The sequence below is a fragment of the Athene noctua genome, chromosome 4, assembly GCF_965140245.1.
Source record: "Athene noctua chromosome 4, bAthNoc1.hap1.1, whole genome shotgun sequence".
Classification (NCBI taxonomy): Eukaryota; Metazoa; Chordata; class Aves; order Strigiformes; family Strigidae; genus Athene; species Athene noctua.
Genome location: NC_134040.1, coordinates 19559086 through 19703264, shown reverse-complemented (window position 1 = coordinate 19703264; position 144179 = coordinate 19559086). Strand labels below are relative to the sequence as shown.

At 37.4% G+C, this 144179-nt stretch overlaps 2 protein-coding genes across 3 annotated transcripts; one reads left to right on the top strand and one right to left on the bottom strand.

The window, feature by feature from the left end:
• Window positions 1-32963: 32963 nt before the first annotated feature.
• LOC141959847 (cytosolic beta-glucosidase-like) lies at window positions 32964-55822 on the bottom strand. The gene is given in 9 exon segments (XM_074904136.1): window positions 32964-33198; window positions 33200-33245; window positions 33248-33325; window positions 33328-33515; window positions 33517-33562; window positions 38533-38760; window positions 42886-42958; window positions 53537-53566; window positions 55757-55822. Coding segments are annotated over 9 exon segments (990 nt in total).
• Window positions 55823-72236: 16414 nt separating this feature from the next.
• ADGRA3 (adhesion G protein-coupled receptor A3) lies at window positions 72237-133349 on the top strand. Of its 2 annotated transcripts, XM_074904602.1 has the most exons (19): window positions 72237-72776; window positions 87521-87592; window positions 95911-95982; window positions 97266-97337; window positions 98254-98325; window positions 99883-100043; window positions 101888-102101; window positions 103031-103195; window positions 109800-110001; window positions 112964-113113; window positions 115791-115952; window positions 116222-116425; window positions 117484-117697; window positions 117853-118061; window positions 122890-123014; window positions 123544-123667; window positions 127910-128055; window positions 131473-131568; window positions 131769-133349. In XM_074904602.1, exons 1-19 carry the CDS (start codon window positions 72511-72513, stop codon window positions 133009-133011), a joined length of 3969 nt encoding a protein of 1322 aa, XP_074760703.1. In that variant the 5' UTR covers window positions 72237-72510; the 3' UTR covers window positions 133012-133349. The 2 variants fall into 2 exon arrangements, with proteins under 2 accessions (XP_074760703.1, XP_074760704.1); XM_074904603.1 differs by lacking the exons at window positions 72237-72776; window positions 87521-87592 and adding an exon at window positions 88126-88194.
• The last annotated feature ends 10830 nt before the right edge of the window (window positions 133350-144179 follow it).

Sequence of the window (144179 nt, the reverse complement as noted above, 5' to 3'; positions counted from 1 at the left end):
GTCTTATGCTTCTTGTGAAGCTACTGCTCAGCATCACCAGTGCACTGCTTACACTAAGATCACGTGGGGTGACAGACAGCAGCAGAAACACTGGGCTGCTGGTGGAGACTGAGAGATTCTTATTTTACTATTTCAGAAAAGAAAGTCATAACCCATTTGAACATTTGAACAGGAATATATAGACTGTCAGGAGACTGAAAATTTAACTTGTAAAACACACAGTAGAATGACTTGTAGCACATACCTAATTGACTCAAACTGCTTATTTTGGTTTTCTGTAAACCACAGATTTATGTCATATAATTTCATCTCTTTTCCTTGTGCAGCAGTTTGTCATTCTGGAAGACTTCTTGTGCTGGAATGACTGAGATACAGTTTTAAAGGTTTAGGGAGAATAAAGGACTGTTTCCTTACAAAGCTTGATTGTGTCTATACATTCACTTTGTATTGTTAATCACCGAAACTGTGGTCCATAGACCACATTTATTCTCCCAGGGCAATGTGGCTCACCCGAAGTTCACCCCCAAAGCTCCTCTCTCTTCTAGGCAATTCTGTGTTGTGGGCAGAGAGATTGTCTGGCATTAACAGAAACTTGTGCAGGAGCATTGCATCCACCATGCCTCCTGCATGTGGCTTGGTAGATGAGAAGAGAGCAGTGGACATTGCTCTTTCTCCAATATAGCAGAGACATGGACATACTGGAGACAGTCTAGTGAAGGACCACAAAAATTATGAAGGGACTGGAGCATCTATCCCATGAGGAGAAGCTGAGAGAGCTGGACTGTTCAGCCTGGAGAACAGAAGGCTTGAGGTGGCAGATCTTAGCAATGTGTGTAAATACCTGAAGAGAGAGTGCAAAGACAACAGAGCCAGGCTGTTTTCAGTGGTGAAGGACAAGAGACCGTGGGCACAAATTCAAATACAGGAGATTCCACTTAAACATAAGAAAAAACTTTTTCACTGAGGGTGACCGAGCACTGGCACAGGTTGCCCAGGGAAGATGGGGAGTTTCCATCTTTGGCAATATTCAAAAGCCATCTGGACATGGTCCTAGGCAACTGGTTCTAGGTGGCCCTTCCTGAGGGAGGGTTGGACACCTCAACCATTCTGTGATTCTGTGCACTGTATGCATGCAAAGAATGATTGGATAAGCTCACTTTGATGATGTAAGTTCATCATAATTTAGGGGAATCTAGTGCTTCCTGTGAGCTAGAGATTCATTGCAAGTAAGGCCAGGAATGCCTGACTTTATTGCACAGTACTTTGATGCAGATAAGGCATTCACGGGACATGTTGTTTGCAAACAGCACAGTGAGTGATGTGGAGCATTCCAGGACATGGCTGCCCCTGGGGCTGAAACAAGGGTATGTAGCCTGCCAGGCTGAAAAGGTCTAGAGCTATACCTGACATTTGTCAGTGTGACTGGGATCAGGCCTGTAGGCCTACCCTTTCCCCGAGCTGACCTTTGGAAGAAATCAATCCATTTTGGCACCTCTCCTCCCACCTTTCTGAAGTGCATAGCAATAAAGAAAAATACAGGTAAGAGACTAGCAGCATGCCAAAAAGAAATGCAAACCTGTCTGACAGGTAGAGATTTTCAGCAGAATTGTTCAAATAAATGAAAATGAAAAGGTAGCAATATTCAGGAGAAAGGAAACCCAGCAGACAACCATGAAATCGTTCCTTTGCTCTGCCAGCTCCATGAGGATGCTGTGTCAATGATGGCAGTCACACCAACACCTGGCCAAACAGCAGGTATCTCTTGTGCACAGTCCTGCTTGGAAAAGATGCATATGGATATTTCTGTCCACTTGCTGTGAAAAATTCAGTTCAGTAAATAATTCAACAAGTGAAAATAAACAATGTAGATCCAAGACAGTGGATAGGGCACTAGACTAGAAGAATAATTAAGCCTATACATAACTCAGTGTGCTGGTTCTTCTGAGATTTCACTATTCATGTGTACACTATCTTCACAGCCAGACTATAGGCTGTAAATATTTGTTTCTGTGGAAGGCAACATCAAAACCCTTTTAAAGCTCTTCTTTGTCACTAGGGTCTTCTTATATAGCCAATGCTGGTCAAGCAGTATCTCCACAAGGACAAAGAAATACAAGGGTACAGCCAAACTAGGTGCAATGTGTAGTAAGCAATGTGTAGACAACTCAAACTGAAGGCAGCTTAAAGCCAACTCTCTATCCCTTTCCTGTCTCTAATCAGTTTGCTCTAATTTTGTTCCAGAGTGCCCTCCAGAGGGTAAACACTGACTGTGAAACTGCCCTTAAAATACAGCCTTGAGATGGGCAAGGACATTCCTCTCACTCTGCTCCTGGGAATCCAAGAGACATAGACCCCTTCAGCTCTGCCTCCTCTTCCAAGATTTACCTTTGCAAATGAAACTGAACGCTGAAGCAAGGACGGTGTCAAATTCTGTGTGCCCTAAATGAAAGAATTCAAGGATCTGTCTCACCTGGGACATAGATGCTCCCCCCAGTAACAGAGGTTAACGTAACACAAGCACCAAGTTCCTGACTCTCTAGTCAGACTACACCTTTTTGCTTTCTCCATTACTGCTTTCTCCTTACTGTCTAAACACGCAATAAATCCCAGAAACACTCCCAGGGAGATTCAACATCCTTAACATAGTGCCACTGACATGATCTAGAGTGTTCTAGACATCTCCATGGAGCTGCCAAAAATTAAAGAAGGTCTGTGAAAGACCCATGCCTTTCTAGAGTGACAGCTGGGGGTTTGATTGGATACCCTATAGCATTTAAAATGCCACTGAGCATCTGTATTCATATATCTGAATTGCTCCGTTCTCTGCCCTTTTTAGTGGGATGGATGGAATACAAATGTATTCAACAAATTCTAGTTATGTTACTTGACGAATCCCTATTCACACCATCCAGATAATGCTATGATATGACATATTACTCATTTAATTGTTCCACATCTTGGGACTTCCCAGACAATTTAGTGAAAGACAGTTTAAGAATTCTGTTCAAATTGTTAGTTTGGCCCTTTGGACTCAAGTTACAGTGAGTGTCTCACCTATGATCCAAGTTCAATTTAATTTTTTTGCTAGGAGAGAACTCTATTAAAAAAGCTTTCAGTATTGTTTACAACAATAAAAACAGGATAAAACGCCTGCTGTCTTAAAGGCTGATAATGGTACAGAGATTACAAACTGCAGTTTCAATAGAATTGTCTCTGTCTGCTTGAGAAGTAGCCTTTTTACACTAGAGGGAAGCTAGCCATTTCAGCTATTTCATAATATCTGTAATGAAAGAATTGCTCTTCCATTATAACCCCATTTTATGTTTAAAGCACAAAGCAGAGCCTCTGTTTCATTATTGCTTAATTCCAGAACAAATGTTATCCTCTTTCTTTCAGAGAATTATAAACTGTGTCTTTATTTACTTGCATGGCACAATTTTCACACATTTGACAGACCATTGCTCATGTTCTTCATTGTCACGGTATTAGTGAAATGTAGCATAAGCTCTAAATTTGCAACTGCTGTCCAATCAATAAGAAGATCACACCATCCGAATAATGCTATGATATGTGACATTATCTATTCAACTGTTCTATTTCTTGGGACTTGTGAATACTGTCACATTGAAAATGAACACCATTTGCGCTGACAGATTTTTTCTCTGTTCAACACTTTTAATGAATATATTTCAAAACGAGGTACCAGATTAAATAAATTTCATGTCATATCAAAACAGAGATATTAACATTATTTGTAGCAGCAAAGTTCCAACTAAATTACACTGAACTTACATATGCACTGCATTTAGCAAGAACAGGGTTTTCAAATAGCATAAATCTTGTTGGATGTCAACTTGCCACAGCAGTGATATGTAGACCTTATTCTCCATATTTTCATGACAAGAACAAAAGTGCGCTTTGGCATAGTTTTCTAATGCATCAAATTAGTATCCAAATCAGAATTTACTGCTAACAAAAAAGTTTACTAAGGGAAGCTCTGTAAACTTCAGTAAAAGACTCCCGTATCTTTTGTTGCTCAAACAAGCCTATTATCATGCATTCTTGCCATAAAAACTTCTATAAAGACATTCTAATGTGTGCATTGGATCTAACAGTCTTGTTCCCTCCGTGAGGTATCCTTTCTAACAGAATTAGGCCATTTCTGGAAGAATGGCTCATTGATAGGTCCTCACTGGACTTACTAAGTCTCATCTTACATGGCAGAGAACACATGGTGCAACAGGCATTACTTGTACAGAGCAAACCAATACTGCCAGCCAAGTCCCGCACAGCATGAAAATGTACCAAACTTCTTCTGTGAAAAAGTTTAAAAATGGATTCATATTTTGCTTAGTGTGATACCTTGGTGCGTGAAGGCTTTCATCATCTTCAGATAAGTGCACATTTGTCTTTCAATAGACTGCCCTAACAGGGTTAAATGAAATTTATGGACAATATGGTAAAGATTAACATTAGGAAGGATTGTGGGAGAATGGTTTATCAAAACTTGTATGATTTCAGAGCATTTCAGTAACCTATTGTATTGTAAAAAATGAAATTGCAAGAAACGTCATTCTCAGAGCTGTGCACACTATTGTTACAGTGCAAGCAAATCAATCCACATTCCATTAAAGTAATAAGAGCTGTATATCATAAAAATACGCTTATAAGAATACTGGAAATATAATTCAGAGTTCCCATCATAGACCCATTTATTTCTGGTGTAGTGGTAAAACTCCATGTTTTCAGTTCTGTCTGACACTAGCTTAATATACAAAGGCACGTAAAACCTGCTGCATGAAAAGACCTGAGGCGGGGTTCCTAGACTGAGCTTCTAGCGCCTAACTCTGCTAGCCATAATATTCAGCAGGGATCTTCCTCATGTCTGCCTCTCTAGATGTGAGAGATGGTCTTGTGAGATGGTCATTCTTTAGTACAACATTCTTCCAGTTAACAAGACAAAATCTCTCCTGCTTTGGGTGGTTTTATTCTTTCTGAAGCTAAAAGTAACCCACATAGCCATATTGGGATCACTCTCCTTAGTGCAGCAATCAACAGAGAGAAGATCACCTCTTACTTACTAGCCAAAAAGAAGTAGATGTCTGCAAAAATTAAGGCTGCGTACATAACAAAATTTCAGTGATCAGAAAGTTAATCACAACCTTAACTGCTGGACCATGTCTCCCTAACACAGCAATGATTTTAGAAAGCCCTTTATAAATCAATCTTTAAGTTTAGCCTAAGGAAGTATTTTTTATTCTTAATTTTAATGAAGAGAAGACAGAAAAATATTTAGCATTATAACTAATGTCCTCTCATTTTGTCCACTTGTAAAACAATAAGTTGGTACTTACATATTAAGTGAAAGCTACAGAGAAATAGATTTTGATTGCACATTAAACTAGGTAAACATTTTCCCACTATGCAAATAGATAAAATAAGACACAGAAGTTAACTGACTCTCCTCACTGACACAATAAATTAGGAAATAACTTATCAAACCTTCAAGAGGCACTCTTTGAGAAAAAATATTTAAAATGAAGTAACACGTGCGTTTTGTTAAGTCTTCAAGAGCCTGGAGTCTCCAACTGTATTTTAAGACTTCAAGTACAATGTACCAATGTTCCAGCATTTGACAATCTCCACTTGCAAATTTTTAGAATGCCTCAACATTAGATTGTTCTAAGATGATTTATATGACAGGTTAAGAAGAAACAGATTGTGTACACCTAGAGCAGTTTTATATGAAAGGAAAGCTTCTATATTTCTTCCTTTTCACCCCAAAATTATCACAACACTGTTACAACACAAGTCAAGTTAAAGGTGACATAGTGTGAGGTATTTTTTTAAAAAAGAAACTAATTCTTCAAGAAGACTTACTACCATATTCCCAGAAAGTCACTGCGTTGTAGGGAAAAAGAAATTAAAACATTTTAAGGCTACTTTTCCTTTTCATAGGTCAGCAGTTTGAGTTTGCACCAGTCGCACAATTCATTGTCTTATGAGTTGCTAAAAATGCCATGTACAATGATTTCTTTGAACCTCAAGATTTTTATTCAAATATTAAAAATAAAGTGCTGTTTTTATTCTCTCTCTTTTTAATGTTTTTCTCTGAGGTTTATTGTACTTCAGGCTCTGTATTATAAGCCACAAAGGGCAATTATATCCTTAAGTATGGTGATCACTACTGAATATGATACTCCAGGTGAAGTATATAACTAGTAATTAGGCACTATTAATTCTGTTTAGTTTGATTTATAATCTGCTTCTCCAGGAGTTAAATACAGTGTTCTATTTGACATGTATACTGCTTTCAGGAATTCAACAGCATGCTAGAAGAGATTGGTGTGGTAATTCCTTGTTGGTCACTACATTGCGGATTTTTTTAAAGTATTAACTGTGAATAAACTATTTTTCCACTTATATATATATAAATATTAATAACTGAAACTTTTGACCTTGACAAACTCTGATCACTAGTACTTGAGCTATCTTGAATCACTTCATTTGTGATATTCTCATTAGATAGTCAAATTAGCTCTAAAATATACCTTCTAATTGCCTCTAAAAAAAATCCTGGTCTTGTGATGAGTTGACATACTCTTCTGACACATGTAGCTGAAATTTTTGTGTATGAAATCTTTTTCAGGTGAAAAATCCTTTTCAAAAATCAAAATTTTCAGTTAAAATGTGGTTTTGTTTTGCTTTCCTAACAGTGAAAAATATCAGATTTAATTTTTATTTATCTTATGTTAAAATTTCATTTTCATTTATTTTAATCTCCCTTTCTTTTGCATCCCTCACTTTTTACTGGTATCTAGTTAGAAGATATAAACCAGTAAGAAGCTAGGCAACAGTTCTCTCGCATTACAGTTGTTGTAGAACAGCTAGTATATGATGGCTTACAATCTGCAGTAATTTTTTTTCTATAAGTGTAAGAAATGAAGAATGAGATTGGTAAGGGGATGTGAATTGAATGGAAAGGGAGAGAGAGAACATGGAAGTCAGAACAATGTTGTCACTTAGTACTGTGGTCTTTGCTACCAAGGTAATATCCATATTCTTTGCTTCTGGTAGGAGTCAGGTCCTCCATGTGTTACATTTAAGGTATATATAAAAAGGGACTTAGGAAACTCATGTCTCTAGCTTAGGTAGCATCCATGTAGCAAACTTGAAGGTTGGCTGGTACTTCAGATCTTTCTAAGGACCACAATTTTTGATAGTCATTGAAGTTTCTCATGCATAGGCAGCTCTACTTTGTTGTGTATCCCAGTGTGCACCAGTTCACTCTGGTACCTGCCCTATGCTTAAGGCCAAAGAGAATCTACAGTTAGATATTCTTCCAGCAAACTTATCTCAGGGCCTTAATGCAGCCAAGGAATCAAGGTCACAGTATAAAGTTCCACTGCCTTTCAAAGCAAAACCTGCAGTTGTATGCCTGTTATGTCCATAGTTTGAGGATTACAATCCTCCACCCATGATTATCTGTCTGAAAAATAATTGGTCTGGGGAAAAAAAAGTTTTCTTAGCCACATTAGTTCCACAGTCCTATTCCACAAAGTATGTGCCTGAGGAGTCAAATGAGTGGTGGGGACAAGGCACTGAGGACAGAATACCTGCTTAGACCAGCCCAGCTGCTGACAAAACAGATGTGGAACTACAGGCTCCTCCCCACTTGTAATCTGGGCTGAAGGTTCCAGTTCAGCAAAGCACTTAAGCACATATGCAAGAGTCATTAAGGAAGCAGACCTCTGCGTGCACTTGATGTAGAGCTAACATTCTACATCAACTGAGATTCTGCCCCATTAACTACAGAGGACTTAAGCAAGTGCTTAAGGGCTACAGCCAGGAATTATAAAGTTTGAAAAGATACCTCTCTTCTTCCCAAATCCAGTCAGAACTCATGAGGTAGAGAACTAAATAAGGCTAAATAGTTTTATGTTCAGTGGATCACTCATGTTTTGTTGCAAAACAACAGAGCTTCAATGACCTGGTTAGAAGAAAAAAAATTTGTCTTTTCCTCCATCCTCTCTCCTTAATGGTCTGGCTGTTAATATATATCCCTGTGAGATGGGTGAGGTATTTAAATCCTTTCAAGCTGAGGAAAGACATGAATCCAGGTGTTCTACTTCCTAGATTACTGCTCTAACAGGGCCTTTTAAATAATGGAGAAAATACTGATAGTGTTTTTTTCTTTTAAACAATGACTACAGACATATTCTTGAAAGATTATCAGTCTGTGGCGGCTTTGTTGGATGCAATCAGCTCTGTAAGGCGCTACACAGCACAGCCAGCCTCAGGATCCTTATCAGCTTGCTACAGGAAGACCTCTGTTCTGCTTGCTGGCTTTTCTGTGTCCCATTCTGAGGTCTCCAAATCTACCTCAGGTAGGGCCTTGAATGTGGGGATGAAGGACATAAGTCCTGTCTCAGAGCTAGCCTTCAAGTGCCAGCAAACAGCTGCTATTTGTTGAATTGGGGTCTACAGAGGAAAACTCATGAGAGCTTCATGAGAAATTTCAGGTCTTGTCACTTTAATCACAAACTGAGAATTAACTAATTACTTTAAAGTTAAACAACTTCTAAAATTACTTTCTATAAACAGATGCACTATTAAAGCTGTTTTGTTTTTAGAGTTATTTTGGATGTTAATTTGAGTGATAAATTAGTAGAGAGCATGAGAAATAAATGTGGCTCTGTGCAAACATTTTAAATTTTTATTTAAACATAGCAGAAATGAAACATATCCCCTTTAGTACTCAGATGACCTTCCAGATTTCCATGTACAGTATCTACGGATTTTTAAGTATAATTAACAACTTCCATTTCAGTATTTAAGAGCTTCAAGTTCTGTTTCTTTGACAGTCAAAAGCTAATCAATCTTGTTCTCAAATGCTAATACAAGCAATTAAAAATAACATTAATTGAAATACTGCAGGGGCTGTTAGGTTTTTTTTTTAACCTCATGGCAACACTAATTTACAGTACTAATTAGTGAATTGCCCTTTGTATTATAAATCTTTAGAAGGGAGAACTGGCCTTTAAAGCCCAACAGAGAGATGCAGATGGTCACTGTACTTTCAGCAAGCTTTCATGCTACCTATCAGGATATTCGCTTCACCACATAGACCAAACATGATGGATTATATTGTTTACAATGAAGAATATTAATTTCTGCAAAGAAAAATGCATTTCCCATTTTTCCTGTTGTAAAACATGAAAATATCCTTTATAGGATAGATGAGATTGTGCTCAGTTATCCTAATTAGAAGAAAGAGTATAACTACCTCACAAGAGACATAGGTAAATAGACAATATGTTATACAACTGTACAAGACAACATATGAAGCAGATAAAAATATATAACACATACTGTTTTTAAACAAGCATAATGGAAAACTGTGCAATTAAAAATTCAAAAGAACAAAAAGTAAAATTAAAAACTATCAAGTAACAGTTAAAAAGAATTTACAATTTACCTTAACTAATTTTTCAGAAGGTCCAGTTTAATGTGTTGGTATGGCATTTTTTCTCTGTAAGCTAAGACACTTAGAGTGGTTTCTTTGCTGGAAAATTAACAAAGACTGAAGGTGACTTTGATTTCAGAACAAGGTTGTGTGTCTTTAGTGATCACACTATAATCCACTCAGATAAGAATCCTGATTCTCCTTGGAAGTACCATTATAGTATTATTATAACATTTAAACATGAAAATACACTTAACTCCTTCTATAGTCACATAGGTTGATTTTTCCTGTTCTTTTCATGTGTTACTGTTGTGGGTTTTGGAAATCTGATAAGAACTTTTAGCTTTTTAGTAACAGGGGAATAGAAGTAATTGCATTGCATTTTCCAGGGAAGTCATCTTCTGTGCAAGCAGAATACTTGCAGTTATACTATGTGTATACACTGGGCTATAATAATGGGAGGGTGAGAAAAGTTATAGTTTGAAACAGTAAGATGAGAGGTGAAGTGAGGTAGATAACTACAGTATGGTGTCATATACACATTCAGTCCCTGTTTGTGTATGATATACAGGGGTTGGTATTGAAGCTCTGACCTTCCAGAAATGCAAACAATCCTGTTACAGTAGAAAATCATGTTGGGTCCTAATTGCCATCAGGAGAAGTAATTGGTATGATTGTCTTCCTGCCAATTATGTCATCCCTCACAAGCAGAAAACATACATATCGGGAGACCCCCATTTAATCTTATAACACACTTAGGGCTCTGAATGTGAAACTACCAATAAAGCAGGCAGCCTTTGAAAAAGAATAGAAAGTAGATTTTTAAGCCTTTATTGGGATTTCACTGCTTAAACGGTAGGAAACTAGGATAGCAAAGACAGATAAGTTAATGATTAGTTACTAATAAACTTTGATTCAGGTAACCTTTATTTTCATTGTTCCTATCCTGCTCCTGAGAATACAGAAATAGAGAAATACTCTGTTTCTTAGGATCCTCTCCTGTCCAGCTTTGTTCCAGACAAAGTTGAGTGAAAATTTGATGATGGCTACAATTTTATGATCTGGTCCTCTGACAGAAGCTAAAGTACCCAGAGGATAATATAGTGGAGCTTCTCCAAAGTGCAGGATGATGGTAGCCTTAAGAGATCAATATATCTGCACATTAGTAATACTGGAGATATCCACATTAACAGGGATTGTGTTTCTAGCACACATTCAGTTTCCTGTATGCAGAGGCAATACCATTGCCAGCATGGGCTACAGGGTCCACTCTAGGTCCCCTAATGCTGAAATCACCAAATTTAAACAGTGGTATAAATTTAAACAGAAAAAAATACAGTGTTGATGACATTCTTGAAAGTGAAGCGGTGTGGGAGATGGGGAAGCAAAGAACAAGATAAAAATGTAGGGGAAAAAAAAAGATTGTGAGGTGAGTGAGATGAGATGAGATGAGATGAGATGAGATGAGATGAGATGAGATTAGGTGAGATGAGGAAACCAGAGTTTTGTAGTCTAATCTTGATCCCAGCACCACTCTGAAATAATTGTTGCCAAGGAACCTCAAGTTGTAGGTGGTAGAATCAACTCTGCCATCAGTTGTATCAAAGGTCAGGAAGCTAGCATTATGGCAGAGGCTGGCCAAATACTGAAATACTGTTGCAGCTCATAGCTCTTTTTATTCCTAGATCCTGAGAAACTAAACTGTATAGAGGTGACATGTGCCAGCTACTGGAAAAGAAAGAGCAATTGCAAGATTAACCATCAGTGTAAGATCTGAATGTAAAGCACTTATTTTTCATCTAGTTCCTTCTCCATCTGTAAAATGTGGGATACTTAGCACTCTGAGTCTTAGAAAAGTACTTTAAAGATGAGGCATGAAAGATTATTCTCAAAGTAAAAGCAAAATATTATTACTTTTCCCTCTTTCCCTCCCTCTCAAATGCCAAAAGGAGAAAAAGAAAGTCTTGATTCAAGGAGAGCAGTTTGATGGAACACTGGAACAGGTAAAGTATATGTGTCTTTTACAAGAAAAGAGAACAAAGCCAACAACCTTACTTGCTTATATATTAAGTATTCTCGTCTTTTTTGAACAGCTGCAGATTGCAAGCATTGTGTATAAGGGTAAAACAACTTTTTTTTAATCTAAGCATCAGAGCTATGTGACTTCTTTTTTTTTTTTTTTTTCCCTAGGAAGTTACAGTCTTTTCACATTACTTTTTCTTACTGTAAATCCTTTTCATTAAAAAAAGGTTCAACTTTTTTCTCTCCATTGTCAGAAGGAAGCAGCTGCTTAGCTAGTACAATGAACCTCTTACTGTAAGAGTGTGATAAAGCAAGGGGTCACTAATAGAAAAGCTGCATCTATGTTAATATATTTTACAGGGATGGAACATCATTTTTTTCTGCATTACTTCTGTCTGAAAACTTTTTGTCTACTCCAGTTTAGATTGTGGCTTTCTAAATTGGGGTTAATTTGGGCTGGCTGTAAATTAGGCTGGTGCTCCATGGAATTAAATGCTCCTGAGATGCTAATCTGAGAGAGATTTCCCTTGTTTCTTCCCTCTTCTGCAAAGAAAGTGAGCAGCCCAGGCAGTGACATGCTGCTGGTGCTAAGACACCCCATATCAGCACCGCACTGGCATTTTGAACAGGTAGGGTTTTGTCTTCTGCTGCTTTTTCTCACATTTCTCTTGGAAAGGGGAAGCATGTTATCAAAGTTGTCAGAGACATCACACAAAGACATACCATAAATTGGAAACATCAAAAGAAATGGTCAGAATTAAAATACAGCACATACTTGCAAATGTGGGTTCTTGTTCTTATATTCAAGTTTTAAATGAGTCAATGCCCCAAAATGCAACACTTACTATTTATAACCTGTCTTTGTGAATGTGATACAGAGGATTAGTCTTTCCTTGATGTTAATAAGAATTGGCGCTAAAATGGGCAGACCCAAACATAACATTGCTTTACTCATGGAAGGTGTTTAATTCCCCTTCTCTACACTTACACATGTTCGATGTAGAGTGGATTAGAGGACTATAGTAGGGCATTAAACTTCTCTCCCTTTCCTTCACTTTTACCCATTAAAACCAATCTATACAGCATCCTTCTACCTCTCTCCTGTAGAACTAATGAGTGCAAGACAGTGTTTCCTCCTCTTCCCAACTACAATTTTTCAAGGAAGGCTTGATTTGGGAGTCTAATCTGGGTGATGGTTTAGTGTTGTGAAATTCAAGTTGAAGAAAGCACATAATTTAATAAGATATTTTTTTTTAACAGAACTTTTCACAAGTCCCTCTCAATGTGACAGCTTTTATGGGATGCCTGTCTGAAGTGCACTGTGTGTATATTAAGGACAAGGCTACACACCAATTCCTAGTTCTGTTCTGCAGAACAGTATACTAACAGCATGCATGATTTACCCTCCATACAGTCTCTAACTGTCAAATTGTTGTTTAAGTAACACACATATGCTATGAAGCAAATTAGTATAATCACGTTATTACTTGACTTCTCTGTGCTCACAAGTGTTTTGGTGCAGATTTTGTTAGATAACTAAGGCACAGTTTAAAGAGCTTCCAGCAGCCCCCCAGATCTTTGTTCTTTCATTAATACCAGACTGTATTGCACTCCCCTGTATCATATGTCAGAGGCTTGGCCGTATCTATATTTGTCTGTCTACATAAATATGAGGGTCGATATGAGACAAAGCTAACCAAAACGATCAAGTAACAATTGCCTGGATTACTGTTTGGAGATTTTCTTGGAAAAAATATGAAGAGAAATTGCAGCTTTACAGAGAAACTTTACAATGCTCATGTAACTTGAATAATCAAAACCAGGCAAAAATGAAGTGAAGAAAACCTGGATTCCTTTGACTAGTTCAACTAAGAATATGAAACAAACCTAATTGGCTTCTCTCTTCCATATTGCTAGAAACATAATCATGCATGTCACTAATTATACATACGCATAACTTTTTAACAAAATGTAACACATAAAATCAATCTCTCAAGAATAAAGGATGTTTCTACCATAAGGCAAAGGGAGAAGCTGAAAAAATCAGTCTTTAAAAACACCACTGGGTCCACGGCTGCTACAATTATGTGGATTCAGTAGTGGAAATATGGCTCTGTTTTTGTGACAGGAAAATATTGCTTGGGTAAAACCCACGAAACACCTGTTGTAATATGTGAACTGCACAACATTATGCTTTTGTTAGAAAATAAGCCACTGAGGAACCTATAGTACATGCTTGTTTGAGTCCAATAGACTAATGAAGAAAAGAAGTCCCATCATGTGATTTGTCTATTTGATTTATCATGCGCCTAAATCTTGAGGGAAAAAACTTTTGTGTATCAAACCTCTGTTCAAAACAGTGTGCATGGAAATAAAACTGAGACTGACAGGAATCTCTGTTGGTCCAAGGAAGCTGCAACAGGTGTTGCGGAAAAGCACTGCTTTTCTCTTGTTTCTACTGCTTTTGACTTAAACTATTAAAAGGGAGTAGCAAAAGCAAATCTAATTCAAAGATAGGGATACAAAAATAATATCTACAGTGAACTTTTGATGCACTGCTGCCTTGGTAATAGGATGGTCTCCAAATACAGTGAATTTCATGCTGATACTTTGATTAGAAAAACACATTAGGAGCTCATTATTTCTAAGCCCTGAGCACAATTTTCTAACACTGCTAGTTAAATTGTGCACCAGCTCTTGTCTGCATAGGCTAGTCAAGACATTTCTTTTTTTCTTCAGGAAGAGGGTCACCATTACAAAACTCTATAAAAGATGTTTTTGTTTCAGCTTCAAAGCATGAATGCTTCTTATTCCTGAAGATGTACACAGTACATCACTGTGGAGAGGCCTTCCCTGCTTTTCTTATTCTTGACAAAATTTTGCTTATTTGGGGTATCTTTTCATACCAAACACATCTAACTATAACTGAAGGAAATATTCCACTACTGGATAGCAACTATCTTTCTTTAACTGGCTGCTGTGATATCTGGATACTATGATGACAGGCACTTTATAAAGAGGCATAATCTCCTTGCCCTTATCATACCATTTATCACTGTGTTTGGAAGATCTCCTAATTACTCTGCCAATGTAGGTGGTCACAGTAGCTGAAGGAGTTGCTTTAGGTATACTGCCAAATATCTAATTTGTCTTGTCATCCTTCACATTAAGTGCCTATTTCTTGTAGGGTCATTTCTCTGTGCTCATTCTCCCTTGATAGTTCTGTTACCTTTGACACCACAGGCCACTTACTGCTCCACAAGAAACTCCCACCCCTAGGTTTATATGACACCAACTTACTGTTTCTTCATCTGGCTTACAGCATTAGCGAGCTAGTGCTGATGGATCCTCTATTTCTCTGTCATCATTCCCTTTTCCCTCTTCCCAGTCAGGGTGTCTTTGCCAGCTGTTCTGGACCCACATATTCTCAGTGTTAATGACTCTTAAATCTGCTCTTCTGCCTGTCCAGCCTTGCTTCTGTGGTATCTTGTGCTGTACTCCCTACAGCTTCCTTAGATATTACATGCCTAACGATGAATGTGCAGCTTTATCCATGGCAGCTATTCTCCTTATCACCCCCTTATGCACGTCATGATTACTTTGACTATTCCTTCAGTTCTATCTCCTTGCAATCATTTCCTTCAAAAATGTTGTTACCTTCCATCACAGTTCTTCCATTTCCTCTGCCTAAGTTTTACCCAAATTCTTTCTCAAGGGACTGAAACGAACTTTCTCTGACCTTTATTCTTCTTTGGCATTGTCTCCTGTTCTATTTGTTATAAAACTGGTTCATCAAGGCTATTCTCTACCTCCTTTCAAAATTAGCAAATTTAGCATATGTGTATGGTAAAGTATTCTGAGGCTAAATCTGAAAAATTTAGAAGAGTTTGTTTGTTTAGAATATAGTATATTTTTAAGCCACCATGGTCAAAACATTTGACACAATGAATACTTGTAACACTATCAGAAGTGTTTACTTTATACTATAGTGGTAAACTGTGTCTCTGTGATAGTACTGTTCATATCTTCATGAACATGATATAAGATTTTCTACTGCAATGTGTTTTACAGTAATTTCTCATTATTTTTGTCTGGAACTTACCGCTTTAGCAACCAGTAACTTGGGAATGTCATCTTCCAGCTCGAAGTTTCAGCAAAGATGATATCTGTATCTAGTCCCCCAAAACTGATGAGAGAGCAGAGATAAATTTTGAACTCAGTTGTCACATATTGTAGGCAAATATTCCCACAGGCAACATCTGACTACTCTTCCAGCTTCTGTAGATATAGGGGAACATTTTATTTTGCAAATGGCAACAGTAATGGCAAGATGGAGAAAATTCTTTTTAATTCTCTCTTATGCAATTACATAGCTGCATAGGAATAGAAACAGTTGAATAAATGACTTACCTGACAGACAACAAGGGCATCTAGGCATGTAAGAGGGAATTTTGTAATTGGTGATGATGATTAAATGTTAGGTCATTTTAATCACACTGAGTCAGATTTGAATCATCATCCTAGCAGTTCATTCAGCAACCAGCTGACCTGCTTTGCTAGTATAAAATATTGAAAGTCTACTGGTAACTGCTCAGAGATTTTAAACAGTGGTACTGCAGAGTATTTTCCACTTTCCTCTATTTTGGCTTTCATATTACAAGCTGCAGTGCAAAGTTAAACAGTGAAGATCAGTCAAGAGGGGTAATGAGAAATAGTGAAAATTTCCTGAGAACAGCATTTTCAAGATGTTGTTCTGAGAGTGACAACTTTATAGCACCTAATGTCTGCAGGACAAGCAGATTTGTAAGGATCAAAGCAAACAGTATCAATGAATTACTTGGCATATTAATAAGGGAAAGAATAGGGGAAAACCCTGGATGTAACGTAATAAACCTGGTTATTACAACCCTGCAGCTTTTATCTGCTTAGAGTCTTAACTGCCAAGTGCTCCAGTACAGACATTGGTGGCGAGGACCATGAATATTCTGAACTACTGAGTAGCAACCCTTTATCCAGGTATGAATAAAGAGACTGACCTCAAGCTCTGACTGTGCAGGAGTCTATAGTAGAGCTTACAACTGTAAAAACAAACAAACAAACAAACAAGCATAACTTGAAATTTCCATCAATGAGTACCAGCATGAAGGGTTAATTTATAGGGAAAGGCTTATGCATGCTCAGAGCTGAACTGTGTCCCACCATGGCAACCTGACATTTTCTGTATAAAGCACCTTCTGTTCTCCATTCTTTAGAGTGTTTTTAGAAATGGTCCCAGCTTTTCAAGATGCTACTATTAACACACATTAGTCTGTACCCTGAACCTGAGTTAATCTGCATTAACTATTTAATTTGAGAGATGGCTCTATCTCCCATTTTTACTCCGTCTTTAGTATACTAACAAAAATGGAAGTATATGGTATTTGCTATGAAAATACTTGTTCACTACTAATCTATTATTGTCCCTTTGGGTTCCTTTTAAGGAGAGATTGCCTATTCCTTATCAATACAGCTGGCAATATTGGATTATTTCACACAAATTTTTGAAAAAAAGAAACCCACAGAGAGTGTCCCATACAAAAAAGGAAAATGTTAAATCTTGGTTTTCATATTGATTTTATAGTCATTGCACATCAACATTTGCATTTACCTAATTTTACATTGAGTACAGTTACTAACTCGCAGGTATCAAGGTACTTTTTTCCTATTGGATTGCCATGAATGCTCTTGTTCATCATCAACCAAGCTCATTCTTTCTGAATAAAAGATGGCTTGTACATTTGTATTATGCAATCAATACTTATTCAAAAACTGATTCCTCATAGACCACAAAGTGAAAATTATGAAATACACTTCTCTGAAAAGTTCTGAAATTGGAATTTAACATTATATAGAATCTGTCTCACTACCAAAAAGCATTCAGTGATGCAAATGAAATACACAGGCAAATTATATACATGGATTTAAACAGATGTTTAATAACAAAAATAATAAAAAAGAAGAGTAATTTAATACCATGTGTATCACCATGCCTCATACCTGAACAGTTAGCAAATTTGACAGAAACACAAAGGGTAAGAAATTGACCTGAACAATGGAATGATATTAGATTGAGGCTTAGATTTCAACAGCATAAGCTAAAAAATCACAAGAGAAAGACTGAAAAAGGAAATAAAAATTCCAGTAATATAAGTGACAATCTGGGTTGCTAACACAGAAGTATGACATAAAGACAGCCATAGAGCATCTCAATTGCAACATTCTACAGAAGTCTAAACATTTGTTATATTTCTCTGCAAGAAAATATGCAGAAAGTATCAGGAAATTATGCCCAAAAAATACCTAAAGAAGATTTCAAAATATGTACATCCAGTGAGATTCAAAAGATAGTTCTTCCTTTTTGTGAATGTTGAAGGGACTTAGGACATCCTACTAAATGGGGGGTGTATTCATGTATAATTACATTTTGGTCACATTGATGTTAATGGTAAACCTCTCACTGACTCCAGAATCCCGAATTTCACCTATGTGGCATGTTCAGACATCTTCAGACCACAATTCATGCCTAATAATACCAATCTCAAAAATGATGGATATAAATTAGAAAATTTTGTCCCAGCTATACTGATACCACCGTAATGGAGACTTCAGGGTTGTACTGGTGTAACAGAAGGACAGATTTACCACACCATGCTTACATACCTAATCAACATTACACAAACCACACTCTAATCAAATAGGCCTGAATTGACATGAAGACTGAGTTTGAGTTACAATTCCCAATTTCTCACTGTAAAAGAAAAAATTTAATTTTGTGCGTGATTTTTCCTCATCACCAACCAAACGTACACTTTATTTTTCAAAGCAAGGTAGGGGCAGGAGGAGAAGCAGCAGAATTAACAGTTCAGTAACACACACTGGCTTCCCCAAAATAGATGGATGAAGACAAGAAGAAAAACATTTTTGGTACAGAAACAGATTTGTGTTTAAAGCCTCTAAGGAATTATTAAAACCCTAATGAATGTTTTTAATTAACATTCACAGTGTCCTTTTAAGTGAAATCATTTAGGAGCTGCAGTGGAAACCTGTTAAACAAATTGCTAGTTGGGAAAAAAATCCAACTCTGCCTGTTAATAGCTCTTCTCTCAAATGGCTCCACGCAAACCACTTGGCATATCTGTGAAACAACACTGGAAGATTTAACCAGTATTTAGGTATTTCTGAAGAGGAGACATGGGCTAAATTTATACTCAGATGGTGCAAACTGGTGGCTGCACTGCAGATATGCCAGGCTACACTAGCAAATAGATGTCTCTGCGCCCTGAACTAGTGAAGAGATACTTTAAATAGATCATTTTCGTTAATAGATCAATATTCTGTTGTTTTACAGATTCAGGTACACACAGTGGTCTGGCTGGTAAAAAAATCAATACACAGATATAGTGTCATTTTTTGCAGCTGGGACCAGTGCAAGGGATGCTGTAGCAGTCTCTTCAGCTCATCTCCAGCTAGTCCTCTGCTCCTCTAAAATCACCCATAATTTTTCAAACTCTGCAGGACTAGCAAAGTGTTCACTGCTCCACAGAGTGAACCACTTCTCACCCTGAGAAAGGAAAAAAGAACGCCTCTGGACCAGTTGTTACTGGTAAGGGGCTAAAACAAGGGTTTGGTTTCACAGTGTCTAGCTTGCTTTTTTTGTGAAATGTTTTGCATAACTATAGCAACCATGCAGAATATTCATACTTCCAGCTATCCGTGACGAAGAGGGATGTCTCCTGTGTTAGAACACGGTTTGCCTTTGTTGCACACAGTACTGATGCTATCCTACAGCATGTTTTGCATGTAATTTATAAACATTGCTTATAAATTAATAAAACTAAGGTTCTGGAAAACCTTTTGTCTAAGTAAAGACATTTTTCTTATCATATTAATCTTCTCCATTACAACTTTCAAACAGGTGCACACGGTTTGCTTACTTAAAAGCAATAGATTAAGACTGAGAGAATTAAAATGGACTTTCCATGACTAAAACTGACTAAGGAAAGGATGTAGCAGAACACTGCCACCTCCAGTTACAGATCATGCACAGAATATAGTGTCTATATTATTCAGACACTTACTCAGAATAAATGAAAAAGAGGCACGAGCTCTGGCAACAGGCTCAGACTGACTGCCAGTGAAGAGGCACTTACATATTTGAGCCTTTGATCACAGCTGACTTAAAAAAATAATAACAAAAACTGATACCATAGAAACAAATAAAGCACCACTCCCCATATACTCGTAACATCATGTTGCCATGTTAGCAAAGTTCTTATGACTAGAGACTCTCCAATTAAGGACTCTAATCTCTAACATCAATGCTTTTCCCACTCAGATTACATGTGGTGTAAGGAAAACCTTCCCATTTTCCATACATCCTTGCTGTCTAGTTGTCTAGGATGAACTACTTCTTGAACACTGCTAACATTCTGGGCAACAGCCTATGACATGGGAAAATGCACAGAGGGAGGGAATGTCCAGGCTGAATCATGAGGGTCCATGACCCACAGAAAATGGCAGTGGTTTAGACTGAAAGACTGCACTGATGTGGCGTCCTTTTTTGCCAATGTGAAGAGAGAAGTATTATCCAAATACATGTAAAAGAAGGAGGGCAGAGTTGCATCTGATAAGATAAAGAGGGTGACTATGGTGGCTGCTACCACTATATGGGTGGTGAAAAGAGATTAAATAATACCAGTTAAGACATGTGAGAATTCATCTCCTGAGATCCAGGTTGCTAAAATCTCATAAAGTTCCTTTGCATAATATTTCATTTTGGCTAGAGCAGAGTTTCCAACTTTTAAGTAGCCAAGGTTCATTCCTGCCACATTCTCCTCCTTGCCTCTCCTTTCCATCTAACCTGCCTTGACAACACACAGGAGACCTTTGTCTTGCTTCAGCCACTAAGCCACTCTACACGCAACTCTGCTGTCCATATTGGACTGATATTTTTTCCTCTGTCCCTTCCTCAGCCTGAGACTGCTCTTTGTCTTTTCTTTGGCTGAAATTATGTTGGTGTTTACCTGAAACACGTATTGCCTGTCACATCAGCCATCACAACTGTGTAACGCTTGTTATCAGTACAGTGTCATGTTCTGGATATGATTTATTTGGAGAGTCAGTGAGAATGGAATGAAGGTGAAAGAAAAACAGATCAAGAGATGGAAAAAATGAATTATGAGTTAAGACCAAGAAAAAAGATAGATATGCATGGCCTGGCTAAGTGATGTCTATGGCTGGAGGAGAGGAAACACGGTTACCAACAGTTGTATGAATAAACACGTAAGAGAGAAATTAGCATGGCACTTGGAAAGAGTAGCAATAAGGGGAAGAAAAGAAGGAAGCATACTGGAGTTAAATAACATATATGAGACAGGGGAATTGCTTTCCAAATCTGAATCTTACAATAATATTAACATTTTACTTTTAAAACAATTTGTGGAAAATAATTAACCTTTAAAAAAAATCTTTATCTTTAAAGATAAAGCCATTACCATTTCACATCTATATATGATTACGTCATTTAAAAATCTATCAATGCCTGCATGAATGATAATGATTCTCAGAGATGAGAACAAGTGAGAACAACCAATGACCATTAGTATGGACCATGTTTACCTGTTTTTCTTGACAAAACTTAGGTAGTTTTCTCATTGAAAATAAGCATACTGTAAATACAATTATGGTGTGAGAAGGGTGGAATTGTTTCAGCCAGAAAAAAAAACAATGTGAAAAGATTTTGGGAAAGTATAAATATTCAAATAAAAAATCTCCCCAAAGAAAGAGCCTGACTTTTCTTTACAAAATGATATATACATTTTCCAATTGTCCTGACTTCAAAAATTATAACAATTTAAAACAGTCTAAATGTTAAAATTATATACTCTGGACCACTCCATTCCCTTTTTTTGGTTTTGTTCGGTTGGTTGGTTTAGATTTGTCTGTAGGCCAATAAAATAATTAATTATACAGATCTAGTTCCACAAAACCAGTCCCTAATATTCCAAGGGTATACCTTGCACCAGTTTGCTTTTCATGATGTATGGACAGTCATTGTAGTCAGCACCTTTAAATTTATAGAATTGAAAACCAAGAGATCATAAGATCATCTAGTTTTATCCTCAGTGAATCACAGGCTTTTAAATTTCACTGGTTTTCCTGGAATGTATCTGAAACTTGTGTTTGGCTAAGGCATATCTTCCAAACTACACCCAGTACTGATGTGAAGGCAAGAGGTGCAGAATCCAGTCCTTCCAATAATTTGTGCCAATATTTAATGGCTTCCACTGTTAAAAAACGTGTCTGATTTCTCATTTGAATTTGTCTGGCATCCAGCCATTGGCTCTTTTTATGCTTTTCTCCACCAGACTAAAGACTGCTTTAGTACCTAGTATATTTTCCCTATGAAGGTACCTGTACACTGTAATCAAGTCACCCCTCAATCTTCTTTTTGATAAGCTAGACAGATCGAGCTCTTTTAGAGTCCCACACTAAGGCATTTTCTTCAGCCCTCAAATCATTTTTGCGGCTCCTTCCTGAACTCTCTCCCATTTTTCACTGTCCTTTTAAAAAAGTGGACACTAGCACTGATGAAATATTCCAGTAGCTGTCTCACCAGTTCCTTATGCTCTTTGCTGTATTTATTCATCCTCTGAAGAAAGGCAGAGCTAGTCAGAAGGCACCATCTGGTGAGGAAGTCTGACTGGTAGGGGGCAGATTTAAATACTTAAAGAGTAGCAGAGGGGAGGGTGGAATGGGCAAAGGACATTTAAAGACTGACTTGCTAGACTATGATCATTTTTAGTTTCCCCAGGAGGTTAGTGAATTCTTCTTCCTTGGACTCCTACTGCCTGTGTTTAGAAAGGTGAATAGCAGCAGACTATAAAATATGGAAAATGAAAATTTCATTGGGATTACACATGGATGAGGAGAATCAGCATCTGCCTGCTGGAAAACACGGACTAACAAGGATAAGGCAAGCAGGGAATAAAAAAGAGAAATGCCATGATAGTCAAATAAGAACAGAAAAAATCCACAACAGTCAAAAAATTATGAATGGAAAGGGGATTTCAGGACCCTAATTGATGTTGTACCCTATATTAAAAAAGCAGTGAATTACTGAAGTCTCAGAATGCAGGTCCAATATTCAAGCCAATGCCCACCCTGCAGAGACAACACCTGAGATAGGAGACTGATGATTTTGCCCCATTCTGGCTCTGCAAATTGTATTTCTTAGTGAAGACCCTTTTTAAAAGCTTATAGAGATGTTGAGTAAAGAACAGGATGTAGAACCTGGGAACTGTTTACTTATGCACCCAGCTGATCATCACTGCTGGGGCAGCTCATGAGAAAAAGACTGCCAGACAAGCATAAAGCTGGTTGCTGAGATCAGAGGCGACAGTCTGAGTTGCAGATATAAAAAGCATACAAGTCCAAGAGGGCTTTCGAATGACTTTCAGAGAAGCTGCGGAAGCCAAAAGCACTCTCTTCCCCCCTTCTGCAAGGACTAAAGCATTTGTCTCTGGCTCTGAATTCAGCCATGCTTATTCATTCTTTTGTGATCTTTAGATTGGATTTCTACAATTCATGGTGACTAAAGAATAAACTTGAAAAGTGCATGACAGCTTCAGTTGTTACAACAGGAGGCTACTTACCTTACTACTGTGAAGGCATTAGCCCAGGCAGAAAATATACTGCATGAGTTCTTCACTGTAGTGCACTGAAGTAACTGAAGTAAGTGCTGACCATGTATTCACAGTAGCGCAAGCATTGGTTTACCGTTTTTTTGTTTTTTTTTTTTTTTTTAAAATCATCCAGGTAATGAATAAGAATTCATTATAAAAGACACACAGTATTTAAAAACATGTCATTTTGAACACTCTAAACTTATGCTTCATATAATTTCTTACATTTCCAACAAAGGAGAGTGCAAAGTACTGTTGTTGGGTTTTGACCATCTGACTTTTTTTTAGAAACATCCCAATACCAAAGGCACATACAGACTACAGTTGTTCGTTTTTCTGAAAAATCAAAACTTTTCTTTGTTGCCTAAGCCCTTTACTAAAGCTCCCATAGTCCCTGCTAATATCCATATAAACTTTATCATTTCATACCAGTGTTCCCTGAATTCCAATAAATTAAGCAACACAAAGACCATCCACAGCAAAAATTGCACTTTAGGTGAGGAGACAGCCAGTGTTTCTAGGAATTCAAAAGTCTCTGCTATGCCCAAACCATTGGTGCTACCAAGGGAATACAGACAAAGGAAGACTAACATGGAAGTATCTTAAAGGCTTCTTAATAACTGAAACACAGACAAGATATGGTGTGAGATGCAGGAGAAGGAATCTTTCCAGATATTCTTCCCTTGTTTTGCAAACAACCAGTGCAAGGACATTTTCTTCTTTCCTTTAATTGGCAATCAATCCCTTGAGCACACCACCAGCAAGCACTTGTCATACAAGTCCCATTCACTCCAGATTTTATCTCCCATGCAAGATGGTGAAAAAAAGACCTATATTCTGATGCTTCTAAGTCACTTTTACACTGTGTAAATGTGCCAGGATGCACAACTTGAGAGTAGACCACAGAACTGCTATAAATATTAGGAAGGTCTCTACTTTCAGGTGTTACTTTTCCAGAATAGAATAGTGACACCAACAGAGGGTTCCTCCTCTCAGGAAATAACAAGGAAGATACATTTAACTGCTATATTATTGTAAGAAAATTAAATGCAAAAGTAAATTCTTTGCAAGCATTCATGAACATGATAAAATTAATTCTCCTTTTAGGAAATGCATTTTTTTACATTTGCTTCTTTGTGAAGATAAATTGTTAGGGAAGTCTAGAAACTTCATGTAGCTGGTCTTTTGTTACTCTAGCATGAAGAAGCAAAAGCCATGGTTTTTTTCCAATTTATATATTCTAAATTGTGTTGCATCCAGATAGATGGACCATTCTTATAGAGGAATAATGCCTTGTACTTATTTTACTATTTGATGGTTTGATTTTTCATTTCCTAGAAATATAATCATCTACCTTTTTTTCTGGGCAAATTATTCCACCATGTAATAGAATTATTAACTCCTCAAAAATCTTCTGTTCAAACATCAGACTTGCCTCACTAAGGATAAGCGTCTTTAATATATTTGAAATAGTAACTTTTTGTATTTAATTTCCAACTACTATGTGAGTTCAGTAGATGACTTTCCCATTAGTGTTTTTGAGAGATGTATATCATGCATTTATGTACATCTTCATATTCTCTGATATGAATGTTTATTTCAAAATGTGTTTGTTAGCAGCAGGAATATGACATTGCACATACAGAGTCAGAATAGGAGAGCAGAAAAATCCAGGTACTATTCCTATTATTACCCCATCTGCTTTTTGACCTTAGCTAAATTACACTGAACTTGTGTTACCTCAATTTCCCTAGTTTAAAATTGAGATCGAGATACTTCACTCTCTGTGTAATGAAGCTAAGTATTTCTTTATATAAAAATGGGAGATCCCTTAGCAAAATTGATTCAATGCAAATAAACTAATGCAATGTTATGGTTGAGAATCTGAACAGAGAGCTATCAAAAAATGCAAAGGCAAACTCCCACAGCAATTATGAAGTAGGTCATATTGAATGTATGTGTTAATGCATTGAAGGAACATATACTTGCTCAGTAAAAAGTGCCATGGCTTTAAATACCCAGACATATGCGAGTTCAAATTCAATACACTGTTATAGCCTGAAAGTCGTGTTTTCATTTAATAAGACTTTATAACATATAACGCATTGTTTGCATTTCATCCCATCACTTCTGATACTGTGCTCTATTGATCAGTATGGTTTCTTTCCTTTTATATTGACATTGTAGCAGCATATACGTAGAACTGCAATGACACTGCTTCATTTGACATTGTAATATTCCCTGTACAGCTGCATTTGCATCATTTTCACCCTTTTAGAATGACAATAACTCCCATGAACTCAAATGATGAGCTATTATTATCACAGAAATATCACGAAAAATAACTGGTTTGGAAGCTGGATAGCAATATATTAGCTATCCAAGCACTTCAAAACACAGATTTTTTTTTTAATATAGCAGACCCTAACAAAGGTTCTCATTCATTCTCCTGTTTGCACTGCTAAAAACCTCTCTTGGAAAAGATCCATTCTTCAGCAACTGTCAAATAAACATAAAGACAGTCATATCACAGGTCCATCTACTTAAATGGTCAACAGCAGATATTTAGACAGAAAGATGAGTAGTAGGGCATGAATACTTCCAATAGAAAATACTCGGGAATCATCACTTATGAACATCTTGAGATAAAAGTTGTACCACTACTACTACACTTAATAGCTTTCTCACTAATTTTCTAATACCTTTTGAACCAATTTTCATAGTATTTTTGGTAATGAGCTCTGCCCTAAGAAGAAATATGTTTCTGTTGCATATTAAAATGCAAAATTTCATTTTCTGGAATAGAAGTCTGTGACTAAGAAGTGATAGGTATCTAAATAGAGATGTTTCTCCTAACAAACTGGACTTAACTCCAGGAAAAATGTATGCCTATATGGAAAAGCTTAGCCAAACTGTATTATGTATTAACTTCGTTTCTGCTATGATCTATCCTATATATAATCCTAAGAAAGGCATTTAGAATGCACATAATGGGCCTGAGTTATTTAAAACTGAATTATCTTGAAAAGGAGGAGATTTAAATTAAAAACGGTCTCAAAGACACAACACTAGCACAGTGCTTTTTTATGATGTGACTCTGTGGATTCAGTGCATTTTCTCCTGAAAGGTAACTCCAAATGAAGCATGTGGCTTAGAACTGGTATCAAACCCACTGATGTTATGTGCAATCCACATCTGATGAATTTTAACTCACAATTTTCATGAAAGTCTGTTTATTCATCAAACAGCTAAAATATCTTCTTTTTATTTGTGAGGGTTTTTTCCAGTGGAGTTGCCATTATCTTTAATCTTGTACAATAAAAAACAGAATAAAAAAACTACAGTAGCTAGTTCTGATGTGGGGATTATATTGTATGTGTATAAATCACTTCCTAAAGGAAATCTCTCATGTGCAGGTGAGTAATAGCTGCCTCTAATTTTTGCCAAAATAGATATGATTTGGAGATTGGAGACTGGTTAGTTGTGGAAATCCCTGATCTTTGCTTGCACAACAGAGCTTAAGACTCCTGAATTTTGCTTCATCAATGTAGTAGTACTTCTGTCTAAGCAAAGCAAATCCTCTGTCTGTAACAAAAGTAGTACACTAAAGGGGGTGCTAGTAGGGACTTAATCATAAGATATCCAGCAGTAGTAGTAGTACAACATCCACAGAGCCTGAATATTTACATTAACCTCTCTGAGGTAACTAGTAGTCACAAAAACTCCCACACATAATCTCTCCTCTACAGAGCAGAAACTATTCTTGTGCTGCAGTCACTAATGCTTTTGAAAACTAACCATTCACTGGGGGTGCGGGTCTAGTTACATTTCAATCAAAGAATACCTGAGGTACTGCATGAGGATGTGAAATACTCGTTACATCCAGATTCCCAACAACCTGAACAAAAATAGCTGCACTACTCAGTCTAGTTACCCTCTTTCTAACATTGCACACAAAGCTCCCGTGTCTTCTGCAGCCCTTTCCCCAGGGCCCATCTGATTGGCCCATAGACATCTAGCATCTGTTGCATAGTCTTGCTTTTAATTTAATATTTTCAACCAAAATCAAGACACTGGCAAGCAAGAAATCCACTCACATATCTTTGTTTCAGAGAGATGATCTTCTGTTGGTGTGCTGACCAGGTTCCCATTACCCTGGTTCCAATAGAAATCTTTCCAACACAAGCACACAGCTATGTTTTGTTATCTTCACTGAAGATATTTTTGAAGGCAGATTACAGAGCGTCTTGGAGAAAGGAAATGTTCCTTCATAATTTTGCACTGGTTAAGATCTGGGGGAAAAAAAAAAAAAAAAAAGCAGCTCACTTCTGCATATTAAAGCATTCAGATTAAAGGATTAATGTGAAACAATTACTTATAAACTTTCAGTAACAAGAAAATACTGCTACAAAGTGGTCATTTCTACTGTCCAGAGGTGATGTCAGACATCTTTCCTAAGAAATTATGTGTGGCTGTTCTTGTCATAATGTGAAGTTTTAAACTTGGCATTTAACTGGAACTTCATGGAATCATACTTACGTACACTGGACCTTTTAAAACTATATTTAATATCTGATAAATACATTGTTCTATTATAGCTATATCTTTATGATTTTGGGGGGTTCTCTGTGTGTGTGTGTGACTGGGTTTTTTTTTAAGTTTTGAATCACTCATAGTATTCACTACAAATTCAGCTTGATTTCAATGCTTCTGCAGTGACTACTGCAAAGCTTCTTAACTTTTACACTATAATGCAGTCAAAGTATTTATAGTTCTTGCAAATGTCACATGGCAATGTTATGCCAGGGACAGCACATCTCAGAGATTCCTTAATATGTCTGCATTGTTGTATTCTATTTGTAGAGGCATTTTTGTCAGCAACAATGAAGAAACAGAGCTGCTGCTGCAGCTCTTTCAATAACATTCAAGCTTATAGTTGACCCAAGGGGCTCACATTATGACATCCATATTTAATTTAACAATAAATCATATTTTCATGGACTACAGAATTGCATTATAACCTCACTGTTTTATGTGCATGGGAATGCAGCAAAAGCAGTCTTGTACGTATCTGCAACACAGACTAAATGGTTAGTTCATGAGAACAAGGTCAAAGTGTACAGTGACAATATATAAAAGGTTTTATAACAACTCTTAGAAGTCTGAGGGAAACAAGGACAAAAAAAAGTTGTTCAGAAGGGACTGCATTTAACTTGTGTAATTTTAAAAATCTTCTTTACTGCACCGCCTTGCTCACTGTCAGTTTTAGTTCTACTCTGCACTTCCCATTGCAGTCAGCACTCTCTTCTGATTCATTCAAGAATTTTTAAGGAGGAGATTAACACCATCTGAATCTTAAGCTTTATCCATCCCTTTGTCCCTGCAATAATTTCTCCTATTTGCCCTGCATTTTTTACTGTTGACCTTCTAGTTGACTCCAAATTAAATGTGCATGTATTTTCTATTTACTCCCAAATCTAGTCCTGCTTGTTCACATTTATTCCTGCTCATCTCACTCTTATTTGCCTCTGCCCATATCACATCACATAATCATCAACTTTACTTTCTATTCCTACTAACTTCAACTCTCTTTTCAGGGCTTACTTCTTGCAGTTCTCTGCAACCTAAAATTCATTTAATTCATTCTTTCCTCCCCATCAGCATTATTAATAATCTTCTACCTGCCAGATTATGGAATAAAACTTCATTGCTCTTCTCCATCAGCTGCCTCTGGCAATAGTTTACCCATTATTTATTTGCACTGCTCTCCTCCATAGACTTTATGAAACTCTATTATCTCTTTTAGAAGGTTCCACTTTTCAAAACTAAGTAGTTTCAATTACCTTGTTATTGGCAGCCTTGATCTTTGGTCTAGATGTCATCCTTAACATACATTACATAAAATTAAGGAAGAGCAACTGTAGTAAAAAGCATTTCTCTATTCTGATCCATGTCTCTTTTTACCTCTCATCCAGCTTTCTGTTCATCACCTCTTCATGCACTGTATCTAAATTAGATTTTCTGTTCCTTGGGGTAAGAAGACATCATTTTCATTTTTCTGTAAAGCACCATGCATGCTTACGGCTCTGTAGAGATGCTAAATAAGTATATCCACATTTATTAAAATATTGATGCTTTTATCTATTCATATAGTGCAGAAGCAACATGGCAGCAGCCGTACCCATTTAAAAACTATTTTCCATCTATAATAGCTATAATGTGATATATTTATAGTAGCTGCATGCTGTTCACTCTCTACTTTCTAGTTCATATTTATGTTGCTCTTTCTGGTCTTATTAACTAACACTGCCCCAAAAATAAAAACCTCAATTTTCTCTGGCTGCATTGAAATCTTTTTCTAAAAATAAAGCATAGGGTTAACATATGGTGGTTTTATTATTTAACCATACTGCTTGGGTGAAGGTTGCTGTACCAACTCAGAACTGCTCCTGCCCTCCAAACTTGTAATTTAGGTAGTCCTGAGAATAGTAATAATTTTACAAATTTTGGACACAAGTGTTCTTGCTACCTAGCTTGAGAGGCATTGAAGTATTCAATTTTCAGACTACTAGAGCATAGCTCTTTCTAAAAAACAAGGTCTTGAAAAGGGAAGTTCCTTACTATTTTGAAAATTTTGGCTGAAAAAAATAACACAATTAGTGCAAACATGTATTATAAAAGTTAGGATTTTAATAAAAAATATAAAATGAGGATACTATCAATCCAATTACAACATATTAAAATATTTCTATTAATAGGTGCAGTAAAAGCTGTAGATACACTCTCCTTTGTAGTCAAGCATATTTATTTCTTGGTTAGACAAAAAAGTAAGTAGGCATGCCCAAATCCCACAGCAGAATCCACACAGGCCCTTGTCATGACCCAGAGCTCATTGCATGAATGAGCCTGTACCAATCACTTCAAAAGTTAACTCAAAAGATAAGGAATTATTGTAGAGTAGACTATGCAGAGCAATTAAACTGTTCTGCTTCACATAACACTTAATAAATGCTTAAGCATTTAGGCATTGAATAAAGTGAACATCTTCAAATATCCTGCTTCACAGGATATCTGAGCTGAAAACTTGAAATGGGTTGCTCATTTGTGGGTCAGTACATATGGAGCGGCCTTAACAAACTGTTTACTCAGAGTAGCGGGAGAGAAGTTACATGGGCATAATGTTACTGGCATTTCTTCATAGAGTGCCTTACAGCTGATGGAATTCATGTTTATATTACCTTTGCATACAGGGACCTGTTTCAACCACTGTTCCACCATGCTTTTTACTAGATAAAATTATAAACATCAATCCAACTAATGTCAAACTGCATATGTAACTAAATCTCTGTAAGGTTGCACTGATTACAGTCAGACCGCTGACATATTTAAAAGCTTTGTTGGACTGAAAAAAATTGAAAAGGTTCATTTGTTCTTGATGTCTCCCATATAAGCATCTACCTCGGAGCTAGACCCCTTAATTTCCTTCCTATGCATGAAGAGAACTGTGTTAACTAATGCAACAAGGTGTGATCCATTAGACCTACCCTAAATGTTTACTTCAGGGCAAGCCATTGCACACTGTGAAACAACTAGATTTGGTAAATTAATCCCATTTCACAAACAGTGAGAACTGGATGTTTATTCATTTCTTTACATCTTCAGAGAAAGTCAAATCCAGAAATCCTGTCTACAACCTTATAAGTAAACAAAACTCCTGGACAAAACTGCTGCTCAATGCCAACTATTGCTCTCCAGACATGGCTTGGGGCCAGATATGGCACAGCCCAGGAAGTGCTCTCCAAAGACAGCTAGAAGATAATCTGCCTGTTTCAGATAGAAAATGGCCCTACCAGTTGGTTTCAGTGCCAGAAAAATGGTCCTTTGCATCCTCTACTTAATTGAAGGAAAAAAGTTAATTGTCATGGATAAGTCTAAATTGCAATTTTAAATCAAAAGGAAGAACACAGAAAGGTAGTTTTTAAATGAATATTTTAATGAAAGTAAGAATAAAATAAAGAATATAAACAGCAAAAGTAAAAAATAAGCATGAAGATGGCAAAATGGCCTCAAAAAACTATCTATGATATGACATTCAGAACTGTGATCACTTTGCACAAATATAACAGGGAGACTAGCTGTTATCTAAATGAATTGGCATTTTAAAATACAGTTCACTTCATACATAGTGAGATCTACTCCCTGTGAAGTTACCTCAGAGAATACTACAAATAGAATGAAGGTAAGGAAGGAATTTCCAGATTAGAAATTAGATCAATTTTGTTTCTACCAAAATTAATGGTAAAGCATGTTTATAAATAGCTTCATCAGTGCTGAATACTTTTGGCCATCCTGACATAAAGGCAAAAGCTGAGCTGTAATGACTTAATGACCCTGTACAGGAATGAATTATTACACTGACCTCATTGTGTATGGGAGGTTGTGTTCTGTAAGGATATTGTGAGATGGTCAGGTGTTCAGGAGCACTCAACTTTACATCATTTACGAGAAGTATGAACGATAAGCACTTTTGAAGATCAATGTGGTTGCTTTACTCAGTGAAGAACTATGGCCCTACAAAAATGAGTTTAGAAATAAGGTATGTATGGACCACCTTTTCATCTCTTTCCATCCCAGGATGGGAAAGCAGGATTAAAACTACTTGCTTTCTTTTCAGCTAAACTTTTTTTTTTTTTCTAATCACATCACTCTACTCCGATTTACATGAGTTTTAGCTTCAAGAATCATTGGTCATTGCTAAATGCAAACAAACACAAAATAAAATCACATTAAGTTTGCACAATTGATCTCGCATCATTTTAAATGGTACCTTTTAAATTTCCTGTAAAATCAGTCTGAAAAACTTCCATCATTGACTGTCATCAAGTAGAGCAGGGTCACTTTGGGAAAGCCCATTCTCAGTGATGTAAATTATAGGGTTATTATATGTATCCTAGAACAAGAGAGCAGAAGTTTTATTCAGAACAGATGTAAGAAAGCCCATAAAATCACATGCATTACCCTCTATCTTTTCTAAGCTACAAACTAAAACTAGTTTTCATCAAATTGCACTGACCCTATTAACTTAATTTTCCATGAGCTGACCTTTTATGACTAACAATGGAAAAGCAAAACTGTGCAAATATCCATGAAGACAGTGAAATGACTTATTTTAATGAGAAGACTAAAATATCTTTTCCGCATTAGCATCTGCTTATTGTCACTGCTCCTTAACCCCTTGGTACTGGCAGTCACCACACATCCCATTGCCAGGAGTAGATGCATGCCAGGAAAGCCTTACTGCTGGCATCAGAAAGATTATTTCTGGAGTTCTAAAGATGATATAACACTGGTGTGTCATTTCAAACTGTAAAATAGCTATCAAATACAAAGGCAATAGGAAAACACTAAGGCTTCTACTTTTTATTGTCAGCATGCAAAAATTAAATTAAGACTCCCAAGGTGACTTGTTTATTTATATCTTGTACCATCTTATGCCATCCAGATGGGCTCCTCAAAAAAAACCCAACCACCAGTATTACTCACATCCCCTCATTGGCCAGCTAATGGTGGTAAAATGTCCCGTGAGCCTTAGGTCATTCCTTGACATAACACAGAAGTCAGTGCAAACCTCATGGTACTACAGCCAGCCATTAACTTGCAGTTGCAACAGGCCAAGAAGGATCCATTATTTGCTCAGCTTCACAGTCCACTGAAACACTTAGCCTCTTGTCTGTATTTTCCTGGTCTTAAATTTAACAGTTCAGAGCAAAGAAGTCAGCAGTACCCATGATCATAATTTTTTCCTCTTTAGTGAATTCCAGAAGCCTTGATAAGTAACCCTGCTTTGAATGCATTTCAGAAATCTGGGACTTTGTGATGGCTGGACATTCATCATCAGTAAATATGGTCCTGATAAACCCATCTCAGGTAAAGGACAGGTACCCTTTAGTTGCTTTTTGATCTGCTACAGAATTTGTAGAGGTTCTACCAATCTGAGTTCAGAGCTATAGACACAAGTCCACACTGTTTTCTCCAAATATCTTATTGTAACTATGTCAGGCTTTAGCATGAACTTTTATCACATTATAAGCTAACTTGTAAGCTCTGGTACCGATGCTGGGGCTATACCTTTTTCATAACCACACATAGCAACAACATAAGGCTCATCAATAGTGATCACTCAGTCTCCAAATGCTCTGAAGCAATACTTTGCATGAGTATCAAAGGTCTCAATGATCTTTTCAGATCTCCAGACACCTTCATCTTCTAAGGACTGAGGTAAGCCAAAGTGATACAGGGAACAGGATATCATTTGCCGGGTTATTAATGATTTTGCTGTAATAATTGACTCCTGAAAATATTAAAAGAAACAAAAAAGGGTTAACTTAATAACTTTATTACATTTTAACACATGAAGAAACCTCACTGCACATTTTCTCTGTTATGATATGCAAATATTTCCTCTCAACTGCATACCGACTACTGTTACAAGACCCCAGAGTTGGCAAAAAATGCTCAGTACACAAAATCTTCCAACCAGCCAGATAAAATGAAATGAGGATGCAAATTTTCAAAATAGATCAATGGACAGCAACTTCCTAGAAGTATAATTCTGATGGGTGCTGGTCACATGAAAGCATAATCCTTTCATTTAAATGCCTGAATGGCAGTCTGGCTGCGTGTACAAGACACAAGTGTGTTGGAATAATCCTGACACTTGAGAGCCTGACAGGTAGATTTGTTCTAATGAAAGTATTTCTCTCCTTGATAACTGTGTCTTTTAAAAAGTTTAGTGACGCACTCAGCAAGGTAACTAAGCTGATCTTTTATGATTTGAACTTGGATAGATGGGTGAGCTGTTTCCTCTAGACTGTTCCATTCTTCATCACTGTCCGCACCAGCATCATGACAAAGAAGAAACTGTCAATGCATTCAATATTTTGCAATGGTGAGAATTCAATGGTTCCCTCATTAGATCTATATGACCTTTCCATTGGGCTCTACTAGATTTTAGATGGAGTTTAGGGCACTGGTGTCTTCAGCCACAAACTCTAATAGCTTGGCAATAGTTTATCCAAGAATCCAACTCTCTTCCTTTTATACTGTCACTGCTGCAGACTGTTTAGTCCCTCTTGCTGCAAGAAGGAATTAGCTCACCTCTCCAAAAGCTCATGACTTCCAACCTTGCTTGTCCCCCTTTGATAAGACAGAGATCAACTTTAATTTCCTGGATGTGTTGTTAAAGCTGGACAGTACTGGGGATGTATTTCTAGAGGCTTAAAATGAATTCACCTTCTGTTCAGATTTAGCAGTGGCTGACATGAATATGTTTCCTAAAGGACTATTTTTATGCTGCTGAGAGGTCACTGTAAGTTTAAATATCAGGATACCTTAAGCTCTCATATAGGTATTTTTAATTTTGCTTACATCCAAACACAACTGAATTGCTTTTAAGCCTTCTGAAAACACTAGATATTGCAAAACACATCATAAGCTCTGGTTCAAAGAGTATCAATTAGCTTGCTCTTTTACTTGAACTATCTGGTTGAGTGCGGTAATTGGAAAAGACCAACAGTGGCCTTGAATTATTATTTGCTAAGCTAAGAGGCTCCAGCCAGCAATAGGTCTCCATTGTGCTGGTGGAATGTAGAAATCAGTCAGCCTTTACTTCAGAGACTTGGGCTAAATATACCAAACTGCTTAAGAATCTCAGAAACGTAATATTCATTAAAATTTCATGGGTCTTATACTACCACATATACTAATAAGACATAGGTGCTTATGAAATGCCTTATCCCAAGGCCTTGCTGTGTTGAAACCTAGAACTGAGAAAGGTCTAAAGTTGAAAACACAGCAGAAAGGAGGAGGAAGAAGAGTAAGTTGCAAAGCTTAACAAAATATATGCTTAGGAGGTTAAGTATGGCTTAGGTTATTATTCTTACCAGTTTCAGAACCAGAGATTTGATTTAATCCAAACCAAGAAACCTGTTCATTAGTAAATATGTCTCTATGGTACTGTACAATATGTTCCCTGGTATTTTCAGTCTCAGCTTTCTGTGTATTGATATTTTTAAATGCCAACAGAGAAGCCCACTTCTTCTGAAAAAGACAGTATTAGACTTCAGATTATCCTAATTTCCAATGACTGATCACAAGGATTTCTATCAAGTGCCTTTTTAAGACATTTACAGCAGCAATCAATTATGAATCCCAGATTTAGACAGTGCCATCTCTTAAACAAACTGGTGCATACACATCCTTTAGCACAGCAAGACTCAATAAGTTTACAAAGTATTTCACAATAAATCTCACAGGTAGTCTGCTTTTCCTTCTGAATGCAGCACCAGAAAAACACATTAAGTTCTGAGGAGATATGTGCCTGTCCCTGAGAAGGCATCTATGTCAAAGAGGAAAGAATCTAACAGAATTCTAAACTTTGTAAAGCAAATTCTTGCAATTTGCAGGAGCAATTAGGAGCAAATACAGTTTGTTACTGTCACTTTAGTACAGGGATCTGTTTGACTTCAGTGGAACTGTGTATGTGTTAACTGCTGGTGGGACTACAAGATTTACTACATAGACTGGGAAAAAAAAAAACTTTCCTCGTAGAGGATCCTGTTCTACTATACTGAGAGTAATGCTTGCCTAGAAGACACTGGAGTTTCTTATTCTAATTTTCAGATACTAAATTTCTTAGTACAATTTATAACTTTTAAGTGCAATCAGCTATCATTCATTTTTTTACATCTCAACACCAAACTTGGAAAAGATTTATGCTTTGTGTTAGGAAATGAAGAGAAATAGAACTGCAACTGCATCCCTGAAAAATGTAAATGTCAAGTCAAATTTCCAGATTGTCTCATACCTTCCAGAGCAGCCCGATTTATCTGTATCTGTGGGTCAGATAGAAACAGAAATACAGAAGAAAACATTCTGAGAAAGTGTGCATATAAAGGTTTTGTGGAGACACACCAAAATTTAGGGATTACAGACATTAAGGAGCATTTTGTCACTAGAAAGTGAAGGATTGTTCTTTTCTCCTTTCTGCCACCTTCTCTCCCCATCCTGATTCCCAACCTTCATGCTGAAGTGAGGCACAACAGCAACCCCCCCCCGCCCCAGACTCAGTATCCCCACATCTACTTCTGCCTCCCTCCACGCTGACACCTGGTGTTTAACAGCTAACTTGTTCTCTCAGAGCACCTTCTAGAGTAAAAATAATTGTGCAAAAATACTTTAAAAATAAACTTGGTGTAAATTTTAACCTAAAACCTGACACATCTTAGGAACAATACACCTACAATATCACTGCTTTAAAAGACCTTACCCCCACTGAGTTAGAAACAGAATGCTTTTAAAGGTTTTCAAATGTCCTATGTCTTAGGTGTGAAATTGGTAGTGAATCAGTTGGTGTGAATGATTTTATTTGAAAGGACATTGCTCTAAGCTTTCTAATTCTTCACATGCTCTTTGTAAAAATGTTTATATAGAAGATGATGGCCTTTCCATGCTATGCAGTTACAATTGCTTCAACAGATCACTGCACAAGAGAAGTGAACTCCTGCCTAATGAAAGCTGGCCTAGTTGGAGTTCCTCCAATGCCCTTTCGTTAAATGTAAAGTTCATAATATTAATCAGGCAACTGCTTATACTGAGGATCAAGTGAACATGTTATGAAATTACAGCTGAGTTTTGTCAAAATGTTAGCTTTCCCTACCAAGTGCACTCAGAACGTCTGCTTGCTATCTCCCACTCTGATGTCTAAATAGCAAAGCCCATTCAGTAGGGAGCTCTGTGGGGCTGTACAGTGCCTGCAGCCCCAGCTGAAAGAATATCAATACAGGAAGGAAACCACAAGGACTCAGCCAAATTTAAATTCAACAGACCACAAAAAGCATTCCTAGGGAAGGGAAAGCTGTGCCAGTGAAAGTGGGCTGCATATTGTAAATTTTGGTGGCAAAGGAAAGGCTTTCATTCAAGACTCTCCGGGATGCTGGCCTGGTTTTTGTTGTCATGCTCTGCAGGGGAAAATGGCTGGTTGGACTGCTTACAACAGATTCACCAGCCTCCCTTTCTGAATTCTTGAAACAAGGGCTCCTCCACTCTCTGGTGAAAACCGTAATCTGCAGGATACAGAGGACAGGCTGCTGCCTATTGAACAGCCAAACTCTACATGAGCAAAATTCTGAAGAAGAATATTGCTTCTGCTGATATCTTCCTAATACAGATCAGCATAAACTGAAGAATATTTATCTAAGAAATCCTTTCCCTTTGTAGTCTTCCATCTTAGCAATCTTTAAACCAGGGAAAGAAAAGAATTGCCAAGGCAAACACTGCCCCAGATGTATAAAGATCTATATCTCCTTGGTAGAGCTGAGATTCAGAAGAGTAGGAGATAGAACTGAGATTCAGAGGTTCATCCAAATCTACTTTGCTTTTTTCTTCTTGAAACATTATCTTCCCAGCACACAAGAGACCTCAGCCAAGTCCTTTGACTCTCCCATCCTTTCTGGTTCAGTTTCAGTTGCTTTTATTCTTCACAATTGTCTTTATTTTTTTGTTCTTTCATTCCCTACATTCTGTAGGCAAAGCTGCCATTTCCTATCTTTTCCTAGTGAGTGACCTTAATCTTTCCCCTCAGTCTATACTAATGGAATTAAAATAAACTAATCAGAAGTGTAACAATTTTTATATCTGACTTCTAGCAATCTGACCAGCTTGCTTATGATGTGCTGTATCCCCTTTTGCTTTTACACTGTCTGCTGAGATTGTGAAAACTCTTCAGAGCAGAGACTGTCTTGTGTTTGTCACAGAACTAAACACAGTTCCTAGCTGAGTCTGAAGAATCCCCTCTGATTTGGTAAATATCTGGGAAAAGTGTATCCCTCTTAGTGCAAAATAGTTGATGTGAAGTTCAGTACATCAGAGTATACTGATAAACTATCTAAATGCATATGGCAAATAAGATACTTGTGTATTGTAAGCCATCCAAAAATATCCTCATGGCTAAGATCCCTGTAAGTATAAACATTCTGATAAAGCAAAATGATTCAGAGTTACAATTTAAAAAACTGGAGTAAGCAAAAAGATACATAGGAAACATAATACTAATCCTATCCCAAAAGGCTGTGCTATCCAAGGGGATCTAGAATATTAATTAGTAAGTTGTTGCAAACCTATAAAAAATCATCCCATAATTACTCTGAAAAAAGTTTCAATTTCAAAGCTACACTGCAGAATAGCATACTGGATTAATTATGCCAGACTGCAGCAATAACCTTGAATTAAAGCTGCAACCTTCTATTTTTAAGAAACAATTGCCTTTCTGGTTGATGAAACCTGTCGTCCCATCAGGTAACAGACGTGACCAGGAAAGAGAAAAGCGATAATGAGTCAATCCAAGCTGTTTGATACATTTCAAATCTTCCTCCCACAGAGTGTAGCTGCCACAAGCTACATCACCAGTCTGGTTCTTGAAAACTCGATCTCCTCCCTGATGGGTGAATGTGTCCCAGACATTAGGGCCCTTTCCATCTGCATTCCAGCCTTCTGCTTGAAAAACAAAACTTGGTCGTTACACTTTTGACATCAAAAGACATATGTTGAATGTAAATATTTACCACAAAGTAGGCACAAACCTGTGAGAATCCTATGAGCAAAATGAGCAGTATTCCCTCCCCAATCCTTATATCATTTAAAGTAACTAGGAACTTTCAATCATTGGTATGTGTTTGCAGTAGGTTTTGCATTTATTCATATTTTTCTTGCTGCTAATTATTTAAAAGTCCTGTTTTAAAATGCATTCAGAGTTCTGAAACTCTTCACACTTCCTTAGCCAAAAATTAGATGTTTGCAACTCTTGAGATATTACAGGTTTTCACAAAGGGCATTTTCTAATGCAACTTCCATCCATAAATGTAAAAGATCGGTCCATATCAAAGAAAACCATTAGGGTATGAGAAATACACCCAACAAATAGGCACTTATGGCTTTCTGGATGTCCTTTGAAAATCCTGACAGTCTGTTAAAAAGAAAGGAATGCCATTATGAGCCATGGCCCTAGGCATATACAAGATGAATTAATAACACAGCTCTGCAAAACTTCTGCCTTTTGCTTAGCCAAACATTCACAGAAATGAATTCTGAATGCTCAAAATCCCTGCACCATTTTCTTCACTTTTATAGTTTTGGGAAATTTCTTTGCAATTCCAAAATTGAGATAGAATGATTATCTTTAAAATACTCCAAATTTAGCCATTTGAGATAACACAGTACTAACATCACATAGTATTTAAAACAAATAAATGCACCTTTCTTCATGACAAGCTTCTTTGTCTTTTCAGAGCAATGCTGTAGCAGAAGCAAACATTTAATTTTTAATGTGGAGAGTTCTGTAAACTTACACCCCTGCAAAGTGTGATTTTATCATAAAATTCCAAATAACCCCAAAATGGCCAACCTCATTTACCAGCAAGATTTTTCAGAGCCCCAGCGAATGCACTGTTCCAGGGTTACTCTTTAAAAACTAAAATGACATTGCGTGTTAAAATCATGTATAAATTAAATATCAGTTGGGTTGTAAGATTAATAACTATATAATAGCTACATATCAATCCTCAATAAAAGTGTTTTAATAATCAATTAGTATCATAGAAATTAGAGATGGAAAACTATTAGGAGGTCATTGAGTCCATCCCCTGCCAACGCAAGATTGCTCCCTTAAGTATATTCAGTACTTAATATACATCTGTCTTATTAAATCTAAGTTTAATGCAAGGTTAAGCATATTGAAGACACTTAATTTAAAGCATTACTAAAATCTGTAATATCACTTCTATAACCTAGCTTTTCAAAGATCATTGTCACATTTCATGTTCTTTACAGAATTTTATTGCAGCACACGAACACTGATACATCTACATTTGGTTGGCTAGTAAATTAAACTCTTATATGGGACAACCTTCAGCGTAGGTCAAATTTTAGATCCAGACAGTCTAAGTTTCTCTTAATCTCAGATTTTATCACAGACTTTGTGCTCTGTTTGTCTGGTCCTTGAAAAAATACAGTACTAAAAGTTTTCTGTATCTTGCTTCTGATTTCAAATATGCCTGCTGAAATAGTCATTTTAGAGGAGTGCAGGAAATAACAAATAACAGTAATTCTTTTGTGGTACCTAGAATTTAGAAGCCTTTAAGAGCAGGCTTCATGAACCATATTGACATGATATAGATCTTTTTTTACTACCGTATGAGTGAAGGGAAACCTTAAGCTTCCACAACAGGCACCTAACACACCTTCATTTAAGAATCAGCAGCTAGAGCAGATGCTGAATGATTTCTTTTTTGTCTGCCTTCCTCCAGCAAAGGAGGTGGGAGGGAGCATCTGATTTTCAGCAGAGTATGACAGTACTACTCCAGTGGTCATTAGCCACTATAAAGCCCTGGCTGGGGCTGTAGCAAACAGATCCACTTTCAAGCATTCCTCATGCTGTTTAAGGAGCCTCTCTGTACACTGTAGAGTATCTGACCTAGCTAAATAAAGTGTAGGAAGCAATCTAGCCAAGGCAGCAGAAAGCTCCACATACACTAATGTATCCTGCTGAGCCACAATTAGTTTGCACAGAGCTCTGCTCTGCTTCAGTGAACTGAGCTTGCACCTCCAAGCTTGCTCAGAAACCTCCACACTACACAGCACTTCATAGTGTAGACATATCCTGAGGTTTAGCGAGCTTTCGCACCAGGAAAGAACAGTGATGAGGAACTGATTTTACATTTCAAACACATAGGTGAGACATAGCTACCAAATCAACCACACAACATGTCATCAAATGATTAACATAAATTATCATGAAACGTGATGCATGTTCCCCATTCTCTGCAGTTATTACAATGGACTAAGATAGAATGTTTTTCTGCTGAAGTGAAGCTAGTGAAGTAGGAATATTACTGATCAGAGTATTTAAGTTTTCACGTACTTTTCCAAGTTAGCTATTCTTCTAATTCAGTTGTGCTTTCACCTTTGGCTTGGTCTCTGTCCAAAAGGTGACATTTTTTTTTGAATTAATGCAGTTCAACTATTTGGCATATGAAAGAAGTGAAGAAAACCACTTTTACCATTACAATAATTTTTTGCAACTTTTCCCCCTCTTTCTCTCTAAAAAAAAAATAAATCAAGCAGAGAGTTGAAATTTAGCATAGAAATGGCCCTCAGTAAGAAGAAGTGCTTTTGAGTGTTCTGGTGCAAATTGATTTTGATTTGACTGAGTCATGAACCTTTGAAATCTGCACTTTGAGCATGCAGAGTACAATTGGTATGATTTTTTAGCACTTTGAAATATAGAGTGAAGAAGTTTGTGCTGTGCATAAATACATAGCTGACAGTAAAAAATAAAGTAGCCTGTCAGCCCTCGCCTCATCCACTGTGTATCTTGTGATATGTGCAGCAACTGAGTTTGGACTCTACAAGAACTATTGCTTCAATCATGCTGCCTCCAAGTTGGAAGCTGCACAGCTTCCAAAGCTTTCAAGAGGAGGAATTCCCTGCTGAGTTTCTTACTTCTGCAGGAAAAGGGTCATCTGAGTAGTGTCTAGACCACATTATAGATTTTTTTTTTTTTACATTTCTCCCACTCAGAAGCCTTAGGAAAGCTCATTAAAAGTACATTAAGAGAACATTACAGTTGCACATCTAGCCACTCAAAAGATGGGAAATTATAGTGTCATTCTACACGCACACACAATTCACATTTTAAAAGTTAGTTAGTAGAGCTATGTGCATTGCAGGACTTCAGTTAGAATCTGGCCCAGAATATTGATTCCCCGGGAACAGTGAGCTGTTCAGTCTATTAGGTAGAGCTAACTGAGCTTGTTAAAAGGTACCAAGCATGGGCAAGTACTCTTACTTTCAGCAATAACCAAGAACTAAAGGCTACATCCTCAAAGACAATTTTAGATCTACAACTCCCATTTAGTACTGAAATCAATGGGAGTTAAGTGCCTGTATGCTGCAGGGTATAATATGAGAAAATCAGATCTATATGTATCTTAAAGGTCTCTAAACACACATTCATGAAGGGATAAACTTGGCGGGGGCGGTATGGCTGTAGGTGTCTTTGTACCTTATGGGTTTACATTCCCTAATCTGCCACATATTTTCATATTACACTGGGAAAATCGCTTTATCAGCACCTTCATCCAGTTGGGAACAAGATACATGTCCCTGAGGAGGGCCTCCAGAAGTCTAACCATTAATCTTTCAGTTCACTATTTTTCATATTCTTTGGAGATTAATTCCTAACTGAGGACCACTTGTGAGTACTAATGTCTGGTGAGGTAGTTCTCCCATCCAGTTTTGGAACAGCTGATAGTTTTCTACTTATATGAGCTCTAGAGAAAGGAAATAAGAACTAGTTGGAAAATTACTTATATCTGCTTTTTTCCTCCCACTCTCAATAGCTAGTGAAAGGTTCATCCTCCTTTTCCATTACCTAGCCATATTTCTGAGATTTGAAACATCTTTTACCCTCCTTTTACTGCTCAGATCAGAAGTGCTACATCGATTTGGATCAGATGTAGCATCTATGTAACAAGGCAAGATCAAACACTCTCCTTCCTGGATCCAGACTTCTTGTTCACTTAAAACTTCCTTAACACTTTGGCAGCTAAAAATTGACACCTTCAATTTGATATGCTGCTGTTGCTGCACCCCAAGCAAATCCAACTGGAAAAGCAATATCCTCTGGCACCGTCTGCAGAGGACAGGTGAATACACAGCATTATGCAATTCTATGGAGATGTGGGCTTCATTTGCAGACAACGGTATCTGGCTCGATCACTCTTCCACTTGTTACAAGCAGATTCTATACTGAAGACAAAAATAAACCCTGTGCAGCTTCACACACTGAAGGGTAAGCCATGCACTTTGCATATCTCAGGATTAAAGTGGAGAGGTTCAGTCAGTTAACAGTGAAAGTGGAAAAGGCAGCAGTGGAAAAGCCTAGTGTGGTCACGGTAAAAGGCTCCACCTAGTATAAAGCATTAATAAGCAGAACAGATGCCTGTTCCCCTTTCCTTCTCCCTCACCTCCCACTTCCCAACCGAAGGACTTTGTGGACCCTCTACTCAACATAAATCCTTTAGCCACCAGGCAAATAGTAATTTCCACACTTTTCATTAAGCTTCAAAAACCAGCAGCACCTCTTCTTTTCTGGTATCAGATTTATATTTTTTTCTCTCCCAACACCAAAACAACTTGCCTGCAGTAGGTGAGAAAGGATGTTTTAGCCATAACATGTTTAGCAGTGGAAACCAATGAGCAGAAGAGGAAGATTTGTATATGAGTACAGACAGAACAGCTATCTTTTTCCTTCTTTAAAATCCCATGGATGCTCATTTTTTTCTAGCAATGACAACCTTATGGCATGTGTTCTAGAATCAGCATCTGCAAAACAGCCCTCAGGTCTCTTCCTCTACCTTCTGTCCATGCAGTTTGTTCTCTCCTGTCAGCAGGCTGAGAAGGGAGCAGCAGCAGGGGGACAAGTCAGGGTAAGGCTGTAACAAGTGGGATGGGCTGCAAGTAGTTTACTGTCCTTTCCCATAAAATTTCAACACCTGGCACACTAGATGGCACTACTGTAATTTTATGGGGGGCTTACAGGAGTTTTTCCCCCATTTATTATAATACTATATCCACATTGCTTTTGCCAAGGTCAGCATCTTCTAATATTGGACTGCTAGGCAATAATGTATGACCACTACTATTTTTTCTTCTTTACTCTTCTTGCACCTTTTCGATTTTGAAATAATTCTGGGTGAGGACCTGCTCCTGCAAAGCGTTATACATGTAAGTGATATTATCTTTGATAATAAAAATAAGGCAAACTTCAAGATACACAGAAAAGCCCCTAATACAGTTAATGCACATACTTTCACCAGAAATATACATGATGAAAGAGTCAAATTCTTAGGAAAAAAAATCCTTTGTAGAGATGTAGAGAGGCTGATTTAATTCCAAAGTGCACATTGCAGAACCAGACAGTGCAGATGCAATGCAAAATAAAGCAGGCTTTCACAGCAGGCATGCATTTCCTCAAGTGTCTTTCAAAGGAGAGGTAAAAGCCCCTTGAATACAAAGGAACAAAGGGGGAAATGAGGCACAACATACCAACTTGTTCCCACAACACACGCTGACACATGGTCTAGGCAAACATATGTATCCTTTATGTGTTTTATACAGATGACCAAAAATTGATGCAGTGAACTAGTTAATGTTGTCTGGTTGAAGCAGCCTCCTCAGGTTTTCATTTGCAAGAAGGTAAGCATTGGACAGTTAACAGCAAAACTCATCAGGGACACCTTAAATCATGATTAATAGGTATTAATGAACCAGAGTAATAATGCATATTTTTTACATCATTAAATGTTATTGGTAGGTACCTTTGAAAATGTAAGTAACATTAAATCTTCTCCCAGAAAATCATACAATTCAATTTCACAAGAGATATAATAAATATGTAACTCAATAATAGGGGGAGATGGGCAGGCAGGAGATAGTAGCAATAAAAACCCAATAAAAAGTTTTATAAAAATGCTTAACCATAAAAACAAGACTAAAAAGTGTCACTGCTGATTCCCTAGCAGGAATCAACAGAGACAGAGATGGGTTTTAGAAGAGATTGAGTAGGAGGAAAATATTCCATAAGCAGTCTGGGGAAGAGTGAACAAAATTTGCCTCAGAGGTTAAGGCAGTTTCACAGTAATGAGATAGCAGGCCATGCCAGATAAGTAGGCAGATACTGAAAGATGCAGAGCTTCAAAATTCAGAGAAGCTGAGTTTATAGCAACTAATCTCAAACACTTCTGGCAACCCAATTTCTAGATTTGTGACCTCAATTCTGGTTGTATTTCTGGACTCATGAACCCACTCCTTGTTGCAGTAGCGGGACTTGCAACTCTATTTCCATTAGATCCACTGCATGTCATGGTCCCTAGAAGACCTGCCTTCTTACTCTGATAATTTTCCCCACATCTAGCAAAAAAACTGACCCCAGACTGAATTTCAGTATTTTACTGTCCCATTTTGTTCAACACATTTAAGTATAAAACTGTAATGGATCTCAGTTCTATCTAGAGGCAAATTTTTTCCAGACTAGGTTTAGGATTTTTATATTTGCACTGACACAGATTATATGTAACTAAATGAGCTCAAGTATTCCCAGGAAAAATCAAGCAGTTCTTGGATATCCAAATGTATTTGGACAAAGATATTTTTGGCAAGTCAATAAAGACCATGAGTAATTGGCTCTGATGCTAAGGGTTGGCAACCTGACTTTATAAAATGCTAAGTATTATATTAAGGTGAAGGATGAACAGCCTTTTGTGTCAGGCCCTTAAATCATGTGGGATTAATTATTATCAGAGGAATTGTATCTTGTCAAAATGAATTTTTCCTGACTTCATCGATGTTTCCTAATGACATATTATAAATATTTTAATAGTATTTACTACAGAATTTAGAAATTAAACTTTGAAGTAGCTGTGAAAATTAAAATCTAGTTCCTGAAATTTTACACTGTGCAGGAAAAGAAGAATATAGCTGCTTTGGAAGCAAGACTGTATGTTTCTGAAAGAGCCAAAGATAGAAGTTCACATTCTGTGAGTTGTCTTTGTAATTGCTACCCATAAATTTAGCTTCCCTCCCCGGCAACATAATGAAACAGATATTGAGAAAACAAATTTACTAAAACACTTTGAAGTCTGCCAGACAAACTTGATTTTTTAATAGTAATGCAAAATTAACGAATAAAGAGCAGAAGCTATACTGTCACATGTCTGGATTTTAGCAGTATTCTGTTTTCTTTAGGATATTTTAGCACTGAGCTTAAGGTGTTCTCAATTAAGTTATGGAGACAGTTTTTCACCTTACACTGTGGCTGCAGTAGAGGACTCCTAACTTTGATCTTCTAAATTGAGCCTTAATTAGAAGTCTCTGCTGGATTGTTGATTAGCCTTTCTTCTCCCATCTCCAATGTGTCAAAATTCTGTTCCCAAACTTAAATCAAATTGGAAATGAACTATCATGTTGGCTGAAATGAAGGGTGATGACAAACAATGAAGGGTAATGATAAACAATAACTTTGAAGGGAGGCATTTAGTGCAGTACACAAAGATTAGCATTACTTCTGATCTCATTTAATAGCTTCAATAATGAGCTGGAAGAGGGAGTAAATGGTACATTAATGAACTCTGCAGATCTATTAAACTAGGAGGAGCTGAGCACACTGCTGAAAATGGAGAAATAATACAAGGGGTCATGGGAAGATTAGAAACACAGGCAGAATATTGCAATGAGATTCAGTTTAGAAAACAAGAATAATATTTGGGTAAAAAATCAACAGATGGTAACAGGTAACAATCTGGAGAGCTGTAATGCTGGAAGAGATTTAAAATTAAGAACATCAGGAAAACTAGGCAAGAATCTGAAGCTGAGCAGCAGAGAAAAACAGTGAAATTTGGGCAAAACTGTTAAAGAATAAGCAAAGAAGTAATGACTCATCTTAAAGCAGCTCTACAACCATCAGTTCTCTTCTGCATTTAGTTTGGGCACAGGAAAAACAGACTGTCAGTCAGATGGTTAGAGATTTTGCAACTATGGAATTTTTCCTGGAAGAAAAATTCGAAGTAAGCTATCCGTTTAACAAACAGTGTTGTCCTTCATGAAGTGAATGACATAACAGTGAGCCACTAGCTAAAAGACCATAAAAGAGCATGAAACAGAAGAAATAACATATTTTCCCACTGCTTCTGGTAATTGCATCATGCAGCTTGAATTTTTTGGTATTGCTGAGGAAATTGTCGATGTAATGCCAGCTGCCATGAGCTTTCCAATACCAGATATATGTGCACAATATCCTGGAGAGTTAAAGCTAGTTGTGAGCAAGTTAATACCAGTTGAGGGGCTCACACAAATTAATCTTGCTGGGGATAACTCTACACGAGCTATAGTGGATGCCCAACTAGTCTTTCATCACTCCTTGTACCAGAAACAGTTTTGGCAATTCCGCACGGCACTGCATTAAGATGTATAGTACGTATGCAAAGTGATTTTCTGTATTGGTCATCAGTCTTCAGAAGTCCTTGGTAGCTCTTGGCTGTTGAAGGTATTGTCCTTTATTGCTGAGTGCCTCCATACAGTATTTTTAACCGGACTTGGCCATTCAGGAGTTTGTCACTGTCACCGCATTGTGACCCAACACTGACTGTGCAGAGTGCAGGGCGTTGATGCACAGCTTAAAATTTGCACACTTCAGTAGAAAACCTGGCAAAAGCCCTTTCATGTAAAAACATACATTTGGATATCCATTTATATCTCAGCATGTCCTGTCATTCCACGCTTCTGGATTATTCACCTTCTAGGTGAACAAGCTTAAAAACAATGAGCCATCATGCAAAAATGTCAGGATAAAAGAAGGAGGTTATATATGTGAAAACCAACACAAAAAGTAGCAGAAGCATAGAGAGATCCCCTGGTCCCTTGTGAATGCAACTTGTTTGCTGAGGCAGCACCCCTCCACTGATGTTTCAGGAAGAGCTGCCTACGTTTTCCAGAAATTGAGAGTTTCAAGATATTTGTAGAGCTACCTACTGGCAAACTTGCTTGATATGATTTTGCCAGGAAAGTATCTGCTGTACCTAATCAGATTGACTGCAACTGGTTAGAATGACACATCTGAATTATTTTAAACTAAACATTTTTAAAATAGAAGGCAAAGAAATCTTACACTTGTATGAAAGCAGTATAGTGTCCCTATTTATGTCATGAATCTGTACACTATTTCACTACACAGCTGAATTTTCAAAATTATGTACAGGTAATCTTCACTGCACATACCAAGTTGTTCTTTAAACCAGTATGCTCCAATTTTTACAGTATCTACACTTCAAAATCCCACCAATTTATCCAAGGGTTACCTCACTCTGGAACATCATTTAAATTCCCATATGAATACAAATCTAAAGGTCAAATTTGACTCTTTTGAAAATGTGGGCCCAGTAGCTGGTTGTTTTGATGCTTCTGAAAGTTCTCCCTTGTTAACAAATCAGATTTACCCTTAGAAACCTGTCATATCATTTGGGTATTATTCCTGGGAGATTATATACATAATGTCTGTATAATCTCCCACTCTGAGCATTTCCCAGCAGAGCACTGATTTTTTTTTGCTTGCTTCTGACCCTACATGCCATCAAGAAGAAGCTGCCAAAGCAGGGCAGACCTTGTGGAGACTAGAGCCCCCATCCCACGCACATAGCCAGTCTCAGGCTCTGCTGCCATTGCACTCCTAGGAGACAGAGGCATGTGTTCCCGCCACATCACACAGTGGGTAAAAATGTTGCTGTGAAGTCTGAACTCTTACAGGGATGATGAAGCTTTGTCCTCACTGTCTATCAACCCACCACTGAGATCGGTGGAAATCACTAGCCAGCACCAACCAAATTTGACAGAGGACTAACATTTGTGAGAATATATGGTTGAATAAATGGATAGACTGATATTGGTGCTGCAACTGATGGAATGCCTGAAAAGTAGGTGCAACTATAATATTAGGCACCAGAGAATATACTCAAAGGAGACACATTACAGATGCTGATACTGTGGGAAATGCTTCAAGCAAGATGCATAAAACCACAAAAAAACAAAGATCAAAACCTCCAGATAATCCTGGTTTTACAACTGAATGATCACAGAAACACTTTTTTTTTTTTTTTTCCCCAATTCCATTAAGGTTTTCTCACCAAAACACTAATAACCTGGAAAAATTCTTAACGTTTTACTGTTTGTTTTTCCTTTCAAATTTATTTATTTATTTAAACACATACATAGAATAAACAAGGAAAGGATTCTGCTCAGACCAATTTTTATACTAGGGATATATTTACTAGAACAAATTATTTCAACATTTATTTTATGCATCAAGTCCTGTAAAGTTCTACATTTTGTTTTCAGAATTAGCTAGAAATAGTGCAACTAGTTTATATAGCAGTGAAACTGTATCTTTCATTTTCTTTTCTTATAGAAATGCTGTTTCTAATGTCACTGACTATAACTAATGACATTGACTATGACTTTAGTAAATATGCTTGAAAAGCTTCTTCCACCAGTCAGGATTAAGAAATCCCATTATATTAGTTCATTTACATAAAATTCACTTTCCTATATCAGCAATATGGAACTATCTACTATTAAGCAGCAGCACACTATGAGAGACAGTAGCTGATATTACTTTTCAAAAGATTTGTGCTATGCCATTATGCTGTAAATATTTTTTCCTTTTGCAAGAAATACTATTCATTGTACTCTTCATTTTTATCCTGCAAAATATTAGTGAACACTACTGCTTGCACCTGGAAAGGGAGATAAGTAGCACAGCAGTACTTTAATTTGACAAAGTAATCCAAATACCCATTTGTAATTCAGTAAATACAGGTTATTTTTCAAGCAACTTGTGCTGTATATATATATTTTTTGGTCTTCCAAACAGTATTACAGATGTGAAGTGATGTCTCAGGATTATGTTATTCTGGGAATATCACAAAACATGTACCTGACCCTGAAGCTAAACCAATCGAATCAAAAGAAAAAAATCAATACAACTGTTTAACATAGCTCTCTCTTGCTTGATTCAAACACATAAATAAACAAAAAGATTACAGTAGGTATAATGGTGTAGCACTGACCTTTTTATAATCACAAAGGTTGTCTACATAACAAAGAGGTCACGCGGATGAATACGGTATCATCTCATTCAATTTAAGCTCTTTAGATCTTTCCTCATGTTTTAGCTTGGCACAGAGAAAACTGAACATTGCATAGTGTAGATTAAATCATACACATTTTTCCACTTCTGATGAAATACTAAAGAATTTTATAAGCACACAACAAAAAAGGTGGAGTTTCTAGATAAACAAGTCTATTTTTTGATCCAATCCCTTTGTATCTCTCCTAATTGCCTTTTTCGAACTAAACTTGTGAATAGACCTAGTAATGGTTGTTCTATTAAAGATCTTGACTACTGAGTGATCAATATACAGTAGGAGGCACTAGTTAAAGCTGTGAGGATATGAAGGTTGGGTGAACATACATACTGAGCTCTTAGAAATTTTTCTGGCTCCTTACATTCCTTACAGGTCTGTAGAAAAATAGTAGGTGTCTATGTAATTAAAAAAATACATTGTGATATATGACATAGATTGGGATGGGGGACACAATGGCAACCTTTTATTTTCTAGCCTTTGAAAAGCAGATTTTTAAATCACCATTATTTTAGCAGAATAAATATAGCTGCTTATGAAATGCATTTAGAAACTGTCCACTGGTGGTGCTGCTACCCACACCACTTTCTCCTCAGTCTGAATCAAGGCAAGAAGTTGTAGCAATAGAAGACTGTTACCTTTTATGTGGGCTATTACTACAGCTTGTCACTGGTTTCAGTTGTTGCCTTGCCAAAGACTGAGTAACTTTATGTTGAGTTCCAAGTTCTGCAGCAAAGTGTGCTTTACTTATTATCAATTATTTTTATACTCTGCTTCTGGCCTGCATTCCTGATCTTAGTGTCTGGGTTTTTTTAAAACAACCTTTGGCAGCAATAGGAAAATGGGACGGAAAGGTTTGCTTGGCCTCTGAACTCCAGCATGGAGCTGCTCAATCTCTGTAGAAACAGCCCAATCCAGTTAATGAAAAGAAGCTGAGATGCTGAAGCATTCTCAAAGTGGACTGAAACTTTGGCACATTACATAACCAAACTCTGACAAGTTCTTCAGTGAGCTCACGTGAAGTGTGTTTCTTCCAAGGCTTATACTGTGTCCAAATTTTAATTAATCTTAACAGATAGGGAAAGAAGTATCAAATTTTAATTAATCTTAACAGATAGGGAAAGAAGTATGCTGACAAGCATGTGTCATCATTGTCCCAATCCTGATTTGCTCCTTTAGTGTCTGGAGATGCTAAAGCTATCTTGTTTTCTTCCTGCAAAAATCTCATGTTTCAGACACCTCTGATCTATACCAGGACAAATTAGAGGCTGAAAAGAAAAAGGCAGTCAGACTCGTGGTCCAAAACAATGAGGAATAGATGTAACTGTTATTATACATGTTGACTGAAATATTTGCTAAGAATATGTAAGAAAAGAGTCCAGTTCTTACTTTGCCTGAGTCAGGTTAGAACATGCATTTCTCACTAACCAGATGAGTGTCATAAGTAGCATATATTGGCTATCCTGCACTGAATTTATAAATTCCTCTCCTTTTTTTTTTTTTTTTTTTTTTTTTCATTCTAGATAACTTATTGATAAAAAGTGTAACACAATGCTTCATTCTGACAAAATACCTTGGTTCTAATGGATCTGTCCATTTTCAACAGTAAAAGATTTTTAAGAAGTCATAATAATCTCTGCTTTTTAAACCTCACCGTTCCATAATCACTGTTTTCTTCTGCAGCAAAGTGCAGCAGCAAATTCCTTAGGGTGGAATTCCTCAGAGTGCAGTGGAAAAATGCAAATTCTATCACACTTCTGACACGTAGAAAACAAAAAGATCCCCATTATGGATTCTACAAACAAAAGCAATACAAGCTTTCCATTAAAGTCATTGGAAGCTAGATCAGGTCTTTCACCAAAATAAAACATTTAATCAACCTGAATAAAAGGCGAATAAAATGTAACACATAAATGATACCTAAATTTTTTCCTCCAACAAGATGTCTCTTTTCATACAAATGTAACTGATATTCTAAAAGCTATTTTCTCCATCTTCTTTCAAAATGGATGAACTTTCACTATGGCAATGAGATGTTAAACAGGAATTGCAAAAGGGATTGGGATTTTTTCTTTCACTCTCCCTCTCCCAATCAAGATTAGCCAACTCTTCATTAACATATGCTATATATAAGATTTCTAAGGGTTTTTTAAAGACTGTGGGTTCTGCGTTTCTTTTGCAGTTAAAGCACAGTCTTGGATTGATGCCTAGAACAGACTCAAGATGTGTATCTCAGCATGCTCTGTCATGTGCTATTGGTTATAAAGCTTGCAATTGTTATACAGCTAGACTAGTGCTTTAAGCATACCTTTGCATTCAAGGAGAAGGTTTAAACAAAACAAAACCTTTTTTCTCCTAGGAAAGTTTGATAAGAATGTCAGCATGACAAAGCAAGTTGGGAATATTTTCTTAAATAAGATCTTGTGATTAGTATATCCTTTGTTTCTGGCAATACTTCATTATTTGCATGCAATACTTTACAGTCATTAATTTTGCTAGGCATTGGTTTATTCTCTCCCCTATTTAAAGAAATGTAATATTAATTTTTTGAACTTTAAAAAAAAATATTTTTCCCTTGAATGTGCTGAATTTTCCAATGAGTTGAGTTCACAGACGAAACAATGGAAGGAGAACACAATAAGTAGGAAATAACACTGTCCAAAGACAAAGAATCCTTAAAAAAATCAACTGATATCAACCGTTTCCTGCCAAACACAGTAACTATTCCAGTGCAAAATGTTCCAGTGCTGTTATACACAGATCTTTCCCTGTGCCTGAAAAGATGCTATACAGGAGAACACAGTCCCTAGAGAAAAGAGAAATGATTTCTCAAAAGCCATACAAAAGAACAATATCAGGATTAGGAAAACATTTAGATCTTTCATCAGGCAAATGTCCTTTTCAGGGGACAATACCTATCTGTACCTTTTCACATCTACTGCAGAATTATCTGGCACTGAGCACATTTCTGAAGAGTCAGGAAAATGTGCAGTTAGATGTTTTGCTTTATAATATACAATTATAAAAATGGAAAGCTAGAAGCTCTTTTGTTAACTTTAATTGTCTTTCATATTTATGTACATACTGAAAGTAAGTTTACAGTGCTGCTTTGTTCTGGATACCGTGTCTGTAGAAATGCTCAACAGAATATGAAACTTTGTACATTCCTTCAAAAACTGATATACATGGAACTTTATAACTCAAATGTTAAAATGTCAGAAAGAATACCTTAAACTCAAAATCACGTATACCAGCTCTGCCCTTCTGAACATTTCGTATGCAGTAACCGGTACATACTGCTGAGTGGATGCTGAAACATATCTTTTCATCCATAACTTTGCAATAGCAAGTTTTCTGTACTAAATTTACTTTGTATTTCAAAAGTTTAAAAGTTGAATGATTGCCTATTAAAGTCAATACTACAGAATCTCAGCTCCTGTGGAGAAGTAAATCATAAAGTCTTGTGTTCAGTATACAACCAATTCAAAGGTGAACACTGTAATGACATTAGAGATTACCTTTTTATCATTCAAATTTCTCCTGCGAATCTGTAGGGAAAAGAGGTGATTTTTATGAAAGACATAATTATAACTGCTTTTGAAGTGAGTTGTGATCACAATCTACTAAGAGAGTGGAGAAGTATTTGACTGTAAGACTAGAATTTTAACAGATGTGGCAAATTTATATGCAAACAATAGCTTTTTCATTGGACAGCATCAAAACACTGCTATGCTTTTCCATTGTGGATTATCTCAGTCATTATCCAAATAGCACTTGAAAATTTATCCTCTTAATAATTATTAAAACTTAAATACAAACTCTTCTCAAACTATATTTGTGTATATGTAGTGCAGACATTAATCATTATGATAAATGAAGGAGAGTATTTTTGGAAAGCTGGAAATAGCCAAAAAAATGTTTGCCTATTTGAGACTAATTCAGGGAAACCTATGGAGTAAGGCCATTATCCCACTCACAGCATCTCATACCTGTAACCTCCCACGAGTTCACTCATTCCGCTCACTTCTTCTCTTCATGATTCTTTAACCATTGTGGAGTCTCTCCTAGATGCTACTTTCAAAAGTGAAGTCACTGCATCATTAGTGAGAGAAATGTTTGTGTGCACTTCTTCTGAGAGAGGAATCTCCTCAAGAGGAGAGAAAATAACTCAGGTTTCCAAACACTGGCAATCGCATAATTCCATCTGTTTCTTTCCACACATGGACCATACCACTGAAAAAGAAACACAGCTTGGATAATCTGTATAACTCTACCAAATAGGAATAGACTGGTAATAAAGCACTGAAAGAAACATGTCTATACTAAGTGTTCTCCAGGATAAATTTCAAAGTCTTCAGATATGTGTGTTGCTTAAAACCCTATAAGAAAACATCCACAACCCTTCATATAAGAAAAAGCGAACTATTACATGACTTAAGATCACAAAGCTGGATAATTTTTTTTATTTTCCCTAAAAGTTAATAAGTGACCCACAATAAAATTGACCTTTGGTCAATGATCATATCAGAGAAATTTCAGCTATGAAGGTGAAATTTTGACGAAGTCATAAATAACTGAAAAGGACAGAAAGAAAACATTAAGAAAACTATACATGTCACTATGGTCTCCATCTGGAATACCATTGCTACTACTTTTACAATGCCATACAGACAGCAGAGTAAGGTGATCTATGGAACAACAATCCATCATTAATAAAGAGGAAAAATATCATGAAGACTGGAGATGAGACCATGGATCATCCAGAAGACCACCTACTGAAGAAGACAAAGAGGAAATGAAAGTCTGTTTTAGCTAGCTTTGGTTTCTTACTGGACTGACCCTTGAACCACTAAGTCATCAGTTTCCAAATATCCAGTTTTGCTGGCCAATTACTCATCAGAACATGACATGATCAATGATCTCAAAGTTTTTAGCTGGTTGTATTGATCAAATATATAAGCAAAACACAACTGTCAGCTGCTCTGAGTTTATTGCTGATGAAGTTTAAAACAAGATGACGTTTAAAACAATTAATGAATTAATGCTTGAACACAAAAGAAAAAACCCTAACTGATATAAAAGAGTAAAAATGTTTAGTGCTCAATTTATTAATAATTCGCCTTCTAATTGTTTTGGGTTTGTTTTTGTTTTTGTTTTTTTTAATTGCTTGACTGGCAAAATAGAAGTGTGAACTATAATTACCAGCTACTTATAATAACTGATTTTTAAAAAAAATTTCTGTTAATTAGGTCTAAAGTGAAGGAAGTAGCATCACTGAGGCTGCAAAACTCTCTCTGAATTATTGCTGTTAAAAAAATAAATATCATAAAATGCTAATTATTACAAAATGTGAAGGTTGATTACTTTTTGTAAAAAAAGGCAGATGAGCAAATGCTATGAAATGCTGAGGTAGGGCTGGGGCACACAAAGGAATTACAGTAAACTAATGAGCTTCCAGGTGTCGGCTGATCTTGGGTAGCTAACAATATTTGCACTCTTAGCCTCAAGCAAATCTGAAGCAAAATGTTTAGATAAATCTTCAGGGAGAGCACCCTCTCTTAGCAGGATCAGCCCGAAACAAGAGCCAAGTTTGCAACGATGCACCACTTCACAAAGAACAACCTACCTCATTCCTTCTTGTCCTGATCTGAGAATAGGAACGATTTCAAGTTTTAAAGGGAGCAATTTAATTTCCCCCCAACAGCAACAAAATGATCCAAGACTCAATACTATCTCACCTTTTCAGAGGAAGTATCTATAAAACAGGGGCTGCTTTCAGAAAGAGATTTGGATTCAAATCCCATATTGGTCTCACTGGAAAATGTAATTTATGCCTTGCTTAGCCAGGTAAGATGGGGATGCAATCTAGCTGTTAGAAAATAAGGACCCAAGTTAAAGAAAATGTAAGGGGAGAGAATTAAGTGTGAAAAGAACACTGTTTAAAGAAAGGGTGAAACTGAGAGATTAATTTACTGTTAGTTCCATTTTATCTCCTGTAAGTACATTTTTTTAAATTCTTTAAATCAAAGTTCTCCTGCTCTATGCATGTTGCCATTATTTCCCTGGAATTGAAAATGTCTGTTTTGTTCAGCAAGAGCATGTTAGAAATCTTGGGCTATTAAAGGATGGTGCCAATGTTAACTATTATACAAAGGACTAAATCTTAACTAAGTAGTATTAAAAAGTGATTCTATAAACCTTTAGGTTATTGGTACTTCCAAGATTTTTCAAGGAAAAGAAGAGCAATATGAAGGATTAATAGTTAAGGTTATACAAAATCCACTTATTCAGCATGTCTAATTTTAGCTTTAACTAAAGCTGCTAGTGACTATGTGCATTTTGCTTTGGGGCTTTACTTTTGAAGAGAGTGATGAATACATTTTTGAAGGTAAATTTATCTTAACTGAGAGTCTACCTAATGCTCTTTAATTGCCGAAAAAGTGATTTTAATAGCATTTGCATTTAGAAGAGGAAGATCTTCAGCTGTGCATCTTTAAGACCCTAAAATAAGCATTTTATTTTTGCATTTATTTAGTATACCGTTTGACTATAAAACAGGTGAGTTTTATAAACAATACAGTCATCACCATGGGCATTGTTTATGAAGAAAGAATTGTTCTCCTGACAGTACATACCCTATTCAGAAAAGAGCCTAGGAAAATTGGAGCATACTCTGATGATATGAATACAATAACTTGCCAGACTATCTAGAGCACAAATGCTGAGGGTCTTTCCTTGACAAATGCTACCTAAGCAAGGCAGATGCACAGTGTCAGCTCAAGCACCCCAGGCATTTTAAGCCAGAAATATAAACTTGCTAATACTTACAGCTCTTTTACCCAACTCCAAAATCACAAAGGATTAGGTCATTCAACATGAAGTGGATTAGATTAGATATGGTTATGCTCTTAGTTAAAACAAAATTATATGAACACTGTTTCCTGTCTGGTGAAAGTCAGATAAAATCTGACTGCAGCTCAGACTGGTGGGGTAAGGTATGGAGAAAGCAAAGGGGTGGGCATTTGGTGAACCCAGCTTTCATAAGATTGTGAAAATCTTATGGGAGGAGCTACCCTTTATATTACAGAAATTAAGAGCCATGGCATCATTCCACAGTGGATTACAAAGGGCTTTTTCTAGTGGGAAAAGTGGGTAAGCCTGGGAAAATTAGATTATTGATTTATGAGGATGTTATCGCAGCTGGAGGCCCAGGTGAAATTCGGATGAGCGTACCTATGTTAGCACACTGCTATTATTTATATAAACAAGGTAATGTTATGTTAAAATGTATGTCTAGATCCTAGCATATTAGTATAGGATAATTTATCATAAGATGAAGTCTTTTAGGCACTGTCAATACTACTTTTCTCCTGTGTCATGAATGAAATAATTTCAGTTCATGTAGCTTTGCCTCCCTATGCCTGCTGCCATGGCCTGAGAAGGTCATCTCAACTTCGCATTTCTCCTAGGATATTCGCTGCTAGTACTTTTTCAGTGGAACCTGTTTATCAGCTAGGAACATAAGGGGTGATATACTAGATCGGATTCAGTTTATCCACCTATGTGAGTATTCTGTGTGTGTCCGTGATCAGTACAAGATGCTTCAGAAAAAGCTAAATGAACCACCAGTGAGCAAATGAACTTTCTCTTGCTCTAAACTAATGGTTGGAGAAGGCTTAGGCCCTGTGTACCAAAGCTGACAATTGCATGTGATTAACTCTGTTCACTCTATGTAAAATTAGGAAAAGTCAGTATCTGAACAAAAAAACACTTTATGGAAACAGGGAATCCCAACAGCAAGTCAGGTGTGATGGTCTTCCTTACAGCAGTAAATTTATGCTGTAATGAAGGTTATGATTAGCATTGTGCACTTAAAGAGGTTAGAGTTTCAGCTAACTAGTTTAAATGCTGTTAGCACTGTTACTGTGCTAGCAATTGTGGTAAAGAACCACATAAATATTTGGAAGGCAAGCTTGTACTGATGTTGGTGCTTCTAATAGCCATATGGCTATCCACAGCTGTGTTACAGGTTCCCACTGCTACAGCTAGTATCTGCAAGACCTAGTTTTCTAGGGGGTTTTTTGAGTGCAGCATAGATGTCTTGAAAGCCTTGCATGTCTTGGCTGTATGTCCCACAAGAGGTTTGAATCAGGTCTATGCTAGAAATTCTTTCTTCCAGACTGCAAATGGCAATTAGATTGACTATACTCAATGAAACTGAGATAATATATATTGCACTATTTCCCTTGGCTAAATGTCATCCAGTAGTACAATTATGTTTAAAATCTTAAAATCTGCTCGTGGCTTAGATGGGCCCAAACTGGCTGGATGGCTGGGCCCAAAGTTATGGGGAGGCTGAGGGGAGACCTCATTGCTCTCTACAACCACTGAAAGGAGGTTGCAGAGAGCTGGGGATGAGACTCTTTAACCAAGTAACAAGCGACAGGACAAGAGGTAATGGCCTCAAGTTGCACCAGGGAAGGTTTAGACTGGATATTAGGAAGCATTTCTTTACAGAACGGTTGTTAGGCGTTGGAATGGTCTGCCCAGGGAGGTGGTGGAGTCCCCATCCCTGGAGGTGTTTAAGAGTTGGGTTGATACAGCACAGAGGGATATTGTGTAGTTGGGAACTGTCAATGTTAGGTTAATGGTTGGACTAGGTGATCTTCAAGGTCTTTTCCAACCTAGATGATTCTGTGATTCCTGTTCCTGCCACCTAATCTTACTCAGATACTGTCCTTGATTCTTGGTTTAGACCACTGCATAGTAGACCACTGCATGTTACTCTTTGCTACACCTCAGAAGAAGCTCTATCTCTTTTATGGAAAAAATTGTTGATAGAGATTTGTGGGAGGTATGTCTTTGAAAATTAATTATTTTAATACTTCACTTGATAATCTTCCAAGTTTTGGCTTTTCTGTTTCTTATTGTAGACTGGCACTTGGAGAATAGTAATTATGAACAATAAGCATCTGAGCCTGAAATTTCATATACAGCTGTAATTCAAATGTCTTCACCTTCAGGGTATCACATAACCCCCATGGCCTTAGCAGTTGCTGTTATTTTGCTGGAGGCATTCAGAAAGGACATATGTGTAATTTTCTCAGCAATTGTTACCTTCTTTTGTGTTCTTACATGGGCCCAAATGCATTTCTATGGGGTACATCTGAAAAACACTTTAAAACTCTTTGAGAACTATTAATCTGTGTGTGTTTGTACATACATGTTTATACTACAGCTTCTCAATTAAAAAGGAAAAAAGTGCTCTTCAGTATCTTCTAGGAAACATCCCTAAAAATGTATTTTGAGTTATAAGCTCTGACCAGACCTCCCTGAATCAGATGTTATAGGGATTTTTTAAGAGAAAGTATTGTTACTTATGATTAAATATTTAGGTATGCTATAACAAATGGGTTTAGTTCTAGAGTAGAAAGTTAAGTATTTAAATCCATTGTAATTTACAAGGAAGAACGGTAAACCTTAGAACCTATGTAATTCTCTGTACTTTTCACTGTGCTGCTTCAAAACACCGATGTTTAAAATAGGCAGGCAATTAGCTGGAATGTTAAAATTGGGACATTAGACAGAATGTACTATTCCCAGCAACTTTTGTACAAAAATTCTGTCTATTACCACCTCAGAAAAAAAGGTACTAGTGCATGTGGGCTTCCTAAGTGGCAGAAAATTCAAAAGTTATGGTAGCTTCTGTATTAGAAGTTAAAGTTTTACAATGCCCTTAGTGCCTGGTGAGACTAATTTAACATATATCATGTCTTCTGTTTTGACACTGCATCAACTGTAGCCATATGGGTCTCCAGTAACAGCAGTGCCAGTCACTCTTGTTTCTGTCTAGTCCATTCATCATAAACAAAATTTCTCCTTTGTAATTTGCCTGTATCTTTTATTTTGTTCTCAGCAAGCAATATGTGCAATCTAATACATAATTGTATTTGTAGGCTATTAAACGTTGCTGTCATTCTTTCCTATGAAATGAACATGCCTACCTAGAAACTGAGTTATATGTAAAAAAATCTAAATCTATTCATTTTTATTATATGTTTTGAACTCTTAAATGTATCATATGATAATATTGTGATTGTACTAGTACACACATTTGAGGCAGCATTCATTGTGGAAGTGCTACCTTGTTCTTTGCATTTCTACATGTGATACTTCCCCTGAAAAAACTCAGTGCAGTATTTTTTCTATTATTTTAAATATAAGCTCCCAATTTTGTAACCCCAATATATCTAATGATATTTTATGCTTGTCCTTTTTAAAATGAACTATTCAAGTCATGTGGTACTTGGCTGAAATTAGAAGGCACACTGCTTATGAGTGCAAAGCCATTCCTGGAGAAGTCAGAAGCAATTCTGCATTTATTTCAACTTTAATGCAATCTGGACTATATTAAAGGCACAGAAATGACTGTGGCAAACATTTTACTGACTAGAATTTTATTTGTTGCCTATATCTTACTGGTTCTATTCATTATACTTTAAAATAAATGCTACTGCAGTCTGTATGGGCAGACAAAATAAACGGTTTAACAGTTAATGTTATTTGCTTTTCCTTTGTCTAAAACACTTTGTTAATTGCATCTGCTTATTCCCTGTGATCTGCATTTCAGTCTTTTTCTACAACTGATGTCTTCTTTCAACACTACCTTTTATTCTAATATCTAAAATACATTTATTGTGTTTTATTGTCATTTTGATTAACTCACTCTCTGTTCAGGTGTGTGCTGCCCTTCTTACTTTAGAAGGTTGTCTCATAAGAATCTGCAAAACTAATCTGATAATACTTTAACACTTCTAAAAATGTTCCTTTCCTCTAATAGCTATGAAAAATCTTGACAATGATGAGGCAGCTGATGTTCTTACTACAATTGCTGTCTATAAGTCTTACAAAAAACCTCTTGCTACCTTAGGCTCTATCTCCTGTTGTCTCTTGTCACATCAGCTTTTGGGATAAGAACAAGTTTTTGTTCTGTATTCTTAAAAAAAATATTTTCTTAGGTGTCAAAATGCGTAAGTGGCCATAACTGCCAAGAGCATGCCTGTTTGCTGTGGTAAAAACAAATAGATAACCATAAGAATCTTTATTAGCTTTTATAAAGAAAACGGAGTAAAAGTTCCCAGAGACGTGTGATGCCACTAGACATCTTTTCTCACTCAGTCACAACAAAAAGGTATAAACATTTCATGAATCATGCAATTTTTAGATGAATGGACAGAAATATCTATCAACAGAAGCAACATCAATAAATAAAAAATTTGAGATAATCCTGCAGTAATCAAAGCTCTATTTAGATATGCTTTGGAGTATTTAATACATCTAAAAAAGGAAACTCAGCTGTGTAGCAGAAAAACGATGCTGATGCAAGCTAGTCTGGTGCTGGCATAGAACCAAAATGGCTGTCATTTTTGCTGGTCTGATCAGTTTCTTTATTTAGGTGTTTCTTAGACTACATGCTGTTTTATGGGGGTTTTTTTGTCTTTTTTTAAAAAAAGCGAACAAAACCCCTTCACATCTAAATTGAGCTATGTAAGGTGTTTGATTATCTAAAGTGTTTTTGATCTCCACCCAGGTACCAGATCAACGGTTCACAGAGTTTCTCAGTGTTTTATTTACATACCTGTGTATTCATTTTATGTTGGTTCCATTTAATCCAACTTTATGTAGCTTCTTTCTGAGAATGCCATGTGCAACCAGTATCAGTGTCTTACTATTATTAAGAAATTCTGTGTCTACCATTTTTGCCTTATGCATTCATTATTTCATCAAAGAAACCAATTAGTTCGGTTTCACTTGATTTGTGTTTTTTACAAATGTGTTACTGATTTATCACTGCATTTACTTCAAGCTGTTTACATACTGATTGCTCTTGCTTTACTAATTGTAGTTATTTGTCAGGTATTGAAGTTAAATTTAGTGGCCTATAATTCTTCTTCAACTTTCCTCAACTCTCACTTATTCTCTTCTTTTAAATTCTAATATAATTTTAGCCTCCCCTTGGTTTCCAGAGGCAAAGAAATGGACATGGATATTAAACTAAGCCGTAAACTAACCCTTCACTTAAAAAATCTAGTTTGATCAACTGATTACTTTATCAGGCAAAGAAGAAAGTTCTGCTTAAACTGCACTAGAGAAGTGGCTTCCATCTTTGTCTCACAAGACCATAACCTCTCTGGTTGTCTGTATTTCTTGTTTTTCGTAAGTGTGTATTTCTTCAGGGTGAGAAGGACAGTAAAGTAAAACATTGGCACTGTTGTTTGCTTAGTGTTTTTGGATCATGAATCAGCTGAGATTAAAGATCATTACTCCAGCCAAACTAGAGCTAGGGCTACAACATCAGTGTTAGGGCAGTACAGTGAGAAATAGATGGCAAGAGCCACAAATTATGTAATTTCTAGTTTTATATGACAAATTAAAATCGAGTCCTATCAAGACAAAGAAAATGGGTACTATTTGAAGAGTGCAAAGAAATAAAATATCTGGTTCTTATGTAGCTGAGAACTAACCCACAAAGACATTTATTCCTTAAATCTCATCAACTTTTTTGGATCTTGGCCTTGAACTCAATGGTCAGCCACAAAGAGATAAACAATGTAAAGGGTAGTAAATCTGTCTATATTATTTCTTTAGCTAACATAATTTAACTCTTTTTAAACACTCCCTGTTTTCTCAGACTGGACAAGATTATGCAGCTTGCACTCTTTCATAGCAGTGACTGCCGTCAGCTCCCTCAATATTCAACTTCTGTGGGAAAGCAAGCACTGGATGATGAAGACCCTAGAAAGAGCTGGGAACAGCCCTCACCAACACTGTTTTATCTCTGCAGCAAGTACAGACTCAAATTCTAATAAAACTCCATGCAACAAATGTGAAGCTAGACAGAGAGGCTCAATGCTGGCCTGTACTGGAGGAATGTGTTTTTTAACAGCAATCCTTTGCTCACCTGATGTGGCATATCATGGCAGCCTCCATCCTATTCTGTGACTTTGCCTCCCAACAACAAGTACATAGTTGACACATCTGGCATGCAGTGCTATTACAGAGTGGGAGAAAAACTATTACAACGTGGTATTGCAAATTTATGAGAACACAGCCCAGCTGCAAGATGCTGCAAAATAGGAACTACTGGACAAACTTAAGAGGTCTGCATAGGAGCAGAGAAAATACAGTTGAAAGCTACATATTTCATATTTGGAAGCCTTGTGTCTTGTAAAAATAACACATTTGATTTTGTCTTTTGGTGTGGTCATGGAGAATTTCATAAAATATCTGTAAAGAACACTTCTTTTTTTTCAGCGCGCAATTATCTTGTGGCTGAGATTCCAAGGAGAGTCTGGTATGCATCTCTCTTACTCAGAGATGTGATGTTCAGTTACTATGTCTTGTAAAGTTGAATGAATTCCAGAGAACAGAAACAGTATTACTGTTGTGCCAGTGTTCAAAGCATAATGGCCTGTGTGAACTTTTAATCTGGAAAAGTATAGCAAAAGTCAACATAAAATTGATCAACAGGGAAACATTAGAAATTAATATATTTTTTTAAAGTACAACTCTTAAACATATTTGAGCTATTCTTTCTTGACACAAAGTTTGAATGATTGAAGTAACTTCATAGATAAGATTTCTCTGAGTGCTATAGCACCATACCAAACAGTTTAAAAGAAATCAGTGCTATATGTTAACAGTAGGATACATGTTCTTTAGGTTAAGCCTTCAATAAATTATACATTTAAGGATTCCTTACATTGAGATGTTTCTAGTGTGTCTCATGAGAGACCCAGTTCTGGTACTATTCAACATTCTCATTTCAATTCTGGAAATAAATAATGCCACATGACAGTGATGGGTAATATGTACAGGGTAATAATACTGATCCCTTCGTATTGTAGCATGGCAACTTGCATGGAACTTGGATAAGAACTTGGATAGGGCCCAGAACAACCTGATCTAACATAGAAGTTGGCCCTGCTCAGAGTGGAAGCTGAAGCAGATGATATAAGAAGGTCCCTCCCAATCTAAATTACACTATGATTCTAATTTGAAAATTGCAGGTTTCAGTGGGAATAGTTTTGGGAAAAAGAGCCAGAATACTGTTCTGCTCTGCTTGTGGTTTGGATGTTAGATGTTATTATAGCATCAATATAGTAGGTCTAACAGTAGAACATCAAAAGTTTGATTTCACAAACATGGAGTATTTCACACACAACTAGCATGCAATATGCAGAGCAGCCTGCTGTACTCTTTGTACTTAAAAATGAATATGCATCTTCATATTGCCACATACTTGGATATATCCAAGGACAAAGAACTCAAGGTAGATCTACAAAGCAACAGACTGTTCAGTGGGCTCCTGAACACTGATTCTCAATGTGCAGTGGCAAAAAACCAAAACACAATCATTGGAAATAATGGTAAGTAGGAACAAAGAAGTTAGATGGCATTGAAGAGACTAATATTGGAATACAACATACAGTTTTGGTGACTGTGCTTTTAGGGGTGTTGAGAAACTGGAGAGAGTGAAGAAAAGATCCACAGACAGGCTGGGAAGACTTCCGTATGACAAAGAATGGTTTTAAAAAGACTGAGAGGTGATATGATTAGGGTGTATGTATACAATCCTGAAATTAGATACAGGGTGCTGAATAATGCCTTTGTACTAGATTTTAAAAACAGCATAACTGAAGGCAGAAAGCTTCAAATTGGTATGTTTATTTTTAAATCTAAAGGTGAACAGTCATTGGGAATAGATTACTAAAAGAAGCAAAAAATTCTCTAGCTCTGGATGTTCTCAGAAATATCTTTCTAGAGAGCTTGAATAAGATACAGTTTACCGAGGTCAGTATGGGCTTATGATGGCTTCTTATAGTATATGTTAGACTATATGATTCAACAGTTTCTTCTGGCATTACTTTCAAGGAATCTTGTGTCTTTCTCCAATGAAACATCTCAGTTGTCAGATCAAAACACTCTGATGAGAGTTATTATTCATGAATGTGCAGTCTTCACCAAATAACAGAATTCAAGGTCTAAATCCAACATTATTGCAGCTTCTCACATTTATTATGCAGAGGACTGCAAGGGATACAGTCACTTTTAGATCAGTTCTGTGGTGATTCAGAATCATTTAAAGTTCCATAAATTTTCAGTCTTACATCGCTTCCTGAGAGTTGGTCATCTTGTAAATCCAAAATACGCAATATCCCACAGAAAAAATTTAACTCACTGATTTTAATGAACTACTGAATGTCAGTTCCTTCAACAGGGATTACTTTTCCTAAACAAATATGTGATATTTTATTATCTCCAGGTAATACTAATTATACTGGAAGAAAATAGGAGAGAGTCTTTAATATCACTATTAGCAGAGAAGCTTGGCAAGAATGTGATTCACAGGTATTCAGAGCACCTAGTAACTATATTCTAAATGAAACAAATTTACTCTGTCTTTAACACTAATTTTAATGGAAAAATATGAAACAAAGTTCAGATCTGCTGGGAAAATAGGTAACCTTTTAAATTAACATTCCCTGAGCCACAATTAATTTAGATTTAATAGGACAGTTAATGTATGTTATTTGAATACAGATTGTTAAATATTCACCAAGGATTAGAAGTTACGTAATAGATTCATAACTGTGAAATTGATATGGAGCTATTGCATAGCCATAATAGTCTGCAAATGTTTTAGTATGTAGTTGCTATTTGTTTAATATATAATAACTGTTTAATGAAGTCTAAATTAAATACTTAAATCTCTATTGAAAAAATTTCTGGGAAGTAGAAAACACAATGTGGAATATGTTTACCGTGCTGTGTTTATCAAGATAAAATCACATAGTTTCGGAAGCCACAAAAAAAAGTGAGTAGACTGTAAGGCCTGCTTGAACAAAAAGTTTTCCCTAGATAGTTTCACTGACGAAACTCCCGTGAAAGTGCCTAGATGACAGGATGATTAAGTACCCAAAAAGCAGGATCCAGAAATTTTGCTGATGTTGACATCCAAATGCATTGTTTTCCCCATTCCTTTTGCCTTGAGAAGCAAACCTATAATGATGTATTAATTGCTATTTATTATTGTGCTTCCTATTGCTTCACTTTTTATGGCTTGTGGTTGCTTACCAGAACTAGAAGTAATGCTATGGATAAAATGTACTGGGAGAAAAGACCAGTGTGAGTGTTACTGCAGATTGTTTGGACCGTATTTTTATTTCGTAATTGAGGGTGGCACAAATACCACTCTCTAATGACAGGAGAGCGCTAGCTTTGCAACCAGACAGCCATGCTATAACCTACTGCTGTGGCTCCACCTGCTGAAAGGTATGGGTTTGAGTTCAGAAGGAGAACCACGGTAAGACACTCTCCTATCCACCTACTGCTTTTTTTGTATCCCTGCATGGTGCTGGCTGTGCCGTGTGTCTTTATGCCATGTAGGGTGTAGATGAGTCTTGGTTACTTGCCAGCAAAGACCCCAGCGTCTGTCCCAGGGGCAACATGTTACTTACCGTCATCAGTGTGTCTGTAATGCCTGCTCCATCGGCTGCGGGTACACCTCTGAGCCCAGATGTGCTTCTTATTATCCTCCCCTTTTGCTTTTTTGATTATCACCCAGGCCCAGCTCAGTCCTGTATGATATTGTCTGAGCTACATTTCCACATCAGTGTGGGACTCAGCTGCTGCTTGCCTCTGGCCAGTGTAGCCATTTTAATTTTCTTTAACTATCACATTACAAGACTTTTCATTTCTGTTTTTCCTTCTGAATTTTCTGCCTGAGTTCAAGGAACTGTGCAGGGAAGAGAAAGAGGATCTCTTGCTTCAGGTGCCATTATGCAGCCAATAAAATTGGGACTTCTAGAGTTAGTGTTCTGTAAAATTTAAGGTTATAAGATTTGGGAGTGAAGAAAATTCTTCAAAGTATTCATGTTAAGAAAGTTTAACTTCTGAATCATTTGAATTGCTTGAGCATCAGACAGCTTTTCTTTCACATGCATTGTTTACACAACAGTGCAAATCTCCATCTATCTATTTAGACATAATCACCACCATCTTGGAATACCATCAGCTTATTTTCAGCCATAAGCAGTGATATGTTAGTAATGAAGCAGTCCAGCTTTTGCTTTCCCTACTAATTTTTCCCCACAACTCTGTGTGTTTGGATCCTACTTACATTATAACATCTATTAAAGTATTTAACAAAGTATAACAAGGAGTAGAAGGAAAACTATATTTCCGCTTTTATTAGATTATTGCTTGGAAGCCTGCAAGTTTATTAATGCTGAGTAATGTGTCTAACTGATAACAATCTTTTCAAAAGGGGCTGAAATGGCAGTTACACATTTTAGCAAAATTTTTAATGTGTGAAAACTATATCTCTTCCTCTTTTATTTATCTTTGTATGAAAACTATATTTATATCTATCTTTATGCAAATGCATATTTCTATTGCTCTACCTTTATTTTGTTGAAAATTCACATCAGGTATATAGAAAGCTAAGAGTTTTCAAAATTATATGAAATAACTATTTGCAGGCCAAACACTGAAAAAGTGGTGATGGAATTACGTGTCAGAAAGAAACCTTGCACAACATATTTTACATATTTTTGAGCTGCATATTTTGCTTTCTAAAATTTTGCAATGGAAGTGTATTTCAAAGTCGGTGTTCCATCTACAGTTCTAGACTAGAACAGCAGAAGAGGAGTGAGATCCCTGTAAGAGTCTGCTGAGTCCACACTGTATGGGGTTTTTGTCCTTCACTCAAGGCAAAGAAAGTAATGAAAATCAAGCATGAAAATCTTCAGGGCTTGACTTCTTTCTGCAGAAGTGCTTCTGGTGATATTTCAAGTTTTAATACACAAAATTTCAGTGTTGAATTCTGATTTAATTTGGGATTTATTGATAAACAAACTCAGAGACTTCTAAATAAACAGCTTTAAGAACATTCCCACTTTAAGCATTTTCAAAAAGTTTTCCATAAGAAGTGTACAAACTAACCCAACTAATGTTTGCTATTCTGCCAAAGCATTCTTGAAATATGTCTACTTAAAGGGACAGTCAGGTAAAGGGAAACAGTGTTTCTCCTCAGACTCCCAACTGAGTGTGAAAACTCTATTTTCCCCACTACTGACACTGAAGATCTCTGACCCTTGACTGCAGTAGACTGGGGAGAGGGGCTTAGAGAACATCTCTGTGTCTGAGAATAAATGGAGGATGTCCAACATGACAAACATCAGCCAAGCATCTGGAAATACCTGTGTTTGTCACAAGCAAGAGCAGAACTTAGGGTAACTCAGCGAACAGTCTGACAGAGACAGGGATATAATACCACAACCTGCACCTGAGTAAGAAGTAGTTGTTGTAGAAAGGTGAATCTGTGCCTGCTTGGATTTAGTGGTTACCAACAGCAACCCAGCGTGTGCCAGCAGTTATCATCACCTGCCTGTACATGGAATAGTGAATAACCACAGTATTGCAGACATAGCTGAGGGCAACCAACTGCTTCCTCTTCCTTGACAACTGCTGTAGCAAAGAAAACATAACTGATGATGTCCCAGTCCATTAAGGAAAGAGATGAAGTGCGGTAGGTAGAAGACTCCGTGGCAGTGAGAAAAACAAGAGAAAATATGAAGGTAGTGGCAGAATGGGAGTCTCCTGAGAGGAGAATTAGGGAGCAGCCATTTCAGTGAAGGTGATGATAGCCCAGAAAAATGTGCAAGGATGTGAAATCTGAACTGATAAAAGCAAAGGACAGGAGTAAGCGAAGAAAAGACAGACAAAAATCACGTAAAAGCTCCTATTTATCTCTCTGACCTGAGGACAAATGAAGGATTTGAAGTGCTGCCAAAGCTACCTTTGTTTACACATAAACACTGATAAGAATTTCTTTGCCCTTCCCTCTTTCCCACACCCTTCTTAATATCTTGGATACAGGAAGTTAGTAATTAGTAGACTAGAAAGAAGAGTGGAAAAATTAATTTTCAAAATTGAATGTACTAGTGACAAATTTTATGAAGGGAAGGGAAATGAGAAAAGGACAAAGTGTACTTGTTTGCGCTTGTACTCACTTTCCTCCAGCTCTGGCACTCTTTTAACCCTTCCCTGAGTTGATTCAGCTCAATAACCTGGCAGAAAACTAAATTCAAAAAAGGTTAGCTTAGTTGTTGAGTTGAATTGGTTTATTGAACAATCAGATGACTACCACAGGTGGAGCAAGAGTGAGGGCATATAACCTAAAGGTAGAGGAGTTGTTAGAAAGCTAGGAGGAAGAGGACTTTCTGTTTTCTGAAGCAGATGTACAATGTAACTTTGTCCTTACCTCCTTAGACCACTACAACTACAATAAACGTAACGTTCTCATAAACTTGACAAAGGTATATTGCTGTTCAAAAAAGACACACATGAAATTTGTTATGTGACTCCTATGGGACATATGTTTTGGATTAAGAGCTTTCCTGAGTCAATGTAAGAAAATACATTTTCAAATCTTTGGCACTGAATGAAAGTTGCAGTAATTTGCATGAAAGAGAAAAGATGAGGGTAAAAGCACAAGCCTTCAAGAAGAGCTTTTTACTTGAATCCTTCAAGCTTTCTGAAGGCAGGTGAGGAGCAATATGCTCTGGAATTAGATTCACTGCAGAAGCAGATAAACGAAGAGGATATAAATCATCAGAGAACAACACTTCAAGGTTTCAATAGTAGCAGTTTAAACAGAGGCATAATTTAAAATTTTAGGATCTTTGCAACTGGGATCCATAGTTAGTAGGGGTGGTCTCAGTAGAGTAGAAAGAACAGAGTAGATAGTTCAGAACCATCAAGGGCAAGTAACACACCTGAACCTATAAATTAGAAGGAAAGGAATTGGACATGACATTAAGATGAAAGGTGGTAGCAAGAAATTTGTCTCTCCAGAATTATGGGAAAGCTGAGAGTTAAGATGCTCTGTGATCACAGTCACCAGAAGCAACAGTTCACCACTTCCATCACCATTTTTAGATTATGTGACCATGTGGATCATCTCACTGATACAACTAGAGACTAATGGGGTCAAAACATATGCATTGCCACAAATGCAAGTCAAGGGAGCGGAACAAGTAGCTTCAGAAGAACATGGGAATGTTCCCTTCAGTAGCACTGAAGTGCAATCTTGATTAGCTATGCTGAAACAGTGGCAATGCCAAGCCAAAATTCTGGTAGAATTAGTGGTTTAAACTGTCATAAATTTGCTCTGCTGCCAGAAAAGGCAGCTGTATGCTTTATCTCCATGTTGATCCTTAGCCCTGCACAAACTTTTTATGTAGCTGTGCAGAGAATTGGATCATGTTATCGATACTGCCGAAGGTTATGGGAAGAAAGTAGCAAAGGGGAAGAACTCTTTAACCCAGCACTACTTCCGAGTATCTTGGACCGTGGTTTGATATAGTTGATCCAGCCTTACAACTCCCGGTGCCAGATCAAAAATGGTGGGCCTCCATTACACAAAGCACCAACCCAACACAAATTCAACATGCTTGAATTTGTTTCAAATAAAGCCCAAACCAGAAGAATTAACTCTACATAGGTGAGTTTTTTGCTAATTAAATCTCTTTTCTCTTACAGTTGGAACAACAGCAGCATAAGAGCACAAAGGCATTATCAACTTTGTATTTTGTGTCCTGATCTAATTTAGTTCAAGAATAATAGTGGCTTCACATCTCACCCAGATCAGGTTGGTCCTGCTGAATGACTCAGTGGCATGCAAACCTGAATTAAAGTTCAAGAACTTGCGCCCTCTTTGCATTCTGGTCAACAATTTCAGTACATGGGACAGGTTCCATCTTCATTTGTAAGAGGCCATACAATCAAGGAGAGGAAACATGATGGTGGGTAAAGGGTATCTACAACATGCCCAGGTAATTGTGATGTTACTGCTGTAATCTTGTTCCACTTGCCTAACCCACAATTCCTAGTTTGTCTGTGTCTTTCATTAGGTTACATTTAAATCTGGGTCACAACCTGAGTGTTTAACATTACCCAAGCATACCTTGAAGTTTTTGTAACTCATTTTGGCAGCTGTTATTACCAGTGCCTTGAATTGCATTTCTGTGCAATAACAGGTATTTTGCAGGCTGTTATTTGCCAGTGCCCTTCTGTAAGGATGGGGCATTGTGAGTTCTTGGTTAGGGACCAGAACTTCCTATGGGTTTTGCAAAGTCTCCCTTAAAATTTTTAAAGTAGATGCTGTCAGTTCTTGTAATTTGATTGCAAGTTAGGTAGCAGGTATTTTATTATCCTCACACCTACTGGAGGCAAAGAACGTATTGAGAATTTCAGCTGTCACTGGCACAAAGGCGTTCGTGCCTGGCTGTCCTGGCTGCAGAGAAATGTGAGAACATGAACCAACTACACCCAGAAAAGCAGTCCCAAGTGTGCCATGAAAAGACACATTGTAGGTAGGTGAGGGGTTTTTTTTTGCATTTGAGATTGATGATATTGAAATAACTTTTTTCCATCATTTGGCTCTTTGGCTGTCAAGGGGGTGTAACAAGGTTACCTCATTTTACAGGGCTGATTTGAGGACAAATGTCTTACAAGCAGAAGATACTCGGCGTTAGAGTACTGAAAGCCATTCAGCACCTAGGCAGGGGACTATCCTTCCTCCATGAAGCGTGAATGGCAACAGTCCCTCCCGCAAGACCAGGGATCTGGAGCTGGGCGCAAGAGGCAAGGCATGCAAACAGAGGAGAGGGAAACCAAACCGCTCCACCCTATTCCTGCGAGGGGGATAGGGCCCACCAAGCATCACAGGGACCCTCGGCTGTACAGCGTTGGGGGGCCCAAAGACAGCGGCCATCGCGAACAGGCCACGGCCGAGGCAAAGAGCTCCCGATGGAGGAAGCCGGGGCAGCAGGGCCCCGACAGCTGGCGGGGCGGCTGCTGCGGGGAGCGGCGGGACCGAAGGCAGCCTCAGCGCTACCGACGGCCGTCCCAGGGGCGCTGCGGCGGAAGGCGCCCGGCACTGTCCCTGGGCAGGGGCCGCCCACCGGGACGGCGCCGCCCCCCCTCGGCGCGCTCCCCCCCTGCGCCGGGGGCTGCACCGCACGGCCGCGCGCAGGCGCGTGGCAGTGCCGCCACCGCGGCGCGTGCGCACTGGAGCCGAGGCCCGGCGGGCGCGCGCGCTCGGTCGCTCGGCGGCTGCCGCGGGGCTCCGGCACCGGCGGAAGGCGGCGCTGCTGCCGCCGCCGCTGCGCGGAGCCCGCCCGGCCTCGACACAAAGACGAGGGCGGCCGTGGCGGCCACGGCTTCCGCCCGCAGCCTATCGCCCCCGCGGCACCGCATGGCGCCAGTGTTGCGGCCGCGCCTGGCGCCGCCCCCGCGGAGCTAAGCCAGGGCGAACCGCGGCGCCCCCCCCCCCCCCCCCGCCCCTCTCCCGCCCGGCCCGGCCGACCCCATCCGTGCACGCCGCCTGCGGGAGGAGCGGAGCGGGGCCCTGCACGGCCCCGCCATGCTGCCCCCGGGCCGCCGCGCTCTCTGCCGCCCACAGCGCCGCCGCCGTCGCCGCCCGGCGGGACTCCTGCCCGCGCTCCTCTTCCTGACGGCGCTGGGGGGTGGCGGAGCCGCGCTGCCCCCGGGCTGTAAGTACGACGGTCGCCCCAAAAGCGCCAGCAAAGCGGTGGCCGGCGGCCCGGTGGAGGTGAAGGTAGTTTGCAGCAACCTGGAACTCGCTCAGGTCCTGCCTCCCGAGGTGCTGCCTAACCGGACGGTCACCCTGTGAGTACCGTCCCCGGGTGGGGGGTGGGCGGCCTTGGTGCGACGTGGACGGGGTGGGGGGAGGCTGTGCGGGCTGAGGTAGAACAGGGTCAGACGCGGGGGGGGGGGGGGGGGAAGGTTGACCCTCTGTGCTGCTGAGGAAAGCCCCAGGAGCGGATTTTTTATTGGCTGTACTGTTAATGTTGTCCCTTAGTTTCCTGGGATGGTGATTTTAGGAGTGGGGGAGAGCGTCCCGTTACACACTGTCGGGGCGGCTCCGCCACGCGCAGTCCCCCCGCGCCACCGCCCGCCCCGCGGAGCAGCATCCCCCCCCCCCCCCCCCCCCCCCCCCCGCCTTGCGCCTTCTCTCTTGGGCTGCTCTCCATCAAAGGGTTCAGGCTGGTCAGAAAGCTAAGGTCTTTATTAAAAGTAATTCCACATTTTTTCTTTTTTTTGAACTTCCCTGAATTTATTTTTTTTTGTCTCAGAAGAAACTCGGCTTCGGAGTACCGTGCGTTGAGGTAGTTCTAACAACCGAGCACTAATTGAGAGCATGAGCAGTAGGCTGGGTGGGCCAGAAGTTTTATGGTAGCAAACAGCAACTTGTTTATTGTAGCTTGCAGTAAAACCAGCCAAAAGGATTTGTTTTTTCTTTGGAAAAAAGGTCAGTTTACTTCCATATAGCAGTAGGTGTGCTCTTTTTATGTGGAGGCCATCCTAGCTCATCCATTTGAATAACAAGTTTCAAACAGGATATGCAGCTTATTCCAAAGTAATAAACATGTCGCTATTTACTTAGACATGAGTGTGCACATCTTTGCGAGACATTATCTGCTCACAGAGAAGTTCATAGATTCACAGAGTGATTTGAGTTGGAAGGGAGCTTTAAATGTCATCTAGTCCACCCTCCCTGACATGGACGAGGACACCAGCAGCACTGTATTTCACTGGTGGATGGTCCTAAAAGTGGAACCCTTGTCCCTTCCTTAGAGTGCCTGTGGTACTGTAGGAAGACTCAAGCGCAACCAAGTAGTATGCAAGAAAAACAATGAAAAGAAACTTAATTATGGGGTCTAGCTGAAGATACTTACCTACTTAACTAGAAATCACAGGTTTGAAAGGTCTACCAATACGAGTTTAACAAGCAGAGAATGTATATAGTTATGTCATGAGAGTAACACTGACTCCTTGCTTTTGTGAACTTCGACAGCACTGAACTGCCAAGGAAGGGCTTCCTTCAGGAGGTCGTAGTGAGGTGTGCACTTGGTCAGCAACATATGCATGGATCCAGACCTATGAGAAAAGTGAAAGCCAAAACCAGGGAGGTGGTTAAGGCTGAAGTAGTTCTCACTTGGCAATCTGCAAGGGTTCAGAGAATATTTGTAACTTACCTGTGAGAAGTGACAAGCAGTATTCATATGTGAAGTTTCTGAAGTAGAAAAAGCAAAAAGTAGGTGGTGATGGCTGTTTGATCAGCAAATCATTTTAGTCTTTGTTAGCCTCAAATGCTTTGCAGCTGATTAAGTTAAGAATGTAGTATTCATTAAAATTTTGATAAAAGTAAATGTTAGTATGGCTGATATGCTGAAGTTGACTGGAGGAGTCTTTTGGTTCAGAAAACTTGGAGTCATAGCTCTGATTGCTATGAAAGACAAGCAGATCTCAAACACAGCGGCCTTACTGTGAATGGACCTTTGTTCATAATTGCAGTGACAGAAGAAATTGGAAGAATGGTTCATCTTTCATCTTGATTTTTATACTCCTTCATTATCTAGAGTGTATCTAGAGCATATCTACATACACTAATTAATTGTTTTCAGTTTTACTGGCCTTTGACGTTCATAACTTCCAAAACATTTGTTTTTCCCTTTTAAAATTTTTAATAGCAAGAAACAATTGTTATAATATGTAAATGTTTTTCATTGTTCTTTGTACTAAGTATCATAACTGTGTTGATGCAATAAATATGAACACACACTTTGAAATTTTACTGAAATATAAGGCAAAGATTATTAAACCAATGCTTCTGTTTTTCTCTAAGAGAGTGGACACAATAATTGTTGTGGTTCAGGATCTTTCAAGTTTGTTGACTCTCGAGGCATGATTTTCCATATTTAGGAGAGAGGGTTTTTTTTTACTGAATCCCTATTAAACCGGTTAGAAAGTTTTGGTGATTTATAGGGTGTGTTGCCAAGTGCCATTTCACTAACATGTTGATTATTAGTGGCTGGGTTAATCGTTATCTAATCTTTTACCAAGAATTACTTTTTTTTTTTTCCCCAAGCTGATACTTAGAATTGCAGTACTTGGTGGATAGTGGAAGGTTGTCTGATTAGAGTCAAACTGCCCTGAGTTATCTTGAATCTTGATTCTTGTAGGATTCTTCTATTAAGATAAATACTAGTTCTGTTATATCTTTTTGGATTAGTGGATCACTGCGGAGATAAGTAGCTGAAAATAGATCGCTGCTGTGTAGATCAGCTGCATTTCAATTCAGTTAATTTCCTTTTATGTTGATTCTTATTTTAAACAAACCAATTTTAAATACAAGGACCTATATAGTTTTATATAACTTTTTGCTTTTTGAGTGAGCTAGGAATGACGCAAATGAAGTGGTTATATTAATTTTAGAAACCCTGATTCTATCCTTATCACTGATCAAACTCTTAGACTTTCAGTAAATCAGCTGCTGTGCATTTAGCATTTACAATTATCCCCCCCCCCCCCAATATCCTTGAGGACAAAAGTCTCTAAAAAGTGAGGAAATAAGAGAAGTAGTGAAACCTAGGATAAATGAAGAGCATCTGAGGATTCTCGCCAGGTTCTTCTATTCTTGCAAACCATTGTAGTTAGTGGTTAACAATGATACAGATAAGTTGGGCAAGGTCACTTAATTTACAAAATGCCTTGGCCTTTGTTTGCCACAAAACACGTTATTGTCCTAGCAATTTAGGTCAGTATTACGTAAAATCTTTAGTTACAATTCAGAAAAAATATCCTAACGATTTAAATTGCTAAGAGACAAAGTAAGTTTGTTTCATGATTGAGGAAGGAAAGCAAACACTGGAAGAAGAGTATTAGAGAGATGTCTGTGGGAGAATAAGTATTAGGAATTCTGGCAGTACTGTAAATTGAGATTCCTGCAGAATCCAGGTAGAATTAACTAGTGCTTTACTGAGCAACTAGGTCAAATTCCAAGGTGAATTCAAGTTTATTTATAGTAAAGGAAGGGACTTTTTCATAGTCTCATATAATAAAACTGATTGGGATGCAAATGAAGGGTGTATCTACGTGAACGCCATAGTTGGCTTTGACCTTTGTAGTTTAACCAGCCAGATGAGATGCTTTTGCTGTGAAGATAACATAACTGGCTGAATGTAACTCTGGGCTTTGTCTGACTTGCTCTGTGTTTCAGTAGATACGGAAGCTGTTGCTGTGATTCACATTTAAGTAAGGAAAAGTACTGTATTCTTGTAATAGAAGTCCAAGATATCAATTGCTGTTGTGTTTCTTGATGCAAGCTCAAATGATGATGTCATAACTTGTTGGATATTAGCCATTAGTTTATTCTCTGAAAGAGAATGTGTGATCCCACTGAAGACAAGCCCCTGAAGTTGTAATCCTTGTAATGTACGAGAATTTTAGTTACCTGTTACAAATAGGTTAACTACACATTTTATAGGAATAGGAATCTAAATAGAGGAAAAGCATATATATTTAGTAAAGAATTGTGTTTCTGAATTGAGAGCCTTAATGGTCTGTAAAACCAACTTTGCTTACCCACATATCCTGATAGAAACATGTGAGTATCAGTGTTTGCATTTACAAGCCAGAGCATCAGCCTGGATTTATGTTCAGAACTGTTCAACAATGTGCTTAACTGGATTGCTGTTGAGATCAGCATCTTAAAATGTCAGTTTTTGTCCACCTCCTAATCATGTCAAACTATATCCATTAAGCAGCTGAAAGGCAAACTTACTTGGCCTTCCAGATAGCACACAGCCTTCCTGTTTGTAACAAAAATTCCTAAATTCTAAAAGTTGCAAAGCAAAAGGTCACTCACATTGCAAGGACTCACTTGTATCACAATGTGTGATTACATTGTAATTACATGAATTACATGAGTAATTTTTTCTTCTTACAGAAAAAGGACCCGCCAAGTTTTAAAAAGAAAGCAAATAGAAATTGTGTGGTGGCTTACATTTATGATTTTTTTTTTTTTTTTTTTTTGAGGCATGATCTGATGCTTTACTAAACTTTTCACTGTCTTCGTTTTACTTAGTTGGGCCTTTCTTTATTATGTGTATTATGTGTATGGAAAAAGGTGTCTTTTATCAAAATATTGACAAACAGGAAGTATAGGCGTGTCTTCTGTGGAAATTTAAAGTACATTTCCATTATTACCTTGAAGGGATTCTTGACAGCTTGTATTTTCCGTTAGGCTTGTGTTCTAGTAGACCTATTCAGTATACATCTATCAGATTTTGTGTCTGTGTTTTACCTTGAGAAGATAGAAATCCACACTGGAAATTGGGTTAATGCTTTGCTGTATGCCCTATTCTCACACTGATTAATTATTGTGGGGTTGTTATTATGGGATATTGAATACATACAGTATTCTGGTATGATTGTGTATGTGTCTGTGTATATTTGAGTACTACAAGAAAATTCTGAGGTCACAATTTGAACCACACTTATTTCAAAATTGCAATATTTTCTTCTACCTAAATAACTGTTCAGCTTCGGAAGACATCGTGTTATGTTGTTAATACATATCCACTGGGATACCCAGTCAAGTTTCAACAGTGTTCTCTTGCTTCTTTTAGTGTTGTAAGAATGGTTTTAACATACAGGGTAAGTTGTAATTGGAAATAGTCTTCATGCAATAATGATTGTATCAAGGCATACTGACTTTATTTTTAAAGATTTTTCTTCTATAGAGCATTTTAAAATTGTTTTAGGTGCCTTTCACAGTAAGATTATTGTACTTTTCATTAAATACATGAAGTAATTAGAAATATGTCTTCTGTACCATAGATACAACCGTAGGCAGTTGTTACAAGCCTGGCGCTCAGATACTGAATGAGAGCTATGTATTGATTACTACTGAGTTGAAAATAAGACAGGACGACAGACATAAGTTCGGCAAAATTCTGGAGAGCAAACTTAATTTTTTTTTAATAAGGACAATTTAATTTAATTCTCCAAGCCACAATATTAATGTAGAATTATGCAATACATTTATTCCCCTGAATATATCCATATAAGCAATGCCCTTTGTGTGTCCATTAGCCCTTTAGTCAGTATGAAGTGTTCAATGTGTTGCACTGTATCTAGCCTCAGGAAGAGAAGTTTTCATCTTCAGGACTAATACTTTTTTATTGTTGTCTTTTATTGATTCATTGGTATTCCTGGTTTTGTTTCATTTTGGCAAAGTTAATGCCAAGAGTTGAAGAAATAGAACTGGAATTTATGCTGCAGTGATGAAGAATGAATAACTACTTGTGTCTCATTTCTTTTTGCTTGCAGTTTGTTCCTGTTTCAGAGGTTATTTTTGTAATTTAAACCACGTATGGAGCTGCAAGATTAGATTTTTCAGAATTTAATGGTTTCCATATGTACTTTGGATGGGCCAGATATGTTGCAGGTTCATGGATTTGTCATTACTTCCTTATTTAGTCTGTATCTTTACCATAGTAGTCTTTATAGGTTTTAAATCTATACAGTTTAAATGCATTCTTTGTACCAGTAAATCCATGAAGACTAAAAACAGTTGAGCATTTCATTAGCAATAATAGTTTTAAATTTAAGAACTTCAGATAACTAAAGTATGTTTTTGTCAGTTTTGCTTTCTGCAGTGAGATAAATAATTTTAAATATTAATTTTTAAAATATTAAATCTATTAAATATCTTTAGTCTTTAGCAGAGTAAATGGGGAAATATTTTTTTTCACCTTGGGATTTCACTGTTTGGCTGTCTAGCAGTGAAAACTGCCATGTCTTGTTGCTTTTAGAGTGCTACAGTGGGACAGCTCATATCCATTAATTACTGTTTATGTGCATTACTGTGTTGTGACTCATGCTTTGGTAATGTCCTCTTTGGACACGGGACGTGTCTGGTGGTGCAGTACAGAACTGTCCTCTGAGATGCCTTGGAGTGAAGGGGATGCCAGTGCACTCTGGTGCAGAGCTGCTAGGTCCCAGAGTATTGTATTGCTTTGGTGGTGTGTGTGAGCTAAGCTAGTCAGGCAGTTTTGGCCGGGCTGCAGACTAGTTGCTTTGGAGCAGGAATTTGACCTTTTTGGTAAGGCAGACCAGCTAAGAGCTTTTTTTTTTTTTTTTGGGGGGGGGGGGGGGAACAGACCCCAAACCCACAAACATAATAAATGCAGATTGAGTAAAGAAATTTCAGAAATACGCAGCTTCATTCCACAATTCTGTCTGCACTGGATAGTGTGTTCTAGGATTAATCCAGGCAAGGATCCAGTATTCAGGTCTAGGTGGCGGTGGGCTGTGTTGTCTTCACATGCTTTGTCTAAGAGTACAATCTGTGCCCTCTGCTAGATCAGTTCAATCTAGGGAAAAAAAGATCCTTTGAGGTACAGGGAGGGAGATTAGGATCTTGATAGGAAGTGAAGAAAGGCAGGAAGATTGGATTAAAAAGCAGAAACTACTGCTGGGTCAGGGAGGAGTTGAGATGGGAGTGTGGATTCCTTTGAATGCATGTGTTGGTTATGGAGATGGGAAGTCAGAAGGACTTCAGAGGAAGTGAATGCAGAGCTGATAAGGTTCTGAAGGGTGTGTGTAACTGGTTTAGCGGGGGATGGGTGAGAATTCTTGGAAATTGATCAGCTACCCACAAAATCAGTAAAGGCAGGATTAGTGACTGGATGTCAGTAGGGGAAGATGGACCATAGAAGGAAGTGGTAGTGGTATTACACTGTCTGAGAAGATTCTTCTGGTATTGTCCATATGATGCGCTATTTCCATCGGAGGAGATGAGCATAAATGTTTATGTCTGTCAGATGCAAGAACTTGTTATTAGTTAGCCCATGTTGTTACAGAATAGGTTTTACCTTGAAACTTAGTATCAGGCAGAGTTTGCAAGTTATACTCAGATTTCTAAAAGCATCCGCTAAGACATCCCAAACAACTGATTCTAATACCTCAAACTGTTGTTTTCCTGTTAATACCAGAGGCTATTGTCCTGATTGAAACCAATCTTCAAAACTGTGTGGCTGTGGACTCGTTAAAGTTCCTGTCAGTGGCAGTGAGCTGACCTTGCACCTCTGTACTGGAGAAGGGAGGTCCCCTTTCACCCTCTCTTTCTGCTTCAGACACTGGGATGATCGGGAACAAGGACAAGCAAGAGGAGATCTCCCACTCTGAGTGTGGAAAGTTATATCCACATCCAACTGCCTGCAAAACTGTAGCCTGAACTAGAGCTGGTGTGTTCATACCTTCACTTCCCAGTATCTTGCTGTGTGGGTGGTTTCTTGGTTTTGTTGGCTAGGGTTTTTTATTTCCCTCCCTTGCTGATGTACTGGCATTTGTTGGCTCCATGCCTAGTCAGTTCAGGGAGCTAAATTACCAAAAAATTGTTGACTTCTGTAGGATTAGGATACAATTTTTGTGAAAAACGTGTCTTTGTGTGCCAGCAGTTGACAAGAAGTGCTTGTGAACGTGTCTGGACAAAGCACTTTCTAGAGAGCATCTATACCTGATAGGAAATGCAAATACGTGTGTGGCTGGATGAGACAGCATATGCTATAATTAATACTACTGTCACATGACACATAGAATGTATTGGCCATAACAGCTTAAGTTAGGAGAGTCTGTCTAGGCATCTGTGTGTTTGCAGTATTTCCTGTGAAGTGAGTTACTCACATGTATGTATGAAGGTTGGAGGGATAGGGAAAACTTGACCTAAACTGCAAGTCAGTAAGAATCCTAAGAAGTGTACATGTGGTGGGTAAGAAGTGGAAAACTCAGGAGGCAGCGGAGGGGAATAAGACAGGAGGGTTACTACAGAAAGAAGTTGACCATCATCTCTTAAACTAATTCAAATGCTACAGATGTGGCGGTGAGAGAGAACTTGGAGCAAGCTTCCCAGAATGTAATGGTCACAAGGGTTAGGTTACCAGTTTTGGTTAGCTGTAGAAACAGCAACTCAGAGTTAGTGTTGGAAGAAACTGCATGTTGCTGTGTCCTCTTAATTTTCTCTCAGGTAGGCTTTCCAAACCTGGATAAGTACGAAAGAGAGGTTTGGTAAGGTCATAATTTCACAAGAATTTCTTCTGATAGTAGTGTCATTTTCAGCAACATTGCTACTCGTTCTTGGATTTTGTTTTGCACCTCAGTTCTGTACTTCTTCTGAGATTATTTTTACCTGGTACTTTTACATAGAAATTTCACTGAGGTACTCCAGTGATTGGCACTGTATTTCACTAGAAAGAAAGAATTTCTGTCCTTAAAGAATGGTTTGTCCTTAAAGGCAACAAATAAAGCATGTAACCACATACTGAATATCAAGAAAAAAAATCTTTAATAACTGTTCTTGAAGTGAGCGTCATTGCTTGAATGATGAAGGGATTGTGTCTGTGTGGGGAAAAAAAGGTCCATATAAAGTTAGCAGATTCCCAGTTTAAAATGGAGCAATATAAATAGACACAGTTTTAATTCTGTGGTTACACTGAGTGTTTTAGTTCACAATCTTAATATTGTTTAATATGCATAATAATGAAATAGTACAGGAAATCTTTTATGTGTTGCAAACTTCTATTTTGCAAATATTTTGTTGATAAGCTCCCTCAATTAAATTGTTCTTGTTAAATGGAAAATACTGTCTCCTTTTGCAGGGGCTTTGAAAATTCAAAATTCTTTATATATTGCTCGTGGAAGGTTTTCATATTAGGCTTACGTTTAAGCAAGTACTGTTTATGTTCTGCTCAGTCTATTACTTTCCCTTTGACACCAGTAACTCACTAGAAAGCAAAATACTGCTGAAAAATACTGGGTTTATATCCTTGTTAAATCACAACTTCTAGAAGATAGACTTCGAAAAATGTATTTCTTTTTGCAAGTTCATGGCTTTCAACAGAAAGCATTTTTCTTGGTTGTACAGATGGTTATTTTAGTCCAGTTTTTGCTGGTGGCCACTTTCCCAGTCCTTAGAGTATACAGCCATCATCATGAAGTGATCTGATTTATTTTCTGTTTCCTGTCTCTTTATTTGAGTCTCTTAAAAAATGTTCTGGAAGCTACTTCAGCATTCAGCTGAAAGTTACACTGTCTCCCAGTCTTTGTACAGGTTTCCTGGAGGCCATTTTGACTATTTTGTAGTAGTGTTAGTGGATGTGTGTATGTTTTCATAGTATTCTACAAAATGGTTAATTTGTGAACTTTAGAGATGCATTCTAAATTCTTGTCTGGTTGACTGCTCTCTGTGATGGCTGTTTTATAACTGACAAACCAAAATTGTTTCACAGAACAGAACTTTCTTCACTGAGTGCTTATCACCTTATTCTAATGGTAAAAACAAATGAAGTCTTTTATATTTTCTTCTCCTGTATCAAAAAGAAAATAATTGACATCACCTTTAGTATCTGTTGCTGAAATTCTGTACTACAAAGGACAGACTTTGGGTTTGACTGCATAGTTATGTTTTGCATGCTAGCAAATGGGCATCTATTGCTAAAGGTCTCGGCAGTAAGTTAGAGCCAGAGTTGAGTTTCTTTACAGAGTTTTGCAAAATTCTTCTGCCACTTTATGAAGCAAAATAGAAACAGGGCTTTGAGATCCAAGCTATATTCAACAAGGGAATATTTCACCAGTGTTCTTGGAATGGGTGAAAAGCTGGGGTGGGTTTTGTATTTTTGGGGGAGTGTTGGTTTTTGTTGTTCTGGTTGTGTTTTTTTTTTCTTGAGGTGTGTTGTTTTTAGATTACCTCTTTGTCTCTACAGTCATTCTGCTCAGTCAACGGAGAGGGAAGTGTTTTGCTTTAAGGTGACTTGAGACATTGTCCATAATACTTTCTAGAACCCACTTTTCTGCTGCCTTTTCTTCCAAGTCTTTTGTGTTAATTCCCGTGGCTGTGAGTGTGTTTGCATGCAGGAGTTCCACATCTTATTTTCTGTTATGTAAGGGCTGGACAAGCAAAATGCTTTTGTTCCAACCAGGTATTGTTGATCACTTAAGAGAAGAAAAAAAGCCCACCATAAAAAAAACCTCATCTGGAACTTGTAACACAGGCTTGTTACAGTGACACTGGCTTATGGAAATCCCTTCATGAAATCTCCAGGTACATTTTTTAAAGGAGAGTTGAGCAAGATGGGGATGAGTGGAGATCTGTAGCTCTCTACCATTTTCCCTTTAAACTTCTTAATGATGGAAGAGTTTGCATATTTTCAGAATTGCTTGCCTCTTAGGAAGAATTATGGTCTTAAACTAGTAAATTAGAATTATTATTGATCACAAATAATTTTCTGTGTCTAAGTGGTACATAATAGTCCTTCATTTCACTGTACATTAATGCACAGAAATTGTGAAAGTGACTATAAAACATCTACTGAGGTGAATGCTTTATTGTGTTTTGTCGTTTTATGCCATATCCCTTAACACTTCAAGTAATGTATAGACTAAATATATTAATAGTAAGTTTTAAACTGCATTTTTTTTAAAGATTACACTTACAACATTTTTAAGTGTGATGAAATGTCTTAGGTTATATGGAGTGTTGTAAAATCTATCATTTATTGTACTAAACCTTTATGGTTGAGTAACTAACAACCTCTGCAGAGAAAATACTAAATCAGGCTGACTATAATTTGTACATCACACTCCAGAGAGAAATTTACCTAGTGCACAGATATTCAAAGACTTCTACTTTAGGCCTATTATTTTACAGGCAATGTCAGAAAACTTTTTTTTTTTTTCAGAACTGTAATTTTATTTAGCTTAGATTTAGTTCAAGTCAATTATAGCTACTTTTGAAGTGGTTTCTGCTCCATATTGAATAGCTCCTTTTTCTGGAAAAAGTACAGGTAAAAATCAATAAATCTTTAAGATTAAGCCTTTTATAACTAAAATACAAATTATTTCTGTGCTACCAGAGGTTGTAGTTTGCTTGCTTGCTTATGTTGACTTGGATGTTTTCTGAACGTCATGTTTTTCTTCTTACTTTATCCATAAGTCTGAAATTGGTCTGTCTTTTTTCTTGCTGCTGCTGTTATGCCTTATGTTCAGTTTGCATTAACTGTTAATGAGGTTTTTTATAAACTCCTTCATTCATTTCTTTATTTTTCTTCCCACATATGTTTCTGAAACCAGGAAGGATGTTGAAATAAAGGTGTGCTTCACTCTGAATAGATTTGGTTTGCAGAATGAAACCTGTACCTATCATTTCTACAAATGTTTACTATTTAGCTTGAAACCTTTTCCTCTTTGGGTAGAAGTAAAAGTAGTTTCAAAGACTTCTGGATGTGTGATTTTAATGCTTCGGTTGAATTTTACTAGTTTTATAGGCATTCCAAGTTGTAGATGAGGATCATACTTGTCAATCTTGCAGTCTTGCAAATGTGTATTCTCACTTTCTGTTACATGTTGAGCCTTCCTTGATGCAAGTAGTCCTTGAAATAAATGTAGGTTTCTGAAGAGTATCTGAGATTCTTTGATTTGTACATCTGTTTTTAAAAAAATACTGTTTCATTTTTTCAGTCATCTAGTTTATCACAGCTACAACTGGGGCAATTTTCCTTCATTCATTCCTATAAGTTAGCTTAACGTATTTGACTCTAGTCCTGTGTTTCACAAGAGCAGATTTTCTTAGCTGACATTCTAGTAGACATTACAGGCTTTATAGACACATACAACAGCAAATTATCAGTATACCTTTAAGTATTTTTTTCTCATCCTTTCCACGTGGGATTAGCTGAACGTGTAGCATGCGATGTTGATGACACATTTGCACTTGGCATATAACTCTCTTGGAAATGCTTTGGGTAAATGTGTAGTTTAATGTTAGCTGATTGTGGAGCAGTGGGCACCAGGGATGACTTGAGATGAACTGCAGAAATATATGATATGACTGTGAGGGAAGAAGGAGGAGTTGGATCTCCTCCTTTTAGCATCAGAACTTTTACCTTTGAATGATTAAACTTTAATTTAAAGAATTTTCAAGCTTTCCGTCCATTAGACTGGAAATGGAAAGATTTTCAAATAGTTTGTTCAGCTGTCTTGATTGTGTGTATGTGAGATTGAGAGAGAGAGATTGACTTGGTGCCAGAGCTTTGAGACAAAAAAAAAATTTCCTCTCCTGTGTTTGTCTAAACCACAGAGGCTTGAGGCAATCTCCAGAATCCTGGAGAAGAAAACTACTTCATATAATTCATAGTTGTGTCAAAATGATGCTGTTTTCATAGATTGGTATTTCTGCATTTTAGTTTCATTCATGATGTGTTTTGAAGTACTAATCCTTGTCATTAGATAATAAATTTCATGCATCAGAGGAAAGAGGGCTCTGTGTGTATGTGTGTTTGGTTTATGGCTATTGTAAAGGATATCTGAAAGATGTAATAGACTGGAAAGAAATCTCCTAGTGGCAGTTGTAAGCACGGAAGTAGTTTTCCAGCCTGAAGATGTAATTGGTATAAGTGAAGTAGTGCACAGACATGTTGGATCTGCAGGATGCATTTGATAGAGGACCTGTCTGAGATTGAAATGACTGTAGCAGAAGTTGTGGAACAAACTGACAGAGTGTAAATTTCCAGGACAAAACGGTGTGCACTGGAGAGCTTTTAGAAGAACTCAGGAATGAAAAAGTCAAATGATAAACGTCTGAAGTCTTGCTTAGAATGAACATTTTTGAGGACTGGAGGGATGGCAAATGTTGATTTTATTATTTTTTTTTATAAGTGCATTGGAGTTTAGGGGAACTGTGTGGTTCCAAATCTAATGTTTGTGTTGAACAAATCAGTGGCATTTATAATAAATTTATTGGATGCCTGGATAAAGAGAGAGGTGTACTCTGGAACACTTGCATTTCCTATAATGGGAAGCTCTTCCCCACAAACCTTTGGAGTTTTTCATAATTAGCAAAATATTTACAAAGGTAATCCAGTTGGTATAATGAGGCATGGATGCTTTTCCAAAAGGTGTATCTCAGTCTCTTGCCAAAGGCATTTGATGAAAATTGTATGTCAGTATAAAATGGAAAACAATTGTATGAGCGGCTGACTTGCTGAAGGATAAGAAGTGTGTGTGGAAGTAAATGGTTAGTTAGCCCTCTCAGTGGAGTCTGAGACCTGTAATGCACAGTGTATTTCATAACGGCCTGTAAAAGAGTGTGAGTAGGGGCTTGACAGAGTTTGAGTTGCTTGATGTAATAAGGATGAGAGTGAAGTGAAGAATTTTGGAAGAAGTTTATGAAACTAATAACTGGGCAATAAAATGACATAAACAGCACATTGTAGAAAAATGAAAATAGTATTGGATGACAACAATTCTGTCTTCATATATAAGATGATGGGCACCAAGCTGACCAGAAGTCTTCAGGTTTTTGTACAAGTAGTAAAGGTAGATCAGATGTTAGGAGTTGCTAGGAAAATGGTAACAGAGAACATCACTTTATCACACTATGCAGATTTTTAACTTGTCAGTGTGTTGAGTACTAGCAGTTCTGGTGGTCTTATCTTGGATTTTTTTGAGTATAATAAAGTTGGAAAGAGCTCAGGTTAAGGTGGCACAAAATGACATCTGTTTGAAGAGTAAGCAAAATATGAGTCTTCCATTTGGCACAAGACCATCTAGATTTCTACATAATTACATGTTTTAAAGAGAAGGTGGGTAGGGATTGATTACCGTTTGTTTCAGTATAAGAAGTGGGGAGCATCAAATGCAACTACCAGGAGCTGTGCTCAGAATGAATGTGATGAGGGATTCTTTGTGGAACAGAGCTTTGTACTGTGAAACCTTTCATAAGGAGTGTTACGGATGCCAAAATATTACGTGTTTCGAAAGGAAAATAGGCATTTTTTGCGACAGCTGTAGAGAAATCAGGTCCTTCTCAGTAAGGAAGCATTTAGCTGTACAAGGGATTTCCAAATTTGAGGATAACTTGTATCTGCAGATGGCTGTGATTAGAGAATAGGGTACTTGGCTAGATGGTCCTGATCCAGTTACTCATGTGGAAGAGGGAATTTGTGGTTGTGTGGTCCTTTAAGAAAGAATAGATAGAAATAAAGGTGTGCTTGATGAGCTTATTTGCAGATGTCTTAAAAAGGTTGCATTGAGGAGAAAGATGAATGTGAAGGATGGCTGGGAAAGCTGGCACAATGTGGGTGAAGGAGAGTGTGCAAGTGCCTGAGGGTGACAGTGGAGTAAATGGAACAGGCGATACACTGCGTGGTTTTGAAAACCAGAATGGGTATGGAAGAACAGAACGTTGAATGTGTAGATTGGTTGTTTCATACTTCATTATCTAGTATGCCAGTTCTCGTGCTTTATAATGATAATCTTATATGGGTGTACTTTCTTTCATATTTTAATTACATAAGCTTGCCTGGTGCTTAGGGCATATAACATAGAAAATCCTCTTTTTTGCCTTCATAATATTTAAGCAGTGGTGTTATATACACGTCAGACAATGAATGAGGCATTATAGTTTGATACAAATGCTGTTAAACAAAAAGGTTTACACCAGGAGTGTAAGCTGCAGCAAATAATTTTGTTACCAAACCTACAATATTTTTCTCTAATTTTGTTTACAGGATTCTGAGCAACAATAAAATAACAGAGTTGAAGAATGGTTCCTTCTCTGGATTACACCTTCTGGAAAGATTGTAAGCACTTAAAAAGCTATTTTCATTTTAAAAAATTAAGTTATATACTATTTATGTTTCATTACTAATTCTGAGACTGAAATGTCTTATTTAAAAGACGTATTCTTAATTTATTTTTATGTTGTTGGGGTTTTTTGTCATTCAAGGTGACAGCACAAAGGGATAATCTCACCTTTGGGTGAGGTTAGGGCAGTTTCAATGGGAAGGTCACTGGAACGCTCTAATGAATGGATTTGCTTTGTTGTTGTTGTTCTCATAATATAAAAGTTTGTTGTAAAGAAAATTTTTTCTTTAATTTCTTTTTTTATGAAGTGTTAAACCCTTTATCAAAAATTCTATATTTGTAGGGCAGGTGGATAGATATATTAGAGCCTCTAAAAGAGGCTAGATTCATGGCAAGTTTGTAGACATTTTAACAGTTCTGCTGCTTAGTTTACAACTGCAGTATATACTGAATGTATGGGGGGAAGAATGGGAGTTTGGTGGGAGTAACTTCTTTTACTTCCTGTTTTCACTTTCTCTTTCAGATGATATATTATCTATGGGATAAGAAGCAGCATTGTAGCTTCTGTTACAGTCGGCTTTTTTCCAGCTGGTAGAAGGTCAGGATTGGCAGGTTGATCTACCTGGGAGCAAGCAGAAACTTTAGAGATAACGATTTTTCTAGGCCATTTGACTGGGAAGGTAGCCAGTTTAATAATCATCTTGCAACATCTAGGAAGAGTTCCAAACAACTTCTGGCTTCAGGGGATTAAAAGTATTTTATTCTTCCTCTAAAACTTGAAGGCTACAATCCCAGTCACCTGGCTAAATAAATTCAAACACTTCCACCATTCCATCCCCCTACATGCTAGAAGAAAGATTTGTCTTCTGCACTTGCAGATGAGCTTTATTTTAAAAATAAACCATTGTGCCAAAGAAGCAAGGTTGTCAGCAGTGATGGCATTCTAGATCTTTACATGTTATTTTGGCATCCTTGGTTAGTTAATAAAGGCATCTGCTGACAGTTGTTATTTGTTAACTCATTATAATTTTCAGACAGCAAATACTTGAAACTAATTAGTTTGAGATTTTAATTTATATTTGCTCTATGAATCCAAATCTTAATTTTCTTTAAAATCATAAGAACCCAGCTTTCTTCCATTTAACTCCTGTGATTTGTAAGGATTCTTTAGGTTATTTTAATGTCTTTCATGAAAAGAAAAAGAAAGGAAGACAAGAGAATTTAAATTGATCTGAGAAATTAGTGATCTGAGAATCTGGAGAAATTAAAGTGATCTGGAGAATTTAAAGTGATCTGAGAAAGCAGTATTTTAGATGATACGGTGATCTTACCTGAATGAAATAACGCACTTTATGTGCACTGGTGTAGGAGTTAATACATCAGTAAATAATTGTTAACGGCCAGGTGTCTTCATAAAGGAAGGGATAACTAGCATGATATGCTAGTCATTAATGAGCATCTCTTTTTGTGTGTGTGTGCAAGACATATTTAGAAACAATCTATTTAACCACAGCAAAAGTAAATTTTTCTGCCTTAAATGTTTTTGTGACCTTGGACAGAAGCTACTCTTGTAATTAAAATAATTTTTCAAACCTAAATAAATAGTCAGTAGAAAAAAATGGAAGGCCACAGTAACTTTTAAACACCACAAAATCACAGAATCATCTAGGTTGGAAAGGACCCTGGAGATCATCTAGTCCAACCGTTCGCCTAGCACAGTTCCCACCTACAGCATATCCTTAAGCTCTAAATCAACCCTACTCTTGAACACCTCCAGGGATGGGGACTCCACCACCTCCCTGGGCAGCCCATTCCAATGCCTGACAACCCCTTCTGTAAAGAAATGCTTCCTAATATCTAGTCTGAACTTTCCCTGGCACAACTTGAGGCCATTCCCTCTTGTCCTGTTGCTTTCTACTAGGCTGAAGAGACTCATCCCCAGCTCTCTGCAACCTCCTTTCAGGTAGCTGTAGAGGGCGATAAGGTCTCCCCTCAGCCTCCTCTTCTCCAGACTAAACACCCCCAGTTCCCTCAGCCGCTTCTCATAGGACATGTGTTTCAGACCCTGCACCAGCTTCGTTGCCCTTCTCTGGACACGCTCGAGTCATTCAATGTCCTTTTTGTAGTGAGGGGCCCAAAACTGAACACAGAAATCGAGGGGCGGCCTCACCAGTGCCGAGTCCAGGGGTAAGATTCCTTCCCTGTCCCTGCTGGCCACGCTATTGCTGACACAAGCCAGGATGCCATTGGCCTTCTTGGCCACCTGGGCACACTGCTGGCTCCTGTTCAGCCAGTTGTCAATCAACACCCCCAGGTCCCTCTCTGACTGGCAGCTCTCCAGCCACTCCTCCCCAAGCCTGTAGCCCTGCTGGGGGTTGTTGTGGCCCAAGGGCAGCCCCCGGCATTTGGCCTCATTGAAACTCCTCCAGTTGGCCTCAGCCCATGGCTCCAGCCTGTCCAGGTCTCTCTGCAGAGCCTCCCTGCCCTCGAGCAGATCAACACTCCCACCCAACTGGGTGTCATCTGCAAACTGACTGAGGGTGCACTCGATCCCCTGATCCCCTCGTCTAGATCATCAATAAAGATGTTAAACGGGAGTTGCCCCAAAACCAAGCCCCAGGGGACACCACTTGTGACCGGCCGCCAACTGGATTTAACTCTGTTTACCACAACTCTCTGGGCCCAGTCGTCCAGCCAGTTTTTTTACCCAGCGAAGTGTGCGATTGTCTAAACCTCGAGCAGTCATTTTTGCCAGGAGAATGCTGTGGGAAACGGTGTCAAAACCCTTGCTAAAGTTAAGGTAAATTGCATCCACAGCCTTTCCCACATCCACAGCCTTTCCCTCATCCAATAAGCAGGTCGCTCTGTCATAGAAGATCAGGTTTGTCAGGCAGGACCTGCCTTTCATAAACCCATGCTGACTGGGCCTAAGCATCTGGTTGTCCCTCACGTGTTGCATGGTGGTGTTTAGGATGAGCTGCTCCATCAGCTTCCCGAGCACTGAAGTCAAGCTGACAGGCCTGTAATTTCCCGGATCATCCTTCCGACCCTTCTTATAGATGGGCATCACACTGGCCAATTGCCAATCAGTTGGGACTTCCCAGGTCAGCCAGGACTGCTGGTAAATGATAGAAAGTGGCCTGGCGAGCACCCCAGCCAGCTCCTTCAGCACCCTCGGGTGTATCCCAGCCAGTCCTATAGACTTGTGTGTGTCTGTGATGCAGCAGGTCACTGACTGTCTCCTCCTGGATTACACCAACATTATCTTCAACAGTTTCAAATTATATTCCTTAATGTTCACTAAGGTAACTTTCATGCCTTTAAAATTACACTTTTTTGACAGTTTCTTGCTTTTTTCTTACTATTCATAGTCTTCCTTATTTCCTTATGAGTGTTTTCTTTTTTTGTAGATACTCTCTTTTCCTCACTTTTAATTTGAGGTGAAACAGATAAAAGAAAGAAATTCGGTCAGCATTTAAATAGTTATTTCGGACAGTAACTTTGTCACTTAACGTTACTGCTTACCAGGGGAGAGATTCTGTATTCATTTAATGCTTGTTTGTTCATTTCTTGTAATATTATACTACATAGCAAGTATTTTTGTCATTTCTCCTTAATGGTTTTTGGAACGATTTTAGATGTATAGATATATTTAACCAAAGCCGTAAAAAAACCCAACAATCCATAGTAATTAGTTGTATTTTAATAAATATTGTTGAATCCTAAAATATAGTTTCAGAGCTTCATCATTCATCTTGTTTTCTCCTGTTTAGTTCTTGGACATCTTAATGAAAATTTACATGTTTTTAAATAGTTTCTGTTATTTTTTCAGTTCTTCAGATAAACTTGGGCATATGGTGTCTGCAGCTGACAAATTGTTGCCTTTTAGGTTATTGTTTTGATCAAACATGTTTTCTCTTTGCTTTATCCCCATCTGACAATTTTTCACTGTTACTATTGAAGGGGAGAGGTTGTTTTACTTGTTGCTTGTATGCCCCCAAACTATGGGAAAGTACATTAAAAATGCTGACCCAAAGTATGAATTTCAAATCTGTTTGGTAATAACTTTGTGCATGTATGTTAATTTCTGAAAATACAGAATGTGGCAATGCATTATGTTGTAAACAGGGTGATAAGATTACAGAAATAGGAGTTTTGTTTTACTGGAGGGTGAAATGTTTGTTAATTATGGTAGAAAATGACTATGGTAGAAAATGACTATGCTGTGTCTACATCTCATCTTACAGGAAAAAAATTCATGCAAATAATAGCTGAATAACAGTAAACAGGTCAAAGATCTTTACCGCCATGAGTGATAATTAAAATGTCTGTACAAAAATTTTAAATATTTTAATCACCACTGACTTTGTTAATGCTGTTTTGCATATGGATGCAGTTTCCTGCAGTTTAAATGTTGAAGTAACTTCTTGCACAACTAATTTGTGGCAGATAGTTTTTCATCTAGTAGATACTTGACTTTATATATTGTTGTTCAAAGTCCAGCAACATAGAAGCAAACTGCTGTTTTCCATCTAGAAGGTAGCTGATGCTGCCTGTTGATTTTTGCAAGAATAAGGAAGATTACTTTGTGTATTTTTCATTGTACATGATGGAGAGAAGAGGAAGAGACAGACATAGAAATCAGTAAGATATTTAGATGGCAAAAGAAGGGTTTGGTATTTATTAAATTGTAAACAATGACAGGGGTTTACCAATGTGTTTTTAGGGTGTACTCATATACTTTTGAAAAGGGAAAATGTGCAGCGTGAAGGGAGTGTTATTTATGGAGAGTCTAATTTTTTTTTCTCTCCTGTTTTTACAGCATTAGGGAGAAATCCTATGTATGTATGTATAGGGTAGAATTTAAATCATACACAGTGAACATTGAGAAAACATAAAAATTGTTTAACCGGTCATAAGCATTTATTATTAGATATGCTTGCATATAACCTACACTCCATAGTAGGAGGAATAGACTGACTTTATGTAATGTTAAGCCTATTTTTATAATTTCTTTGTCCTCTTCCCCCATTTCTTTTTTGGAAAGGCATTTCATATAGTAAGAGTCCATGGTAGCTAATGTGTTTTGTGTTCAACTTTCAGGTTCTGTTCAGGAAGAAAAGATAGTTTATCCAGCGATGGTTGAGAGAGTTAAATAATGTATACATGTCAGTATGTGTGTGTGTGTGTATATATATATATGCTTTGTTTGTGCCTGCAGGATGCTTTAGTAATAATTAAGACAATATTCATTGTGCTGAGACAGAAAGCTGTAAATTAGAAGCAATATATATTCATACATAAGTATTTTTAAGTACTATATGTGCACTTTTAAGTCATAGACAACTGGCCACTGAAACATTTCATTATAAATTCTAATGAAGTGAAAGGGTTTTGTTTTTTTACATGGCAAACCATATTTACATTTAAGTATTCTTAAGATATTTTTCTTAAGGTAACATTAGGTACAGTTGTCAGGCTTTTAAAAATAGTTTTGCTTGTTGTTAAGTTACTATTTGCTTATTGAATCACAGATTTGAGAAAGGGCTGTTCCAATTGGACGTAAGAAAATTCTACATCATGAGAATGGTTAATCACTTAGTCGGGTGATGAGATGGTGAAATCTGCATTTATTGAGGTTTTCAGGACTTTACTGGACATAAAAACAGGCCAGTTGATCTGATTTAGTTGTGCTTTGAGACAATAGTTGGACTATGTGACCTCAACACATACCTTAAAACCTAAGTTTTTCTACGATCCTAATCTGTTTAGTCACCTTCCGTGGTAAATACAGGGGCATCTTCATCTGCAGTGTTGTTTGAAGAGACTGAAGAGAAAATTAAATTTTTTTTATAGGTTCTCAGTGTAAGATTGCTGTACTGTCTGGCTTGTGTTTTTGTAGTAGTATTTTTAATTGCTAGATAAAAGATGTAGTTACTATAAGATAAAAGATAAGCTAGAGCTTGGAGAAGTTGTAATATTACCATAACTGAAACCCTCTTCCAATGGATTTTTTGGACAGATTTTCTCTTAGTTGGGTAAATAAATTTCTATAACTATATCCTGTAGCTTGAGCTTTGACAAAGAAAAAGTATTAAAATCAGCAGCTGAGTAAATTTCCTGTTGCTAAAAATCAGTAGTTTGTATAAAAACATTTATAAGTGTTAAAAACAGCAAAAACTTGAAAACCAAACACAGCTTTTTAATGAGATTGTCTTCCCCACCTTCCTTTTATGTGAGAATCCTATCAGTTTACTGGTTTAACCACAACTGTCATTTCTTCAATTAGAAACCATCCTAGATCCTGGAGTCCTGGCAGTTGCACCAGCCTGTGTATCACATCTTTTACAGTTTCTGAAGAGCTGCCAGACACGTCAGCATGGTGTTAATTTTGAGATCCTTAACTATCTCTTATTTCACAGTTTTCATCTGCTGATACTTTTTGATAGACAAATATATAACTAGTGCTTACTAATGACTGCCACTATGAGGGGGGGAAAGAACTCCAGAGACTCACCAGCTGTTGTAGTTTCAGGCTGAAACTACGTTTAGATGTTCAGGGTATTTCTAAAAAATTAGTATGGTGGTTCATTAATGATTTACTATCCTATTTACAAAATAAAGAGTATACATTGAATGAGGTTTTTGAAAGCATGAAAATTGTTGGAATTTCTTTTTTAAAATAATTTATTCATTCTAGTGTGGTTATCCTTCTGAAACTGGTATTAAGACCTACTAAGGGGGGGGAGAAAGCAAAAACATAATGAATAGACTAGTCAGTTTTTATAAACTACTGTAACAAAATATATGTATAAACAGGTTGTGAAAGTAGTAAAACTCTTGCTTTTAATTTCAAAAATATATTGCTTTATTTCACTAAAGCAAGGGATTTAAGGAAGAGGTGTATGTGGGAATACACTTTGAGTTTAAGTAATCAGATAACTGATAATCTAGACTTGCGGATTTCCAAGGTGTGTTGTCAAGTGTGTTTTCTCTGAGTGTTTTCCACACTGAGATTTTAAGTTTAAGTGGGAGTTACATGATTTTTAAACTGAAATTTAAAATACCAACAGTAAGTATAAGTTTTCTTTCCTGTCCCAAAAACTGATGGTAAATAAGTGATGAATAACATTTAGTATTCACAGATTTGTCACAGTCTTGGTATTGGGTTTATAAACCCACTGAAGGAGAATTAAAAACATTACAGTTCTTCAGGCTCCTGATAATGCTTTGGAAGTAGTTGGTAGTCCCTGCCACCATACAGGGCAAGAAAATAAAGTTAAGAGGAGTGCATATGTCATAGTTTTATTGAAAATTAATATTATTGTACAGCAAAGTAAATTTAAAATGTTTCAATTATTTAAAATGCTTACATTAGTTACAGTACTGAAGCGTGATCCACGTGCCATGACACTGTCTGTTGTACTGTAGTTTGGTAATCCGCTGCAGGAAATGCTGTTGTGAAATCTTGGGATGAATTTATATTTTTGCTCATGCATACTGGTGTGATGTTAGATGTAATCCTCTTTTACTGTTCTCTTTCGGGCAGAATTATTAATGTAGTGGTTGATTTAGGAGATTTTTTTTTCTACCCTTGTTTACTAAAACATACTTTGTAGATGCTGGCAGTTGCTTTTTGTGACCTTTCAAATTAAGCTATATCTGCAGAATATCTTGAGTTAGTTAAAACTCCTATATCACATGTACAATTAATAAAGCAGTTTAATGGCATAGTTACTTTAAATTTCTCCTTACAATCTTCTGTTCTGGAAATTTAGGATTTTAACATGTGCTCTTGAGTTTTTTCACCAGCTTTATTTGGGATTCTCAGCCAGGTCTTTGCTTTTGTGCCAGTAATGCTGGTGGAAACTTTCAATGTTGAGTCTTTGTGTATTTTTAGGATCTTGTTTTCCTTCTTTTGGTAGATGTTGAGCACTACTGAAATATTTAAAATTGGGTAGACTGAAGAAGAAAACACTGCTAAACAGTATTGTACTGTGTAATGAGCAAGTATCACACCCTGAGCAGCTGTAATCTATATGGACTCTGGCAAAGTATCTTTAACTCTCTACTCTTTCATGTGGTAGGAACTGATTGAATGTTTAAACGAACACACATGCTGTTTATATTCCTCTTTCTAGCTGAAATGCAGATTTTCAAATTTTGAAAGATACTGTGAGAATAAATTAGAAATGTGTTGTATGGATTTTTTGGGCAATTTTCAAACAAGCTGAGACAAGTGTATCTTCATATGTGTATATCTTTTTCAAGGGGTAGTTTGTGGTAAATGTAATGTCTTAATTTTTCTCCACAGGGACCTTAAGAACAACCTTATTAGTACTATAGATCCAGGAGCTTTTCTGGGGCTTTCATCTCTGAAAAGACTGTAAGTAGTATATCTAGCTAGTCGATTTAAACAAAACAAACAAAAAAACCCCTGAGAGTAGAATAAGTCTTAGGTTCTGGAAATTAGACAGCAAAGCTATTAATATTTATTAAGTTGAATATGTATATGCTGTCTAAATCTATGCACACACGCACATATATATGTATATATAAAACAAGTCTGCTTTCAGTCTTATGACTGAAGAACATCCACTGCTTGTGTCTTGGCAGTCTCACTTGTTCTTACTGACAGTCTTTTGTATTATTCCTTCCTTTTTGTATTTTGGTGACTTGAAACGTTGCTGAGTGTACGTTCATTCAGAGCTTTGATGCCATCAAGTCTTGCTTTGTTAAATGTTAAACTCCCCATGATATTTTTTTTTTTTCCAAAGGTTATAGTGGAACACAGAGTCCCTTGCTATTAATACTACACTGAAGTTACAGGACTGTTAAGGCTACTTTATTGAAGGTTGTGCCAACATTCCCATTAACACACATTTTTGGTATTTATACCATGGCTGTAAAAATCCTGTCCCAGATGAAACTTAAAAAAAACAAGACCTTTTTTTAAAAACACTCCTCGGATTTTGGAGCATTTGGGACAGCTTTTAAGTCTTAGTGATTTCCCTGGTGCCTGCCCCTCCCCTCCCCCCCCCCCCCCCCCCCCCCTTCTTTAGTCAGCATACAGCTTTCCTTAAATTTTTCTAGTATGTATGTTCCTTTGTCACAGAACAGATGATCTGGCTCACTTAAAAGGAAATTATGGTGAAGGACCAATTCTGGACCATTACTACTTGCAAGCTTAATTTTTATTCCTTTAAGAATTTTTGGCAATTTGATTTAAGACCTACATTGTAAAATATATGCTATTTATGTATTTAATTATAAATATGGAAGTGGTCCTATTTATGTACCATAAATGCACTAGTATAGGTCTCTGGCACATCAAAAAATTATGTAGTACATGTGATGAATATTCTGTACAAATATGAAAATTTACTTTGTAGTGATGTAAGCCAAGCCTGTTTAAAGGGGATTTACCAGTAAGGCTAGGCTCATTTAACTGTGTATGAGCAAATCATTATTACGTTAGAAATGGAATAAGGACTTTATGTGCATGTGTGTACACCCATGCAGCAGTACCTTTTGGGTTTTGCTGACAAAGACTAAATGTATATATGGTGCAATCTGTTACTTATGAATTGTAGTTGAAATACCGTTTACCGACTGTATGTCACTTGGAAATTAAACAGTTTATTCTGATTTTTGATTTCTCCTACTTAGAGACTTAACTAATAACAGAATAGGCTGCCTGAATGCCGATATATTTAGAGGACTTGTAAATCTTATTAGACTGTAAGTATAATTTGTTGTATATATTAAGTTTTAATCTTATGGAAGTTAACAGTCTTTGTTTCAATGGGAATTGTTTGTTTTAAGTGTCTGCCTTAAAGACATGCTGTGTGGCTGTGATTGTGGTTTGTTACTCAGTAGCGAACTTAAAAAAAAAAACAAAAAAACCCCCAAAAAAAAACAAAGCCAAAAACCCTCCAAAAACGGTGGTCAGGGGCAACCAAAACCCATACTGCTCTGACTGCTTTGCAACTATTTTCAGGTTTCTTAGAAGGTGTAGGGGGGGGGGGGGGGGGGTAGTAGCAGACTACAAAATACTTTCACTAGAAAAATATTTTAGGGTTCTAGAATCTTTTAATATCCATACCTTCTACCATGGGATCATTGTAGTTGTGTTCTGCTGGCTTTCTTTCACATTTTGTAGTTCTTCATTTACTTTAAGAAAATAACATAGAAGATTATGGAATGTTTCTTTGACCTAGTTGTTAGCCTCTTATGCAGTACTTTCACTGATATAGAGAAAGTGAGATGTATAATATTTTCAAAAATTATTCTGCTAGATCAAACATGCTTCTTACAGCATGTTAACAGCAACACATCAATTCACTGTGAACGACAAAGTTAATTTTAATGCTCAACACAAGCTAGTTGTTGCTTTAAATAAAAATAAAGTCTTTGCTTTCAGTCCTTGTTCCCAATTTAAAAATTCTTCAGCTAAAAAAGTAGTATTGGAGAACAGTTTATTTAGGGATTTTTGTTAGGCTATCAGTCCTGATTGTTATTTTTAAATTCTTGTGAACTATGACAGAATGTCATAATAGTATCTTGTAGGTTTTTAAATAACTTTATCTTGAAGGGGGATTATTTTATTTCAAATGTCAGTTGCATGAGTTGAAATCATGATACTTTCATTTCTTAGGAATCTTTCTGGAAATCTGTTTTCTACACTTACACAGGGAACATTTGATCATCTTGGTTCGCTAAAGTCTCTGTAAGTACTTACTGCATCTAATCTTAATTTGCATGATCATTTGTTTTTATCAAAAACCATTTTATATACACTTGTACTATAATTTTAAATTTTTACTTTTAAATCTCAACTGCTTTCTTTATCTAAATAAGCATATAAAAAATATATGTACAGATATTTATGTGTTTATATGACTTCAAAACATACTTGGCATTTATTAGTTCTAACAGAACAAAGCTATACTGGCATCTGGACTTCTGAAACTTCTGTTATGTAACATCATTTATAACTTCATATTGAATAGTGTTTTACACCTTTTTTAACAATGGGGAAAAATTACTTTTAAGGAAGGTCTTAGTCCTTGAAGAACAGTATAGTTTTGTTTCACATAACAGTAGATACATTTCAATCTCATGTCATTTTTCTCTAATGAGATTTGCAATCTTGTGTAAGGAAGAAAGTAAATGAAAAAAATTATCAGTGCTGATGATTAGATTGCAGTCATTATGATTAGCTTGCAACTTGGTAGTTGTGACAGTTGGCTCACTGTACTTGGACTTTCTCAAAAACTCTGGCCTTGACACCGAGTTAATTTCTTGTTTGTAAAGGCAAATGTTTCTTTCCCTCCAGCCTCTTTTAATTGTTCATAAGTTGTTTTTCCTAGTAATTTAATTATGTACATAAAGGTTGCTGTCCAAGAATATCACAGTTCTGATGAGAGAACCTGAATATAACTGTTGCTAATAAAAATGCACATCTGGAGGAAGTCCTGTGAACAAAGACCAAATGGAGTTTCACAGGAATGTTGTTTCAGTGTTTGAAGTGTTCTGCCTGTGATGTCATGTTATCATCTAGACATTTGAAAAAAGAAAAAAAAATTTACTAGAGGTAAAAACTGGTGTAGATACAGTGATACGTTTTGATACATTTTTAACTGTTTCTAAACAGATAAAATTTTTTCTCTTTTAATTTAGCTGACTACAGCAGACACCTATGGGGGGATTTGGTATGTCCTTTTAGTAGAAAGTATTAAATTATACAGAGAAGACTATGAATCAGTTAAAAGCCTTATATGGTTTTCATATAAAACAGAATAAAGGTATCATTAAAATTGTGTGGAATGGTTCTGAAAAGAGAAGTAGGTGAGAGGCTGGTTTTAGGTTTCTGTTGATTTTACTGTTAAAGCATTTGATTGCTAAAATGAAGCAGTGAAGTATGTTCTTAAATTATGTTGATGCATATTCAAGCAATTCCTTATTATTGCTCACTTAAATAATGTTAACTCCATCCATCAAAGAAATTACTAGAAATTTTTTTCTGCACAGGTATTAGATGTTCCTTGTTTAAGGAGATGATTCATTTTCTCAGGGGATGTGTACTTTTGTTCTCAGACCACAGTTTGCAGAGTATTGGAGTATTTTCCAGTAGGTAGTGGTAGGCAACTGCTGTATTCTGGGGTTTGACTGCTTGTTGTCTGTGTGTCTGTGACAATGAGAGGCATTGCACAGCTGTTGATGTCAAGCTTTCAGACCTTTTGAGTGTTTCATTTTGTCACTGAAGGCCTATTTTGTGTTGCAGAGAGTTTCAGACTGATTATCTTCTTTGTGATTGCAACATACTGTGGATGCATCAGTGGTTAAAAGAAAGAAATATAACAGTACGTGAAACTAAATGTGCCTATCCCAAGTCACTTCAGTCGCAGACAGTGACTGGTGTTAAGCAGGAGCTTCTAACCTGTGGTAAGCACTCCTGACAACTGATACTTAGTTTCTAATGTATTCCATATTCTGTAAATATTAGTGAACAAACTTATTTTTGTTTCATTTGCCTGAAATTCAGCACTTATGACAGTGGTGTGGTGGGTTGACTCTGGTTGGATGCCAGGTGCCCACCAAAGTTACTCCATTGCTCCCCCTCCTCACCTGCACAGTGGAGAGAAAATATAACAGAAAGCTCATGGATCAAGATAAGGACAAGGAGAGATCACTCACCAATTACCATCGCAGGCAAAACAGACTCAACTTGGGGAAATCAGTTTAATTTATTACCAATCAAATCAGAGTAAGATAATAAGAATCAAAGCCAAATCTTAGTAACACCTTTCCCCACCCCTCACTTCTTCTTGGGCTTAAATTTACTCCTGATTTTTCTCTACCTCCTCCTCCCCTTCCCAGCAGTGCAGGGGGATGGGGAATGGGGGTTGTGGTCAGTTCGTCACATGTTGTTTCTGCTGCTCCTTCCTCCTCACGGGAAGGACTCCTCACACTCTTCCCCTGCTCCAGTGTGGAGTCCCTCTCACAGGAGACAGTCCTTCACAAAGTGTTCCAGCCTGGGTCTCCCACAGGGTCACAAGTCCTACCTGCTCCAGCTTGGGCTCCCCTCTCCACAGGTCCTGTTAGGAGCCTGCTCCAGCACGCGGTTTCATGGGGTCACAGCCTCCTTTGGGCATCACCCTGCTCCAGTGTGGGGTCCTCCCCAGGCTGCAGATGGATATCTGCTCCAGTGCAGGGTCCTCTCCGGGCTGCAGGTGGAGATCTGCTCCACTGTGGACCTCTATGGGCTGCAGGGGCACACCTGCCTCACCATGGGCTGCACCGCGGGCTGCAGGGGAATCTCTGCTTCAGCGCCTGAAGCACCTCCTCCCCCTCCTTCTCTGACCTTGGTGTCTGCAGAGTTGTTTCTCTTACATATTCTCGCCCTCTCTTTGCCTGAAGTTGCCCTTGCAGGTTTCCCCCCCCCCCCTCCCACTTCTTAAATACGTTATCACAGAGGTGCTACTGCTGTTGATGGGCTCGGCCTTGGCCAGCGGTGGGTCCATCTTGGAGCCAGCTACTATTGGCTCTGTCAGACATAGGGAAAGATTCTAACAGCTTCTTACAGAAGCCACCTCCGTGGCCCCCCATTACCAAAAACCCAGTACAAGTGGTAATAGTGATTCTTTTCAAAGGCTGATCTTTAGTTGTTTGCTTTTGAAAATAAATAATAAATAGGTGATTGTGGATGTTCATCTGTAGAAACCAAGGATGGGTAGCGTTCTCTGGAGATCAACTCCTTTTCCTGTTAATCCATCTTTTTCAGGGATTTTTTTACCTAAGCTTCACATGAAGAATCAAAAACTACTAATTTTTATCCAAGGTTCACCTATCTGACTTAAGATACTCAAATTATTCCAAGCTCAAATTTTTGAATTTACAAGGTCTTCATTTTGACTTACTTTCCTAATGGTGATTCTGTTGTTGATTACCCTTCTTGCTGTGATGAAACCAATTTGGTTTTGTGAAGAAATAAAATGTATAAATGTATTTTCCATTCAAGTTTATATTTTTCACTCTTCTGGATGTGGTCTAGCAAAAGATTTTAAGTGTGTTACATTAAATGAATATACCTTTTTGAAAAAATATGAGAATTTGTATTTTTCAGTATCTGATGCATCAGAAGTAGTTTTTCTATAAATCCTGCAAGATGCAGTTTACAAAGAGGTTATATCAGTAACTGATACTCATTTAGTGTATTTTTCTCTTTTGAAAATTATGTATATAACACATTCTTGCTATTAAGTCTGCTTTTATTTCTTGAATTCTAGAACCGCCGCTTGAATTACCATCTTTCTATATGACTCCATCTCACCGTCAGGTTGTCTTTGAAGGAGATAGTCTACCTTTCCAATGTATGGCTTCATATATTGATCAAGACATGCAAGTCTTGTGGTATCAGGATGGAAAGATAGTGGAAACTGATGAGTCCCAGGGTATTTTTGTTGAAAAAAACATGATTCATAACTGCTCACTGATTGCAAGGTGAATCTGAGTGGGAAATACATTTTTCTCTTTATATTTTCTGCTCTGATTTAGTGACTGTCTCCATAACCAGTAAGGCCCCCTCATATCCTTGCTGAGTGAACATGTGTAGACAGAAACATCCCAAGTAGGGAAGTAGTCTGTAACTTCAGACATCTCTTAAATTACCTGGGTTTGGTCACTGTTGCTAACTGTCAAGTTTGAAGAGGCAGCTGTAGAGATCTGATTAGTCAAAAGCCACCTGCTTAAAACAGGATTAGCTAGAGCAGGTTATACAGGACTGTTGCAGTTGGGTTTTAATTATCTCCAAGGATTACCCAATGCAGTTTATGTGAAATATGTTTGTGGTAGGATACATTTGTTCTCTTGGAACATCTAAATTATGAAAACAAGGCTTTTAAGTGACCTACTCATGGATTCGTTCCTCTTCCTTTTGACCACACCACATTTGGTACTACTGAAGTTCTCCAGCAGAGATATAATTTATTCTGCCTGCAGCAGATTTTTGACTCATTCAGCATCTACAGAGTAGTTATATATCCTGTAATTGTATTAGTAGATTAGGGCTTCTAACTTTATCACAAATTATGCATTGGGGAAGTTATTTTAGTTTGGCCTTTTTGGAACAACTATAAAACACTTGGGGAATTTGGATTTCTCATCTCTTCTTTCTGAAGTCAATTAAATTTTTCACTTGGCTGTTCTTTTTCTTTCCTACCTTGAAAAAATTGAGAGCTAGAAGAATAGTAAATATTTTTTGTACATATGTACAGTACATGATTCAGATAGCTCTGGTTTTGTAAGACCACTTACAGTTGTGTATAAATGGTTGTTTCTTTCACTATCTTTCTGTACTTGATTCATCTTTTGATAAAAGCTTATATAAATGTTATTGTGAGACTTGGGTTTTATTTGTTTTGTATTCCCAGTGCACTGACAATCTCAAACATTCAGGCTGGCTCCACAGGAAACTGGGGTTGCCATGTCCAAACCAGACGTGGGAATAATACAAGGACAGTAGACATTGTGGTGTTAGAAAGTTCTGCGCAGTACTGCCCTCCAGAGAGGGTTGTGAACAATAAAGGAGATTTCAGGTGGGTAACGTCTTTTTTTTTTTTTTTTTCAGAGAAAAGTCATGTCCATTTAATTTTGTTTTAAAATAAGGTATTATGCTTTAAAGGCACCTATGTGGATATTTATTTGTAACTGGTGTGTAATACTGTTCTAAATTAATGTGTGGTGAAAAGTGGACACAACTATACCCCGAAATGTTAAACTTAGAGCCTGTTAACTCACATCATTGGAAGAGGTAGAAAGTAAGCTATGGTATTTGAAATGTATAGAATGAATTATTGGAATAGATGATCTGTAAGTTAAGAAGTTGGACTGCAAACTGACTGGGGGGGGTTCCACCAGGTTATTGTTGTGTTTTTAAAACCCTCCTGCTCCTGTAGGACAAAATCACTATATAAGAAATATGTAATATAGTGGGGGTTTTTTTACCCTGTGAGTATTACCATAAATAATATAAATAATGCTTCTTTTTAATGATTGTTGGGACTTTAGTGGTAGCTCTGATGTTCCATTTTGTTGGGTATTGCAGAGTATTTTATCTTCTTCTTCTGTTCTTACCTCTTCACCTGTTTTCCCTTTTCTGATCTTTCTGCTGCTGGTCACTGTAACAACACGTTACTCCTGGAGGTGCCAGCTGTAACAGATAGCTTCTGTATAGATTCTCTATATGTAAGGTAATTCCCTTTATAACTACTCTGTGTTGTACCTCCCTGCAGTAGTTACTACTGAGAATTAGTATATGTTTTCACTACAGTTTGTAGCATTTCTTAATGTTTTAATAACTGCTTTTACCCACTCATTTATTTTTACTTATGCTGCTTGGCTGTGTTGATATTCTCTTTACATGTATAAACTTGATTTCCTTTCCCTGTGTACTTTAGAGTTTTTTAAAGTCATTGTCTTTCTAAGCTATAGATCATATAGATCATCTAAGACCATAAATCTTTAAGAAATAAAAAGTAAGTTAAAGCCTGTTGCTGGGACATAGTTTGTGGGGGAGAGAAGCTTTCAAGTGCAGAAGGCCTTATCCAGTAGTAGCAGAAAGAGGTAAAGTCTTCACTGAGAGCATTTAGTCTGAGTTCATCTCATTTATGTTCATCAGTTGGACAGTTTGAGAAGGGTGGCTGAGTATGAGGAACTGTAAGGGGAAGTAGTGTTAAGATCACGTGCTGCACAGAGGCAATTTGGAACTGCTGAAGAGTGTCACTTTTGCATTGTAAGGAATTATTTATATAAGAAACTTTGTGGATATCCTCTTTTTACACTGTGGTTGTTTCAACTGCAGGGATGAGCATTATATTAGAAAATGAGAACTTCCTGCTTAAGATAAAAGGTGAAGAAAGTCAAACAGATACATGCTGTATTCATCAAAGAACACATCTATTTAAATCACTTATGCATTTTTTTTTTATGATACAAGTGTGAATTGCTCTTCTTTGATTTGCCATTAGAGGTGAAAACAGATGGTAAAGGCTTATTTCAAAGTGTTTTCCATTAAATTAACCTGTGCTGTTCAGTGACTGTTCAGTGTAATAGGATTTACTCCCTCTGGAATTCAGTAGAAAGAAATAAGATTTCAGGAAATGTTCAGCTTATCAAAAAGTTCACTATGCCTGGTTTTACTATAACAGACTTCCATTTGTAGTTTAGGTAGAGTAATAATAAAGAGTAATTTTTCACCTTTGAGACCATATGGAAATAAGGCTTTGACTAGTAAGAAAATGGTTCTGAGCAGATGGCTGTAAATGATCCTAGGTGAATTTGATTTTATAGTTCCTTAGTTGGAACTGGTTAGTCATTTTAGCTTGGAAGCTGTTTCAAAACTGGCATCTAGATTTTTATCCCTTCAGAGATGGGACAGCAGAGTGTAGTGAAGGAGGATGTTTATCTTCAGTGTCTTTGGCTCAGTAATAGTTGTTTAGCATGCATTTATAAAGATTAGGCAAAAACTGTCTTCATCATGGAATTTATTTTTTTAAATTTAAATATCCTTAAAAGTCTTACTCAGATAGTATCCCTGAATGTTACAGTCTATGATTAAACTGAAAATACAGTTTGCATTTGTAAAATGTAACCTAACACTTCTGCTTCAGTAAATCCTTCAACTGCTGTTTAGAAAAATTTTATGCTGATAGTTGGTAGAATTCTTTCATATATGAGAATCATCCTTTTGAAAACATACTCACTGGGTGTAATTAATCTTAAACTGTAATTGTCATTCTGAATTTAGAGAATTACTAAGATGTAATAAAAAAATATTAGACTACCTGTAAGCTAATGAAATTATGATATAAAAACATTGTAACTGTGAGAGTTAGTGCTGGTTTAAAGAAATGAATGCTTTCAAAACAGAATTAATATGCATGAAGCAAAGGATTCTTTTATAATCTCATGGTCTGGCTTTTTTTCCTGAAATGAAATTACAGTACTTAAATGTAAATGAACCATCTTTTCCCTCGCAGCTGTCTACTCTCATGTATATGTGATAAATTTTGAGCACCTAATTATAAACAGTGATGAAATAAGAGTGTTAATACAGTCCAAATTTGCACTTCTGCTAGCAGTTGGGTAAACTGTGAAAGATATTCAGGCTTAGGCTCACAAAAAATTAAGAATGCAGCCAAACTTATGTAGCCTTTGTTTGCATGATGAGAATTTCGTGTTACTAATTAACTTCTGAGCCTGCTTGGAGGGGTGTCCTCCCTGGCTTCATGGGAATTGGAGACTGCCTCATCAGCTCAGCTCATCTCATACAGCTATTGGGAGGAAACAGTTCATGGCTGAGAATGGTCCAGGTTAACATTCACTTAACAAAAATAGGGAATAGGGGAAGCATAGTTACATCTGAAATCAGTTACCCTATCTCATTCACCACTGGGCTGCAAAGAGATTTGTACCTCACAAGGAGTGTTATGAATAGGGAGGAAAGAGGGTAAAGGATGCTGTTCTCCTGCTCTTGTGACGCTGTGCATTTGTGTTATTTTTATGTATGTGAGATTATGGTAGGAAGTTGGGAGTTTTAAATTGCCCATCTTTAATGTCTGGTTTAGTGGAAAGCCTATCATAACACATTATAAGTAATACATTAGTTTTATTAGTAAAATGTTTCTGTAGATATCTAAATTTGTTATAAAGGTAGCACAACTGTGTGACTGACTGACTGGCATTGCTAGTTTTCTTTTGGGGAGAAGATTACAGAATGCTCTGTAGGGTAGAAGATGATAAAATGCTGTGTAGGGAGATGAATGAAAAGTAAATGTAGGAATGAAAGGACAGTAACAAAAGGGAAGAGATGGATTAAAAAATAGGGGAAGTAGAGCCAAGAACAGGGAGAAAAGGCAAATAATCTTGTGATAATCTAATAACCTTTGAAGTAGTGTTAGAGATTGACACTTTTTTCCATTTGATGTCTACAGAAGTTCCTGAAGATATATATATATCTTAGTAATTATGCTTGTTTAAAAAAATAATTAAAGCTCTTCTGAAAAACTTGTTTTTCATCTGAGTCTTACTGTTTCATTCTTGTCTCTTTTTCTAATTCCTTAGCACTAGGTGTGAATAGTGAGGAAAGGAATGGCACATGATGACATTTTTCAGTGAAAATATTTGTCTTGGAGGTTGTGTCATACAACATCTGTCAGGACCACAGTCTGTAGGGTGATACGTTCAGTCAGAACTGAGCTGACCACACTTTAACTAAAATTGCTTTGGAAAAATACAACTTCTAGAAAACTGTCTCTAAAGACAGACACAGCTATCCCTCTCAAAGTGGCATCTTTGATGTGGGAACCTAATACAAAAATTTCAGTGTTGATATTATACAGTTGTTTTGGAAATGATGTTTTGGCACTCCAGTGTCAGTGTTTCTGGAAACCTGACTCTGCATTCTGGAAGATGAGGTTTGGGTGTGTTATGCAAGGTATTTGTGTGCCTGCATTCTTCCAACAGCTGTGCCAGCTCATTTATGAGTTGTCCTCATTTGCCTGTTTTCCTTTTGGCTTCATTCTCTGAGGGCTCATTGTGTGCCCATAAGAAGTGGGAGCATAGAAGTAGCTCATCTTTGTACTTGTTTTTCCAGTCTGTGTTGATCGTACTTTATTTTAATTTGTCCACATGGAAATTTCAGAGACTTTGATATGTTTGCATGTATTGTATGTCCTTGTCCCTTCCCCGCAGATACGTAACTTGCTCTGTCCATGATCAGAGTTGGCCAGAGATGATCCAAACTGTTGTTTTCTAGGGTACATGTAATGTTGCACTAAGGTCACTACTGGGATTGCAGCAATTCACAAAGGCTGTTGTGATTTTTTTTTCTAAGGAAGACTTTTGTTCTTTCTGCTGGCTTCTCTTCTATATGGGAGAAAAGACGATGAATAATTTACATTACCTTTGCAGTATCTATATCTGTTCTTGGAATTAATTTACAGTCTTCAAAATACCTGTATATAATTCCCGGCATTTAAAAACTCTGCTAATTCTTTTTAATTTTTATTTTTTTTTAACCACCTCCATTGCCACCAGTTCTGGTGTAAGTTTTCATTTCTGATGAAGGTTGAATGGTGACACTGTTGTTAATTTCTTGCTGGCTGCTGAAGCTCTGAATACATGTGTATTCATATTTGCTAGGCTGGATGAGTCTCTGATACAATACTCATATAATCTTCTGTCTCTTCTAGTATTCAGATACTGTGGTGATGGTCATAAGTCTCCATTTCTTAACTAAATGATGTCACTCCAGTGTGGAGAACTGATTTGTAATGACAAAGCTGTTATAAAAGGGAGTAAAATTTAAGCCTTAGTTTTCTATTTGGGTTTGTTGTAATTATTGTCTAGTCCTTTCCATTAAATTCCATACTGACTGAATTCTTTTATGGTTGTTGCCATGACCTGTGCATTTTAAGGATGCCACTAGCAGCTGTATTTGAGTTGCTTGCTGCCCAAACCTAAGTAATCTTTGCCAAAATGGCCTGAAATAAGTGTCATCCATTATTGAGCATGCAGAAGTTGTTCTGTTGGAGTTGATTAGGAATAAATAGCAATTTGAGAGAGAGAAGACTTTCAGTATATCCCAAAATATTTCTTGCGTAATTTAATGGAACAAAAATGTAGCCTTTTACCTTAGTCCATCCCTGGAGTTATTCTCTTCTTTGAGAGAGAACTGTTGATAAATCCCCATGTCTTCAGTAAGAGAAGTTACTTAAATGGTGAATAAGGAAGGAAAACGGTGCTGACTTGTTCAGTTTCTCTTCTTTGGCAATATTATTTAAATTTTGATTGCCTGAAATGGAACATTAATCAAGGTGTTTACTCCATCCTTCTACAAACACAGATTTTTTTTTTTTTTTTTTCAAATATAGATGTTCTGAGCATCTCTTAATTTATATTGTAGTAGTGACTAAGTGGCTTTTTGCTGAAATGTAGGCCAGATAAAAGCAAAATTTAAATCACAGTGTAATCTAGCAGAATTTTTGTTAGACCATTTCAGTTTGTGGAGACAACTACTTTGTTCAAAACCCTCTGAGATACTTTTTCTTGTTTAAGTATGTCAGCTCTTCAGGCTGTTCAAGGAGCCTGACTTGATTATGATAGAGAAAGCCTTGGGTGATCAAATGAAGCTCTCTTCTGCTCTCAGTTTTAGATAAACCTTATGTTGGGTTGATGGATTTGAGATACCTTGTATTCTAAAATTTAGATATGTATGATTTTGCTTTTTAAAAGTGTTAGTGTTCTGAACAATAAAATATTGCTTATGTATGTCCTAATAAGGGAGAGGGCTGGAAGTGGGGACAGGCAGACTGGCATTCCTAGTCCCCTCTTTCTTCTCAGCACTGCAGCTTAATTCAGACATGGCTTCCTTCTATTCTTTGTTTCCTTTGAATCAGTTCTGATCTCATGAATGATCATCGTACTAAAATGTATTGCAATTTAATTTATTCTTTATTTCATTTTTATCTGTGTATATATTTATACAGGTAAAATATGCAGTAAAATTACAGAGAAAGTTGTGGAAATATTAGAAGTTTTCTTAAAGTGCCACATACCTTTGAGTAAAAGGAACTATTTTCTACTTAACATTATGAACATTTTCTTTTCCCATTAATTTCTATTTGGTAATAAGTTTAGTTGCAAAATCAGTCAAAATAGTTGTACTACTGCTACTGTTTCTTAATTATTATAAATGTAGTCTTCTGTTCATATCTGCAGTTTAGTGCTGATATGAATGCAGTCATTTGTAAGTTACATTGATGCATGTGAACAGGACAAGTAGAAAGCTTGCAGGGTGGTATTTAACTGTTTGTAGTGTTAGTATGGGATTTTTCATGAAGTAGGCAAGGTTTTTACGAAAGAATTACACTATTTTTAGTAATTTTATACGCACCTTTTTCTATCCACCTGCTGCCTCATGAAAGAATTCAAAAAAAGCATGCTAACATTAGAACTCGTTTTGTTAATAGTACACAAATATGAATGGCTTCAAAATACTGAAGGCGAGCCAAGGTGGCCCTTGAAATAGTTTAGAGATGCTTAGTTTTGAGTGTCTCTTTATTTCCTGTTGTAGTGCTTAATCCTTTTATTTACTTGTCATGTAAATTTGTCTAATTTTTTTTGCTTTTGACTCCCCAGGTGGCCTAGAACATTGGCAGGCATCACAGCATACCTGCTGTGTACACGTTATTCTGCTGGCAGTGGGATATATCCTGGCAACTCACAAGATGAGAGAAGAGCCTGGCGCAGATGCGACAGGGGAGGGTATTGGGCAGAAGAGGACTACTCCAGGTGCCAGTATGCAAACGATGTGACACGAGTTCTTTATATGTTCAATCAGGTAATTTGTGCATTTCTACAAAATGAAATTCTTTAAAGAAAATAAAAAATTCAGGTCTGCTTCTACTTTTTTTTTTTAAAGTTGGTTTGATGAACCCATGCCTCTGAGTACAACACTGAAACTTGGAGGTTTATGTTAAGAGTTTAGTTTAATACCTATTTTGAGTGCCCCCAGATGGAAAGTGCAAGGAAGATTTAATTTTTTGGTGTAAAGCATAAGAGAATGGTAGTTATGATTGGTTTTGTCCACTTAATACTGTGTCTTGCCCATATGCTATAAAGGAACAAGGCAGGCCGAAGCTGTAATGGAGAACAGCTATTTTTGAGGGTAGTCAAACTCTGCTCTACCTCTGTTGCTGTAAGCCTCTAATAGAATCAGTGTGGTCGATGAGAGTTACCTAGGGAAAGTAGTGAGTATTAACTAGGCTTCTTTAATCCAATAATACTCACCAGGACACAAGACAATATTCTAGATTTTAAATGTAGCTATGAAACAAAATATTTCAGCTCCAAACTCCTTTTGAAGCTTATCTCTAGTTATTGCATACTTTCACAAACGCTGTTCTGCAGTGATGTTTCCAACCTTGTACGTGTAGGTACTGTATTGTAAAATACTCCATAAAGCTTTGAACTTCTGGTTTAAACTTGATGTTTTCAAACATGTACTGTCATATAGCTAGCATCAGTGTAACAGGTGAAACTATGGAGATAGGAGAATGGGTTTTTTGGTGTTTTTTTTTTTAATAATACAGCTATGCCACTTGAGTTGATGTCAGTAGCAGTGTCTATGTTTAACATGGGCCATGGTGCTTTTCTGACCTCAGGGTAGGATTATGGTGTGTCGTGGGTACACGTGTGAGCTCACATTCTTTTAGAGAAAACTTGACACAGTGTTACAGAAGCACCACAGCCCTTAACTGAGACAATCATGATCTAAACTGCTATTTGCTCTTTGAATCTCTCCAGTTCATACACATGGTGTAGGCTTGATGTCCAGTGGCTTGGCCTAAATCTAGTTTGAGGTAAAAACATTGAACTGTATGTTGTATAGAAGTTGCTGACTTGCACCCTCTGTGTTCAATTCCTTATTAATGCAGACATAGCTTTTTACCTTGCTGCTGTGGTTCCATGAGCACCACTCGTGTAAGAAAGTTGGAAAGGGTGGGAGGGAAAGGGACTGCCTGTTTCTGGCCTACGTTAAACTTAGGGGTTGACATAACTGTGATGTACTGCTTTCATTCCTAGCACTAGAAGTGCATGCCATGGCTTGGTCATGAGAAACAGGTTTGAGGGCTGAAATGGGTCCTGGTGGTGCTTAATGACTGGTTAGCAGGTGAGAATTGATGTCGGGGATCCCTTTGTCATCCCTTTGTGGGACCCAGCAAGGTTGAGTGTTTGTGCTTATTGAGAGTTTTGCTGCTGGTTTGCTTTTTCCCCACCTGGGAATTCACATCTTCCTGCAAGGCCTGTAACAGCTCCATGCTATTCCTGCCTATGTACTGTAGCCCAACAGGAGTTGCAACTGCTCAAGAGCCTAGATTACTTCACATGTTATAACTGCTTTTGGAAGAGGTATAATTTCCATGTGTGAAGTAGATAATGTCCTATTATCTGCTTAAAAATACATGCACACAGGTATGCTGCACTGAAATACAGGTTTCAATTTTGTTTTTTTAAAGGGAGAAGTGGCATGTTTTGGTTTTAGGAGTTGTCTTTACTCACTAAAGCCTTCCTTTTTTTATGCCTAGTAGGTCTGGAATTCTTTTTAGCAATATTCTGCAAAAATTTATTGTTTGTTTGAGAATACTACTAAATGTAATCATATTATAAGCATCTTTAGAACCTTTCAGCACAAAGGTAGTTGAGCCGTTTTGAGCATCAGAACTCTGCCAAGCAATTTAAGTTGAGGTGTGAGTATAAATGGAGCAAAACCTTTGTAACATTTATACAAGAACATTTACATGTCATTGTTCTTGTTTGTCTATTGCACAGGTAGAGATTTAGGTGAAAATAAATTCATGTTTAAAGAAAAAGTTCAAAGAAATTATACAGAATATCTGAATTTGAAAGTTCACTTTGTTCAGCACGTGTTATGACTTTGAACTTTATTTACACTTTAAATGCATGACTTCCAGTGTTTTGGAAAAACATAATCTTCCATTAATTGCATTTAAATCTATGTACACATGCTAAGACCAGCAGGGAAAAACATATAGTTGTGCTTATGTGGCACATTGCAAATTTACTAGGGCAGACTGGACATCTGTACACCAAAAAATGGAGACGGCATGTCTCTAGTTTGGATTATCATGGCTAAACAGGACCTGAACATGAACTGATAACACTTGAGCAGTGTTCTACTGTACCTACATGAAACTTTGCATTATTGGGCCCTGCTATCTCGGGGATGTTGATGTTTTGTACTATGTAGTAAAGAATTTTCCAGCATGGTACTTGTTTCAGGAATGAAATGAACTTTGTCATAGAGAAGATCTATCTTGGTGGGTGTTTTGTGTATGCTTCATTCCAAATGCTTTCTGTAATTACAGAATCAAGAGTGAATGTTACAGCAGTGGTGGGTTTGAATTTCTTTTGGCTTTTCTTGCTATAAAATGCCATATTTAGCAGCTTTGTGTTGTCGTGCCAAGGCTCTGGTGCAAAGGAAAATAGACATTTGACAGCACCATCTCTGCTCCTTTTCTTGGTGCAACATCTCTCTCCCTTCTAGGACAACAGGACAAAACATGTTTCTAGCTGCAGGTACAAATGCTGATTCTCTCTCTGCCTTTTAGGAAATGTTTTTGCTAACAGATAAGGTGATAGTCCCTAGCTATGTAGAACACTGATCCCTGTGGGGATTGCTCTCCTCTTTGGGAAGATGCTTAATTGTTAACTGCTGAAGTGTTTCCTCTATCTAGTACTTAATTTTCACTTCAAAATGCTTATGTTTCTTCTCTATGTAGATGCCGCTCAACCTTACTAATGCAGTGGCAACAGCAAGACAGCTCTTGGCTTACACTGTTGAAGCAGCAAATTTTTCTGATAAGATGGATGTTATTTTTGTGGCTGAAATGATAGAGAAATTTGGAAGATTTGCTGAAAAATATAAAGAGGTAACTGGATAATTTGCCATCACTTTAAAGATATTCAAAGTGTTTGTCATTAAGTGTTCTGAGCAGTGAAACCTTCTCACCGTTAGATACAGGCACTGAGTTAGCAGATTATCAGATTCTATTCCATGTTTTTGTTTGTTTAGTAGGTCCCTGAAGTTGCTGACCCATGGTCACAGACTTTGCATTCGCGCTGAGATGATCCAGCATTCACTGGACCTGTAATGTGAGTAACACCTCTGGTCAGCACTGGAGCAGGGAGATAGGTACAGTAAGTCTGTTTTTATTTAATATGGAGTGGGTCACACAGGTTTTCATTGGTATGTTCTTATCTGAAAAGACAAATAATGAAAGCCTCAGAGATCCTCTCAATAATGAATAAAACAAGACTTATCTTCTCCCCTCCCACCATGGTAGTTTGTCTTTATTCAGTGTTGAGCTGTATCTCTAAGGTTTTCAGTTTTCATATATCTTTCAGGATATCAGACAAGACATTAAAATAAAATCTTAGAGAACGCTCATTGTTGGGGAGAAAAATGTGAGTGGTCGAATAGTCCCACCAGTGGGTAGGAGCTCTCTGTTTCACTGCTGAACAGAGGTTATACGGAGCTCACTGTACAGTGCATGTTGGGAGTTGGAGACCGCAGTGTCTCAATTTTAAACTTGTGCAAAAAAAAAAAAATTGTCCATCCACCCTCAGCAACCCATAAATGCTGTTGTAAATTTTTTGCAGAACTCCTTGAAGAATCTTCAGGCTAAATCTCCTTTTTACAGTCATAGCTTGTTTGGGGTTTTTTTTGTATTTTGGAATTATACAAGTAGTTCATTAAATGGTTGGTTTTGTATCCAATTGAAAATAGAAACATGTTTTAGTTTGCTGCATGATTTGTTACATTATAAGGATATTCTTTTCTCAGCTGTGATTTGTCTATAGAGTGACTCAATCTGGCTTTACTTTGCCATGTTTGAAGGTAATAGATTACATGAAAAAATCTAAGTTCAATTCATAGGTAGTTTTGGTCTTAGACAATGTAGGGTTTTTATCTTAATTGGTTTGATTTGAACTCAACCTTTGATTTGGTGATATATTCAAGGAGTGCAATTTAATTTAATTTTTAGTAGCTATTAAGACACATTTCTTATTAGGGCATTAGTCTACAAACTTTTTCTTGACACTACATTCGCTTATATCGTCTTATTGTCAGCTCTTCAGTTTGCGTTACAGTGGCTGTTCTGAAAGACAAATACTGTAAATTATTAAATGCTTCATTTAATAGTTGATTTTTTCATGTCAGAAGAAAAAAAAAATGAAGAGAAATGTTCAGAAAGTTCTTAGCAAATTGTCAAGATAGAATGCAGTTGGAAAAACTTGTGTGTACCTTTATAAGCAGGGGAAAGAATAACATATATTTTTTAAAGTATGAAACAACTTGAGTCCAGTCACCTCAGGATCTTAATACTGATAACTTACTGTAAACCCATGTTTTGTTGATGTGTAAAACATGTTACTAGTTTTCAAGTAGTAGTAAGTCTTAATAAGCATCTTTAATTAATTAAACTTTGATTTGTTCTTGAGAATTTAATAGAAGGAGTTGCAGCCTGCAAATGCTGTTTGAGGTTCTGTCAGCTGTTGAAAATGTTTACTGATTGTGGCTTCTGTCTCTAAAAGAGACTTCTTAAAACAGAAACTACTATGTTCTATGAGTAGCTTCTGTAAGAAACTACTAAGTTCTGTAAGGACTGTGTTCTGTAAGTAATATTCTGAAAAGGAATTGGGAAGCCTGGATGGTAAAGGAGATGTCTTCCCCATCCTGTCTCTCTTTATGCAGAAAATTCCAGTCCCTAAATTGTAAATTTAGGTACTATGAATTGTATTTCAGTCAGTTCAACTAGAAAATACATTCACCTTCACTTTTGGTTCAATATTTGTCACTGTTTCTTAAATATAGAAATCTAGTGTAGGTCAATGTTGTCAATGTAGGTGCTTGTTAATTTTGGCAGAGTTGTGATCCAAATAAATGAATTCCTGTTATAGTTTGCATTTGTCTGTCATACAGAAGACAGGGTAGGGAGTGTGAGCATGAACTTACAACAGTGTAATTGGTGGATTGAAAGCAGCTCTGGTACCTATGGGTATTTGCTGTCTCTCTCACGTATAACCTGTGACCTAAAACACTTCATGCGAAATTGAAGGCAAGTGAGGAAGGAATAAAGAAAAGCCAGACATAGCAAAAGGAAGAGAGGCAGAAGGGTTGCGTGATAATTTTGCCCGTATTACGCTTTTCTTATTATCTTCTCCCATATATGCAAATTGTATTAGTCTTGATTTATAGTTTGTTTATTTTAGGTTTAAAGTTGATTATAAATAGTCCTTTTAAATAATTAGTACATTAGAATGTGGAGACACTCTTTGCTTTTAATGAAATACCTGTATTTCTCATGGGTTTGTTTTCTAAGTACAATGTAAACAGATAAATTTGGCATAACAGTTTTCTTGGATGGAAGTAAATGTCTGAGCCAAAGTATTTCAGTATTTCAGAGTGACAAGCGGTGACTGAAATAGAACAACCAATTTCCTTTTGCTTTTTGTGCTGACACGTTGCTTTGTGTTTTCTGATAATGATCCTACTTGATGAATGGTTTCACAGATACAAAATGTCTTATTTCTCTTCCCTGTTAGCTTGGTGACGTGATGGTGGACATAGCAAGTAATATTATGTTAGCTGATGAACGTGTTCTGTGGATGGCACAAAGGGAAGCCAAGGCTTGCACTAGAATTGTACAGTGTCTACAGAAAATTGCTATGTATCGGCTTGCAAATGGAGCTCAAGTTTATTCTACTGTAAGTATAAATTTATTTATTTAGAAGACATTTTGCTGGCTATTGAGTTTCAATAGCTTTTTATTTCTCTTAATAGATGTTGGCATTATCTGAAATGCCTACTATTTCTGTAGGGAGAAGAGAAATATTCTGAACAGATTTATCCCTGCCAGATAAACAGAAACAGTTTTCTGGGTGGGTTTTTTTTTTGTTATAGCAGAGAATCCCTTTAAGATTATTTATTATTGTGCTGTGTAAAATTATTTAATGTTTGATTTTTGTCATCACAGTATTCTCCAAATATTGCTCTTGAGGCTTACGTAATAAAGGCTGCTGGTTTCACTGGGATGACATGCACCGTATTTCAGAAAGTGGCTACATCAGACCGTACAGGACTCAGTGATTATGGGAGAAGAGATCCAGATGGAAATCTAGATAAACAATTAAGCTTTAAGTGCAACGTTTCAAATACATTGTCAAGTCTGGCTTTAAAGGTCGGATACTCGTTTCTCTACTGACTTTGTAATAACTATTTGGAAAGCAAGGTTATATTAATTTCTAATGTTAAAGTATCATTTTTATGTAATCCAGAATGACTGTGACAAGAGATAAAGTGGCAAATGATAATAGAGTTTGATTATAGAATAATTTTTTAATGGACACAATTTTTAATGAGTAGGTGTGGTCTTCTTTATTAAAACATCTGAAGCTGGCAGATGCTATCAGACCTTTTCATAAGTATAGAAATTGAAATGCTCCCTTGTTCATAATAATACTTGGCTTTATTTTGCTATTTTTTCACCTTAATTACATATTAAATCAGATACTAACAGTCTCCTTAAGTATCTGAAATACTCTGCTCAGGGTTATACTGTAATTATGCATGAAGTAGAAAGTGGACCTGAAAGGTTAATTTTATTGTGTGTGCACATACACAGACAGACACACACACGCATTTATATGTGGGTGTGTATAGAATTGAAACACTCATACTCTGTAAAAGTGTTTTTTCAGCTGCGTTGCCCAACATACCAGTTTGCGTTTTATCACTGTGCTTGAAACTGCAGGGTGTATATTTGAAATTATATTTATGTAATTCTGTGAAATTGCATGCATGTTTCCCTAGCCCAAGTAGGATTTAAATACAAGTTATAAAAACCTGTTTGTATACAGTGTTTCGTTTGAATAGTACTAATGTACTATTACAGCATTTCTTTGCTTGTTTTGGTTGCTGCTTCTAGTTGCCAATAGTCTAGTCTGGAAAACTCTTATAATAAATGTACTGGTACCAACTTCAACATAATTCTCTGTAACAAGTAAGGTAACTACAGAATCTTAACTTTTTTTTTTCTTCTTAAAAATGTATTAAAACTTTAGTAACCTGACTTGATTTTTATCATGGATTACTTGGAAACACTGTCAGATAGGTTTGTCACAATACATAGTGTGCTAAATGCATTAATCTCTGACACTGTTCAGTTGGAGGAGTTGCTAATTTAATCTTTAAAGAATTTCATTTTCTCTTTAAAACTTCAAATCTATTTATTTCTAGAACACAATTGTAGAGGCTTCTATCCAGTTGCCAGCAACCCTGTTCACTCAAAAGCAAAAAAGAGAAATCAGACCAGCAGACGAATCTGTCTACAAGCTTCAGCTTATTGCATTTCGCAATGGAAAGCTTTTTCCAGCAACAGGAAATTCAACAAATCTGGCTGATGATGGGAAACGTCGTACAGTTGTAACACCAGTTATTCTTGCGAAGATAGGTTTGTTTTTTAGTACTACTTTTTAATAATCTTTAAAAATAAGAAACATTTTTGACTCCTTTGTTTCGACTAGTGTATACCTAACAAAAGATTTTTAGCATCTGATGTGTTACATGTTGAGACATTTATGTAGAAATATATTTCTTTTGTAACAGATGGTTTGAACCTAGCCAGTCACCACGTTCCTATAAATGTGACACTGCGGCGCATCGCGCATGGAGCAGATGCTGTTGCAGCTCAGTGGGACTTTGATCTCCTGAATGGACAAGGAGGATGGAAATCTGATGGCTGTCACATTCTTCTGTCTGATGAAAATATTACTACCATTCAGTGCTACTCCCTCAGCAACTATGCAGTTTTAATGGTATGACACTTAGAATTACATGTTTCTTTCTGGATCTCAAAATGCAGTTCTGGTTGGGTTTGGGTTTGGGGGGTTTTTTTTCATTAAAGAAAATGGGCATTCCCACATTCCATTTCACATAAAACTAGACATAAGAAATAAATGTCGGTGTAGGAGAAGGTATAAGTGGAAATCTGTCAGAGTGGAATTAATTGCTGAATATATTAGACACAAAAGAGTTTTCATATGAAAAGGACTGTATTATAGGAAGCCATTTTAATGAGCTACTTAATCAAATGAGCTTTTATGAATGTCAGTCTAATAATGGCAGTTTAAAATAAAGGTAACAGTTGAAAAAAACTTTCTTCTCCATGTTACATTAAATTTGTTAGCTTTTTCTGCTCACAGGAGTGTTTTCCTAGTTATTTCTGGTTATGGATCACAGAAAAAAAAAAAACAACAACCAAACCCAAACAAACAAAAAAAAAACAAAAAACCCCAAACTCTTTCACTTCAAATTAGCTATTCGTTCATTCACTAATATGAATGTCTGTTACCAGAAGATATACTGGGAAAGGGGAAAAAAAAAAATCAAAACGCTCAGTTACTATCTAAAATATTTTTTGAAATACAGCTTAAAAAATAGTATCTGAACTGTAGTCTTAGCATACTGATGTCAATAAAATGGTTGACTAGTGCTAAAATACAGTGATAGTTGAAGAAGGGAGTGAGACACCTTCTTTTAGTGCTCTACAGTTATAAAGTAGGATTTTTTTCTTCGACTGTTTCCAGAGCTCTTAATTTCAGATTTTAGCCTGGGAAGCTTGCCTTTTTACAGATGGTGACTGCTACCCTGCTCATCAGTCATCACCACAGATGCTAAATGGTAAAATGTAATACATAAAAGTGGTATGCTAGTATGAAACAGGGTGAAATTGTAAGAGGTTTAGGAAATGACCTTAAGTGTAAACTGGTATGAGTTTTGTTGTAGTTTAATGTGCCCTGTGTAGGATTAGGTATGTATTTTTATGTAATCGTATATGGAAGAAGGATTCCTTTATGATAATCAGTGCATGAGAAGTTGCTATTTTTGTTTTGCAAGTCTAACTTTCAAAAATCTTTCTCTTAAGAGGATTAAATAGTAAAATACCAAAAAGCTAAACATAAAAAAGCACTTAAATGCCAAGCTTTTGAAAAGAGCTATAAAAGCTTTTCACTTTACCTCTGAAGGTACTGTTTTAAATTACTTTAAACTGTTATAATCCTATAGTTCCCTTCTTTAATATTTGAAAAATATATAATCCTTTCCTAAAACACAGCAGCATTCCTTAAAATTAAAATAAACTTCATTTGTATGTGTAGTAAGCATGTAAACAGAGAGTATGCTTTAAAGTGGTCACATCTCTGCCATCTGGAGGAAGAAAAATGAAGAGCATATTCAATCTGCTGTAAATTACTATAGATTAATATATGGTAAGATTATATCAATATCTTATTGTGAGTTATACAGAGAACTGCTGACGATCAGAAATCAAAGTTAGAGGAGGGGGCAGCTTTCTTCCTTTTCTACTAGTGGCTCTCATTCTGTGCTTGCTCAAAACTGGTATTCCTTAACTATTTAGCTATTTCCCAAAATGTTAGGCTGTAGGGACTGGAGAAGAGGGGATAGGCAGAGGAGAACAGAGTAATGTTCATCTGTTAGTTGTTCCTTGCACACAGTTAATATGCTGCAAAACTCTGGATGTCCTAAATAACTGCTGAAAAAGGTTTTAATAATGTCTATCCATATATTAACTAAAAAAGTCATAATAGCTATTTAATTTGTAGACTTTCATAGTGTTGAAATCTGGGTTCTGGTCCCAAGCTCATAAGAAATTCATTTGGGTTCAGATTTAGAAGTTTAGCTTTTAATTCAGCAGTTGTCATTAACGTCAAATACATGAACAGTAGTGGCAGGAGGGACCTGAACACAATATTCCATCATCCTGGCTAGATGGCAAGTGACTTAAGCAGAGTTACTTTACTCCTTTTTAGTCTACTTTACTTTAGTACATATGTCTATAGAAGAAAGCAGGTTGTCATGTACTGACCTGTCTTTATACATTTCAGAAAATAATGTAAAGTGCTCTCAGATAAGGAAACCCGTAACAGAGTGCCTACTTCTCTAATCTAGATACAGTTATAAAACTTTGTGTTTATTTGGAAGTCATTTTAACCACTGTTTAATAATAGAAGAGATGACCAGGATGCTCAGCTGAAATCTCATGACTGTAGGCCTACAGTGGAGGAAGAAAACCAGCAATGGTAGTTGAGAAGAAACAGAGTTCTGCTCCCTGGCTATAAATGCCCCAGCACTGTTCTTAATGTCATCTCTACTGTTACTTTACTGTCAGCCTTTTATTTTATTAAATTATTATTTAGTAGTAGTTTATCTCAGAAATATTGTTATTGGCTCCCCTCACTCCTTTTAGTAGATCTGATTAAAAATGTCAGTGCAATCAGTAAAAACTCCATTGACTCATTGACTTGATATTGGGTCAAGGCCTTTGCTAGCTAGGATAGGTATACTGAGTTTTCTCAGATATCTTAGAAGATTATTGTAAATCTTGTGATTTTTGTATCTCTTATTCTCTTAAATTCACAGCAATACATGCATGACATCTTCTTACCTATAATCAGTTGGGAAGCAGCAACAGGAATTCTAAAGTTTGTTCTCTGATACTCACTGGTTATGTGTGACAATACATTTGTTCATGCTTGTAATGGCAGTGAGTTCCTAGGGATCTCCAGCTGGATATCAACCAGGCCGTGGGTAGTATTGAAATTGGATGACATTGGCTGCCTGAGGCATCATATTTTATGATCTTTCTCACAGGGTTTTTTCCAGGTGCCAAAGAAAACTGAATACATAAAAATCAAACTGGCAATCTGATTGAATTAGTTTGAAATGAGCTTGGTGAGTTAGTTATGAATAACAGATTTATATTCTGATGAAAGAACGATTGAAGGAGTGGTGAAGAGACTGCTGACTAATTTAATTGTAAGCTTCAAGAACTCTTCTCCTGTCCATGAAATCAGATTACCCATTTTAATCTTAAAAACAGATTGTATATCACTGATTTTTCTCAAAACAACCTGAAGCTTCCTCCTAATGTTCTACTGTTCTTTGTGAATGCTATATTTGTTCTTCTTTACCTCTGTATGCTTTTGAACTTTGCCAGCTCTAGAGGTTTAAGAGTGACTCTCAGAATTGTAAGTGAGAGAATTTTCTGTATTTTGTCTGTTCTGAAAAAAATCTTAATTATCCCACTAATCTTAGTTAAGCAAACTTGTTTTATTTTGTGCTGGAAGGGACTGAAGTTGGTTGAGGGTTTTTTTAGTGTTCATTACCATTATGAAAATGGAACCGTAGTAAACTGTAACAGCATCCAGACAGAATTATTTCTTCTTGCTGTTCTTGTTAGTAAATGAAAATATCACTCCTTTGATATTATTTGAAACACTGCCAAATGTACTGGCCAAGGTTCCATTTCATGCTTACTCCTCAAGTAATATTTTGATGGGTGGGTTTAGAAAACTTGAATGATGCTAAAGAGCTGTTGAATAATATTTGTGTTATCAACTATCTATTCTGGTCAAGCAGTAATCATAGAGTAAAAGTCTGGTAGGAACATCATGGTGTTATTTAGTGCAATTACCTGCTTGAAGTTTGATCAGCTTCAAAGTCAGATCATACTGCTCCAGATAATATTAAGTCAAGCTTCAAGTATCTCCAAGGACAGAGATTATACAGTCAGTCTCTGGGCAGTATGTGACCACTCTCATGAGAATTTTTTTTCCTGTATCAGAATTTTTTATGTTGCTGGTAATGTCCATTGCCTCTCACCATTTCATGGTTCATCTCCACGAGGAGTTTGACTCCATCCCAGTAGGTAGCTCAATATAATAATGAGACTTCTCCTATTTTCCCTTTCTTCTTAAAGAGGAACAAATGCAGCTTTTTCAGCTTCAGCCTGCTAGCTGTTCTGATGATCTGTTAGACTTGCTGTATCCAGTATGTCAGTGCATTGTGCTGGGGAGCCTCAGATCAAAGACAGTTCTGCAGGGGTGGTCTCACAGCGCTGAACAGAAGGGAATAATCAATTCATGTGCTTGCTGTGGTTTTGCTCTCACAACAAAGTATGGCCTTGGGCTGCAGACTGCACTGTCTCGTGGTCAACTTTTGTCAACCAATACCCTTAAGTGGTTCTTAGGTTGCTTTCTGTTCAGTCCAGTGCCCAGCCTGTGTCATTGCATGGATGGGGTTATTCCATACCAGATACAGATCTTTTCACATTTTCTTTGCTAATGTTCATGACACTTTATGAGTCTGTTTCTCTGGCTCGCCAACATCCCTCTGAATATCATCCAATCTATTGATCAGTCTCCCCAGTGTATAGCATCATCTGCAAATTTGCTGAGGGCACTAACGTTCATTGGGTTGTTGCAGAAGATAATAATCATAAGTGAAACACACAGTTGTTCTACATGCTATACGTGTAAGTAAAAATAAGAAAATGGTGTGTGTCTATAAGCTGCTGCCATTTCTGTGTTCAAGCGTATATGAAGTTGAAGTGTTTTACAAGATGTGTGACTGCATTTATAAAGGTCAGCCACAATAGCAGATAATTGTGGAAGAAAGACAGGAACATCAAATAATAAATAATTGGAAGGTTGGGGTTGTAGCAGGGGGAAAGGAATTTCATCTAGAAGGTTCCTGTTTCTTCTTTGTGTTTCCTCTGCCATTCTCCCTGCCCCTACAAAATGAAGAGATAACGTGGACTAATGGTCATTTTGTTTTTGTTGTCAGGACTTGACAGGAGCTGAATTATATACGCAGCCAGCTGATCTTTTGCATCCAGTAATTTATGCCACTGCCATGGTTTTGCTAATGTGCCTGTTGATGATCATAGTCAGTTACATATACCATCACAGGTATGAATCAAAATTATGACCAAAAAAAAAATTGGTTTCATAGTGCTTAGGACTACTTTTTGATAGGAACACGGTATAGTTTTCTTCATTTGTTTTTTTTTTTTTCTTTAAAACTTGTTATTGCAAAGTAAGTTAAGCAAGTAGCTATTTCATCTGTTCATGAGGATGACAATTTAGCTCTTATAACCATGCATCTCTTTAATTCTTCACTTCTGCTTCATGATGAAAGAGACCACTCAAGAATGGTGGTAGAATTTAACAAACTGTTCAGCCTTTTATATTTCTGTTGATGTAAAAGCTTGAAGCCTAAAATTTTTGAATCAAGCCCCAAATAGTTGTATAAAGCTGGTTAATAGGAGGGTGTTTTAATTTCTTGTGATAAAAAAGAGATTATATTTGATTACAAAGTATGTGGTAGTCAAACAATCATTAACAGTAATTGTATCTCATTTATCACAAGTGTATCTTGCTAGTTTCTGAAATACAATAATGCAGCTGTGTTTGTTGTCTAATTTGTTTCTTTTAACAGTGTGATCAGGATCAGTGTAAAAAGCTGGCATATGCTAGTTAACCTGAGCTTTCATATTTTCCTGACATGTGTGATGTTTATTGGAGGCATAACTCAGACCAGGAATGCCAGCATTTGCCAAGCAGTAAGTAAACATGCAAAACTCAAAAAAAATCAGTTACCACTTTCATAGTCCTATATATGTATATGCCCCCCTTGCCTCCTACAGTAGTACTATAAAGTCATTTTCATCAGAATGTAAAATTTAGACAAAAAATCAATCTTTTTTTACCTTAAAGATTTCTGTTGTATTTTTATCCAGCCATGAAGTTAAAATCAGTTTGTTAATTGAAAACTGGAAAAGTATTTCAGAAGTGCAACAGAAATCTTTTTTTCCCAAAATGGTATCACAGAACAAGTTTTAACTGTTTTATTTTTGCGACATTATGAAATTGTTTTGTAAACCTGTATGTGGCCTTTACAGACCATGTGAAAACTGATTTCCATGGGTATTAAAATATTTATTTCCATTTGCTCAGTATAATTGAAAGACAGGGGGAGTGAAGTTTTTCCAGTCAGACACCCATGCTTTCTCTAAACAAGCATTGCTAGCTTTATTGAGACTGCTCTTTTATAATGATTTGTTCTTCTGAGATTTGGCCACCCCTAATTCAGTTGCAGGGTTTCAGTATAATAGCAGTTTCCACTTTGGGATGATATCAGTAGTATTTTTTTAACATTTTTTTTTTTCCATCCAATAATTCATAAAAGTTTCTGTTGTGGTTTGAACTCAGCTGGCGACCAAACACCATGCAGCCAGTTGCTCACCTTCCCCCCGACCCCCGTGAATGGGGGAAGAATGGAGGGACAAAAGGAGAATTTCTAGGTTGAGATTAAGAAAAAAAACAAACACCCAACAACAAAAAGCTTAATGATTGTAATAAATTAATAACAATAATGGGAAGTACAAATGGGTAATGCACAATGCAATTTCTTACCACCTACCAGCTAATACCCAGCCCTCTCCCAGCTAGCAATACTGCAGAACAAACATCCTGCTGTCACAAAACAAACAAACATCCCCCTGTCAAAAAGCCATTGAAGAAAACAGAAGCGAGAGAGAACCTGCCTGCTTAATATACTGAGCATAAGCGACACCTTCCATTAGACCAGGTTAATTGAAGCCACATCCAGCCTGGCCTTGAACACTTCCAGGGAGGGGGCATCCACAACCTCTCTGGGCAACTTATTCCAGTACCTCACCACCCTCGCAGTAAAGATTTTGTTCCTTATCTAATCTAAATCTACCCTCATTCAGTTTAAAATCTTTACCCCTCAACCTATCTCTACTTTCCCTGATAGAGTCCCCCTCCATCTTTCATGTAGCCCCCTTTAAGTACTGGAAGGCCGCAGTAAGGTTTCCCTGGAGTCTTCTCTTCTCCAGCTGAACAACTGAAACTATCATCCTGTCCTCATAAGGGACAAGCTTCAGCCCCCTGATCATTTTCATGGTCTCTTCTGGACTGGCTCTAACAGGGTCATGTCCTTCTTATGTTGGGGTTGCCAGAGTTACACAGTACTCCAGGTTGGGGTCTTAGAGTGGAGAGGCAGAATCACCTCCCTTGGGCTGTGGGTCATGCTTCTTTTGATGCAGCCCAGGGTATGGTTGGCTTTCTAGGCTGCAAACACACATTGCTGGGTCATGTTGAGCTTCTTGTCAACCAACACCCTGAAGTCCTTCTCCTCAGGGCTGCTCTCAGTCCACTCATCACCCAGCCCATGTTTGTGCTTGGGACTGCCCCAACCGATGTGCAGGCCCTTCACTTGGCCTTGTTAAACTCCATGAGGTTCACACAGGCCCACCTCTCAAGCCTGTCAACAATGTCATCCCTTCCCTCCAGCATGTCAACCACACCACACAGCTCTGTGTCATCAGCAAACTTGCTGAGGGTGCACTCAGTCCCACTGTCCATGTCATCAACAAAGATGTTCAACAGCGCTGGTCCCAGTACTGACCCCTGAGGAACACCACTCGTCACTTCTCTCCACTTGGACATTGAGCCATCAACCACAATGATTTGATTGTGACCATCCAGTCAATTCCTTATCCACTGAGTGGTCCATCTGTCAAATCCATGTCTCTAATTTAGAGACCAGGATGTCATGTGGGACAGTGTCAAATGCTTTGCAGAAGTCCAGGTAGATGGTGTCAGTTGCTCTTCCCTTGTCCACCAGCACTGTAACTGCATTGTAGAAGGCCACCAAATTTGTCAGGTGTGATTTTTTTTCCCTTACTGAAGCCATGTTGGCTGTCACCAATCACCTCCTTATTTTCCTTAGGTACCTTAAAATATTTTCCAGGAGGATCTGCTCCATGATCTTGTCAGGCACACAGGTGAGACTGACCTGTAGTTGCCCAGGTCTTCCTTTTTTTCCATTTATAAAAGTGGGGGTTGTTTCCCCTTTCCCAGTCAGTGGGGACTTCACCAGACTGCCATGACGTGTCTTACCCACTTCATCTGCAGTTCCTTCAGGACCCATGGATGCATCTCGTCAGGTTCCATGGACTCCCTCAGGCTTGAAACCTGATCTTCTACAGTGGATGTTTCTTCATTCTCCCAGTCTCTGCCTTTACCTTCTGTGTCTTGAGCGGTGTGGCCAGAGCACTTATTGGTGAAGACTGTGACAAAGAAGTCATTACCTCTGTCTTCTCCATATTCTGGGTAACCAGGTCTCCTGTTCCCTAAGACCCCATGTTTTTCCCCAGTCTTTTATCACCAGTGTACCTATAGAAGGTTTTCTTGTTGCCCTTGGTGTCTCTAGCCATATTTAATTCTGTCAAGGCTTTAGCTTTCTTAACCTAATCCATATCTCCTCAGACAACTTCTCTGTATTCTTCACAGGCTACCTGTCCTTTACTTCACCCTCTGTAGCTTCGTTTTTGTGTCTGAGTTTGCCTAGGAGCTCCTTGTTCATCCATGCAGACCTCCTGGTGTTTTTACCTGACTACTTCTTTGTCAGGATGCATCGCTCCTGAGCTTGGAGGAGGTGATCCTTCAATATCAACCAGCTTTTTTGGGCCCCTCTTCCCGGCAGGGATTTATCCCATGGTCCTCTACCAAGCAGATCCTTGAAGAGGCCAAAGTCTGCTCTCCTGAAGTCCAGGATAGTGAGCTTGCCCTAAGGATCCTGAACTTCACCATTTCATGGTCACTGTAGTCAAGGCTGCCCTTGAACTTCACATTCCCCACCAGCCCCTCCTTGTTGGTTCACAGTAGTTTTTATGTTGCCAGTTGAAAGTGTTGCTATAAAATATGTCCCTGAACTTTCTCATACCAATACAAAGAGAAGGGTAGTCTCTGTGTGTGCAGATGCTTGTGCATACATACACACACATACGGTGATGGGGAGTAGTTTGACAAACTGTAATCTCTTTTTCCTAACTTCTTGGAGACAGTAATCCTCCAAGAGAAATTCTGTGATATGGATAGATTGTTTAAGAGTTGTGCTTTGAAGTTTGTGATTGAAACTTGCACTTAAAAACCCATCTCCAGTCATCTTAACAGAAACTGAAGTGTCACCTCTTCCATGCGTGTGTGCTGTCATTTAAGGGATATATGAAACCTACTTCTCGCAGTCACTTCATGGCTTATAAGTAAGGAAATACAGACAACCAGATTCTGCCTTCTCCTTGGCAAAGCCCCAGGGACTTTGGAATTCCCAGAACTTCTTTTCAGAAAACAATGTTTAGTTTATAAAGTAATGCAGGTACAAAAGGATCTGACAGACAACCATTTTCTTAAGTGTAGTGCATAGTCAGTCTGTGAGGCTGACTTTGCATTAATGTTTGGGCTGATGAAATATCTGAAGTATGACACTTTCTTTTTTTTGCATTATGTTAAAATTGCTGATGAATGTTAGCTGTCTATATTTTGCCACCTGCTATGTAGTTGCCACAATATCATTAGCTTGGGGTTCCCTTACTTGTTTCATTTTAAATATCTGTAAAAGAAGACATTTTAAAGTTGTGTCTTGTAAAATACAGTTTCCTAATGTGTGTGATTGATATGTAACCTTAAAAATGTTGGCCAGTAAAGTTCTTCCTGCATTACTAAGTTTTCCTTCCACTAGAGGCAACTACAGCTATGTAGCCTTTCTAGACTCAACTGATAGGAAGATGGGTTTGCATAACATATTTTACACTTTGAAAAACCCAGTGACTTGACATTTAGAAGAGTCATAGTAAACTAAGAGGAGGGTTCTTTCTCTTGAACTGAGCTTTTGAAAAGTCAGGCTTTATGCAAGTTGCATGTTAAATGATTGATTTTTTTAAACTTGGTGGAAAGGAAATGTTTGGGCATTTATTTTTATTTTTACTTTTTCTAAGGTTGGGATAATTCTCCATTATTCGACTCTTGCAACAGTACTGTGGCTGGGGGTGACATCTCGTAATATTTACAAGCAAGTGACCAAAAAAGCAAAAAGATGTCAAGATCCGGATGAGCCGCCACCTCCACCCAGACCGATGCTGAGGTGAGCCTATTGTTTCTGCATCTCATTATTTCCCAGGTTGCTATGCTTATATTCTGACCAAAAAGTGTAACAGGTCACTACTGTTTTTGTGAAGTGCCTTTCATAAAAGTTTTTCTTTCCAGGTTCTTAAAGTCCCTTCCAGATTTTTCTGTTCCCCAGCATTACGCTAAGGAGGATGAGGTGAAGAATGATTCGTCATAGTGTATTACCACTGCATTGCTGTGTTCCTGATTTGTAAATTAAGAAATCTGTAGTGTTTCAGTATCACCACTGGGGCTTTGATTACAACTTTAGATAGCAAGACTTCCCATTAAATTATCATAGAAGAAAGAATCTGGAGAACTGTGTTATCACACAATTAACAGACACTGCAGTTTAAATAAATAAAGTTTAATATGTTTTCCAAAGATTGCTAACAAATAATTTGAAGAACAGAGATCACTCATTATTAAATGAAATAGTGAGGTTTGTGAAGCATTTCTCTTAGAATTTTTATTTCTGAAATCACTGAAATGGGATAAACTAATTATCTGTGAAATATTTTTAATAGAAAGCATTAACATACTTTGTTCTCATGTAGCTAACTGAGCCTTTGGATATTAATTAAAAACTGCTAAGCTGAAATTCTCCACAAGGTGGCAGAAATTGATTAACTTTGATTAGTTATAGGCGAATATTTAGCTTGGATTTAAAGTACAGAGACTGCAGAATATCAGAAATGCTTTTCTGAGTATCACCAACTAAAATTTGTAGTACTATATACAAGCATGTAGAAATATTTAACTGATCAGTTAGAAGATAGAAAGTTAATATTTTTACCACTTAAGTGCTATCTTTACTTTCTTTAACTTTATTATTTTTAAGTAAATCTGTTGTATTCACTATAGGATATCATGCCTATCACCAACTGCATGCCTTCCAGCAGGGTACTGAGTAGCCTTTTTAACATCTGTTCTGATTTATTTTTTCCCCTATAGCTTATTATTTATTATGGAGTACTTGCTTTGGAAAATGTTGCAGTAAAATTACCAGCCTCACAGGCTCAGCTCTGCATAGACATAAACATGTACATACCATTTCAGACTGGGACACCTTATCTGTGACAGTGGCAGTAACTCTGGAGACAAGTATCAGAACAGAGCAAATATGCTTCATATTTTTCAGATTTTCTCAATGTCCTGCTTCTTGCAGATCAGGAATTTCCTCAGCCACTGGTATGATGTTTTTGCATGGAACAGCTGTAGAAAGATTTTTTTTTCTTCTTTTTTTCTTCAGTTGTCTTTTAAACTTCCCATCGTGGCATAGGGCAAAGAGGTTTGTGCAAAAGTTTCTGGCTTGTGCGGAACTAATCACCTACTGTTACCAGGCCCACTGTTTCTTGATTTTAGAGACAAAACAGCTGATTCTCTGTTTGCCTCCACCCTGTTTATATTTCTTCTTCATATGCCTTTTCAGAATTCAAAGGGTCTTTTGGAACAGGGAAAAAAAAAAAGCCCTGATAAGTGTATGTAGGTACACATTTTTCTCCTTATTTGCCATATGTAAATTATTCTGATTTATGATCTTTGGGTTTAAAGAGGTCCACCTTGCAGATAATAGGCAGACATGATGTTTACACTGATCTTCATGTCCTGTAGATATTTTCTGAGGATGGACTTTCGTACCTGTTAAGCTTCTTTCCCTTTCCTTCTAGCGTAAATAAGCTTTGTTTTGGAAAATTCACTGCATGTAAGACAATTTTGTGGAAGATGATGATATCATTCAAATGCAAATGGAACCTTGTGACAGGTCATAAACAAGGTGGTAAAGATTTTGAAATGGATCTGGTGTTCTTCAGAAAGCAGCTGCAGACATTAGAGAGGAGATTTGCTGTGGTTCACAGTAGCCGTGCTGAGAAGATAGTACAACACTTGGCACTGGTTGGACTTTCTTAACTGTGAAAAACTTTATGCCAAATATATTGCATTGCCATGCCAGGGAAGAGGGTGTAAAAATAACATGTCCTTAGCTGCAAATCACAACAAGAAAAAGGAGTTTGATATGCAGAAATGGTATTTTGTTCAGCAGACTCCAGTCAAAAGGAAACTGTTTCAAATTTTTCAATTAAAAGAACTACTTTATAAAGCACCTTGCTGAAGATCTTAATAATGGGTAATTCCATGTAAAGCATGAGATAAAATAACAATACAAATACTTGTATTACTATAATACAAATACTAGGTGAATGTTCTACTTAGAAACATAGCATCTCACTATTTACAGGGTGGTATTTTCTGTTACCATCATAACACCTCTTGTATGCCTCTTGTCATTAGATTTGTTTTTCTCTTTTTTTATCTAACTGAAGTTTTAGCTTGTACAGCACTGTCCCAAAATATTAATATTACTGCATCTTCTCTAGCATACTTTGCATATGTCTTTTAGTTACTATTCCATTTGTACAGCTCCTTGTTGCACATTGTTTTGGTTTGTAATTTGTGCTTTTTAGAATTGGTGAAGATTTAAGACACAACAACACACAAGCGGGTTGGGTTTTGGGTTGGGTTTTGGGTTGGGTTTTGGGTTGGGTTTTGGGTTGGGTTTTGGGTTGGGTTTTGGGTTGGGTTTTGGGTTGGGTTTTGGGTTGGGTTTTGGGTTGGGTTTTGGGTTGGGTTTTTCTTGGTGTTGGTCCTTGATATCTTGATATGGTCAAATGCAAACATGTTCCTTCAATATAGCAAACTGAACTGTAACTACAAACAATCCATATTGTTTTACTCTTCTGCCAGTAACAATTTGTCTTTTGTAGAACCAGCTTCACTTAGCTGTTGCTGTGTGAGTAGTGGTTCATCTTTGAGGCAGGGATTTAGTAATTTGTAGTGAAAGATTAAATAGAGTAAAATCTGCCACAAAGATCTGTTTCATTTGGCCAGAGATGTATACTATGAGATTACAGAGTCCATTGAAAATAAATAAAGCCAACACCAAACCCCAAACCTCTCCACACACAAAAAATGAGTTCCTATGGCTGATCTTCTGAGCATAGGGTCCATAATTATTAGGCAAGATCGTCTCTGGAACAAGAGATATACCACTTCCTATTTTCCTTCTAAGTTTCCATATTCTTTTCCAGCAGCTTAAAACTTTGAACTGCCAGCTTTTGCTTCTTCCTTCTAATCACGTATACCTTTGTCCAGTGCCTGCGAGGTAGGTGAGCAGCTGCGAGACACAGGTGGTTTGCAACAGGAGGAAAAATTTGTAGTGAGGAAAACTCAAAAGAAATTGATACTGCCAAAGTTCAAACCTGATTCACCTTATTGATTTTCTTAAAGAACTTGCACATTTCCAGACTCTTGGAGGTGTCTCATTTCCTTCATGGTGACTATATAAACTCCATTGCCATTAAGCAGCCACTGATATACTGGCTTTACTTTTTAGATTCTACCTTATTGGTGGAGGGATCCCTATCATCGTTTGTGGAATAACTGCAGCGGCAAACATCCGAAATTATGGTAGCAGACCTAATGCTCCTTAGTAAGTACCATAAAACTGAGAGCTCTGTCACAAGATTTAATGGGTTTGCTTTTCTAAGCACTTGTTGCAATTAATTCTGATTCTTCCAGAAAATGTAACAGCCAAGATCGTTTCAAAGTACCATATGAACTGATAAAGCCTAACCTATGTGGCTTGTGAAAAGATGTTAATTTTGATTCTTTCATTTGTTTCTTTTCCAGTTGCTGGATGACTTGGGAACCTAGTTTAGGAGCATTTTATGGACCAGCTAGCTTTATAATTTTCATAAACTGTATGTATTTTCTCAGCATATTCATACAACTAAAACGTCACCCTGAACGTAGATATGAACTTAAGGAACCTGTTGAGGAACAGCAGCGTCTGGCCACCAATGAACACGGGGAATTGGCTCATCAAGATTCATTGTCGGTGTCACTTGTTTCCACATCTGCTTTGGAGAATGAGCACAGTTTTCAAGCACAGCTGCTGGGAGTGGGCCTGACTTTGCTCTTGTATGTTGCTCTGTGGATCTTTGGAGCTCTGTCAGTTTCCCTGTATTATCCCATGGACCTGATCTTCAGCTGTTTCTTTGGGGTAACATGTTTAAGCCTCAGTGCCTTTCTTATGGTGCACCATTGTGTTAACAGGGAAGATGTCAGGCACGCTTGGATAATGACTTGCTGCCCTGGAAGGAGTACGTATTCAGTGCAAGTAAATGTTCAGCCCTCCAGTTCCAGTGGAACCAATGGAGAGGCCCCCAAGTGCACCAACAGTAGTGCGGAATCTTCATGCACAAATAAAAGCGCATCAAGCCTAAAAAATTCTTCTCAAGGTTGTAAACTAACTAACTTACAAGCTGCAGCAGCTCAGTGCCACCCTACTTCTCTGCCATTGAACACAGGTCCTCAACTTGATAACAGTCTTACTGAACATTCAGTGGATAACGATATCAAAATGCATGTAGCTCCCTTAGAGGTACAGTTTCGGACAAACGGACACCCAAGTCGGCATCATAAGAACAGAAGCAAGGGACATCGTGCTAGCAGGCTTGCAGTACTGAGAGAATATGCATATGATGTTCCCACAAGTGTAGAAGGAAGTGTGCAAAATGGCTTACCTAAAAGTCGACAAAGCAACAGCGAAGGGCATTCAAGGAGCCGAAGAGCCTATTTGGCATATAGAGAACGTCAGTATAACCAGTCCCAACAAGATAGCAGTGATGCTTGCAGTACACTTCCAAAAAGTAGCAGAAATACTGAAAAGACAGCAGCTACCAACAACAAAAAAGATATTCTAAGGAAACCAATAGCGGTTGAACTTGAAAACCAACAAAAATCTTATGGCCTAAATTTAGCTATTCAGAATGGACCTCTTAAAAGCAGTGGACAGGATGGACCCTTGCTCACTGCAGACAGTACTGGTAATATTAGGACAGGGTTATGGAAACATGAAACTACTGTGTAGCGTTATAATTCATTGTGAGACAAATCCATATGAACTGTGATTACACATTCCTTAAAGCTATTAACGCTTTCAAAGGTTGTTTACAAACTCTAGGTACTTTATGCAGGGAGGGAACTAAGAGACTCTGCCAAGCAAAAGATTGTGTTCGTTGTTATCTTTGCTGTTCTTACAAAGATGAACTCTTGGTATTTTGTGAAAATTTTTTTGAAGCGTCAATCTTGAGAGATGCAGAAAGTGACTTTGTACATTTTTATTTTTTACCTGTAACCCTGCAGATGTGTCCACAACACATTTCAAATTTGTATTTAAATGTATAATAAATGGTATTTTCCCCAGCAGTCTAATGTTGCACTTATTTGTTGTTTTTTTTAAAGACTATTGCACTGAATGTCAGCTTGATTTTACTACCTCAGTATCTGAAATTTAGGAATTTCAATTACTAAAGAAGATGTTTGGTGTCTGAAATACACAATGCAGGTAGCTCAGTTATATAAGAATAAGGCCTAGAGTTGTTTGGCACGAAGAAGGTATATTTAAAAGAGATTTTTAGTATACAGGCAACTTGTTCACTCCAAAATCTCTGTCTTATGCTTGCTACATAAGTTAGGTGTATTTTTAGATGGCTGCGGTTTATTTTGATGCACTTCCACAGTTTTAGTTTACTTGGTGGTGTTCTAGATAATATATTTTGCTCTCATAATTAGTTGATTGGGGTGGGTTTTTAATTTGTTTTAATCATTTGTAATTAAGATGCTTAAGAATGTTCACAGACAATAGGTGCTAATTTGCAAAAGTCATCAGAACATGTCAGTGAAAACTCATTCAGTGGTAATAGCATGGAAGGATAATAACGCAGGTGTTTTCAGAGGTAGTAGTGGGATAATCTGTTAAGAAATCAGGGTCTTCAAGTTCAGTGTCACTGTACAAGCTGACATTTTAAGTTGCAAGTTCACTTTTACTCGCCTGTATGTGACAATTTGCAGAATAATATTCTCCAATGCTAATAATATTCTCCAATGCATCTGTGCTAAAAAAAGTTTCAGTAGCAGAGCTGTATTGATGTTACCAATTTTAAAAAGCATGTAAAATCCTGAAGTAGAAATAGCTAAAACTTGTGATCTTTTACAATAATGTAAATCTTGAACAATAAAAGTTGTAAATTTGCAGTATAATGACAAAAATAAGTGACAAGGTTAAAATTTTATGTAAAATGAAATACTATAGAATATTTTTCAATTAGGATTATAGTTTACTTAAATTTTTGACACCTCAATGTAAACAAGATTGTATTTTGTGTCGTCCTGCTGATGTGACAAATTGGAGGTTGTAGTTGCAGAGTAATGCTTGGAATTTTACCTGGTTCTGGTACTGATACCTGTTTTGCTAAAAGCACCTGCATTAAATAGCAAAAAATGCGTCTGTATTATCTAGGACAGATACCACAACTCAGCTTTTAAGCAACAAATGGAATCGGATTGTATATATTTGACTGCTTAGTTACCTGATTCAGTCTTGTTGGATATTCTAGTTAACTATATCTGTTCGAATACAGATACAGGTCTGACATTCTCAGTACTCAAATGTTGTGTTAAATAACTCATAGTGTGAGGACTCATTCAGGTATGTTTAATTATTGCTTTTCAGGTTTACTGCACCTTCTACTAATCCATTTGATAGTCTGAACTAATCTCAGTGCATTGTACAAACCTCTTCAGTAGGTCAGTGGTGTTAGGATTTGGGTTCTGTTTTTGCTTCTTGTGAGTAGCTGCCATTTAAGAATTTGTAAAGCAACAGTTTGACAAGTATATGACTCAGTTGTGATTGCTATTCTATTTTTACTGGCTTCAGGAGAGGTAGGTTTTAGCCTGTAACAGACCTTACAGCTACCATATGTATGCACTCAGAAAAAGGAATACATAGGTATTACTGAATAAAAGAATTTAAACTAAACATCTCAAATATATGTAAAATATTTACACTTTAATCTATTTGAAAAGGTATTTAAGCATCTTAACTCACTGCTTTGAAATTGGAAAAAAAAAAAAAGCTGTATGTGGGCTGTTATTTGGTGTGTGGGAGATGTTTCTCTTGGTGGCAGAAATACATTTTGGACCTAGAAGTCAAAACCGGTGACTTGATCCTATTCCATTCCAAATGCTGCAGGTCTGTCTCTTAATTTAGTGGTGGATTGAATGAAAACCGAATTGCAGACAGTAAGTGTAAAGTCACGTGCTAAGAGAAGCACTCATCTCTGAGTCAAATATTACACAACTATAGCAGCACGATAATATCTGAGGTTCCTCCATACATAGTTTGTATCCCCAAATGCAGCTATTTTTAGATTATATTTAATCAGTAATATATACTGTGCTGGTTTTTTATAACAAATATATGTGCAAATGCAAATAATTTAAGCCTACTTTGTGTTTTCTTTAAAAGTACAGATCTAGAAAAATATAATCCATATATAATATGGAAAAATGTCAAAACAGTCTGTAGATTATTTCTTATTATCTGAACAAGGTATGACAGGGACTGAAGGAAGAGATCAGTTATCCTTTGGAATCCACTTGCTTATTTGACACCTTTTGCACAGGTTTGGAATTCAACATCTGTTTAGTCTTTCTTGAAGCCCATCTTAAAAATGTCTTTAAAATTAATTCTATATGTGATATTTCTGCATAGCTTGATAGCTCATCTTATTTTTTTAATCTCGTTAAAACTTGAACTCTTTCCTAAGTATGTAATAAATTATGAATAGCCTTGGTACATATAGGGGGGTAATCTAAAAATATTTATTAGATCATCCCACTAATAAATATGTTACTTCACTTACAGCTATGTGCATAGCTACATTTGCTTTTTAACAAGTGCTTTTGCTCAGATGATAACAGACTTAAGACATTATTCTCAGATACAGTCTTGACATACACTGAAGAATACGCTCATCTCCTGTGTTTCTTGTGAAGAATCCTAAATGAAAGAATTTATGTAACTAAAAGGTAGAAGGCAGGCCATTAGTCTCTGAAAATGGGGAGTTATAAGGAAATCGGAAACAGGAAATATTCAGGCTTTTTCATATGGTCTTTCTTAATAGGGTTAAGCAAGCTTACTTTCAGAGCTGTAATTAATTGCATGAAAAACCACCTGAATCCCTCCAGTGGAGAAAAACATCACAGACAAAACTAATTTTTGCCTGTTTGTGGAACAGTGAGAAAGTAGCTACAATCATTAATCAGATATATAAAGGGGAGTAGGTAATACAAACTGAGGTGAGAACAGCCCTTTATGAGATAACTGCTTTCTACCAAAAACAGGTAGAGACTCGAAACAGCAGTAGTTAGCGCTGGTAGTCACTGGGGTAAAAGTCAGTATATTTGTCCATTCATAATAGTGACAAAAGCAGACTTTGAAGAGCAAGCATCACAGGTTGGAGGAAGAAGGCTATAAGCACAACCCTGGTTTATGGCTAAAAAAGTTGGTGGTGATACTAAGGACAGGGGGGACTGAGGTGGGAAAAACATTGGGTTAGTAAGAAAAAGGTGTTGACTGAAATGAGGCATACATGCTAAATCATGCAAATAAAACTTGACAGTTCTCAAGTTGAGAGCATTTATAATGGAACAGATGAGGAAAGTATCTCCAGCAACTGTGATGTCCTCGTGGTGTATAATACAAGTGGCACCAGCACATACAGGGTATCAGAAAGGTATGATGTCAGAGTGCTGTTACTGTCATCTCAGGGAATGCATTAAAACACACAGAAAATAAGTCACTTTTGATTAGACATCTTTGAAGAAAGTGTCTTTCATAACCAAAAAGATAAATTTTCAAACACAACTTCATTGTTTTGATGAACATCTGCATACAGAATTGACATGTAAGCAATCATTGCTTGAGTGTATAATTAAGACATGGAGGTGCAAGGATTTCCCCTTTTAGTGAATGAGGAGCTCCCTTTATTGGCTCATAGGTAATGTGTTATCAGAACACCTTAAATGCTTTTATTTTAAATTTCTGTAGGTTAAGAAATATTTTGGGTGTTAAGAGAAAAAAAAAAAATCACTTTTAAATTCTTTAGTTTTTACTTTATTCCATTTTGATCAGTTCTGTGTTATCACTGCGCTGCTTGTGGAAGCAGTTGTCTTATGTATTGCTACTTTTTTGTATCCCTGAGCAAACTGACGGATGTTTTATTTGGTGTTTTTTGGGTCACAGTTTCTAGGTCTTGCAGAGATTAATAGTATTTCTCACAGATGTCTATGCTATTGTTCTTATAGTTCAAGATTAACTTATAAAACACGAAGAAAGCTTCTAATTTAAACACCCTGTGAATTTTTAATCCCCTCTTTCAAAAATGAGGACCTGTTGTATTGCAGGAGTTTGGGTTTAGTTTATATTAGATTTATGTAACTTCTCTGGTTCTAAGATTGGTTGAATACAGACACTTGGGGAGATGGAGGAAATGAAGTGGTGGTATCTATGTATACAGATGTAAAGTTTGTTTTTATGGAAGACTTTTGAAAACTTAGATTAGCAAGATCATAAGGATGACAAACTTTCACCTCTAACACTAGGCCACCAACACCATCTCGCATCTGAAATGCCTCTATGCAAGCAGGTAGAAAATGGCAGTCCCTGGGTACAAAAGTGAGGAAAGCAGCTGTATACCTGGTATTTTCTAACCTGGCCACCTCTGAAAGCTCTTGACAAACCAGTGCTGCTGACCAGGCTCGTCTGCTGGCTGGAGTTGTGGTTCAGCGCTGTATCATAGACCAAATCTTGGCTCAAGTGGAGGGTGGCTCTACACGGTCAAAAGCAACTAAAAAAGGTCAGCACAGAGAGGGGGGGCTTGCCAACTTTCTCAAAGCCAGTTGTATACATGTCTAATGTGACTTTAGTTAAAAAACCCAAACAACCTTCAATCACTGCAGCAATCTGCAATGAGGATGGAAGTCCTTGAAAATTAATCAATCTTTCCAGAATGGGTTGTTAGGCGTTGGAATGGGCTGCCCAGGGCAGTGGTGGAGTCCCCATCCCTGGAGGTGTTTAAGAGTTGGGTCGACATAGTGCTGAGGGATATGGTGTAGTTGGGAATGGTCACTGTTAAGTTAATGGTTGGACTGGATGGTCTTCAAGGTATTTTCCAACCTAGATGATGTTTCTATGATTATATGAGTTTAATCATGGCTTTATAACTACAAGGCAGATAGTGTTTGCAGGTGAGAAGAGTTCAGTATGAAACAGAAAAGGATAGTTTAAAGGCCATCTTTGTTACAGTTGTAGGGTGTGGTGGGTTGACCCTGGTCCACCCACCTGTGTGGATGCCAAGTGCCTGTGGAAGCTTTTGCATCACTCCCCTCCTCAACTGGACAGGGGAGAGAAAATACAATAAAAGGCTCTCAGGTCAAGTTAAGGACAGGGAGAGATCACTCACCAATTACCATCACAGGCAAAACAGACTTGACTTGGAGAATAAGTTTAATTTATTACCAATCTAATCAGAGTAAGATGATGAGATAAAAGCAAATCTTAAAAACACCTTACCCCCGCCCTTCCCTCCTTCTTCCTGGGCTTAACTTCACTCCCCATTCCTCTACCACCTCACCACCTCCTCCCCTCCCCAGCAGTGCAGGGCGATGGGGAATGGGGGCTGTGGTCAGTTCGTCACATGTTGTTTCTGATGCTCCTTCCTCCTCACGGGGAGGACTCCTCACAGTCTTCTCCTGCAAGAGGTCTCTCCCACAGGAAGCAGTCCTCCACAAACTTCTCCAAAGTGAATTCTTCCCACAGGTTGCAGCTGTTCATGAACTGCTCCAGCGTGGATCCTTTCCATGGGGTGCAGACCTGTGAACAGGCTGCTCCAGTGTGGGTCCCTCAGAGTCACAAGTCCTGCCAGTAAACCTGCTCCAGCGTGGGCTCCTCTCTCCACGAGTTCACAGGTCCTGCCAGGAGCCTGCTACAGCACGGGTTTCCCCCTGCTCTCATGTGGGGTCCTCCGTGGTTTTCAGATGGAGATCTGCTCCACTCTGGATCACCATGGGCTGCAGTAGGTCAACCTTACCATGCGCTGCACCATGGACTGCAGGGGAACCTCTGCTCTGTGCCTGGAGCACCTCCTCCCCCTCCTTCTTTACTGACCTTGGTGTCTGCAGAGGTGTTTCTCTCACATATTTCCACTCCTCTCTTCTGGCTGCAGCTGCGCAGCAGGTTTTTTCCCTTCTTAAATGTTACCACTGTCACTGATGGCCTTGGCTTTGGCCAGGGACAGCTCCATCTTTGAAGTGACTGGCATTGACTGTACTGGGCATGGGGGAAACTTCTAACAGCTTCTCACAGAAGTCACCCCTATCCTCCCCCATCCCTTGCCATGCAAACCCAATACATAGATGTAAAAATACCTATATTTGATAAACAAAAATAGGTGCAATCACCAGTACTTTGTTCCTTCCACCTGTGGATAATGAACAACCCAGCAGACTGCCCTGAAGTGCTACCATGCTGGGGTGACATACACAATTGGCCAGTAACTCTCAGCTGAAGGATGATCTGGATGTGGGAACCATCACCAGTATATTGACACATCTCTGATGATGACTTACTCCACAGGATAGGATAATGTAACACCATCTGGTTATCTGATAGCTAAAGTTTTCTCTGAACCTTGAAGACAGTGCAAATAAGCTTTTAAAAAGACCAGTATAGAGTTAGAACAGTTTTATGTTACCAGAGGAATGCATCTTTCCATCTAAAATGAAATCAGCTGCACAATGACATGTGATGTCAGGTGTTCTCTCCAGTACATGGTTCAGTAGCTGTCCTGTCACCTTCAGTAGCCAACAGCGAAGTGAACCCTGTTGTCTCCATCTCTGACAAAAGTGTTTTATAGTTTATGTGTTTCTTCTCATCCTTCTTTTATGTAAATTGTTTTCACCAAATGTTTCAACACTGAGCTACCTGGCAAGTTTCATTCATTAAAGATAACCAGCTCAACTAGTGTGATTTCCCTTTCCCTGTTACATTTGTGTTCCCACTTCTGTCTTGATCATTAGTTTTGTAATGAACTCCTAAGTAACCTAATGTATAAAGGAAAACTCTAGGAATTGGAGGAGAATTTCCTAGTCCTGTCCAGTATTTCTGATAAAAGAGATGGGAAGAATTTTAATCCAATGTTTGAAAAGCAACAAAAAAACAAACAAAAACCCCAAACCCAAGCTGGCAAACAACCAAAAAGCCTTCCCAGACAAGGAAACCAAAGAGATTTCTGATGCAGATCCCAAAAGGAACAAGAGCAAAATTTTAATACTGCTTAACAGGTAAAAATGTGTTCACTGTGGCAAAGATGAAGCTGCTCCTTGCATTAAGGTGCCCTTAGAGTGCCTAGTGTCTAGACATGGTGATAATGGTGGAGTTTAATTGCAGAGATCTGATGGTGCTAATTCAGCCCCTACCAGCCTATTTTTGAAGCTTTTGTCTGAAAACAGGCAGGCAGACCCAGGAGTGTCACAAAAAAATTACTTGGAGTGAAGTTATGTGCTAGAAATACCACAGCAATTAATGGCCAAAGCTACCCAAGGGGTGATCTGCATTACCAAAACATCTTGTTTCAGAACAGTCTAATTACCACAGTCCTAGGACTGGGATAAAATTATTTCCTCCTTGCTGTTAAACAGGTTATACTCAATTTAAATAGGCAGCTGTTCGGGGGTTTTTCTCCTCCCCCTCATGAAGTTACCAGGTAACATCTGTTAACTCAGCAAGCTGGTAGCTCAGCTTGTCCAACACATGTCAAGTATCTTTCCTCTCCTCACAGGATCCATCTAATTTTTTCATTTCCCAAAATACTTTTTTCCTAAAGATATGTACTGTAATGAGCAAAACTCCAAGAAGCCCACCCCAAGTCCCCTGCATACCCCTCCCCTTTCCCCCAGGAGTACTGGCTTTTGCTACAGGGTGACATTATTTAACTAGGAAACATTTTTAAAGCTTTATTTATCATTATTGAAATTAAAGCAGAGATGACAAATTTCTGCAAGGCCACAAGATTTTTTCTTTGAGACAACTGTTCACCTATGTAAAGATAATGGGCTCTGTGGTAGCATGATATCATTATTAGTCTGAATCAGAAATGCAAAAGATTGCCTGGAGGTGTTTCTAAGAGCTGCTGTATTATTCCTGTTAATTTCCTTAGGCTTTCTGCTTCTCAACGAGTATCACCTTAGCCCTCTCAAGAGAATATGAAATCATCATTCTTAATGCACAGGAGAACGCTTAAGAAAATAAAAAGCCCAACCCTTTTATTTCTGAAACCACGTGACACAGATTCTAAATTTATGCCTACTTGCCAATGTAACTTTAAATTTATAGCTCTATTAAAAAAAAAAAAAACCAACAAACAAACAAACAAAAAAAAAGACACAAACCTTCTTAAGGAAATTAGTTTTTCTTTTCAAGCTGTGCCTGCTGAAAAGATCCAAGTTACTTTTAGGCTGTATTTTTACATCAAGACAAGTTTTTCAATTTCTTGCAGAATAGGTGTCCAGAACCACAAAGCTATAAGAAATGCCTCTTAATGCACACACATCAACCCCATGCTCTGTCATTTCCACTGCGTGTTCTGTAACATGAAATCAAAGCTGAGGTGCTGTCAGGCAGATGTTTTGGAGAGGAGCTGCTGGTACTTTGTGCCTTGTGATAATGAGGCCTTGACTCCTTGTTTCTGGAGAAGTAAAATCTCAGTGAATCGATGCTCTCACTCTAGCCATGATCAAATCCAGCCTTGGCAGTCAGAGCTATCTGCTAACCATAAGTTATTGCTCACCCAGAATACCATACTACATAAAAATTCAGCAGGAAGAAAATGCATATTGCTTTCCAAAACCTAACCTGCACAACCGACCCCTCAGCCTCACATACAACAGTGGCAAGTAACAAGCCTGGTTTTCACTCTGGAAAAGCTGTCCCTTGGAGAACTGTCTCTACTAGCACATCAGCTGGCAGCTCACAGACCACAGAGGAATTAAAGACAGACTTAATTTGAAATTATTTGTCCTGTGGGCAATAAACATAAGGATAAAGAAACAGTGCATTAGGATATCAACCAAATGACTTACAGAAAGTGGAAATCTGATATCAATAACAAAATTGTTGATCCATTTTTTTAATACTATGAGCATGAGATCGACTACTGTACTCCTGTTTCAACTCTCCTATTTTCATCCAGGTATATAAGTTTCAGTGACTATGTGCAAAGAAAGAGAACTGCCTACAGCCCAGAGAGGAAAAAGCCAGCAACACTTTTTCCCATTACTTCTGTGGTCTTTGAATGACAACAGCTAGTTTCTGACCTAGGAGGGCAACTAAAAATACAGGAAGTCAGGAGAGCCGATATTCTACATGTAGTAGTTTTGAAGAGCAAAGAATTGAACAAAGAGTACCGGGAAAATGTTTATTTCTCTATGTAGAGCCTTTGTTTTAAGAAAGCCTGCTATTAAAAAAAAAATAAAAAATCCAGCCTTTAATAATGCAAATATTCCCCTCTTCACTTCAAGAACAAGATTAAAGTTGGTGTATTTCAAGTTACAAGTTTTGTGACATTTCCTTTTTCCAGATTTACATAATGCATAAGCCTTTCAGCAGCGTTACAACCAGTTCTGTTTGATAGTGGGGAGATAAAAATTCCCTAGAACTGTGCCCCACTTATTAAGACAAAAGTGAGCAGGAAGGAAGGAACATCAATGGGTAGATGAAGTGAGAATAGGAATGAGAATGGAAGAAGAAAATGTGAAAGAGAAGGTGGTTCATAGAAAGATTATAAATTTATGCCCAGGCTGTGAGGACTGGTTGGTGCCAATAGGGCTGGACTCCGCTGTCTGCTGCTCCTTCTGCCTCCCAGTCCTCCCACGCCTCCGAAGAGGCTATGACTGCAGAAATAACTTCAAGAGCCTGAAAAATCCGAGGAAGATTTGAGAAGGAAGAATAGAGGAGAAAAATTGTTAAGACAAAGTTATAAATACATTGTATCGTTGCTAGTGACATGCTACTTCTACCAGTCATATGGGCAAAATAAAGGAATGGGAACTCATCACAAACATATGGAAGGGACATAATAATAATCATAGTAATAATAATAAATGATCTGAAGTAACAATGTGAGTAATAGCAGAACAGTAAGGAGGAAGTGCAAGCCTGTCACAATAGACAGTTTCAGTCACAGAGAGTGTTGCCGTGGATTTCAATAAGGAGCAGACTTTCAAAGTTGCCTGCAGTCAAATTAAAATGGAAAAAGTTCCCAAATGAGAGCACACTCAAGATCATCTCCAGAAATGAAAGCCTACTTCAATTATAGTGGTGGCAGAGAAAACAGAAAGCACAGTGCAGCTGTGATAAGAAACAGAGAATGCAGAAAACTAGCAGGTAATACTGCATTCATAAATAAATACTTTTGTTATTTTTACTTTTTCTAATGTGTGTTAGAAGTATATAATAATTTTCCTGTCCTTATATTGCTATTAGCTCTTCAAAATCCTGCACTACTGACCCCTGAACACCTGTTCTGAACCTGATGCAATATAATTTTTAAAAGGCTCAGTAAAACCCAGTGTCCCCAACCCAAACGCCCAAAGTCTTTCTTTTGGGGTTCTTATAGAAATCCTATTAGAACAACAATGTACATGTATTCCCAAAGAAATAACTGCATTATTTTGTAGATAATCTATTAAATTACTCTGATGCTTTCATTGATCTTCTATGAAGTGAGAGAACAATGAACTCCAAATACTTAAAAGGTTTAGTTATGAAACCCAGACACAGAAAACAGCTTTGGTTGCCCAGTCCTGGCCAATATAATGATTGCATTAGGAACCAGATTTATGGTAAGTGGTTTCTGGCTCTTGCGTGTGCATCTTATGTGTTAAGGATTGGGCCAGACAATTAAATAAATTAAGACTATTCACAATCAATAAAAATCAGGATTCCCTAAACACATATGAAAACACTGAAGTTAAAGCTATAGAGAACAGCTGGCCCTGGTGTTAAAGCACCAGTGTTCATACCAGAAAAATGCAGAATTACCCCTCATATGCTATTTTTATGTTATCAGACAGTATAGAAAATCAAAGCTTTCTCTCAAAATCACAGTGTGCACAACTTGTATTTTTGTTATATTG

Bases quoted from the DNA above. Each gene is read 5' to 3' on its own strand.
- ADGRA3 (XM_074904602.1), top strand. From the start codon at position 72,511: ATGCTGCCCCCGGGCCGCCGCGCTCTCTGCCGCCCACAGCGCCGCCGC. The intron at 87,593-95,910 runs GTAAGCACTTAA...TTTTCTCCACAG, and splicing joins TTACACCTTCTGGAAAGATT to GGACCTTAAGAACAACCTTA. The intron at 102,102-103,030 runs GTGAATCTGAGT...TTGTATTCCCAG, and splicing joins AACTGCTCACTGATTGCAAG to TGCACTGACAATCTCAAACA.